This window comes from Mustela lutreola, chromosome X, assembly GCF_030435805.1.
Source record: "Mustela lutreola isolate mMusLut2 chromosome X, mMusLut2.pri, whole genome shotgun sequence".
Taxonomy (NCBI): Eukaryota; Metazoa; Chordata; class Mammalia; order Carnivora; family Mustelidae; genus Mustela; species Mustela lutreola.
Genome location: NC_081308.1, coordinates 112,433,042 through 112,556,488, shown reverse-complemented (window position 1 = coordinate 112,556,488; position 123,447 = coordinate 112,433,042). Strand labels below are relative to the sequence as shown.

Genomic DNA, 123,447 nt, shown 5'->3' with positions numbered 1-123,447 from the left:
AAGCAGGCTCCCCGCCGAGCAGAGCCCGATTCGGGGCTCGATCCCAGGACCCTGGGATTCATGACCTGAGCCGAAGGCAGAGGCTTTAACCCACTAAGCCACCCAGGTGCCCCTACTTAAAATCTTTTTAAAAAAAGAAATAGCTGCACTAGGACAGGTTCTCACTATGTATGCAGGTTTAGTGAAATATGATCTGATCCATGGCACATCCACATCCATATGTTGAAAACTCACTGAGCAGCCTATGAAATAGGACTGATTCTGTGGTGCTCATTGCTACTTACAAAGATGGCTGTGGTTCTAAGATCCTGAAGCAGTTCACAAATCCTCTTTTAAAAGATCAAATTGCAATTTGTCTTTCTTTAGTCGTATGTGCAATTTAGTCTAATTTTTTGACAGTTGTTATCCTTGTATAGCATGTCACTGTACTTCAGCTAAGTAAAATGAAATGATTTATTCATCTAGTCAGTGTTCCTTGACTGCCTGCTGTGAGTCAGGTAGATGTCAGAATAGGAAGATGAAGGAAACATGGCCACTTCAGGAACTCCTGGCTTCTGAGGAAGGCAGACACGTGAACACAGGAGTATCATACAGATGTGTCCATAAAAAGACACAAACTACTGTGGACACACCAAGAATGGAGATCAGCCAGAGCAACCGTCCTCAGTCAACTACTGATGCTAGATCACTTCCTTTTTTCTTAAAGATTTTATTTATTTGACACAGAGAGAGAGAGACAGCGAGAGAGGGAATACAAATAGAGGGAGTGGGAGAGGGAGAAGCAGGCTTCCCCCTGAGCAGGGAGCCCGATGCAAGACTCGATCTCAGGACCCCGGGATCATGACCTGAGCTGAAGGCAGCTGCTTAAGGACTGAGCCACCCAGGTACCCTGCTAGACCACTTCCTAAAGCGTCAGTTAGTTCATGGCCTCCCAGCTGTGCCTCCAACCCCCAGGTGAAGAATGTACAGTGACTCCTTGTCATCAAGCATACCAGGTCCAAAGTCTTCCACAGAGCTCCCGACCTCAGCCCTCCTGTCCCCATCCCGCCTCCTTCCCTACAACAGACTCATGCACACATACACATCTGGTTTATTCACACCCTTAAACTGTTCGTGCTCACCACATCTGGAATGTCATCACTGCTCCCTTTCACCTATCCCCTCTTGCTCACCTCCCAAGGCCCAGATGAAATTGCACCTTGGTAACGTGGTATCAATTGGATTAGTGCCCGTGCATGATTTCATGTCTGAACTCCAATTGCACCTACTACCTTTGAACTTGATTGTTCATTAAGTCATTCTCCGCATCATTAAGGTTCACTCCCTGAATCAGTAGTAAGCTATCCCAGAACAGAGACTTTTTTTGTTTTTCTCAGAATGAGGATAATGTGCCCCATCCCCCCAAACCCCAACGGAGTCCTGAACAAGTCCTTCGTCGCTTGGTTGGATGATGCTAGATAACAGGGCTTGCTGCAAAAACGACCCTCTGCCTTGGAACCTCTGTTCTCTGTAATCCAGGTTATCAGACCCCCATTACTTCACCCGCTGCTGAGACTTGCCACAGATATCCAGGACACGTTTGATCTGTCCAGGCCCCCAAGGACTGCAGAGACCTTTTTCTAACCAGACAGAAGAAGGGCAGGACCAGTCGAGTTCTGGCCCCTGAGAGCTGCTGGGAGCAGCTGGGCCACCGCACAGTGCAGTTCAGGGCCAGCCACGCCCTGCAGAGAAGGCTTGGGGCTCTGCCAAAATGCTGGGTGTTTGGAGCCCACCCTCCTGACTTCAATTTCACTTTTCTTTTCCATTTTACGAATGCTGTCTGATGGCACCTTGACACCACATCATAGTGCCTCTGAGGCACCCAGGAGACGCGCTCACACTTCAGCTGGACAGATGGACCTGAGTGAAGGAAGTATGTTTGACTGGAAAGGAGTCAGAGTAAGCCTCTTAGTGGAGGATGAGGTCAACATACATGACTTTTGTTGTTCTAATCAACAGGGCCCATTTGGGAGACAAGAGGCTTAAAGCAGAAGGGATGGGGGTGGGGATCCACAGTGACCTACTGCAGGCTGCTTCCTTGAAGAAAAATCCACGGCTTCTCTAGAGACCCATTTATACAAAGGAACACTCCCCTCCCTTCCACCCCTACCCCTTCCCTTTCCCGCTCCTCTAAAGTTTGGCTGCCACAATATCCCTCTGTCCTTCCCTGACTCCACCTAAAGCAGGGCACCCTTACTTCCCTGGAGATTGCTGGGACCCAACCCCAGTGCCTTGCTCTCTTGAGCAGAGGGCAAGGCCTGCTGTGCCTAGAGGTAAAGTAGAACACCCCCCCCCCCCCCGCTCTGGCCTCTTTCCCAACTTATCAGGGAATTTCTGGCGGGCACAGACACATGTACACAAAACCACACACATAGACACACAGCCCAAGCCAGTGATGACGTTCCCTTGCCTGGCTGGTTCTACAGATGGGTGTGACTGGGTCAGAGTACAGGGAGGGTCGAAATATTTAGATACTGGACTGCCAAGCCCTGGTTGGAAAACAGGGATCATCTCCAAATGGATAGTTTGAGAAAGAGAAATGCAGCCCCTGACATCTGGAGGTTGGCCTGGGACTGTCAGCAGGCAGTGGTGTTGCTCCGAAGGGCCTGGTGCTCACCGTTAGGCCAGGGTACTCTATTGAATGTAAACAGATTCACAAGATGTTAGCATTGCACACAGCCACTCTGACCATGGTTGGATGCAGACGAAAACAAGGCCACTTCATAATCATGTGTGAACACAGACAAAAACATGAACGTTGCCCAAACCACAGAGATGACCAACACCCGCCCACCCCCATACCGTCTCATGTGAGCGATTGCTGCTGCCTTACCAATTACCACTTGGGCCTCACTCTCGTCTGCCCTCCTAGGGGGTAAAATGTATCGAATAAGGCACCTACTTGTTGGATGATTTCGAGCTTCTTGACAGCATCCAATCCAAAGTAAAGCCCTGCTTCCTTCAGCCCTCCCCCAAGTCACCCAGCCTGGCCCAAATTTCTAATAAACCGTTCCTGGTACCCTGTTCCCGACACACCCTGTGCTTCCCCATGGTGTGCATTCCCTGGACTGCAGTGAGCAGTAGCCCTAACTTGTCCAACCCCAGGAGGGTCCTGGTGCTCTTTGGCTGGTAGGCGTTGGCAATTTGGAGGTAAAAAACCAATGTATCTGCCAGAAGCCCATTGCCAGGCAGAGTCCCTCATGAACTTTGCCTCATCTTGTGCCTTCCCCAAGACGCCCCAGTGAGGCCTCTGAGGTCTGTGCGTCACTTGGGAAAAAAGCCCAGGAGTTGCATCTGGTGTCTGCGGACAGAGGTGCCTGGCTTCCCGGGCAGGTCCCCCCAACTCCGATGCCTTGGCACTTGCCGTGCAGCGCAGAGATGCTTCTGGAGGAGCCCCAACCATGGGCGCTGAATTTACAAATCCACAGACTCGTGAATGCAGTTATTGGTCAGCTAGGAAACACGTACCATACAGTCACTGCATGCCACGGTGCAGTAGGCCCTGGAGATAAGAAAATGAGTAACACGTAGTCCCTGCCCTCACAACCTGATCCCACCGGCAGGGGCAGTGGGGTCCATCCCCACAACACCGGTGCTGGGAGTCTGCTGGGAGAGTTCACAAGGGACCTTCGCGATTCCTCACAGTGCTGTACTGGTCTGCTTCTCTCTAGTCTAGGCTTTTCTTTCACTGACCAAAGCACTCCATCCTATGGTTGTATCCTCTCTGTCATCTCTACAAATGAAATATGAATACGTTTACTGTGCTGAAGTGAACCGGTGTACGGTGCTTATTACAGAGGATGGACTGATGCTCTTCTTGCCCGAAGAGAATACACCTCTTTCTCTTCACTTTTCCTCAGCCCCTTCATTTTTTGTCCTTCCTCTCAGAATCTCTGCAGTCTCCCTTGCTTGCTTTCTTCCTCCCTGTGTGTCTTCCTCAGGTTCCGATAAGTGCTCTCTGCCCATGTTTCTGTTTTTGGTTTTTTTCTCCCAGCCATGGAGCACAGTGCAAAGAGCATTCCTGGCTCTGAGTCCCAGCACTGCTTTTTGACGTGAATGGCCCGGGGCAGCTACTTACCTAGGTCTCCGTAGCTTCATCTGTAAACTGAGGGGAACAAACTAGATTATCCCTCTACTCTCAGTTCGAACCTCCTGTGTATAGAAAAGTCTCTCAGGAGCGTGCGCGGGACTGTGTTCACCTTGCCACTGGCTCAGTTGTCTTTCATCTCTAAGGTCTAGAGCAGATGCTAATAGGACTCAAAACTCTTGGCAAGTGTCTCCCCACATGGCCTCTGCTGTCCCTTCGGCTCAACTAGATTTACAGGTTTGGTTTTTGGGATTTTGTTTTTTTAATCTATGGCTTGTGATTCTTCTTTGATCCAGCAAGTTACAGCCAGAAACCCTATGACCCCTAGAAATTGCACCTTGCCTTATTTGTTCTCCATGGAGAGGTTGACAGACTAAAAACTGGGCTCCAGGAAAAGTGGCATCCTTCCGCCCCTAAAAAATGTTGACTTCAAGCCCAGAATTACCCCCAGCAAAGTTTTATGGAAGGACTATTCTTAGCCATGATCTGAGCACATACATCTCTGCCCAACCATTTAATGGTTCCCAATTGCCAACAAACACACCCTGCAGAGCTGGTGACTGGAAAGCCACCATAACCCAGAGTAGCCATCACCCTGATACTGACAGAAGAGTTCATAACACTGTCCCTCGTGCCACATAAGGCCTGAGGCCCTAAACCAGCCTATACACCCACTTTGCTCTTGGTCCATGGCCATTTTCACATTGGTTATGGCCTTGGCAGAACCATGTCCCCAAGTGCTGACAAGAGAGCCAGGAAGCTTGCAAGCTTTACCACCCAGCTCTTAAGCATAGAGACAGCTAGAAACTGTATAAAGGGAAGGTAAGAAAATCCAGCACCATGATTTGCTGGGTGGACAAGAATGCTTAAGGATCACCGCCCCACCAGGGTGAAAGGGGAGTTTTAGGTGTTTCAGGGAGGCCAGCAGAGCCCCTCCAGCTTGAAGCCTTCTCCGATCAGGCCCTGAGGCCCTCAGCCACTTTGTTGAGACTCATATCCCAAACAACTGTCAGGGGATTCTGGTCTACTCCAGTGGGAGTCCTCAAACTAGCCACACAGTGGGGGTGGGGGGAGGCGGGGAGTGCTGGGAACAGGGAATCCTTGGTCTCAAAGTCGCTCCCACCTCCACCTGGACTGGGCCAGTGCCGAGTGCTAGGAGAAAGGGCCACAGTGACCTTTCAAGACATCAGCTTGACTTAATGCAGGGATGGAGGGCAGCTCACAGCTCAGAACACCCTACACTTGTCCCTTTGGTGGTGCAAGCCCTCGTTCATCCCAACAGGAGGCTCCAAAGAGACCTCAGCTACGAGGTGAACTCCGGGCCCAGAGGAGGGAAGGAGGTCCCGGGGCGCCCCGCTCTCAGCAGGCGCGCACAATGTGAGGTGGATAATTACAAAAGAATACCATGGTGGGAGCTCTGCGGGAGGTTGCAAACATTCAGCTCCCCCAGGACATTCCCTGTGCGCCCCAGAAGAGCGTGGAGTGGCCAGGTGGGGACAGAAAAACGGATGTCTCCGTGGGGACTCTCGCCGGCCACTTCTCTCCCAGCTGCCTCACTGAGTCCTCCCCGGGAGTCCTCCCGGAGCCGCCCCTACTCGCCTGATGGGACGGGAGGAGGGGGGGCGGGAGCAGGAAAGAAGGGATTGAGGGGGAAGTTTCAAGGGGTGTGCCGGGGAGGGGGGAGGATTCTCATGAGTCAGCGGAGCGGGCTCAGTGTGACTTCATTGCTTCCCGAGAAGAGGCGCCCGGGGCAGGAGGCCGCTCAGAGTGCAGCAGCAGGAGTGGAAGGTCGGAGCCCTGGCCGTCGGCGCCGGGCAGGGCGCGGGGCAGAGCTCAGAGGGGCCAGGTCGCTCGGGGCTGGGATGGCGAGGGGAGGCCGCGCGCGGGCCAGGAAAGCTCCCGGGCAGAGGAGCCGACCTCTCCTCTCCTCCTCCTCCACCCTCACGGTCGCCAGTTCCCGCCTTGGCCCGAGACGCCGCGCTGCGCGCGTTCCGCCTGCAGGTGGCGCTGCAGAGGCGCCCTGGGCGCACTGCTTGGGGGTCGGGGGTGGAGCCCGGCCCCTGAGCGGATCCGGGCTGGGAGGCGCGCGAGCCCAGAAAGGGGCCGGGCGGGGCGGTGGGGGAGGCGAGGGAAAGGCGGGAGGGGCAGCCAGAACCTCCACTGGCCCTCGGACCTCGCGCTCCCACGGAAGTGGCGGGAGAGTCCGGAGATCCGACCTGCTGCGCTAGCGCCGCGGCATGGGGCTGGCTCCTGCGTGCTTCTTAATAGTCCCTTGGGCCACCTCCCCGGCCCCGCAGAGCTTGGGGCGGCTCACCTTCAGCAAAGGGATTGTGGTTTAGGGGCCGTCTTTCCTCTCCGGGGATGGCTCTCTTGACCCGCGGGCAGTAGAATGGAAACTTTGAGTCGCGTCTCGGGGCGTTGGGGGTGGGTTTCCCTGAACAGCCACTCTCTAGCCTGGCTCTCCTGAGACCCAGAATGCATCTCCTGCACCGGGATAGACTAGGGCTGGGGCTGGGGTGCAGTCTGGAACCAGGACTCAGCCTAGATGAGGGGCAGGGGTTCAGCTTTGGGCTGGATGTAAGCCTGTAAACCGATGGTTAGGGATTCTGCGCGTCTCAATTCAGTCTTTGGCAGCTATAGAAGAAAAAAAGCTAAGAGGCCCATTTGGGGCTCAAACTTACAACCCTGTTCTCAGTAGATAGAGCTTTGTGTTCTACCTCCTTGCAGGCCCTGAGCTCTAGAAGTCATGATGCTGCTGACCTTCCCGTGTTGGTTCATGGTTATGTGGTGGCTCTTTAGTTAACATATTAAAAGTATCAAGGCACAAAAATAACCTGTGGCCAGACACATTTAAGCTGGAAAAAAAATTGTTGGGGGCTGCAGCCTCAACCTTTCCAGAGGCTCCAGTGGCTATTCCCATGATACAACTTAACATAGAAATATATGGGTAGGGTTTATCTCCCATTTCTGTGCCAAGACATCAAAGCCATGCACTGTGCTAGTGTTCTGGGTGCCTCTTCTCCTCTGTCAGTCAGTCCAGCTCCCCTGCTTTCAGGATGTCCAAAGCCATCTGAGAAAGTTATCCTTAGGATTTTCCATAAAGAAGAGGAAAGGGGTTAAAAAAAAAAAAAAAAGAAAAAGAAAAACCAACCCGAAGGATCCTAAACGTTTCACTGTGTTTCACTGTGTGCCAGGAGAAATACCGTCTGTCTCCTGCCCAGACCTCAGAGTCCGGGCCTCCTTCCTACAGGGCGGTGCCCAGCTATTCCTGGAAACCCCCTCCTTTCAACTAACCCCCTCCCCAAGGTGTCTCCTCCCAGAGCACGACCTAGGAAAAGGATCATAGTGTCAAACTTGATGTCTCTATCCCCTTTCGGTCCCTAACCGGGCCTGCAGCAGTCCTCAGCCTGTCCACTCCCCTGATGCCCTCATGCTGGCTTCTCCTCCACGGAGCAGGGCCTGAGCTGTGGCCTCTCTCTCCAGCCTGGCCCTGTGCCCCACTAGGTGACTGGGAGAGGATCTGATATACTAATTTGTGTTAATGTGATAATGGGCGCTAATGGGGTCACGTGCTAACCACAGGCCAATTTCTAGCCCAGCCTTACAGCCTCAGCCCCCAAGTCCAGGCTGTAGGAATGGGAATTTCAGGCTGACTAATCTCCACAGCCCGCTGGAGGGGGCGGGGGAGTGGGAGGAACCGAAGCCCCAGGACGATCCCAGAGTGCTGGTGCCTCGGTTTCAGTTTCATCCTTGGCTGACACTTTCCTCCGACGAGTGGAATTGCTTTGGTTTTCCTCCAGTCCCTCTTCCCTCCCCAGCTGCCCCCCTTTTGGATCACTAGCTTCCCTCGGCCAGCCCTTCACTTCGGAGGGGAGAGATGGGAAGATAATTTGGCAGTGATGAGGAAAAAAATGTACACGTAGACACCCTCAGACACACAGGCTCACATACCATACTGCCTTGCAGACACACACACGCCCACAAACACACACACACACACACACACACACACACACACACGAGGGGACTTGCCACTCACATCCAAGAGTCAAGCTCACACACATGCATGTGTGCACGCGCGTGCCCGCGCACACACACACACACACACACCCCACCTTCCTGCCATGATTGCGCCCTCACTCACATCTGAGAGACCCACATGGACACCCACATAGGCAGACAAGACCCTATGGAGACCCATCCCGCACGAAGACCCCCACACACACACACACTCTCTCACATACAAAGCCAGCAGCAGCAGCCGAGTTGGATGGCTTCCTCAAAAGAGGGCTGGAAAGTTTGTTTGCTGCCAATGAAGGGGCCTAGACATTCCGTGAAATGACTCATACTGCACCTTTATAGACATTAAATGTATTTTTTTCTGGATGAGACAACAACAACAACCCTTGACCCCGACCCCCGTTGGGACAGCAGGGTGGGGAAGCTGCGTGGCTGCCGTCCTATTGGGTCTCTGTCTGGTGCCTGTCTTCCTGTGGGATAGGGCAATCCCCAAAAAGCAGAATCCTCTGCCCCCTGATACAAACCTCAGCCCAGAACCGCCCCTTGGCAGGATGTGAAGTAGGGGGAATTCAGGCCCTCCAGGCCCCCTCACACCCTCTCCCCACTCCTCTACTTCATCCCCAGACCCGAGGATCTGGAGTCCGGCCTGGTGTCCCTACTCTGGTGTCTCAGAGATCGGGAGCCCTTCCCGATCTCTCCTTCCATCCAAGCACCCCATCCCCACCTCTCCTGGGTCTGTCCCTACTGCCACCTCCGAGCACAACTCCAGGGGTCGCTATTCACCATGTATATAACATGTAGCACCACATGTGATGTGACTGGTGTCTCACCCACTCCCCTGAGCCTCCTCTCCATCTGAGAAGGGAACACCCAGCTTATAGCTGCCTGTTGCCTGTCGCCAGCACACTTAAGGGGCCACAGAAATCATGTGGTGCCCTCCTCCAGGAAAGCCTTTATTTGTTGGCATCCCTCCGTGCCTCCATCCCGGTCTCTGCCCCCCCAGCAGCAGTCCGCTGGGCCAAGGTCCCACGTTTTTCCTTGCAGGCCGTGAAGGGAGGCGCCTTTGGAGTGTCATTTGGAATCTCCACAAGGGCTACAGAGCGCAGGGAGGCTGCCAGCCACACGAAGTGGGGGTTACCCTAGCAGATGGCAGAGGTTGAGGAGATAACCCCGACTCCACTGGACAGTGCCCCCAAAACTCCGGATGCCGCACTGCCTCTGATAGGTGCCCCAGAGTAAGTGCCTGTCCTTGGCCCTGGTCCTGGGGACTTTTCCAAGCTGATCCCTGGCTCCAGGATAGGGGCTAGAGGCCAGTAGACTCTAGGGGACTTGCCCTCATTTGCTGAGCACTGCTTGAAGCCACTTCTTTCTCATTTTTGGCAAATGAATCAAATGACTGGGTCCTCCTCCCCCATCCCACCTCAAAAATCTCCCACCAACCCAAGAGGGCTGGCCTGAAGGGCACTGAATCTGTTTCCTCAACACTTGGCCCACTCCCAGCAGTGCATGCGGTGGGAACAGCTCCTCCCAGCAGTCACCAAAGCCAGGATGGACATAGGGAGCACTGACTCAAGGACCGCAGCACCTGCTAGGTAACGTCGTCATCTCACTCCAGGCAGACCCCTGAACTGCCATCCAGGCTTCCAAGAACTGAAACCGAGTGGATCTCTGAAGTTTTGCAGGGGATCTTATGGTGGTGGAGCCTATCCCAGCCGAGGCCTGGAAGGGAAATGTGTAACTCTCCATTTTAATGAGAGCAGCGTTGTGGGGGTAGCGGGGTAGGGGGTGGAACCAAGTGACTTCCCAAGAGCCTCAGCCAAAGAAGGTGGCTGACCAGATCAAAGTCACGATCTGGGAAGTTGCTCCCAACTACACCTTCCCATCTGCATGCCTGTGCTTTGGCCTGAGCACACCTGCTCCCACCCTCGTCAGTTCCCAAGATGGACCTGAGCAAGAGAAGACCATCTGGGGAAGGAACACTTGGGTATGACCTATCTCAAGGAATTCTTATCTTTCACAGTTATCCAACCATCTTTAAAAAAAAATTTGTTTATTTGTCAGAGAGAGAGAGAGAGAGCATAAGCAGGGAGAGCGGCAGAGGGAGAAACAGGCTCCCCGCTGAGAGCCAGATGTGGGACTGGATCCCAGGAACACGGGATCATGACCTGAGCCGAAGGCAGAAGCTTAACCAACTGAGCCATCCAGGAGCCTGCGACGCAACAACCTTTTTAGAAGAAACACTTTTTATGATGCTCAGTCACCACCTGGGATGTAGAGATTTCTATTTGCCATTTGGAGCTTTCTAGGGCCTTGTCATGTAAGCCCAGTAGAGGCAAATCCAGAGTTACTGAACATTTCAACAAAGGAAGGGCTGCTGTTTGGACAGAAAGGATTACAAGGGGCTTCTCAGCTTCACAGGTGGGAGGATTTCTTTTATTTCTTTTTTTTTATTTTTTTTTAAATATTTTATTTATTTATTTGTCAGAGAGAGAGAGCGAGCGAGAGCGAGCACAGACAGACAGAGTGGAAGGCAGAGTCAGAGGGAGAAGCAGGCTCCCTGCGGAGCAAGGAGCCCGATGTGGGACTCGATCCCAGGACGCTGGGATCATGACCTGAGTCGAAGGCAGCTGCTTAACCAACTGAGCCACCCAGGCGTCCAAGGATTTCTTTTAAACTATAACTTCTCTCTGGGCTTTTGAATATGGTTCTCATTCTGAAAGTCTGATTGATGGGTGACTTTTCTAGCTTGTGTCTGTAGTGGAAAGTCAGGGCCATGGCTACAGAATCTGTGGCACTGTGGTGTTTTGTTCTAGCCACAGGTTCGAATAGAATTTGCTGAGGCCAAGGGGTTAAAGGAAGAGGGGAAGCCACCAGCTACCTTGTCTCTAAAGAAGCTGGGGTGATTTGCAGAGGAACATAGGCACTGCTTGAAAGAGGAGACAAAGAAGGGCTGAGAAAGCTGCCAAGGTGGAAAGGCAGGTTGAACCCAGGAGTGGCGAGCGAGCTGGTCCTGCACAGGCTATGGGCAGCCAGGAGGCCCGCTGCTCTTGGAAGGACCCAGGTTCTGAGGCTTGAGAGGACTGAATAGGAGTTGGGGCAGGGACAGGCTGGAAGGAGAGAGGCTGAGAGTGCACACTGGATGGGGCAGCGGAGCCTGGGCATTCATGGGCAACTCGAGAAGGGGAATTCCTGCCAAGTCAGGAACTGAGCCACTGGCAGAGACAGCGTGGCTGTCGTCAGGAGTAGTGATCTCAGTCGGCGGGCCCCACCTGGCTGGGGCTCACCCAATGGGCAAATGGAAGAGCGGGGAGCCGGGTGGAGAAGGGCTGGCAGGCTGGGGAGCAGCAAGGTCATCGGGAAGGGCAGCCTGGCTGACCTGGAGCCATGGGGCCGAGTGTCACTGCTGCGGCCCACGGCTCCCCAGCTCGAGGTCAGCGCAAGACTTTCATCAAGGGGGGGTGGGGTTTGCTTTGGCCACAGTTCCCAGACCCTGGGGCCGTGGTTAGTTTTCAGTGTCTGGGGAAGGTGGGAACTTACGGGATTCCCACAGGTGGACTCCAGGTCATTGGCAGGTACTTGGGCGGACACCGGTTACTTGTTAGCTCGTTGGCGCGGTGCCCTCTCCCCCTGCCCTTCCCAAGAAGAAGACTTTTCCTCTGGCTTTTCTGTGCCTTGAGGCTTCAGCTCTGGTTTAAGCCACACTCTTAGGAGGTATCCACCTTTAACCCTCAGCAGCTTCTGGCCTGGCCTTCTCAGACATTCTTCTGAGAGCTGGGGTTGAGAAAAATTGAAACATGGATGAAGATGCTGCTGAAGGTAGCTAACATTGATTGAGGGCTTATTAGGCACCAGGCACTACTGCTGTAGCCACAGGTTATCTCATTCAATTGTCATCACAGCCTTTCTTTTCACTTTTTTAAAAAAGATTTTATTTATTTATTTGACACACAGAGAAAGATCACAAGTAGGCAGAGAGGCAGGCAAAGAGAGAGGAGGAAGTAGGCTCCCTGCTGAGCAAAAAGCCCAATGTGGGACTCGATCCCAGGACCCTGAGATCATGACCTGAGCCAAAGACAGAGGCTTAACCCACTGAGCCACCCAGGTGTCCTCTTTTCACTTTTTAAAAAAGCTTTATTTATTTATTTGAGTAAAAGAGAGTGAGAGAGAGAAAGCACGAGGGGGAGGGTCAGAGGAAGAAGCAGACTCCCCAATGAGCAGAGTTCCCAATGTAGGACTCCATCCTGGGACTCCAAGATCATGACCTGAGCCGAAGGCAGATGCTCAATGGAGTGAGCCACCCTGGCGCCCCAGCAGCCCTTCCTTCCTTCCTTCCTTCCTTCCTTTCTCCATCTTTCTTTCTTTCTTTCTTTCTTTCTTTCTTTCTTTCTTTCTTTATTCTGGAGAGGGATGGGGAGAAGGGGCAGAGAGAGAATCTTAAACAGGCTCCATGCTCAGTGCTGAGCGGAGCTGGACACAGGGCTCAATCTCACAACCCTGAGATCAGGGCCTGAACCAAAATTAAGAGTCGCATGCTTAACTAACTGAATCACCCAGGCACCCAATCATCATAGCTATTCGATGTAGGTTCTTATTATCCCCAACTTAAAAATAAGGGAAGCGAAGCTCAGAGACTTTAAGTGACTTGCCCAAAGACACACAGCTGGTAAATGGTCCAGCTGGAATAGGAAACCGGGTCTGTCTGATGTTAGGGACCACTGAACTCTTCGCAAAATGGAAAAATATGTGTGTTTGTATCTATTAGTGAGTCTCAAGGTCAAGATAAAGGGAGCTTAGGGATGGCTGGGACCTACCACGATTTCGAGAGGGGAGCCTCATGGACAAGAGACCAGCAGAGAATGGTGAGGCTCCAGGATCAGGAATCCCCTGGTGAAAGCATGGCCACTTAGAAAAGAAAAAAATAGAAATCTGCTCTTGGTGCTTATTTCAGGGACTTCCTATAGGTAGGCAAAATAATCTCAAGGGCCAGTGCCAGTCCAGCCCCTAGGTTTTTCCCCAGAAAACTATAATCTGCAGCTGCCTTCACTGCCATCATCCACCACCTTTCCTGTCTCCTAGTCCTGTGCCAGAGACCATCCTTTCCCAAGGCTGGGGAAGCAGGCAGATGCTGGTGGTTGAGCAGGTCCCTGAACTTCAGACCCTTTGGCCATCCTGCCCTTCAGAGGTTGTTCCTCCTTTGGGGCCCCTTCAGCTTTCCCGCTTTCTGCTAAGGAGCTGCCAGGGCTGAGGCTTGGATGGGCCCTTCCTCCAGACTATGTAGAACCGTAAGAAGTGACTGTTTCCAGTCATCTCCCTCAGAGCCTCCTAGCTGTGGGACCAGGTGGAGAGTGGGGGCTTGTATGGATGCCCAGGCAGGTCAGAGGAGAGGGTAAGGGGGAGATAGCATGGGAGACTGGGGTTCAGGGCTTTAGAGAGAAGAGGTGCATGAACTTTTTCCCAGTACCCCAACTCTGGCTGCCTCTGCACCTTCTGTGGCAGTCGGGCTCCCCCCAAACCAAGCCCTTCCCTTGATTCATTTAGGTCTGGTCTCCCCCACTGGGAGCCCTAGGCTCCCTCAGAAGTCCCCCAAACTCTCCAGTCACTCCCAAGTATACGATTTGGCCCCGGATTCCGCAGTGTTTGGCATCTAGCTCCTGAACTGCATCCTCTGGGCATCTCCTGGCCTCACGCCCCCTGCTCCTGCTCCGCCAGCCCTCGCCCTCCCGGCACGTCCGAACACAGCAGGCGCTCAATAATCTGGAGTGCAGTGGTGTGGGCCAAAGGCGTCAAGCCCACCGGCTTGTGTGCAGGCCGAGGGGGCTGGACACAGCCATCCAGGGTCCCCGGGGAGTAGATTTCTCTCCCAGGCCTTGGGTGGGGGCTTCCCTCCGGGAAGGGCCCCGCACAGGGAGCCGAGAGCCCGGGACCCGCCGCGTGCCAGCTGACTGAGGGGCGCGGACCAAGAAAGGGGTGCGCGACGTGGGCTCTTCAGGGGCCCTGCTCTTGCCGTCCCCGGGGGCGAGCGAGCCGTGAGGGGAAGGAGAAGCCGCACGGGCCCCTGGCACGGCTCCCCCTGCCGTGCTGGCGACCGCGGCGGGCCAGGGGTGGAGGGGCGCTGTTTCCACCAAGACGTCTCGTCCCTCCCTCGCTCGCTCGCTCGCTCGCTCGCTCGCTCCCTCAGCCACCCCGCCCGCCCGCGGTCCCTCCCGTCGGTCCCTCCCTCCGGCTCTTCCCTCCCTCCCGCCCTGCCTCCTTCGCGCCCGCCCCAGCCGCCGCCTGCGGGGACGTGTGTGTCTCTAGTGCAATTTCCCCTTTCGCTCGGGTGTCTCAGTGCAGGTCTCCGCCGGCTCGCGCCCCCTCCCCGGGCGCCCCCCGCCGCCCCTTCCCTCGGCGTGGCCCTCCCTGGCGGCCACCCAGCTCCCCCCGCACTCCACCCCGCCCCCCGGAGTCGTTTTATCAGGGGCGCCGCCGTCTCACCTGGTATTTGCATCTCGCCCTCCAACTTGCCATTGGCGGCGCGACGTGTGGGAGAGCCCTGCGCCTCGCCCGCCCGGACCAGCCTGCCCCGGCGCCGAGGTGAGTCACGGGCGCGGGGCCGCGGGGGCAGGCGGGCAGGGAGGAAAGAGGGAGGGAAGGAGGAAGGGGGACGGTGGCCCCGGCGGCCGCGGGGACCGACCGGGCGCCGCGCTCAACTTCCACTTCTCCTTTCGCCGGCGCCGAGTTCCCGGCGCCACTGGCCCAGCCCGGCTTCCGAGGGGAGAAGGCGGGCTGAGGGAGGGCGGGAGGCAGCTGGGACCCTCGCCTGGGCCCCCAGAGCGGGGAGGGGACCGCAGCGACCGACCCCAGCCCGGCGACCGAGCCCATTCGGCCTGAGGTACGTCGATGGCGCCGCTTCTTCGAGCCTTCGGGGACCTCGAAAAGTTTGCCTCAGGGCGGGATCGGGGACGCTCGGGCCCCGGCGTGTCGGGGTTGGGGGCCCAGGGAATGGTGGGAGAGCCGCGGCGTGTTGAGTCCCGCCCTTGCCTCGCCCCACCGCGTGTGTGTGTGTGGGGGGGGGGGGGGACTCGGGCTTCTGAGCCGCGGTTAGAAACGGAATCGAATTCCCGAGCCAGGGTGGGAGGCCGGTTTTCCCGCGTCGCGGGCGCTAGGGTTCCGTGACAGGACGGATCGTGACAGAAGGGCCCCCCGAAAGCCCGGCGCTCGAGGGCGGGAGGTCAGACCGTGCGGTGGCGGGGCTGCCAGATTGATTGGGCGGCCCCTAGCGCCTCTGGGGGGCCAGGCGCCTTAGTGTAAAGCACACACTCACTGGTGTAAAACACACGCGCGCGCGCTCACTCACACACACACACACACACACACACACACACACACACACACACACCTATGACTTGGATAATCGGATCGCCAAAATAGAGACCTCTTGGCAGGGGCCAGAGTTTCCGTGTGAGCAAGACGCCCGCCTTCCCGCTCCCGCGTTCCCGCTCTCCCGGTTTCTCCCGCCTCTCTGCTCCCTCCTCTGCTGCCGGCGAGGGGATTGAGCCGCCTCACAGCGCGGGGTGCCGTGCCGGCAGCGCCTTGTTTTGGGGAACTGCTGAGGCGGTATCCGCTTTATGAATGTCTGGTGCCTCCACCGCACCCGCTGTTGCCCTTCCCTCAGGACTGTGTGGAGGGACAAGGCCTTCCTGACCAGAGTCACCTCCTAACCCCTTGGTACCTCGGTTCAGCCAGGTTCTCCCTGGCTGCCCCCCCCACCCCCGCTCCCACCCCGCCATGGGATTTGATGGCAGTTTGATTCCTGCCCCTCATCCCTCTGCCCGGAGACAGAGGCCTGTCTGGTCCTGCAGCTTCTTCTGGTTAATGTTTGACAGTTCATTGTGGCTAATCATTTTAATTAGCTCTTAAAGTGGGGAGGAACAGTTAACCTTGGACTTCTCGATTTTGGCCTGGTGGGGCCTCAAATGGGAGGAGTGCTAGGGAGGTGGGGAGGTAGGAGCGGAAGTGAGGTCACCACCCCAGGGCCCGAGCCACCACTGCTTGGCCCCTACAGCTGGTGGGCACGCCCATCAGGGACTCACCCCCTGCAAGCTGACCCCTGGCCTGAGTGCCAGGTTGGAGAGGGGTGAAGGGAAGAGATCTAGCTCTCCCCTTGGGGGAGACAGGACACTTTGGCACTGAGAGTGCCTAGGGAACTGTCTGCCTGGTAAGAATGCAAATCCCTCTTCACAGTTACACAGAGCTTTACCAGTTAGAAAGCACTTTCTCAACAACCATTGGTTGAGTAGACCCAGAGCAGAAACAGCCTAGCGGATGAGCTGTCCTGAGTTAAATGAAATACTTAACTATCTTGGAGGACTTGTTATCCTTGCCGGTGTGGGGAAGGGCCTGCCTACGTGTGCGTGTATCTGGGGCTGTTCAAAGCCTGAGATGTTTGGGGGGGTTGAGCAGGCTCCACCTTGCCACCCTCACCCAGCCTCTAGCTGTGAGCCGAAGGAGTGGCTTGTTTGCAACTATGTCTGGCATTCCTCCCACTGCTGCACTGTTTGCTCGATGGTTGCTCAGGAACTGGCGCCCACCCCTGGACAAGCTGGGGGCCTGAAATCCACTCTCCCCCTGCCTAGTGCTAAGTGGTGGCACAGTGGCTTCTGTCTTCTCTGTCCTGTGTTGGGATCTAAAAATGAGGGTGCTGTGGTCTTTCTTTCATAGGCCTGATTGATAGATTATCCCAAATGCCCCTAGCCTGCAAAATTCAGCGCTGTCGTCCCTGAAGAGGCCCAGCCAGGTGCAGGCTGAGGGGATTGCTTTCCCAGGGAAATCCCTGCTCCTAAGCTTGCCCTTGGGCCTTCCCACCCCCCCCCAACCCCACCCCCAACTTTCTCATTTTACCTTCCATCCCTAGAGCCAGACTGTCTGAGTCTAAAACCCAGCTTTGCTATTTACTTAGCTATGTGATTCTAGTCAGTTGTATGCCTCAGTTGCCCCATTTGTCAAGTGAGCCCTGCCTCATAAGGTTGCTCTGAAGATCAAATCCTTCAATACACATAAGCTGTTTATTAGAACAGTATATGGCACACAGTGAGCACCAACTAGCGTGATGGTATTATCTGATACAGTGCCGAAAGCTCATTCCACTCAACAAACATTTGCCAAGAGCAGTCCCCATAGCAGGCATCCCTGAAGTGGCAGTGAGAAAACATGGAGGTGAAGAAGATGTCACACGCCTTCCAGGACTGTGTATAGCTTAGCTTCTTTTTTTTTTTTTTTTAAAGATTTTATTTATTAATTTGACAGAGAGAAATCACAAGTAGACAGAGAGGCAGCCAGAGAGAGAGAGAGAGGGAGCAGGCTCTCTGCTGAGCAGAGAGCCCGATGCGGGACTCGATCCCAGGACTCTGAGATCATGACCTGAGCTGAAGGCAGCGGCTTAATCCACCGAGCCACCCAGGCGCCCCTAGATGTTCTTTCTAAACCTTAGACCAGGGCTTTCTAACCTGAGGTCCAGAATGGCCTCGATAGTTGGGCAGAGCTCTTGGAGAGAGCCCTATAGCTTAGCCCTATAGCTTAGCTTCTGTTGTAGGCCAGACTTGGGGTGAAGGGTGTGGGAGGGAGACAGGGAGAGCATCTAGGTCATCTGTATAAATAACCATAATTCAAAGTCAGGCTGGAATACTTGAGCTAGTGTGGGGAGCTGGGCGTCCTAGACGTGGAGGCTTCTCCTTGGCTAGGGACCCTGGCTGGGTTCCAGTCTGAATGCACCGTCTGAACTGCTTTGGGAATTGGATGAATGACCGGGAAACGGAGACCTGCTTCCTTGGTGGGCTGTAGGTGTCGTGATTTGTTGGGTGCCGGAGCAGGATAGCATTACTTAGTGCCACCCCCAAACGCCCCTCTAGGCTCCTGGCACACCCCCACCACCTCCTGGAGGTTCCCTGCGGAGCTGGGAAGGACTTTGGGCAGCCTTCTCTTCTCAAGCTTGGGTCTGACCCCAACCTGGGCTTGGTTATCTCTCCAGGATTTCTAAGCTGCAAAGAGGTTTCTGGCTTCACTGCCAATTTATTCCCTTTGAGGTTCTCAGACTGAAAACTAGTTCTGCAGGGGAGAAAGGAAACTCATCCAAGGTACCCAGAATCCCATGGGCACTTTCCTAGAGGTCAGGGGCTTTTCTCATCAACACCAACCTGCCTGCAAATCTCTGGCCGCTGAGCCTCACATGGCCAGTAATAGTGGCCGCGTCAGTCATGCCCTCTAGCTCCGGCCCCAGTGCTGGTTGCCAAGGAACTGCTGGTCGGGGTGCTTGAGAGGGTTCTGACCTCACAGGGGCTGCTGAGTTTCAATTCAACAGCCATTTATTAACACCTACTGTGTGCCCAACCTGTGCTAGGCACTGTGGAGGAGACAAATGAAGGAGGTGGTGAGGGAAAGATGACTAAGACACTGAAACAATCAGAGGCGAGGACAGGCAGCCAGGTCAGTGGCTGGTCAGGTGCTAATTGTGCTCCTCGGAGTAGGGGCCAGAGGCGGCCAGAGCTCTGAGGTCTCCGCTGGAGGAGGGAGGGAAGGCTTTGTGAGGCTCGAGCTAGACCTTGAAGGGGAGGGCGGCGCGGGGGAGATTTGGCTGGGCAGAAAAGGGAGAAAAGATGCCTTTCTCTGTCTTCCCTGTCCACAGACTGACCTTCGAAGCCTGGATAATTGTTTGGCAAATGCATGGCACATAAAAGAACAGGTCAGCCAGTGTGGGTGGCTCAGCGCAAACCCCCCGATCTCCACTCCAGGAGATAGAAAGTGGCTGGCCCAGACCCGGAGCCCAGGGAGCCCTGCGTGTATGGATAAGAATAAGACACAAAGGGTAGACAGGCTTCCTTGCCACCCAAGCTGAGGGGATTTCATTTTGAGTCCACCCCCCCCCCCACCCCACAGGCCCTGGAGGAGGTGGGTGGAGAGAGGGGAAGAGAGGTAGAGGACATCAAAGGGACAGGAAAACTGATGCGCCAGTGGTGTTCAGAGCAGGCATGGGCTGGTTGGGTCCTACCTTTCCCCAGGATTCTGAGATTTCTCTGAGAGCCGGGAGGTTCAGGTGGAGGACAGAGATTTTCCTTTCTTCAGCCAGTTGGGAACCCAAGAGTCTAGAGAGTCCCATATGTTTCTGCCCAGACCACCCGGGCAAGGGCAAGGACTAGCCATATATTTGCTCTGCTACTTCTGTGTCTCCCATGGCTGAGTGGAGAGGGGAACTTGGCTCTTGTTGCATTTCACTGGAGAAAAACGCCGGGACACACCATATCCTCCCCTCCCCCACATCATTTTCCCTCTCTCACTGCCCTCTTTCCCTGCCCCCTCCCCAGCACGTTGCAACACTACAGGGACACACCGGGAGTGCCCTGACTTCTTGGCTGGGAAATCATGTCCTAAGGTGAGTTTTTTGGCAGAGACCCCAGCCTTCTATAGGAGGAGAAGAAGGCTCAGAGAAAGGTGTTTCATGCAGGAGGGTCTGCAAGGGAAAGTGCTGGAACATTTCTTAAACCAACAAGAAAGAGGTTAAGCAGCTTGCTCAGGCTGAGCAAGCTTTGCCTTAGGTTCCCACTTTCCTGATGGACCATTTTATTGTCCCAATGCCGGTAACTTCCAGCTTCCCAGTCCATCTGGCCTTCCTGAAGCTTCCTTTCCTCTTCTAATCTAACCCAGCATCCTTCCAGAGAAGTTGGGTTGTCTTGGGGCCGGGGGTGGGAGGCACGGGCTCTCTGTGTTCTCATTCCAGATCTACTGCTTACTGACTGTGTGAGTATGGGCTAGTCATTTAACCGTGCTGGGTTCTAGTACCCACCTCACAGGGTCATGAGAGGGAGGACTCAGTGAGATGCTGCACATGAAGTGCTTAGCATGGTGCCTGGCACATAGTTACTGCCCCACAGGTGTTAGCTGTTGTTGTCACTTCCCTTCACACAGCCTTGACTTGGCCAGCTCCAGGGAGCAATCGCTTCTCTGGCAGCATTGGCAAGGCCTGCCATACCCATTCTGAAACTGAGAGGGAGTTTCCTCATCTTTCTGCTACCCCTTTGTTAAGTCTGTCATCACACAGGAGAAGGAGGGGACGTGTGTGCAGGGATGGACGTGTGGAGAAGATGTGTGTGCAGAATAGTGTATCTAAGTGGCAGGCAGTGGTGCCATGAAGAGCAAAAATCAAGTCCTTCATGTTTTTATTAACATTGCCATCTTTATCTCTTCACCACTCTCGTCTTAAGTATCATTTGCTGCAGGAATGAGAAGTTAGTTCCTTTGAGAGAAGGCCTCAAAGGCCTTGCATCCTGGACAAGAATTTAGCAATCATCGGTCTCTTGTTTTTACCCTGCTGAGTGTAGAATTCTGGGAGCCAACTGACCAATCACTCCTCACTCTCTCCCTCCTTTCACTAGAATTTGAATGGATGCGTCCATTCTTGTCCAATGCCCAGAGGCTTTGGGTTGGAGCTGGGCACTGTGTTTGCCCAGAAGAGTTCCCAAGGAGCTGTGCGCCCTCCCCATTCGAGGCCTCCCAGAAAGTACTTTGGAGGTTCCATCTGCTATCAGATGGATTGTGTTTGCCCAGGAAGGACTGGATCACCCATGGACCACCCCTGAGCCACTTCACTCTGTCCGTTGGTCTCCGCCCCTCAGGTTAGAACTGCTAGTCCTTGGAGGATGGGAGAGTGGGCAATTAGTCTTAACCTCCCCAAATTCCCGATGACCTGATAGCAAGGAGGTACTTAGACATAGATTTTGTAGATAATTTGTCTTTTTCCCATAATTCTCCAGAGGATAAAAGAGGCTAGTTCAGGTCTGCTGATTCTGTGAGAATCCGTGCACAGAAAACACCTGTCTCATCACATTAGGTGACCACTTTCTTGGTGCCCTACTGATCAAAAACAAACAAACAAACAAACAAACCAAACAAAAACCACCACAGCAGGACCAGCCTCCTGCTCTGAAGGATCTTTTTTTTTAAATTTTTTTATTTATTTGGCAGACAGAGATCACAAGTAGGCGGAGAGGCAGGCAGAGAGAGAGGAGGAAGCAGGCTCCCCGCTGAGCAGAGAGCTTGATGTGGGGCTCAATCCCAGGACCCTGGGATCATGACCTGAGCTGAAGGCAGAGGCTTTAACCCACTGAGCCACCCAGGCACCCTGCTCTGAAGGATCTAAACCCAATTCTAGAGCTGTAGTAATATACATGCACTTAGCCCCACAGGGAGCTATTTGCATATCATAATATGGTTGCCATTGTAGTGATAATTAGCCCCTCTGTCATGGTACATAATTATCCTTTCTTTTTAGTGATTAAAGAGCAATTCAAGACTGTGTGGGATTAAGAGACTCTAGTCTCTTAGCAAGTTTGATGATTATAATACAATATTGTTAGCTATATTTACTATTCTGTTTATTTGAGCTCTAGGGCTTATTTACTAATTGTAATAGTTTGCATTTTCTAGAGTTTTATATAATGAAATCATATACCACATGTACTCTCTTTTTGTATGGTTTCTTTCATTCGGCATATTTAAGATCTGTCCATGCTGTTACATCCATCCATATTTCATTCCTTTTTTATTGCTAGGTAGCATTCCATTGTATGGAGATAGCACATATTATTTATTCATCAGTTGACGGACATTTGGTGGCTTTCCCCCACCCCATGTTTGGCTATTACAAACAAAGCTGCTGTGCACAACTATGTACAAATCTTTCCATAGCTATATATGTCCTTTCCTTTTGGTTAAATACACCTAGAGGTGGAATGGCTGAATCATACAGTAGTTGTAGCTTCAACTTTTTAAGAAACTGTCAAACTGGGATGCCTGGGTGGCTCAGTGGGTTAAGCCGCTTGCCTTTGGCTCAGGTCATGATCCCAGGGTCCTGGGATCGAGTCCTGCATCGGGCTCCTTGCTCAGCAGGGAGCTTGCTTCTCTCTCCGCCTCTGCCTGCCTCTCTGCCTGCGTATGTGCTCACTCTCTCTCTCTTCCTCTCTGACAAATAAATAAATAAATAAATACAATCTTTTAAAAAAAATTTTAAAAAAAGAAGGAAACTTCAAACTGTTTTCCAAAGTGATTGTACTATTTCACATTCCCACCAGTCATTTGTGAGTTCTAGTTGCTCTGTGTCCTCACCAACACTTGGTTGAGTCTTTTTTTTTTTTTTAAAGATTTTATTTATTTACTTGAGAGAGAGACAGTGAGAGAGAGCATGAACGAGGAGAAGGTCAGAGAGAGAAGCAGACTCCCCATGGAGCTGGGAGTCCGATGCGGGACTCGATCCTGAGACTCCAGGATCATGACCTGAGCTGAAGGCAGTCGTCCAACCAACTGAGCCACCCAGGCGTCCCTGGTTGAGTCTTTTTAATTTGCCTTTCTAATAGGTGTGCAGTGGTATCTCATTGTGGTTTTATTTTTTTTTTTAAAGATTTTATTTATTTATTTGACAGAGAAAAATCACAAATAGTCAGAGAAGCAGGCAGAGAGAGAGAGAGGGAAGCAGGCTCCCTGCTGAGCAGAGAGCCTGATGCGGGACTCATCCCAGGACCCTGAGATCATGACCTGAGCCGAAGGCAGTGGCTTAACCCACTGAGCCACCCAGGCGCCCTCATTGTGGTTTTAATTTGTACTTCCCTAATGATGTACTTACTTATAACCAATATATCTTCTTTGGTAAGGTATCTGTTTAAATCGTTTGCCCCTTTTTGGGGCGCCTGGGTGGCTCACTTGGTTAAGCGTCTGCCTTCAGCTCAGGTCATGATCTCAGGGTCCTGGGATAGAGCCCAACATCAGGCTCCCTGCTCGGCAGGGAGTCTGCTTCTCCCTCTCCCTCTGCCGCTTCCCCTGCTTATGCACTCTTGCTCTCTCTCTCTCTCTCTGTCAAATAAATAAATAAAATATTTTTTAAAAATAAATTTTTTTGGCCTTTTTAAAATTGATTTGTTTTTCTTGTTGAGTTTGGAGAGTTCTTATATATTCTGGACACAAGACCTTTGTTCTTGCTTTGTGAAGGTTTTCTCTGAGTCTCTGGCTTGCCTTTTCATTCTTTTTATAGTGTCTTTTGTAGAGCAGAAGATTTTGATATCAATGAAGTCCAACTAATCAATTTTTACTTTTGTGGATCATACTTTTGGTGAGGTCTCTAAGAAGTCTTCACGTAGCCCAAGGTCACGAATATTTTGTCTTATGTTTTCTTTTATAAGTTTTTATAGTTTTAGACTTTACATTTTGGTCTTTGATCCATTTTGAGTTAATTCTTTCAGATAGCGAGAGGTGTAAATTCACATTCATTTTTTTTCCCTTTTACATACAGATACCGATTATTCTAGTACCATTTGTTGGAAAAGCTGTTGTTAGGCTACTGCAGTTGTCCTTATATATGTGGGCTTATTTCTGTCCTTATATATGTGGGCTATATTCTGTTTTTTTTTTTTTTAAGATTTTATTTATTTATTTATTTATTTGAGAAAAAAGTGAGTGAGAGAGAGCACAGGAGCAGGAGCAGAGGGAGAGGGGGAGAAATGGACTCCCTGCTGAGCAGGAAGGCCGGATTTCTGGCTGGATCCTAGGACTCTGGTATCATGACCTAAGCAGATGCTTAACTGACTGAGCCACCCAGGCACCCTCTGTATTCTGTTCTGCTGATTGATCTGTTTATCTTTCCACCAATGCCAGTTTTTTTGATTACTGTAACTTTATAATCATTTTTTGAAATCAGGTGGTGCTAGCCCTCCAACTTTGTTCCTTCTCAGAGTTATTTTTGCCTATTTTAATTCTGCAATTTCATATGAATTTTAGAATGAGATTGTCAATATCCTTTTCTTTTAATATTCGAATTTATCCTATTTACAGTAATTTAAAAAAATATTTTACTTATTTATTTGGCACAGAGAGAGAGAGCGAGCACAAGCATGGGGGACTGGCAGGCAGAAGAGATGGGAGAAGAAGACTCCCCACTGATCAGGGAGCCCAATGGGATCACCACCTGAGCCAAAGGCAGAGGCTTAACTGACTGAGACATCCAAGCACCCTACAGTAATTGTTACAACAGATATTTTATAATCATGGGTGGCCCTGATGTAACTGTCACTTTAGAAGATTCTTAATCAGGGTACCTGGGTGGTTCAGTCATTGGGCGTCTGCCTTTGGCTCAGGTTATGATCACACGGTCCTGGGATCGAGCCCCGCATCAGGCTTCCTGCTTGGTGGGAAACCTGCTTCTCCCTCTCTCGCTCCTCCTACTTGTGTTTCCTCTCTCACTGTGTGTCTCTCTGTCAAATAAATAAATAAAATATTTTAAAAAATAGATAATGCTTAATCTTTTCATTGATATTCTTCAGCTAAAGAATTCCATAAGTTTCCAAACTTATATATTCGCAAAATAGGACTTACATATTTTGCAAATACAAAATAGGACTATTTATTATTTGCCCTTCATTTATGAACCACATTTGGTGACTGGGCCCATGATTATCTGCTCCATACATCATTTTATAGATGTCAATCGTATTCCTTTCCAACCTTTTTTGCCTAGACAATGTAATACCTCTTTTTTAAAAAGCTTGTCTTCGGGGTGCCTGGGTGGCTCATTCAGTTAAGCATCTGACTTCAGCTCTGATCATAATCTTGGGGTCCTAGGATCAAACCCCACCTCAAGCTCTGTTCTCAATGGGGAGTCTGCTTATCTGCCCCTCCCCCTGCTTTTGCTCTTTCTCTCCTTCTCTCAAATAAATAAATAAATAAAATCTTTAAAAAAATGAAAATCTTTTCTTCATATAGTTATACTCACACCCCATTCTTTTTTCTTTAAAGATTTATTTTTTAAAGGTTTTTATTTATTTATTAGACAGAGAGAGAGAGAGAGAGAGAGAGATCACAAGTAGGCAGAGAAGCAGGCAGAGAGAGAGGCGGGGAAGCAGGTTCCCCGCGAGCAGAGAGCCTGATGCGGGGCTCAATCCCAGGACCCCAGGATCATGACCTGAGCCAAAGGCAGAGGCTTTAACCCACTGAGCCACCCAGGTGCCCCAAGATTTATTTATTATTATTTTTTTCTAGAGAGAGTAAGTGAGCATGCAAGCCAGGGGTGGGGGCAAAAGGAGAGGGATTGAGAATCTCAAGCAGACTCCCCACTGAGCATGGAGCCCATCATGGGGCTTGATCGCAAGATTCTGAGATCATGACCCTAGCCAAAATCAAGAGTCAGACTCCTAGGGCGCCTGGGCAGCTCAGTAGATTAGTGTCTGCCTTCATCCGGGTCATGATCTGGAGTCCTAGGATCCAGTCCCACGTCAGGCTCCCTGCTCACGCTTCTCCCTCTGCTCTTCACCATTTGTGCTCTCTCTCAAATAAATAAAATCTTAAAAAAGAAAAAGAGACTCCTAACCAACTGAGCCACCCAGACACCCCACACACCCTGTTTTGCTGAATCATTTTCTGTCTTAGACCTGATCCAGAATCGTGAAATCTTTTCCAGAGAGTGCAGTGATCAGATCAGCACCTAATATTCCCAGGGTGGAAACAGTGTGGTTTTGTACAAAGGGGGATGACCCGATTGATCATGAACCACCTTCTCGATGCAGCTTGGAATAAATGACCCTTGCTGGTATATGTTTCCCCAAACACAGACAGGGAGCCGGAGAGGACAAGTAATGTTGGGGGCTGGGGACATTTGTCCCCCAACTCCATCCCTAGCCCCACCCTTAGATTGTAGCTCTCACATCTGTCAGGACCTGGGGTGTCTATTCTAGAGATCTCCCTTGGACAGAGACTTTATATGAACTTAATTCATGAATGCCCAGACCTGTGGTAGAATCAGAAGAAGAGCTAGGCCTTGGTCCCATGGATTGGACGGCGCATGAAATAATTAAAGAGCAGTTCAAGCCTGTGTGGTGTGACGAGATCTCGTGGTCAAATCTGGGCTATCAGCATTTCGAAAAGGGGGCTCCATAGCTGTGCACTCTACTTCTCAGGGTGTAACCAGCTCCATGGGTCTGGGGACCTTGGTGGGGACCTTGCTGTATGGGCATTATTTGATTAACCAAAACAGAGCAGCAAGGGCATGGCTGGCCTGAGAAACTCTGTGAATGAGCCTGGAATGTTCCCTCAGGGGACCATGAGGAGACCACTGGGCTTCAAGCCCAGGCTTGAGTTGGGAAATCATGGGAAACAAGGCTGAGTAGGTAGGGTGGGGTCAGACTGTGAAGGACCTTTGGAAACCAAGCAGATGAGTTCGGACTGTAAAGCTCGGCCGAGTGCAGCTGGCATGGCCACGGCCAGATCTGAATGTGTGCCCTGGAGTAGGAGTTGGCGCCAGCTCAGAGGGAGGAGCTGGGCAGAGGCAGGGCTGTGACTGGAACTTCATCTCCCTCACATCCGGTCAGTGGGCTTTCTGCTGCACCCGGCCTACTTGTTAGGTTTCGAAGGCTTGCACGTCCACTCCATACAGCTTCCTAACGGGGCCCACAGGCGGGGGGAGTAGGTGGTAAGGGCCAGATCGCTCTGTGGCTGGTGGTGTGAGGTAAGGCAGACCACTGAGAATACCCACCTGCCTCACAGACCTGCTGGGCTGCCCCACGGTTGCCCCGGAGACACTCTCTAGACTAAGACAAGGGTAGCTCCAGATGGCCTTTGTCAGAGAAAATGTGTTAAGGAGAGAGGCGACACATTAACCTACTATCACTCACTAACACATTAACATTAAATGGTTTGTGATTTCAGAGTGGTGGGGAAGTCATTCCAGGGGAGCAGGGATGGTGGCCTGCTACTAGGGTCAGTCACAGGAGCTACGGGTAGCACGAGGTCTGTAGTGGAGTGGGGGCAGGAGGCCCAAGACTGGGAGAGCCATGTGACTTGGTATGCCTGTGGTTACATAGCCCATTAATGGCAAAATTGCCTTAGCAGAGGTTTTCCAAACTTTCCCACCAAAGTGCCCCAAACCATTGATTTATATCCTAGAGGCCATTTTCATTGATTTATCAGCAAGCAACATGGAAGCTCCTGAAAGATGCCCTGGGTTGGGAGTGTGGCTTCGATTCCTGCTGTGTGGCTTGGTCGGCTTTAGCAAGCAGGCCCTGGCCCTGTGAGACCTGCTTCTGGACAGGTCAGAATTTACACTTTCGGGATCTTCGCCCAAAGTGCCACAAGGTGTGTCCGTCACCTGCAGCGTGTTCGTTTGCCTGCTGTCCCCATCCCTGTCTCCCTCCTTGGTTCAAACTTATTTGATGGAAAAACCTAAGCCCTTGTGTCCCCCGGGAAAGTCGTTGGACTTGCTCAGTGGTTAGCTCTGGCCTTATCCCAGCCTTTGGTGTGGGGATCATGAGACTCCGAAGTAGGCATGGATTGGCCGAGGCTGTGCCCACAGATTCCCTAGCCTTTCCCCCTCCACCACAGTCAGCCTGTGGCCCCTCATTCTGTCCCACCTTGAGCTCGGACAGTTTACAGTACTTCCAGTTAGAAAAACAGAAAACCTGCTTGTGCTCTCAGAGCCTAGCCTTGCCGCTGCTCATCTCTTGGTGGTTGAGAACAGAAGAGCCGTCAAGGCCTCCAGGCCAAAGTTATCCTTCTCAGTGACCCAAGCACCTCATTCCTGTCCCCATAGCCTGCAGATAGAGATGATGACAATGTACAAAGAATGCATGCCCTCCCCCAGCTGGGGCAAGGCGGATAAAGCGCTATGAATATTCAGGTTTCACTCTGGCAGGCAGCAAGCCTTCATCCACACCCCCTGCCGGCTAGGGGTGAAAGGGGGGTTCCAGATTATAGTGCCTGTAGTGATGAAACCACAGCAGGTAGGGCCCTGGGGAGGCTGTCTGGGCTGGGCGGGGCAGGGCAGCCAGCTGGGTGAGGCCCAGATTCCCCATGCTGATAAGGCAGCCTGTAAACACCCAGCAAGGGGAGGGGGCAGAGGGCAGGCGACCAGATGGCAGGAGAAGGGGGGAACCGGAGCCCAGGGCTAGCGGCAGGAAGTGGGGCTTGATGTGGAAACATCCTGTCCAGCGGGGGCTAGACCAGTGGCCATTAGCGATCACTCCCTCCACCAAGGAGGCAAGTTCAACACAAGGTGGGGCTGCCTGGGCACTAGGCGGAGAACCTGGTACTCCACATTGCCAAAGGACATGATAAATGGGTCTCTATTATGGGTTCTTCTATCCCTGAACACTGCTGGTGGGGGGAAATCAGGACTGAGCTCCCCACATGCCAGACCTTGGGGAAACTTAGTAGTGGAATTGTCCAAGAGAATTTGACTCTTACAGGAAAGTCCTGGTCGTCACTATCAGTGAGGAGCAACGATTGGAACGCCCAATTATGTCTAGAACCTCCTGTAGCCCTCTGAGAAGCAGCACATATTTGACACACCTTTTTGTTCCACCTTGGAGGACTTTCTAATTAAAACCTCAGGGGGTCTTGCGGTGCCTGGGTGGCTCAGTGGGTTAAGCCTCTGCCTTTGGCTCAGGTCATGATCTTGGAGTCCTGGGATCGAGTCCTGCATCAGGCACTCTGCTCAGCAGGGAGCCTGCTTCCTCCTCTCTCTCTCTCTCTCTGCCTGCCTCTCTGCCTACTTGTGATCTCTCTCTCTGTTAAATAAATAAATAAAATCTTAAAAAAAAAAAAAAAAAAAGAACCTCAGAGGGTTGGAGCTCATGGGGCCTTTCGCAAGGGAACACCAGACTCAACTGCTTGACTTTTCAGACGGGGACACTGGGATCCAGAAAGGGGCACTTGGTGATGCTCATGGCAGACCTAAATTGAAGCCCGTGGTCTATAGCATTTTCCACTGCCTACCCTGTTGCTTTAGGCCCAACCACCAGCCCGCATGCATGCAGGTGGCCCTGCTTTGCACACTCGCTCAGCCTCAGCATTTATCCTTGCTTAGGGCCATGGGGAGGCTGATAGAAGAGATCCTCAAAATCAGAAATTGGACATCTGGAGTGTGGCCTGAACTGCTCTGTCAACTTGCATGTGGCCTTGAGTGAGCTGCTGCCTCTCTCTGGGCCTCATTTTTGTTTGTTTGTTTTAAATAACGGTTTAGTTAGGGGCGTCTGGGTGGCTCACTTGGTTAAGGGTCCGACTCTTGATTTCATCTGAGGTCATGATCTCAGGGTCGTTGAGATTGAGCCCTGTATCAGGCTCTGCGCTGGGTGTGGAGCCTGCTTAAGGATTCTCTCTCTCCCTCTGCCCCTGCCCCCCCAAATAAAAAAATAAAAATAATAATGAATAGCAGTTTAATTCAATTTAATTCATTACCATACAATTAAGTTATATACTCAAAGTATACAGTTCATTGGCTTCAGTATATTCACAGAATTTTACTTCCGTCACTACAATACATTATAGAATGTTGTCATCACTCCATAAAGAGACTCTGTACCCATTAACCAGTCACTCCCCATTTTCTGCCAACCTCTAGGCCAAATAAGAGATATTTGGTACAGATATATTTTGGGGAGAAAAAAACCCAGCAATCGGTTAGGTAGATGGGATAACCCAGCTTACCGGGAACTTAGGAAGAGAATCTACCTCAGTCTACCTTGAGAAGAATAGGGTGGGCCTGGCGATAAGCCCCTGGCCATGGGCCTGCCATCTATGAGGTGCTCAGGGCTGACTTTCCATAAATATTTGAATAAACATGTGAATCAGTACCCCGAGAGATAAGAACCCAGACTAACATTATGTGTAAACTGAGAGCAAGTGTATATTTATGGGGCAGGGCCATGACATGGCCACCCCAGGTCTGGATCCAGGAACTCTCTGGAAATGGTAGGCCCCTTAAGGTGGAATAGAGTCAGCGTCCTTCATCAGTAGAGCTGGAAGCCTCCCATTCCACTTCCCCTTCCTTCATAGCTGGCTCAGCTTTGTCACCATTTTGGTGCAGACTTGGCCCAGAATGTTAGGGATCACTTCTTCGATAGAGCTTTGATTGGGATTGAGGCCGTAGAGGAGGGGGTGGGTCACAGACCTGGGAAGCTTTCGTTGAAGGAGCATCACAGAGGTTCTGAACCTTCAAAGTTGTGTGTTGTGAGTGAGCACTGAGCTAGGGATCTGAGCAAATGGTCACCAGCATGGGGCCGTGGGGAAGGCCTAGACTTTGATATCGAAGGCACACAGCCTGGGTTTGAGTTCTGCCTCATTTATTTATTTATTTATTTATTAACTAGGAAAATAAATTTTGTCCAGAGGTATGGGCAGATGTCTAGTCTTAGAACTTCTGGAGTTGCTTCTTGGAGCCGGCAGCCTTGCTGACCTTCAGCACGTTGAAGAGCACAGTCTTGCGCAAGGGTTGACACTCACCCACTGGAACAGTATCACCAGTCTGGAGGTCCCTGAAGTGGGGCACTGGTGTACAGACACGTTCTTGTGGCATCTCTCACAGCAGCTGCACTTTCGGATGTAATGGGAGTAGTCTTGGTGGATGACAGTGGTCCTCTGCATCTCATTTTCATCTTGGTCAGGTGGAGACATTAACAGGAAAGGGTCATTTCTTACCAGCATAGTCGCCCTTAGTGGCCTCCTTGGGCATCTTGAAGCCCAGACTAATGTTTTTGTAATATCGCAGGACTTGAGTTTGTTCTTGCCAGTTTCTCCAAGCAGGACCCTCTTCTTGTTTTGAAAGACAGCCAGCCGCTTTTGGTAGGCACCCCTCTGTTCGAACATCCACCATCTTCTCCGCCGCCTGAGAAAAGGTCTGCTTCCATTCTGGACGGGCGGTATGACCTTGGTCATGTTACCTAATCTTTTCTGAGCCTCACTTCTGCTGTTTTTAAAACGGAACTATTAAAACAGGATTATTACCAAAAGAGATTTCACTGAAAACAAAGTTCAGAGAGCATAGTAGTTGGAAATAAACCTGGGTTCTGTCCCCAGCTCTGCCAGTGACTAGCTACTTTGTAAGGATGTTGTAAGAATTAAAGGAGATAGCCTAGATGAAGTGCTTGGCACACCGATTCCACAGCTTGTACCCAGCAGGTATAAATCCCAGCCACCTTCCCTGCGCACCACCCTGTAATTTTTTTTTTAAGATTTTATTTATTTATTTGACAGACAAAGTTCACAAGTAGGCAGAGAGGGGGAGGGGAAGCAGGCTCTCCACTGAGCAGAGAGCCCTATGCTGGGCTCCATCCTGGGACCCTGAGATCATGACCCGAGCCGAAGGCAGAGGCTTCAACCACTGAGCCACCCAGGCGCCCCCACCCTGTAATTTTTACAGTTTGGCCCCTTTCTCCAGATGCAGAGGGAACAACTTGAAGTGCTATCAGAGGGCGCAAAAGAAAATCTTACCCACATTTACACAATACCCACACCCCTCTGCTCCTCCCCCAACGGGCCCATGGTGAGGCCACAGTGGCCACACCCACCATCCCAGGCCCAGCACTAGCTCAGATCTGTGCCAGCCCCACAAGCACTTGCCCTGAGCTGGCACTGATCTCAAGTGCTTCCACCCCCTCCACCCAGACTAGATGCTCTTTCCAAACACGTGCCACCAGCTTTGAGTCGGGCTTGTAACCAAACCCTGGGCCTGGGTTTGCACTCCAGATGTAGGGAGGGGCTGGCAGAATCCCAGGTGCATATCCAGATGTTGTCTCCAAGGCCTTCTTGGTGTCCCCCATGCCAGCTGTGGATTTGCAGTATTTACTCCAAATTGCAGGGCTGAAGAAGCAGGCCTGTGTGGGGCCCTATCACTGGGGCACTGGGTCCTATTTGCCCTGGGAGGGGTGTGTGGAGGGCGAGGGGATGGGGAAAAGAGAGACTCTGTCTTGAGACAGGAGGCGTGCCCGGGCAGGGCTCTCGGCCGAAGTCGCAAGAGGATGACCTCTAGAACTGAGAGGTATCAAGACCATCTTCCCATCCATTTTTTGTTGGCTCACCCAGTACCATCATGTCTAGGGGTTCTCTTAGCTTTTCCTACTGCTGCTTGGACCTCACAGAACAATATTACCATAGGGGGGACCAGAAAGATTGTGTCTTTCCACTCCTAGGACCCCATCCCAGGCATCAGGGCTTCTAGGACTATTACCATGTAATTGTAACCTGTCCTCAGGAGGACCGGCAGCTAGGCAGAGGTCCAGGGCCTCAGGCTTCTACTGCTCCTCTGACCCTTTGCCTTGGGAAGGCCTGGCAGAGATGGTCACATGCCTGCAGGATCCCTGTTGGGCACATAGCCCCAGTGCTAGGAGCTCCAACCTTGCAAGGGCAACTGGGAGGTATTTACAAGTACAAGTCACGACACCGAATCACTAGCAGCTCTGGAATGTGATAGCTTCCTGTTCCATCACCCAGAAAATGCCGCTACCCTTGACCCACATGTACTGTAATACTTTGCTCTCCATTGTTGTCTCTGTCCATTGGTGCTGAGGACATAATTATGCAAAATTGTCAAGTTGCTTTCAGTGTCACCTGCCCCTCCCAGTTAACCCTTACAGTCGGCCTGCTTTCTCCCAGGCTCTTGCCACAGTCCATCCCTCCATCCTGAGCCACCCGGGGCTCATCCTCAGCCCAGGTGGACATTGTCCTGAGCACACAGTCCAGTCTTTTCATCCAGTCCTGGAAGGCCAGGCTCATTCTGCACCCGCTTCCTCAAGGCGATAGCTAAGTAAGGTGATAAACCCACTTCTCCTCATCCTCTAACAGGAGAGGGTTTGGCGGAGACAGCCCCAGCTCCCTCCCAGTCCCAAGTCCCCCAGCCCAGGCAAGCTGGCAGTGGAGCTGTTGGGGCGTCCCCTTGTGTAGACAGCTGTCTCCTCAGCCTTCCTGTGAGGGATCCTCCCCCCTCCCCCGCAGGGCCCCTCCCCTCTCTGCACTCTCTGACCTGTGTGGGGCAGGGGCGGGGCAGGAGGGCCTGCAGGCCCTGAAGGGGAAACTGCTGAAACCCCTGGGACAGGAAGTGGCAGAGAGGGGCTGTTTCCTCTGGCAGAGCAGGGGTGCGGTGAGAGCTGGCCCTATCCCCTACTTGACTGCTTGTCTACGTGGGTCCTGGGAGGCTGGGGAGAGCTGAGCACCCTTCTTTCCCTTGGCTCCGCCCCCACAAAAATGGATGCTTCTGGCCCACCAGGTCAGAGGGGCTGGGGAGGGGGCATGGCTCTCAGAGGAAGCCATCTCTATTTTGATGGGAGAGGACTTCAGAAAGAAGGGCAGACAGGTCAGCGAGAAGGGAAGGGTGGGGAGGGGCAGGTGAGTATGGGGTGAGGGGGGCCCACAATGGCAACGGAAAACCACAGTTGGGCAGGGGAGCCTTCTGTAAGCTCTTAACTCTGAGAGAAGATCATCAGGACTGTGTCTGCTCAGAACTGTGTGAGTTGGAAATGCAATAAATTGCTGACTTGTGACTCACAGGGCTAGAAAGGGCCTTAGACCATCCAGTCCAACCCCCTCACTGGGCAGCGGAGGAAACTGAGGCCCACAAAGCTGAAATGACTTGCTCAAGGTCCCAGCATGGGCAGAGCCCGGTCAGGATTTTCTTTCTGATGAAAATCTGCCGAGTTTGTGTTTGTGGTTCCACGCATCCTTCCTGGTGCTCCTGAGTGCTCCATGACGTTCTTCTCAGAAATGAGCTTAATCCATCCATTCACACTGGAGGGGAGTGAAGCCTTTAGTCCAGGAGCCAGTAAACTTTTCCTGCAAATGGACTGTAAATATTTTAGGCTTTGTGGCCCATAGGGACTCTGTCACAACTCAACGTACAATGCAAAAGCAGTCAGAGATGATTGGAAAACGAATGAGCGTAGCTGCACTCCAATAAAACTTTATTTGTGGACAGAAATTTGAACTTCGAATAATTCTCATGTGGCATGAAATATTATTCGTCTGTTTATTTTTTTGTCCTAATCATTAAAAAATGTAAAAGCCATTCTTAGCTCATGGGCCATCCAAAATAGACAGTGGGCTGGATTTGGCATGCAAGCCCTAGTTGGCCAACCTGTACTTCAGTAACTAAGAAGTAAATCGAAGGTGTCGGGAGGAGGGGGAGAGAATATACTTGTTGGGGAGGAAGCAGGTAAGGCTGTGAAAAGGAGGTGACATTTGCTTCAGATCTTGACCACTGTGTGGGAATTGGAGCTGCAGAAATTGGGGAAGGGCACAGCAGGCCTAAGGCATGGTGTGAACAAAGGCACGGAGGTGGGGAAGTTGCTGCAAAAGTTAAATGTGTTCTGCACATGTGTGGCTTCATTGTTATTTGCCAGCCCTGGGTCTTTGGCTGCTGTCTGTTCTCACCAGAGGAAAGGGTTGGCTGTATTGAGGACACCGAGAGACAATGAGGAGGGGAAGAAGAAAGGTCACCTGGGAGTCATAGCAACTGGCTGTGTGAACTTGGGCAAGTCATTTTTCCTCCCTTGGGAGCTTGGTGTTTGCAGTTGGATGATAGGACGGATAAATGCCCTGATCTTTCAGGTCCCTTTTAACTTTGATATCCTGGGACTCTGAGTCAGGAAGAGGCTTTGAGTAGTGTGGGTGAGGGGGAAGGAGGAACCCCAGGAGTCCGTGGTGACATCAGAGCTGAAGCTGCCCACACCCTGATGGGCTGTTTTTCCACCTCTGTCCTGCACGCTCCCCTGTGTGCAGGCAACACTGGATGGTCCTTTGCTTTTGTTGGCCTGGGAAGTGGCCAGTAGTGGTGGGGCGGGTATTGGGGGTGGACATTTGGAAGGGGCACCCAGGCAGGCAGCGAACCCAGCCCAGCCCCTGCCGTCTGGGGGATTCCCAGACCTGAGCAAAGAGTCTCCGCATCAGTTTCTAGGACACGGGCTGGCAGGGGCCTTGACAAAGAACACTGTCCCTTCAATAAAAGTTATCTGACTTAATATCCTGTTGGTGCCAAGTCACAGATTAGCCCCGCTTCTAAAAAGCCCACTAATGAATTTAATTAGTCTCTGGTCAGTGTTTCCTTTTTTTTTATTTTAAAGATTTTTTTTTAAATTTATTTGACACAGAGAGAGAGATTACAAGTAGGCAGAGAGAGAGGGAAGCAGGCTCCCCGCTAAGCAGAGAGCCCAATAACGGACTCGATCCCAGGACCCTGAGATTATGACCTGACCAAAGGCAGAGTCTCACCCCACTGAGCCACCCAGGTGCCCCCTGATCAGTATTTCTGTTACCCCCCCCCCCATGGAAGCAAGCAGGCCTTCCTGGGGGCAAGGGTGGGGTGTGTACCGTTTGAGGCCACCTTTCATTCATCACATGCCACTTTCTGCCACAGTCTTGTATCTGGGATGGCAGCCTCACTGGCCAGGCCTGCTCCTTTGACCACTAAAGGCCTGTAGAGGTCCCTCCTGCTGATGGTGTGTGTGTGGGGGTGGGGGGCAAAATGACTCTCCAGGTCTTCTTTTTTTCACCTGGGTTTTTCAAGATAATCCCAAATTCAGAGTGGTCCAAGGTGAGCTCATCTTCTTGCTGTATTTCCTGTTTCCATCACTTCTTATCTTTTAGCAGCCTTTACAGTAAGAGCAGTCTCCACATCTTGGGGTCCCTACAACGACTGTATTACCCTATACTCTGCCATTTGATTCCCTTGGGTGGCTCTGGGCCTCACCTCCTGGGTTCCAGCTGCCCTACCGGGTCTCCTTCCACCTACTCCACTCATACACTCAGACCAAATGGATCTGCCTAAAGAACTGCTTGCCTTAGGCCCCTCCCTTGGTCTAGAATCTCCAGGAACTCCAAGTAGCTATGTTAAGTTCAAATTCCACCACCTGGTGGATCTTGGGCCTCTGCACTTACCCAGCGGATTTCCCTGACCTCCCAGCCAGTCTCTCTCCCCCATAGCCAAGCTGGTTTCCTCTCTGTCCCATGAGGTTTATGGTTGTTGGTCATGTCCTCCCTCGCCTTCGTCTCACCCCGTTATCTCCATGTCCCTGTCTTCCTGTCCATCCAGGTAAAGAGATGCTGAATATTTGACGAGTGAGTGTAGTCAAAAGGACGCAAATCAGACCAGGAAATTGAAAAACGTGTCTGAGACTAACAGCGAGTTTTCACGTGCATTAACTCACTGGCCTTGCACGACACCCCTTTGAGCTAGGGAGGATGTCCCCGTTTCACAGAGGAAGAAGGTCACCTGGCCAAACCCCAAGGCAAAACTGGATCTTCTCACGGAGAGGATCATGCCCTTATGATCTGCATAACTTCTGGGGTCCCCTCCTAAGCTGTAGCTGGCGGCCCACCATACTGGGGTTCAGTAGCTGCTCTGGACTAGGCTTTGCCTTCTTTTCTGTAGCATATTCTTGTATTGATCTGGCTTCCTCTTCCCAGAAGAGCTTTGTGACTCTGTGGGCAGGTCCCTGGAGCAGTAGAGATGAGGATGTGGTGGCCGCAAGCACCTCCAGGGGGTGCTCTTTGGGCTTTCTCAGGCAAGGCCCCTGGGAGTCAGCTGGGGAAATAGGTTCACTTTGTCAGTAACCCTTCCCCCCACCCCCCCACCCCGACCCTCCTCCCCTGCTGGGGCTTCTGTAGAGCTCTTGCCACATAACCACAACCTCAAGGGCTGGGGTGGGGTGAAGGTGACGAGGACTGGGGACTGGGAGCCCCTCTCCAAGCAAAGCAGCCTGTCCCTCTCTGCGGGGGGGGGGGGGGGGCAGCCCCTGCCAGGAGCCAGCCTCTACTACACCAGCAACTGGAAGCCTCCAGCCCCACCCCGTCTATGTTCTGGAGCCAACGGGGGACTTCCGGGGGCTTCACGGGGGCCCTAGGCCCCCTTTGCTCTCTGGGAGGTCACCTGAAACTCATCTTATGGATGAGTGATTTTTAATTTCCAGAGTGCTTTCCCACCACCGTCTTCATTCACCCGAGACTCCCCAGTGAGCATCTGCTAAAGCTGGCTTAACCCTCCGCCCTCCCCCACTGTAAGGATGACAGAAAGCACAGCCCAGAAAGATGGCTGACTTTTCCAGGGTCTCACAGCTGGTTGGGATACAGCCAGGAGAGAGGGGGCTTCCTTCCTCCTCCCTGCAACCTGGACAGCGCCCACAGTGGGGCGAGCTTAGGGTCTCCTGGAGAGAGGGTAAGGGGGCTGCCCCCTCCTGCAGCCCTAATCGCCCCCTCCGCTGGGACAGCTCAGGGCCTGGGAAGGTAGAGGGCTGCCAAAGGACGAGGGCAGTTTGAGATGAGCTCTGGGCCTCCCTCACCATCGGAGCTGTGGCAAGCCCTACAATGGAGGCAGGCAGTGACCCAGGGCCAAGGAAGGAAACTGGGTTTCTTGTAAATAAGCAAAGAGAAACCCCAACCAACGGGCCTTGCAAAACCTTTATTTTTTTCCTCCCCCTTCCTGATTTCATCTCAAATGGAGGGGATGGTGAAAAGAAAGGAATAGAGGAGAAGGAGCTGACAAAATAGTTGTGGCTGGGGCCCCTTCACTGGGCGTCTGCTCAAGGAGGAGGGCTCTGCTCGCTGGTCAGAGTCAAGGCTGTGGGGGAGTCCCACGGTGGATTACTTCTGCTCAGTCCGTGGCTACAGCCTGGACCCCTGGCTCTGGCCCTCTGGCTCTTAAATACAGCCCACTGGTCACGTGGGACAGCATGCAAATTTGCTTCTGGATGACTATTAGCCAGAGGAGGGGCTGTTTTTAAGTAGAGGGTACAGCTGTTCCTGGGGTAGTTTCCATTTTGTTTGTGGTTGTGAGGGAGGGGCGTTGAGAGAGTGGGAAATGGCATGGAGGAAATTGTCACTTCCTTTCCAGAGAATTCCAGAAAGGTTTCATGGAGGACTGGGTATTTCAGGAGTGAGGGCTGGCTCTGAGAGGATGAGGAACTGGAGAAGGAGAACTCTGCTTTGTGGCCTGGCTGACCATCAGCCCCCATGTTTCCTGGCGTGCGTGGAAATGCCCCGGGTGTTACTAGCAATTCTGTGAGAGCCACTGGCTCAGCTGACCGGGTGTAGATTTAAACTCGCTCCACAGAGACCGTGGATGTGGCTTTCACATAGGGGCTGCTTCCTCTATGCAGAGGAGTCCAGTTGGGTGGGTGCTGGACACCGCCTGACGTGCGCCAGTGACAGCCCCAGAAAGGGTCTGTACATCTGAAGGGGCCCAGCTGTGATGACGCAGGAGCAGCTCAAACCACTTTTATTTGGCTATTTTGGTTTTGAAATGCAGTCAGAACCACAGGGAGCCCGAGGTGTGCATTTGCAGTCGCTTGCTTGCTCCCTCCTGTGGCACGCAGTCGCTCACACACGGTGTCAGGGGCCATCTGCTCTCCAGACACTGTGCTTTCAGTGCAAGTAGGACAGGCCCTGGGAGCCAGGGATCCTGCTGTGGCCTCCAGGGGAGTGAAGGGAGTGGAGCTCTTGCCACCCTGGGAGCCGACTCTGACTGGAGCCAGCTGTGATCTGTACAGGGATGGGGCGGGTGGGGAACTTCCCAGGCACGTCTGTGACTTGAACCGAGTGTCTGTGTGTACCCACCTAGCACCCTGCTCACCATCAAGGCGGTGTCCGGGGCTCTAGGCCACTGAAGCTGTGTCTCAGCATGTCTGTGAGGACACTAGGGAGGAGTGCCCCTGGTGTGGGCCTCTCTGGCCTCCAGCAGGGCGGGCCTTCTGTGGTGGTGGTTTTTTTGGTTTCAGGTTCCTGGGAGAGGGAGGTTATTTTGAGGGACTTAGTTGGGGGGTAGTTCACTCCTCTGCTGGGGAGAGTGAGTGAACATGCAAATGAGCCTCTCCCCACCTCTCACTTTCAAATCCTCAAACATCTGAGGGGGGAGGGGCAAACTTTCTGGCCTGGAAGGTTCCATGGTGGGGCTTGGATGGGAGTTTTCTTAGCCTTGGCCAAAAACAGGATGGCTACTTCCTAACCCCTAGCTGGAGGTTTGAGGTTTGGACAGAACAGGACACCAGGCTCAGCCTTGGGTGAGTCTCGCAATGCCCCCAACCCTGGGTCGGCAGAACCCGCACCAACCAGGTCCTGAATTTAGATGCTTAGATGTGTGGACACTTAAAGAATGCAGTCGGATTAGTCTCTTCTGCTATTGCAAAGCTCTCTGCACCTATGGCCAAGGCGTCCACCCAGTACGGTGTGGGGCTGCCTTTTCTCCTCCACCACCTCCATATTCTGTGGCTGGTGCATTTTTCTTCCCGGGAAGCATAGGATCTTGGCTTTTTGGTGGCCTGGGTAGTGGGAAGCAACAGTGGCAGCCCGTCCCAGCCCCCCTCACCGCAGCTTGCTGGAGCCAGCACCAGCTTGGCTCTGTCCTCCTCCTCCTCCTCACCAAGGCAGGCGTGGAGGAGGAGGAGCCCAAGATGGAGTTTTGTGGCGCTGCTGGCCTGGCCAGGGCAGCCCTTTGACACACACAGGCCCTCGTGCACACATCCCCACGCTTGGGGCACACGAGCACACCCTGCACGCAAGTAAATCTGTGGTGTGTTTGCACACCCACAGTGACAACCCCCATGGTAAATTACAGTGCAGACCTACACAGCTGTAACACACACACACACACACACACACACACACAGAGGGCACACAACACCCACCCCACAACCCATGTATACAGGGATATATGTTTTTTAGAGAGGGAAGGAGGGGGAGAGGCAGAGGGAGAGGGAGAGAGGGAATGTTAAAGCAGATTCCCTGCTGAGCACGGAGCCTGCGGGCAGGACTCAACCTCACAGCCCTGAGATAGTGACCTGCGCTGAAATCAAGAGTCAGATGCCTAACTGACTGAGCCATGCAAGTGCCCCACGTGGATTATACTTCTTGCCCAGAAAATACACCTCACCGGTACTGACTGACCAGTAACATTCATTCATTCGTTCGTTCGTTCGTTTATTAGTTCATTCATGTGTTTGTTCTGCGAACATAAATCGAGTGTCTGCTACAGGCGAAGCACAGTGTGGGGTGCTAACGCTTTGCTGATGACCAGCATAGTCGTCCTTGCCTTCAAGGGAGCCACTGCCTCATGGGGGAGGTCAGGAAGGTGCACGGAAGGTCCGTAGGCAGAGAGCACCAGTGAACTCGCCAACGTGAAGTGCTGATCTGTGAAAACAAGCGGGAGATGAGCAAACCTGGAGGGAAGGGCTGCCTCGGAATGACGTCGTTGCGGGGAGAGGGGGCAGACACCAGAGTTTCGTGTTTAGACAAAGTGGGATTAGGTGAAAGTGATCCCTTTCATTTGATTAGTATGAGAATGCTTCCTGGGGGCAGACAGCCGGCCTGAGGGAGGGCGGGGAGCTGCGGAATGCGGGCCTAGGGGCGCTTTGGCTAGAGGAGACAGACCTTCCAAGCATAAATGGCCCTGGGAGGCTTCTCAGGCGGGCCACCGGAGACCGGGTCCTAGGCAGGGCCTGGTCGGGGTAGGGTGGGGTGGGGTGGGAGGGGTGGGACTCGGGCCAGACCGAGTTTTCCCCAGGGCCTCCTCTTCGTCCTAGCAGGGCTGTCTCATTCACCCAAAGGGAAACTCAGACCCGACAGGTTGAGTGGAGCGACTTCTTGAAGTTTTGCGTTGGGGGGCCGGTGGAAAGGTGCGGGGGTGAGGGTGGGGGTGGGGAGCAGGCGGAGCCAGCCCTGTGGGCTAACGGAAAGGAAGTGGGAGAGGCCTGGGTGTCTCCTGTGGGGGAGAGCGGTCATCAGAGAGGTCACCCGTGGTCCTCTCCTCCCTTTCCTCCCCTTTTCCCCCTCTCTGAAGTTCCTCATTTCTTTCCGGGCCAGGAGAAGAAGGCTTTGCCACCCTGGCACTGCCAGACCTGGAGGGAAGGTGTGTCAAGGAGATAGGAGTCAAATGTGTCGCTCCTGCTGTGGTGCGTGGACCGAGTTCTTCAGGCATTCGTGGTTGCGCCGGGCTGTTTGTAGACCCACCCTATGTCCACACACACGAGGATACCATTAAAAACAACCCTAAGGGCCAAAGCTGTGGTACCTGGGGGTGGCAGGCCCCGTGATCGAGAGGAGAGGAGTAGAGCAGGCTAGCAGGAGGGCCGTGGGGGTGGGAGCTAGGCTTCGGGAGGTAGGCACTGGTCGGCCACAGCAAACAGCTGGAGGCCCCCGGCGCCCCGGCAGGTGTCTAGGGGGCATGCTATCAGTGCCTCACGGGGGACAGGGTAGATGTGTGGGCTGCAGCAGACAGATTTCCTGGAAAAGGTTGGGGGAGTGCCTGAGCCAGCCCTGGAGGATGAGGAAGGCTCTGTGGGCCCCTCCCGGAGCTGAGGCTCCTCTCAAGTTCCCAGGGTGACAGTTCAGTCTTGAAACTGAAAGCAAAGCTCAGGCAAGAGCGTGAACCCACACAAGGCACAGAAGCCATCCTCTCCAGCGGGGGGGGGGGGGGGGGGGGGGCAGTGGTGGCCGGGTGGCGATAAATGCCCAAAGCCTATGACCCACCAGTCCCTCTGTCTCAGGGCTCTCTGGGGGACGTGACCAATTCTGAGAGTCCCCACCCCTGGAGAAGGGTCAGACCTGCGCTGGCTTGCTGGCATAACACCCCACAGTGAGACGCTTCTTCCTCTACAGACTCTGCCTTTCGAAGCTAAGCGGCCACCAGTTCCAAGGTAGAGGGAGCCAGGCAGGGTCTGGAAGAGCACCTGGTACCCCCATGTGTCCCTAACCCACAGCCTCCCCTACAAGATTCTTTCTGAGCCAAGGGAATTTTAAGAATTCATGCTACTGTCCCATCTATAGGGACGGATGGAGTGCCCTGATTTCCCCTGTGGCCACACCCTGGGGATTAATCTTCAGGGTGGAGAGAGCCCAGAGTCCCTCTATCTATCACCTCTGAGGAGGCAGGAGAAAACACAGAAGGAGGCTGTGTGTCTTCACAGCCAGCTCAGGTGTGGACGATATTGACAGACCCACACCGAGGCTCGGCCACTTCCCACCGGACGCAACTCAGTTAACTTACTCCTTTTCCTGCCCCCTTTTTTTTTAACCTGCTTCCTTTCTTCTCCCATCATCCTCCCCTGTTGGCAGTCTGGCTGTTGGCTAGACATCCAGGAAAGTGCCTTACTCATTGCCCCTGTCTCTCCCTTCTCCCTAGGTGACTCCCGTGGTTGGCCCAGCCTTAGCATGCAGCCTTGAACCTGGCATAGGCCACCGCCTACTCCAGCTCTCCACACCCCTTATTTTACTGTGGCTCGGGATAGAGGCTCTAAGTTCCAAGGTACCTGAATAGCATCTCCTGGTCAAGAACACCCCCGCAGCTCCAGAGGGCCCTGTGAGTCCTGCTGTCAGCTCTCTGAGAAGACAGTATGGCCATTACCTTGCAGCCCAGTGACCTGATCTTTGAGTTTGCAAGCAACGGGATGGATGATATCCACCAGGTATGGCCCCAGAGAACACAGCTCGGTTGGCCAGGCGGATGATCAGACAGACACAGACAGGCCGGCAGAGAGCAAGCTAGGCAGCACCCCCCTACTAGCCCTCCGGCAAGTACTGATCAAGTACCTACTAGGTCCAGGCCATTGGGTCTCTGTGCCAGCCAAACAGTGCACCTGCTCGTCCCTCGTGCGGCCAGTCAGTAGTCCCTGGGCGGTCATTCCATGTGCAGTCACGGGGTACCTGCTGTCACCAAGCCAGCCGTACGGCTGCAAAACACAGTGTCTAGGCTGTCAGGCGGTGAGCAATGCGGGCTGAACGCAGAGGTACACACAGACCCTCATGCACATGTCTACCCCCTTCCCGTCACCTGCAGTGTCACAGTGAGAAAGTTGCCGGGACAGCCACATAGTGAGCATCAGCTCTCCCAGGTGGCCCCATAGGGCAAAGACCAATCCCTGGCTCCTTCAGACTCATGTCTCTAGCCTGGTTGATGGGCCCTTCCAGAACCATCTTTTCAGCCTCAATCTGAGGATGCAGATCTGGAAATGCAGTTCTCTGGTGGGGGGAAGTGAAAAGGAGGACAGATTTGCAGCACTTGGGGCCGCGCCACTCCATATCTTGCTCTGTACTGGGGCTGAGAGAGCATGTTTTCCGTGCACTTGACTGTACCCACTGGATGGTGTCTTGGCACACCCACTGTGACCCTCCACTCCTGTCCTTCCACAAACTGGAGAAGAGGCAGCCAACTACGGTAGAAGGACCAAAAGATTAAGAGTCAGGAGTCCTGATTTCTTTCTTTCTTTTTTTTTTTTAAGATTTTATTTATTTATTTGACAGAGAGAGATCACAATTAGGCAGAGAGGCAGGCAGAGAGAGAGAGGAGGAAGCAGGCTCCCTGCTGAGCAGAGAGCCCAATGTGGGACTCGATCCCAGGACCCTGAGATCATGACCTGAGCCGAAGGCAGCGGCTTAACCCACTGAGCCACCCAGGCGCCCAGGAGTCCTGATTTCTGATCCCAGTTGGGATGCCACAGTATCACGTGGGCAAGTCCTGTCCCTACCTTATCTAGCTGCCGTCTTCCCACCTTCACCAAGAGGAGATCCAGTTGGATTATTTGTAATAATACAATACAGAGAGCCTAATACTAATGCTCTCTGTGCTGAATCCTCATGGGGACAGAAAACTTTATCTGACCTCTAGTGGCCTACCCAAGGCTGCCCCCTAGTGGGCTCTGGGCACATTGTACTTTCTATGCCGCTGGGTCTTCACCTAAAGTTGCTCTCTTACCTAACACCTGTGGTGTGCCAAGCCTGGCGGAAGGCACCATGGGAAGAGAAGGGGAGAAGAATTTAACCACACTGGGGTTCTCGATACTACTAGTCTTTTTTTTTTTTGCCTTTTCTGGTCTGCTCAGCAACTGTCACTGTTCTTTATGGGGGCTCTTCTTCCCTCCTGATCCCATGATCCCACACCTGCCTCTCCACCCTCAGCAGACAGCTTCTGCTTCAATTCACAGAAAAACTCAGAGCTAGGGACACCCTCTGTGTACCTCCCTTCTCCCTTTTACTGATGACATCACTGTTCCTGTTTCCTTCCCGCTGCTGACCCGGGACAAGGAAATGTCCTTCTTCCTTCCAGTGGTATCTCCTACCTGTACTTAATCTCGTCTCTCCTGCCTCCAAGACCTCAAACTGTTGGTCACCTCTAGTGTCTCTCCCTTAAATCCTTCAGACCTTCCAGACATTTCTCCTCAACCCAGAACATCTTCAGGCCTCCCCAGCCCCAAAACACTTTCCCTTCTACCTACCTCCTTCAAAAGACCACCTTCTTAACTCCTTACTGTTCATCAGCACAGTCTCCACCATCTGTGCTTACATGCTCACCTCCTTTCTCTCCCTTTTTTAGGAAACCATTTGTATTAAAAGATGTGTCTTTAATACAAAAAAGTGTATAAATCATATGTATTTATGTATATGTATACATTATATATGAATAATTATAAAATGAACATCCATGAACTCACTATCCAGGTTAAGCAATAAAAGCATTACTAGTCTCCTCGAAGTCCCTGATACCGCAAACACTCAATGAGAGCTGACTCTACACTGGGCCCGTTCTATACGCTTTATGTGCATTGATCTGTTTACTTACCCCTCTCCCCCGTTTTATAAATGAGGAAACTGATGCCCAGCAAGATTAGGTAGCTTTCCCAAGGTCCCACTGCTAAAGTAGCAGAGCTTGGTTTCAAATCCAGGACATCTGGCTCTAGATAAGGACAATCCAATGGAATTTCCTGAGATATTAGAAGTGTTCTGTATTTGTCCTGTCCAGTATAGGACCACTAGTCACAAGAGGCTATGGAGCACTTGAACTATGGCCAACGCAACTGAAGAACTGGACTTTTAATCTTGAAAAAATTTTAGATTCACATTTAAATAGTCACCCATGCCTAGTGGGCACCATATTGGACAGACAGCTCTCAACTCCATGGCCTCGGCCCTTCCTCTCTGAGATCCATCGTCCTGTGTTCCCTGAAAGGCCTCCAGCCAGGGTGACTGTTCAGTGGCTGAACCCAATGGCATTTAATCAATTTTTATTTTTCTGCATCCTTCAGGAGCATTAGGCAGAACTGAACATTCTCCTTCTTCTTCATGAAAAAAGAATTAAAAGCCACATAAAAGAAAATTTGGAAAATACAGAAAATTTGAAAGAAAGGGAAAAAAGTCACCCAAAGTCCCGCAATCAAAATAGAATTCTTATAAACATTTGTTATAATTCTTCATATACATAATTTAAAAAAAAGAGTTGCAGGGTGCCTGGGTGGTTCAGTCAGTTAAGTGTCTGCCTTTGGCTCAGGTCATGATCCTGAGGTCCTGGGATCAAGCCCTGCATTGGGCTGACTGCTGAGTAGGGAGTCTGCTTCTCTCTCCCTGCCTCACATGCACTCTCTGTCTCTCTGTCTCTCAAATAAATGAATAAATAAACCTTTTTTTTTTTTAAAGACAGTTACAACCACAGTCCTTTTTTAAAAAAAGATTTTATTCATTTATTTGAGAGAGAGAGAGCACGAGCGAGAGAGCACAAGCAGGGAGAGCAGCAGAGGGAAAGAGAGAGAAGGAGACTTGTCACTGAGCAGAGAGCCCTACATGGGCCCAATCCCAGGATCCTGAAATCATGAACGGAGCTGAAGGCAGCCGTTTAACCAACAGAGCCACCCAGGCACCCATAGTACTTTTTTTTGAAAGAAGTTTGCTTTTATTTATTTATTAATTATTTATTTACTTCAAAAAGTAGAGCACGAGCAGGGGGAGGAGCAGAGGGAGAGGGAGATGGAGAGGGAGATAACCTCATGAGCACAGAGCCCTACACAGGAGCCCTATCCCACAACCCTGAGGTTAGTACCCAAGCTGAAATCAAGAGTCGGACACCCAACCGACTAAGCCACCCAGCCGCCCCAATCACACTCCTTTTTCATTTAGCTTTGTTTGATTAGAGAACAACTATGCCCTCCAGGGGTCAAATTCTCATCCTGCTCATTGTATCCACTCGAGGGGATTTTGTGTCCACCCTTTTGAGCTCTTGGACACATATTTTTGACTCACTGATAGGTATCTCCATGTTAAATATCTCAAAAGTACCTCAAACCCACCATATGCAGGCACTGTCCCCCTTCTCTTTCTCCACAACCCTGCTCCTCCTCCTCCTCCACATGAGCAGTGTACCCAATGAATCAAGCTGGAAATTGGATCCCTCTTCCCCATCCAGACAGGGGCTGGGTCCCAACCTCCCACCTCTGTAATGCCTCTGTTCTTCCGTCTTCATTGCCAGAGACTGAACCCTCAGAGGTGCACAGAGCCCCTAATCTTGGATCCCGAGCTCTGACTGTAGGCTGAGCCCTTCACCCTCACCATTGACTAATCCTTTGCCACTGGCCTGCGAAGGAGCCTAACCATTCTCATAGACTGAGCGCTAACCTTCGCCATGGATTAACCCAGAACTACAACCAATTAAAACTGTCTGCTCCTGATTAAGTGCAGGTGGTGCAGAGCTACCCCATCTCTGTTCATCAGGAAGCTACTCAAAGCCTCACCTAGTGAGGTTGGACCCAGAGCAATGTCATCCCATACAAAGGACAGCCCCGGGGGCTCCAAGAATGAAGAATTGTAAGAAGGGCCGGATTTTTTTTTTTTTTTTTCCTGGCAGAGGCAGGTGAGCTTTAAACCAGATCCCTATCTTGTCCATAGCTGGAAGACCCCTCAGTGTTCCCAGCTGTGATCGTGGAGCAGGTGCCCTACCCCGAATTACTCCATCTGTACTCAGGACTGGAGCTGGACGACGTTCACAATGGCATCATAACAGACGGGACCTTGTGCATGGCGCAGGATCAGATCCTGGAGGGCAGTATTTTGCTGACAGGTTTGTTTCATTCCTGGGCAGGGGAGTGTGGAAGAGAAAGGGCTTCTGTCTTCAGGGACTGTAGTAGCCCACAGTGGCTTTCAGTGACCCCATGCAGCAAGGGCAGAGCCCCAGAGTGGGGAATTAGATAGGGTGGTTAGGACAAGCAAAAGGTCGTACCACCTCATAGAGGAGGAAACCATCCCAGGGGATCCGTGGTCTTCCGAGATGGTGCGGGACGTGGAAGCGTAGAGGGGGGACTGGCTGGGGTGAGTGCAGAGAAAAGGTGGGGAGTTGCAGTAGGCGGTGCGCTAGCCCTTCCAAGTCCCTCAGCTCGTTAGCACTGTTCTCTGGGCTGACCCTGATGAGCTCTCTGCCCCGGCCCTGAGCACTGAGGGAACTTGTTTTCTGCTCACCTCGCACCCCACACCATGGAACCTGGATCCAGATGACAATGAAGCAACCTCACAAAGCATGTCAGCCACTGAAGTCTTGCTCAATGTCGAGGCTCCCAACGACATCCTGGATGAGAAGCAGATCTGTAAGTGTGAACCCTGGTGCCTTAACTCAAGGCAACAAAAAATGCCCTTTGAAAATATCACCTCCGTGCACTGGATTCGCAAGCATGCGTGCCCACAGCCACTGATGGCTGCTTAAACAGGCTCTTGAGCTGGGGCAGGAATGGTGCGGGGGCAGGGGGCACTGGAGACAGGGAAACAGTAGACAGGGAGAGTTTCCTTTTCCAATTTTTAAGTTGTGGTAAAATACACATAACACAAAATTGACTACCTTCACCATTCCTCAGTGTCCGTTTGTATTGTTGGGCAGCCATCACCATCATCCATCTCCAGAACCTTCCATCCTGCAAAACTGAAACTCTGTGCCCATTAAATACTCACTCCCTATTGTCCCCTCCCCTCATCCCCTGGCAGCCACCACTCTACTCTTTGTCGCTATGACTTGAACTACTTACTATAGGGACCTTAAAGGAGACAGGAGTGGAGTCACACAGTAGTGGTCTTTGGGGACTGGCTTATTTCATTTAGCATGGCATCAGGGTCTGTCCATGTTGTAGCATATGTCAGAAATTCCTTCCTTTTTAAGGCCGAGTACTATCTGCCAGGGTGGCTTCGGTCCCCTCTGCTCTCTTGCCAGGGCCCCCAGGAAGACTATGCAGGGTGTGGATGATTTAGAAATGTGCCAGGCTTGGAGCTCACCCCTCCACCTCCCGAGAAGGCCCCCAGGGCAGGCTCCTGGCCCAACTCCCCCTCAGGCCTTTGCCTGACTCATGGACAGGAGGACTTCCGGCCCCTCCTCCTCCCGAGGAGGTGCTGGGATCCCGTTGGGGAAAGAAAGCCTAAAGCTGCCAGTTAAGAGTCCCAGCACTTCTGTTCTTTCCCTGTCACTAACGTGCACTCAGGCTTCAACAAATACTTACTGCATGCCTCCACGTGCCAGGCGCCAGCTTGCTGTGTGACCTTGGACACGTGCCCTGGCATCTCTGGATCTCAGTTTCCTTATCGGGAAAGTGGAGGAATTGGACTAAATGATACCTGAGGCGCCTTCCCATTGTAAAACAAGTGAATGACGAAATCAAGGTGGCCCTTTACCCTGGGTGTTGCCTGGAACTTCCCCACTCCCAGCAGTGGGCTGTAAATGTGGCAGCCGTGATTGGGGCCAGCTCGTGGCCACAGCCCCGCAGAGGTTTCCTCTCCTTGTGGTGTGAGACACGTGAGGCATTTTTAGGGGTATCCTGTATCTGGGGCCGTGGGGGCCAGCTCATCCATCCTCCCCGGGAGTCCCCCATCCTCTGACGTGCCGGGAGACCACACTCCTGCCCTGCACTGGGCCTCAGGCACCTCAGGCCTTTCTCTTTGCAGTCAGCACCTCCGAAATGCTTCCGGACGCAGACCCTGCTCCAGCTGCCCCTCTGCCCAACTATCTGTTTCCTGTCTCTGAGCCTGATGCCCTGAACGGGGCAGGTGACACTGATGACCAGGAGGGGCACTGTCTAGAGGAGAAGGTCCCCAGAGAGGAAAGTGCCAAGAAGACTGGAAAATCAAAGAAGAGAAGTAAGAGAGGAGAGAGAGAGAGAGAGAGAGAGAGAGAATGTGTGTGTGTGTGTGTGTGTGTGCAGTCAAATGCTCTACCCCTGAGCTATACCCCCCGTGTGTGTGTGTATGTCTGTCTGTCTTCAGGGGGCTGCAGTAGGAGGGGGCAGGTCGGTGAGACTGTCCGAGGTGAGTGGGTCAAGGCTCATAGACACATTTAGAGGACTGCTCTTTGGTGTGACAGGGATGGATGAAAAGTCCTTCTGTACAGCCTGGCCTCATTGGTTGGCCTGCCCAAACCATGACGTTTCCCACGCTGCTCCTATCAGCCCAGCTTATGTGTAAACTCGTGCAGAAATGCTGAAGATCCCAAATGGGTTGCATCCTAGTCTGGTGTTCAGATACCAGGCTTGACCCCTTGGCCAGTCCCTGGCCGTCTGGGGCCCTCTGCCTGTAAAAGATGCCTCGTGCAGTGTGCTTATCTTCCTCCTCAGACCTTGTGGAGCTTGTTCGAGAGGACTTTGGGCTTTCCCAAGCCCCCAATGTGATTGATTTACTCAGGCAAGGACTGCCCGATACTGCTTTGTCACTGTGGTGACCCAAACCCCAGTCTCACGCTTACCTGCACGACAGCTGCACCTTTAGGCTGCCTTCTCCTTTCCAAAATCAGGCCAGGCGGGTTGGGTTCATCGAAGGGTGACTCATTCGACAGCACTACACTTACGGCCATCCGGGCAGTAGAGTTCTGGTGCATCTCTGGGGCCCCAGCAAGAGGGCGGGATATTGGGCAGGCGCAGGAACGCGCAGGCTGGGGTTGCAGACAGGGATCCTGGGCCTCTGGCCCCAGTGACCTGGTTCTTCGTTATCCGCCGTGGCACCCCACTCGGGAGCCTGCACTGGAGCCCTCCGTATGGTCTCAGCCTCATCCTGCTCCCCCCCCCCTTCTCCTCACAGTCCGGAAGACAAAGGGCAACCGCAGTACCTCACCGGTCACTGACCCCAGCATCCCCATACGGAAGAAATCAAAGGATGGCAAAGGTAGGGCTGGGAGTCAGGCCGGGTGGGAAGGGGGTCGGGTTGCCCGGGTGGCTCCTCACCACCTGGCCCTCTGCAGGCAGCACCATCTACCTGTGGGAGTTCCTCCTCGCGCTTCTGCAGGACAGGAACACCTGCCCGAAGTACATCAAGTGGACCCAGCGAGAGAAGGGCATCTTTAAGCTGGTGGACTCCAAAGCTGTGTCCAAGCTGTGGGGAAAGCAGAAGAACAAGCCTGACATGAACTACGAGACGATGGGGCGGGCACTGAGGTAGGAGCTGCTGGGGCGCTGAGTCCCTGCCCTGGGGGCTTCACCAAGCTCTTCTCCTCCAAGACGTCCTTCCTGCTTTAGGGTCTGCTGATGCTCGGTGCTGCTTGCCTCTAAGCCTGTCCCCAGACACCTTCTGGGAGGCACAGTCCCCTCCCTCTTACAGCTCCGTCCTAGCTTTTTCTCTTTTTATAGAGAAGAGCCTTTTGGGGCCTCCCATCCCCACGAAGGGCATTCTGCCGGCCAGAGGCCTAGGGAGGCAGACCTGAGTTACCCGTCATTGGTCTTGCAGGGCTGGGAGACCGCCGAGTTCCCCACCAGCCCATCCTTCACTCCCCCCTGATTCTTTGCCCCAAAGCAGGGTGGGGCTAGCATTTGAAAGGGCTTTTCATGGCCCTTCGTATCCTCGGCAGTTGGGGGGGGTCCTCAGAAATTTCATTAAAGCCTTCAAAGTCCAAGAGTTGGCTTTACCCCTTCCCTTGACTTGAGACTCGCATCTGGCTGGCAGGCCAGCCTCCACTGCCCGCTCGCCCTGCCCCGGAGGGCGGTGTGTGCCTGCCTAACTCCCCACGCCCTGCCCTCTGCCCCCCAGATATTACTACCAAAGAGGCATCCTTGCCAAAGTGGAAGGGCAGAGGCTGGTGTACCAGTTTAAGGAGATGCCCAAGGACCTAGTGGTGATCGAAGACGATGAGGAGAGAACTGAAGTCACGGCGGCCTCCCCTCAGGCCTCCACTCCCTCAACCTCCTCCACCACTACCACCCGACGAGCCAGCTCCAGGGTCTCGGCTAGAGCTGCTCCCCAGGGCAAGGGAGGCCCTTCCTGGGAGAAGCCAAAGGTTCAGAATGTTGGCTTACCGCCGTCTGCGAATCTGGAATTGGGACTGTCTACAGATGAGGAGATCCCCACTACCTCTACTGTGCTGGCCTCTCTCCCAGAGAGCCAGGCCAGACTCACCAAAGCCGTGAGGTAAGGGCCCCAGAGTCGTTACATGTCTTCCCAGAGTACCTCTGGTCCGGTGGGGTTGAGATGTTCTCAACCTCTTGCCGAGTGCTGCTGTATCTCCAGTCTCACGGGAACCTCACAGAATCCCTGGGAAGCCAGTGGAGTCCTTGTTGGTCAAGAGAGGAAAAGTGACTTGCCCACGGTTGCACACCAAAATAATGGCAAAGCCAGCCCTTGATCTGTGTGGCGTCTGTCACCAGCTGGGGGGTGTTCCAGTTATCTCAGAGTGCTCCCCCAACTGTCACCAGAGCCCTCCGTGTCAGGGCCCATCTCCCCTAGCCCCCTCCGCTGCAGAAAAGTGGCAATGGAGAACGTGACAGAGATGCCCGTTGTGCTTCCCTCAGGCCCTCCAGAGCCCCCTGGAAAGCTCTTGCTGCTGCTTGTCCAGGTGAAGTGTCTCCACATTTCCCCTGAGAAGGCCGGGTTTGAGCTCTGTGTGTGTGGCACTCAGTGAGTGGGCTGGCGCGGGCGAGGTGCCCTTCTGAGGGGTGGTGAGGAACAGGAGCTCTGGTGTCAGAAGGCCTAGATGTGGGTGCCTGCGACTAGCTGTGTGGCCTCGGGCACATTACCTAACCTCTCTGTGCTCCCATTTCCTCAAGCTGCGAGATCAGATTATTAATCTTACTCAGTGCGTGGCTGTTCAGAAGACGGAGAGAAGTACCACATGTCGGTCCTTGGGGCTGATTCCTGACCTCTACTAAGTGCTCAGCGGACGTTCGCTGATGCAGCAATGAAGAGGACACCTCCAGCCAGCTCTGTCCCTCCTGCGCCCTCCTCCCCACCCCGCTGGGAGATGCCTCCCGCCTTGACCAAACCTGCTTTCTGTTTCTTCTCAGTGCTTCTTCGGTGCCCGGCAACATCCACCTGGGAGTGGCCCCAGTGGGGTCGGGCTCCGCCTTGACCCTCCAGACGATCCCACTGACCACAGTGCTGACCAGCGGGCCTCCTGCCAGTGCTGCTTCCACACAGCTCGTTCTTCAGAGCGTTCCGCCGGCTTCGACCTTCAAGGACACCTTCACTCTGCAGGCCTCTTTCCCCCTGAACACCAGTTTCCAAGAAAGTCAGGTGGCGGCACCAGGGGCTCCACTGATTCTCAGTGGTCTCCCCCAACTTCTGGCTGGGGCTAACCTTCCGACCAACCCGGTGCCATCCTCTGTTGCAGGGGCTGGACCGGCCGGGCCCAGCCCTCAGCCCCCCGGGACTGTCATCGCTGCCTTCATCAGGACTTCCGGTGCCACCGCAGCCTCTGGGGTCAAGGAGGGGCCGCTGAGGCCCTCCTCGTATGTGCAGGGCATGGTGACTGGGGCCCCGATGGAGGGGCTGCTGGTTCCCGAAGAGACCCTGAGGGAGCTCCTGAGGGATCGGGCTCACCTTCAGCCACTTCCCACCCAGGTGGTTTCAAGGGGTTCCCACAATCCGAGCCTTCTGGGGAACCAGACTTTCTCTTCTCCCAGCCGCCCCACTGTTGGGCTGACTCCAGTGGCTGAACTTGAGCTCTCCTCAGGCTCAGGGTCCGTGTTTATGGCTGAGCCTAGTGTGACCACCTCTGGGAACCTGCTGACCAGATCCCCAACCCCTGCCCCCTTCTCCCCATTCAATCCCACTTCTCTTATCAAGATGGAGCCCCATGACATATAAATGAACGGGCTGGGGGAAGCGTGCCTCACCAGGCCGAGTTGAGCATCCTTTTCATATGGACTTCCTCTAGCAGACTGACTGAAGCAGGACATCTGCCCTTACTTTTTGGTGGGATCTCAGTACACCGGATCCCCTGTTCCCGACCCCTGCCTGGTGTCACGGTGGCCACACCATGCCCAGTTTGAGCGTCCCTGGCATCAGACCATGGCCTTCAAGAGCACTAGGGGATATGCTCTTGTCAGGGTAATGGGCTGACTGGGTGATGGAGGGAGAAAGAACCTCCAGAGAAGTCTGGCTGGGGCCGATGCAGGGGCTCTGTGGGGAGAGTCCTTTCGTGGGGCTGTTTCGCCGTCTGTGTTCCCTCCACGGGGAATTTCCTATCCCATATGTGAATATCTCTGTATGTATTTGTGTGTACTCGTGGGTCTATATCTCTGTTTCTTTGGGGAGGATGGGGGTGTAGCTGTGAGGTCTTCAAGGGTCTGTGTTTCTGGGTCAGCTGCAGAGATGGTGGGTTTTTTTCTTAAGGGAAAGCATTCTCTAGTTCCCTTTGGACAAACCATTCAGTTGCCCTGAGGCTATGGGGTATAGGCTGGATCCCCCAGACTGGGAGAGATGTCACAGAGCTGGAGCAGATCCAGGGGAAGAGGGTTTCGACGGATGTGTGTGCTGGGGAAGACGGAGTTCAAAGGGACAGGGTCGGACCCAGATACGAAGTCCCCACGCAGGGCTGGCTTAATTGAATGTTTGCGTCAAGGGCCTGGGCTGTAATACCAGCCTTTGCTGGCACACTGGCCTACCCACCCCCCACGACCCGGGGATCCTCTTCATTAGTTTTGCCCCAGTGTCTCCCTGCTGTCCGGCGTGGCTGGGGTAGCCGTGGAGCAGCGGACACTGAGGCTGCCTCCCCTCCTGCCCGTGCGCGCCCGCTGCCCAGCCTGCCTTCTACTCACCTTGTAGGTTTGCCAGCCCACCTCCCCACGATGGCTACCGCAGACCTCGAGCGGACTGTTGGCCCTCATCGCCGACTCCCACACCTAGCCCTGACTCTCTGCCGAGAAGACAGGAGCCGGCGGATGTGAGCCCGCATGACCCTTCTGTCTCTGCCCGGTCCCCTGCTTCCATCTTCCCTCTTTCTGAGGACGTTTCAACCCATCCTCTCCTAAGTGAACCCCTCGGCTTCACTCCTCCTTCCCCTTCTTTGCATTAGCTTGCCTCTCTCCAGCCAAACTGGGGGCGAGCCTAAGAGCTAAGACGCGTCAGCCTCAGAAACAGTTCTATTATCTGGTGAATTTGGTTAATGTGAATCAGTGCCCAGGCCCTTGGCTATGTCCTCAGTAGAAAACCATCCACTTGAACTAACTACCTCCCCTGGTCGCTGCCAAGCCTCCTGTGTTCTCTCCCACTCTCTTCTTGTTCTTGTCCCCTTCTCTCTCTGGAAAGAACCATTTATGGGTGTGCAGGTGTGTTTATTACACACCTCCAGCACTTGGTATTAAAATGTTTTCTTCTAATATAATCCGTTTATTATGATAAATTCCTGATGGTGGAAAGTGAAACATCCTGCAAAAGAGTCACCTTAAAAAAAAATTTGCACAAAGGCGCTAGGCAGTTTAGGGAGTGGCCTTGCCCCCCTCCCCCACCCCCGATTTCACAGAACTCCTCATCTGAAGGTCACTGATACCCTTCCCTGACATCAAATGTCTTCTTCACAGTTCTCGTCCCCCGAGAGCCCTGGCAGCTCGTGACACTACTTCCCCCCCACCCTGCTGCGCCCCCCCCCCCCCAAAGGCTTTCCTCCGTTCTTCTGGCTCTGGCTTGGCTCTTTGGGGACGGGTCTGAGGTCGAGGGCGGCAGCTCCTGCTTACATTTCGAGCGGCTGGCTGGACATTTCCATCCAGATGCCTGTCATGCCTCAAACACAAGCCCCTCTAGCAAACAGGGATTTTTAAAACATGAATTTTAAAGTCTTTACACACACACACACACAACCTTTCCCCTCAAAAAACAAAAAGCTGTCATGACTTGCCTATTTCTGTTCATTATGCCACCATTTTCCTGACCTTCTAAGCGTGACATTTCAGAGCCATCTGATGGCTGCCTTCCTTTGACCCTGTCCCCTCCCCCATCTTCTGAAGTCCAGGCCGTTCGCCACGTCTCTGAAATCTAGCCTTTCTTCCACATTCCCGGGGCCTCCAGCCTAACTCAGACTTACCAGAGCTCTCCGCTCTCCTAGACACATCAACACACACCACAGTGTGACTTGTCTCATTCCCCCCCACCCCCGTTCTGCTCTTTCTCTGCTAAAAACCCTTCAGTGACCCTCACTACCTGTAGGTAGGGGTGATACTCAGAATACTGAGCCTCTGATCTGTTGGGGCAGCTGAGCACCAGCCCTGTATTTGCTGAATCTCCAGGCCAGCCAGGGGTCCTAGAGGAGGGAGGAGGGAGCACTTGGGGAGCTCAGGGTTGTAATTCCCAAGAGTGAGGCCCCAAGGCCTTGACCTGGCAAGGCCCTTTCCCAGGAGGTCCCAGCTGACTTCCCAGTTGTCTCTCACTTTGTTTTCCTGTCCCCTAAAGGATGGCTCCCCAGGCACAGGGATTTGCTGGCCTTTTGAGCTTGCCTCTGTTCGAAGTTTCCCACCTCTGTTGTTTTGCTTTACTTGGTTCTGCTCAGCCAGAGTGCTCCCCCCACCCCCCGCCGCTAGTACTGATTAAATCGAACCCATCCGTAAGTCTTGATGTGTGGAAGCTGCTTCCCCACACCAGCCTACCCTTAGATGAGTTCATTCTAAATTCGCCGCTATTGCCACTCTTTGGGCAACTGATCGCGAACAGCCTGTGACATCTTCTCTGTTATAATCACAAGCTGTTACTTAAATCTTCAATGACTTGACCTGTTTCGTCTCCCCAGTTAGTGTGTTCCCTTCTGAGGGGTGGGGGGCCATAGCACCCACAGAGCAGGGCACAATGTGAAGCATCTAGTGAGCACCAGCGAACATTACTGATTGAGCTGGTGGAGAGATGGGGACTAAAGTCTGAGGTTGGTGACCTCTGACCTCCCCTCTGCACAGGCACTCACCCCAGGTGCTTCACTGCCCGGGGCCAGTCCTCCCTGGTTCAGTGCCCTCATGGTACCCCCCATCCCCACCCCCCAGCCTTGCCCCTGAGACTTGTTACTACTTTGAACATTCCCTGCCCCTAAAGAAACTTCCCTGTCCGGTTTCTTTTCCTAATTCAAAGTGTTAAATTAGCTAATCTGGTCAACTCACCTGTGCTGATCTAGTTATGGGAGAGGGCTGGCGGAGACCCTCAGGAGACAGGTTCATTTTCACCAGAGTCACATGGCAGCAACATCCTTGCCTCTGCCATGGTGTAATGGAGTCAGGAGACACTCTCCTCACCCCCCAGCAGCCGCTGTGTTACTCCTTCCTCTGGGCTCCCACAGCACTTGGCCTATACCTCTCATTGTAGCACTTGGCACATGGTAGCTCCTTAGCTATGTGTTTTTATGTATGTTGCCCCTCCAATAGACTGTGAGCTCCTCAAGGACAGGGACTGTGTGTTAGTCACTGATGTATCCCCAGCGCCTAGCACAGTGCCTGGCACACAGTAGGTGCTCAATAAATGTTCATGGAAAGAATAAATGAGTCTTGTCTCTAATGACGGGGATTTCAGCCCTAGACTGTGGCAGGCAAAAGGGGGAGGAGAAAAACAATCCATACTTGGGGGCTTTCGCAGCTTTTGGACCCCTCCTGTAACGCTGCAGGCAGCTGCTGCTTCGCGCGCGTCTGCGCTCCCCCGCTCCCAAAAAGGATCCGCGAGGAGGAGCCCTCCCCTCCCCCAGGCGGCTTCCAGCTGTGCTGCGCTGTCACCAGGAGCCGCGGGCGACTCCTGAACTCCCGCCCTTTGCCCCGCCCCCTTCCCCCGACAGCTTCAGCACGATCTCCTCACCCCTGGGTGGAACCCAGTGGCAGAAATGTTGGGCCCAATGGAAGGGGCGCGGCGAGAAGCTATTTTCACCAGCTTGGGTCTTTCTGACCCCACAATATATTTTTAGAGGCGGTTCGGCTGTCGCTGGTTCCGAAGCTCCTGGACGCGAGGTGGGCGCTCATTCCCCTCCCGCCGCTCTCCCGCCTGAGAGGCCCAGAGAGTCGCAGCCTCCGAGAGCCTCGGCCCCAGGAGCGCCGGACGTGGGGACCAACGTCCAGCAGGTGGCGCCGTCGAGCTAGCGATGAGGGGCCGACGACCCGGGAGAGCCCGGGATGGGAGAGGCCGCTGGGGTGGGGCCGGCGTCCTGCAGTTCCTCTGTTCCGGACTCTGCGTCCGCGACAGTCCCTGGGCGGCTCCGGCCCCCACCAAGGCCTCCCACGGCTCCCAAGCTTTGAACTCCACCGGCCCCCCCGGACCCCACCCTCCACTTTCCAGGGAGAATTTAGCGGGGGCTGAACGTCCTCTCCCAATTGGCCTGCCGCGCCCGGCCCCGCCTCCTCACCGCCCCCTCCCCCGCCCTCCGCAAGCGGCAGGTGAGCACCCGGCCCACCGGGCCCGGCGCGCGGGCCGCCGCTCTCCCCAGGTGCCGGGAGGGAGCCTCCGCCGAAGCCCGCCGCCGCCCGCCGCAGGCCGCCCGACTCGGCCCGCCTCCCCACCGCGGCCTGCTTTTAGCTGCAGGGCCGCGAGGCGCCGCTTTCCACCTGGAAATCGGAGTTCGATGGCCAGCGGAGGGCCCGGACCACCCGCAGCGTGAGCCCGGGCTCCCCGCGGGGCTGGTGCAGAGCCGGGGAGGCGTCGGCACCCGGCGGCCGGGCACCAAGGCGGGCCAGCTTCCTTCGCGGTGGAAACCCGGGGTGTAGGAGAACACGTGGAGTCCTGGCCCGCCCCGCTGCGGGGTCCAGAAGGCCGGAGCAGGGCACCTCCCCTGGGCAGCTAAGCCGGCCGCCCTTGGGGAGGACCCCATTCTCCCTAAAACACACACAAACACACCCGCACAAACACACGCGTCTTAGCAGGGGCAGGACGCGATAGAACACTGAACAGCTTCACTTGTTAGATTGTGGAAGGGGCAGTTTACTGCCCAACCCGCCCCCCTCCAACCGAAATGGGGATGCGCAGATGGTGGCTGGTCCTTTAGCCGGAAACACGGAGACTTGAACTGGGCCTCCCTGTAACCCTGCACCCCGAAAAGGAACATTCTGGTAAAACCATCATTAACTGTAGGCCCACGGCCTTGGCACGTAGGAGGAACCAACTTCAGCTAAACAGCTGTGCTTAGCGGGGTAAGTGTTGGCCCAGTACGATTCTCTTCCTTCGTGGGCCAGTCGAGACCTATTTGGCAGATGAAGCAATGAAGACTGAGAGGGACTGGGTTCCCACCTGAGGTGAGCCTGGGCGGTGAGTGAAGCCGGCTCCTTCCCCTCGGCCGCGCTGGAAGGGTGAGAAGGCCCACTTAATGAGGGGGAGGCCGCCGCCCTCAGCCTAGGCTGGAGCAGGGATGCAGGTCCTATCACAGCCCATACCTCCTGCCTCTTCCCACCCCAGCAGAAGGGCAGCGGGGGGCCTCTAGGAAAGGTGTGGGGAAGGGAGCCCAAAGGCAAGAAAACAAGGAGCTGCTGATGGGCTTGGCTCGCAACTCGCCTCTTCTCTGCAGGGAAATAAAGGGCCATGTGTGTCCACACACCCACACCCAGATGCCCACGGCCCCCAGAAGGCTCCTCTCCTGTTCTTTTGGGGTCACGCTGACTCTGCCCACAGCATCTTCCCTCCTGCCTTAAGCGGAAAGCCTTACAGTCCGTGCTGCCGCGCTCTCCCTTCAGCCGCTCTTCTGAATCTCAAGTGACTACCTCACTTCCTCTCCATCCTCCAACACCTCCAACTCATCGTGGAGGTTTTTTTATTAAAAAAAATAAAGTTATTTATTTAAACAAACAAACCCCCTCTATCGTTACCCGGTTTTCCTGTGGTTCCCCATCACCTAAGGCAAAAAAGTCCAAGCTGTGCTCCTTGGCATGCCTGGCAGGGCTCTGTCCCCTCCAGCTGCAGTGACCCGGAGGTGGCTTGTAGTTTCCTGCACAGACCACCCTCTAATTTGTCTCTAAGCCTTTGGCTGCAATTGTCCCCTCAGTTCAGAGACACTTCCCTGGCACCCCTCATTCCTGTTTTTCTACTGAAGTGCCAACGGGGTACCCTCTCCCAGAAGTCCTGCCAACCATCCCACGGCTCTCGCCCATCTCTTTGAGCTGAATCCTTGCCCTCACCACAGAGCTTTCGTGACCTACTGACAGATCTGATTTCTTAACTGCAAGTTCCAAACGGAGGACTGAGCTAAAATCAGTGCTATTATGTGGTTGTTCGGGAATATGAGAAAGCAACTGTTCTGGAAGCATCAAGAACAGAAAGTGGGTAAGCGAAGGCCAATGAAGAAGATTAACGCTGTGGCTCAAAGGAATGGATGTTCCTCCATCGGGACAGAAAGACCTGAGTCGAAGTGTGTTCCTGGGGCTTGAGCGAAGAGCAGCTCACAATTCACTCCCAGGGTTGGCTAGGCTCCGGCTGGCCAGACCCACAGATCCCCTCACCTGTACACCGACAGGGTTCTCCAGAGACTTAAGCCACAGGGAGAGGTCCTAAGAGTATAGCTGAAACGTCCCAGACCTATCAGACATCCCCTTCCCCTCAACCAGGAACGGGCCCATTCTGGAGCCAGCAGTCAGAAGGAATTGGAACTTCTACCACTGTTTTTCAGAAGTGGGGAGGAAAGGTGTAAAATCTAGAACGGGCATCTTAGCTCCACAGTAGCTGGGTCTTAGGAAGCCAGAACCATGGAAGGCCTGTGCTGTGCGGGTGGGCAGGGGAAGCACGGGCACAACAGTGTGGGAGTGGTAAGACTGTGCGGTCAGATGCAGATGTGGGTGGCCCAGGGCAAGGGAGCCAGCAAGCAGGTGATTTCCCTGAGTTAAAGAGGATCATTCCTTATAGCCTCCTTCCAGTTTGGCTACTCCTATGGCAGACAAGGAACGCGCGCACGCGCACACGCGCACACGCACGCACGCACGCACGGCTAAAGGGATGTGGGGACTCCGTCCTCCCCACCACTTCCCGCCCCCTACCCCATGATGTGCCCCTGCTTTGCCTTTTCTTTCCAGATCTTGCCCCAGCGGCTCCAATGTTCACTAGCCCGGCCACCCTGTCCTCATTCGTGCTACCCAGACTGCAAGGCAGGATCAGGGGGCTCCCACTGACTTGATCAGGATGCCCATCCGTTTTAACCATGTTAGTGCCAATGCAGGGAGAAGAGTAAAGACAGGAGACAGAAGCCCTGACACAGGTTTTTCAGTATGCAAGTGTTTTTGACTCCACAGCCAGTTGCTTAAAATGAAACATAAAGGGCAGCCAGAATACACACCCAAATGCAAAAAGGTAAAGGCAAACATAAAATAAATCACACAATACCATGAACCCCCACAAAACCAAAAAATTAAAACCCAAACCCCTCAACTTTATATATACATATGTGTGTGTGTGTGTGTGTGTGTGTGTACACACACACACACACACACACACACACATATGTATATATATTTTTTTTTAAAAGGGAGGACAACGGTTCAAAACCAACTGGGCAGTATGGTGGGGATGGGGAGCAGTCCTACAGAAGGGGGCCTAGAACTTCCCCCTGGGAACAAAGAACAAACACAATACAAAGAAAATAACCACCAATGCTCCCGCATGGGTCAGGAGTCTCCAGAGAACAGATTGTCCCATCCTCAAACTGGCTTTTTTTTTTTTTTTTTGCCTTTTTTTTGTCTTTTTTTTTTTTTTTTCCATTTTCTTCTTTTGTTGTTGTTGTTTTAGCACCTGTACAATAAAACTGTACCATCTCCAACCAGAGCCGGCCACAGTGAGGCCCTCCTGCCTTTGGATGGTACATACTCTCTACAAGGATTGTTTGGAAAAAATAGCAATTGGTAGAAAAATAAGAACAAGAGTAGGAAAGACAATGCCACAGAGCGGGGCTGGGACAAGGGACCACCCGAGCTCCTCCCTCTCTCTCCCAGAACCAACCCAGCCCGGGAGGCCAGGAAGGAGACGAGGCAGAGCCCCGCAGTCAGCCCCAGGTCCCACGGTGGCAGCAGAGCCCAGCCTCCTGCCCTCCCCTAGGAAACAGCTGAGGCCTGGATCTCACATCCGGCCGTCCATCCCAGAACCCTCTGCAGATTCCAAAGGAGAATGGGGGACAGGGGGAGAAGCAAGGAGGAGAGAGGGGAAGGGGGTGCTAAGTCTGGCAAGGGCGAGAGGGGAGGGTCAAGGGCTGGAAGCCGAGAGACTCAGCACCCAGGAAGGGTGAAGGCAGAAGGGGTGCGGCGGCTGGAGGAGGGGGGTGGAGATGCGGGAACAAGCCCATACTGTGCACTCCGAGGGGGCGATCTTAGCCTTCTGGCCCATTCCTGACTCTCTGCAAACAGAGTGACCCATGAACCCCTACCCCCTACAATCCACCCTTCCCCAGAAACACTAATCTCAAGAAGGTGGGGCTGCTGCAAAGGGTGGGTAGTGAAACAAAAAAAAATGGGGGGGGGGGAAGCACCAAGGCCTCAGGATTACCCTCAACCCCCCAACCCCCCACCAGCACCAGCCACCTTCATTAGTCACAGGTCCTCAGCACCCCACAGCCCCTCCTGCCCCCGCCCCAGTGGGGTGAAAACAAACCTGGGAGTCACTTTGTTGGAGGGAGGGGGCAGCTCCAGAGCTGATCAAGAAAGACAAAGAAAGGTGAAGAAAGTCCCTCAATACAACAAGTTGTCTCAAATCGTCACAGTGATACAGACTTATCAGAAACCAATGAAACAATACAAATTAAATACTAATAAAATAAATACTATGGAAGACAGAAGAACACAGGGGAACGGAGGGGGCGCTCAGAGATTTGGGCTTTTCTCATTTCTCCTCCAGACAGGCTGAGGCCACCCAGGGCCCAGGTGTGGTCTTGGTCACACACAAAGGAGGCCAGTCCCAGAGACCCTGGCGCCACCTCCCACCATCCCCGGGATCTCTTGTCCTCAGACGTGGAGTTCAACTTTCCACCCCCATCACCAACCACAACAACAAAGACGATGACAGGGAGATGAGAACTAATCATAACCGGAAAAAAAAATCCAGTCACTAATGCTGGCATTGATAAGGCGGCTTCTTGTTGGTCCGTATTATTGCCTCATTCTGCAGTCTGGTGCTCGGTGGGGGAAAGGCGGGGGAGGTGGGGAAGGGCGAACTTGGGAGGAGAAAGAAGAAAAGGGAGGGGCTGCTGCCCAGGTCAACTGTTCCAGGGCTGGAACTCCACCTCAGACCCCAGGAGCCGAAGGAGCTCTGGCTCGTACCGCACCAGCTCCACAGTCTCAGAGGAGCCTGGGGCGGATCTGTCGTCCATGCCTCCGGGCCTCTCGGCTGGGGTCAGAAGCTGACTGGAGACCACTTGCCGGTAGAACTCAGCCTTGGGCAAGGTGGCAATTTCAAAGTGCGGGAACCGAGCCTGAAAGATCCTGGAGGAAAGCTTCAGCCTCTTCAGGACATCGGTAAAGAGGAACCAGTTGCAGGGCCTGGAAGAAGCAAGAGCAGGAGTTAGGGAAAGGGGCTGGGGGGAGGCAGTGGAGTGCCGGGAACACTCCGGAAGGCCCAGGAAGGGTGACAGTCCGACCATCCCCCACCCCCCACGCCAGACTAAACCAGGGGCTCAACTCTCCTGTTTCCTCCAGTGCCCGAACCAGCTTTCAGCTTCATCTCCAGCACTCAGCCCGTGACTGACCTCTTCCCAAAAAGTGGGAGCAGGAGGGAAAGGGAACTTCCAGAACCTAAAACTCAGAGCAGCCATCCCCAGACCTTCCCCCACACCCCATGACCTGGAATTTACCATCTGCTGGGACCAGTTCTTCCCCCCAACCGACCCCTGCTACCCTGTCTGGTTTCCCTTTCCTGCTCTCACTCCGGCTTCCCCTGCCTCCTTGTTCTCTGAGCCCTTCCCCAACAGACGGGGAGCCGTGGAGAAAGGCCTAAACTGCGGGTAATCTAAAAGGCATTTCTCTTTGGCTCTGGAATGCATTAGACAAGTTTTTTCTCCAGTGGCAGCACCGTCCTTTCTGCAGGGCCGGAGCTCACATTACAGCCAGTCTGACTTTGCTGAGCACACCCGACTGGGCGGCAGCCTGGGGACAGCTGGGAGGGGTGCTGGCGAGGCCACTCAGGGGCCACGCGCTCCCCGCTTTGAGCAAACCAGGAAGACATGAGGCATCCCTGCGTTAATGGCCCCCATTCCAAGGCACTCCATTCCCTCCTCCTGTGGCGCTGTCCTGCCCCCAGCGGCCCCACCAGCCTCCCTAACCGGCTTTCCTCTGCCAAGAGTCACTCTGTTGCACCGCCACCCGCCCTCCCTGGATCCTCCGTTACTGTTCATTTACTAAAAGGAAAATTCGACCTTCTCACTCCCTGAACTGCTTTCCATGGATCCCTGGTACCTCCAGCCAACAAACAAACAAACAAAAACAACCCAACCGTCCAAATTCTTTACCGCAATATTGCAAGAGCTGCAATATTGAGCCCCTGCAACCCAAGACCTGCAAAACATGACCCCCTCCAACCTCTTCAGCCCAGTGCCCCCCTGTAGTAACACACAGATACACACACAGACACAGATACACACACACACACAGACACACACAGACACGCACGCACGCACGCACGCACGCACTGTATACCTCCACCCCACCAAGTGGCAGCCGTTGGATGAAGGACAAGCCCTCCTTCCGCCGCACCCTCATCCACCTCTCAAGCCCAGCTTAGACGCCAGATCTCCTGGTCGCTCGTCCCATCCCCCACAGTCTCATGGCACCCGGTGCACCCCCCTTTTATAATACTTCAAACACCGCCCATCTCAGAAAGACTACAAAAGCAATGTTAACTGTGCTTCCCTCCGTGGCACAGGAATGGGGGACCACTATTATTCACTGGACACCTTGCTCAACTGTGGGACATTTTTATTTTGTGTCTTATTAGAGCTGATTATATACTCTTCTGTCTCCTGCACTATCCTGGAGATGCTCTGAAGGCCGTATTTTGGCCTTTGGGGTTTGCCTGGTGTGCCTGCTGAAGACACGGTTACGGGATGTAGTGTTCCGCACAACACCGAGCACTCCTCCTCAGACCCACACCCCTGCTCCCTAAAATGCAACGCTCTTCCCAGGGACAGTAAACGTTCTTCTCTTGCCGTCAGGAAATGGAGTGCTCTGGCTTTCAGAGAAAGGGACTATAGATACCATACAGTTGGACCATCACTTTCAAAGAATGAAAAAGAACCCTCAGAAAGTTGGTCCTCAGAATCCAGCTTTGCTTTGCTGATTCCAAAGGCAGTTCTGAACCCCGCAGGGCCTTAGGGTCATCATTCTACACCTTCCCTACTTCTTTTGTTAGAGAGCTTATTGATTTGAGAGACAGCTCCAGCGTGCAGCACGGAGCCAGTAGGGGAGGAGCAGAGGGAGGGAGAGGCAAAACCAAGAGTCCGGAGCTCAACCGACTGAGCCACCGAGACACCCCTACACTCTCCCTACTTCTTGGAGAATCTGTATTCCCCACTGCACTGCAGCTGTGGGGAAGGACAGATTCCAAAGAGGCAAGGGAGGAAGGGAGGCCAGAGTGTCAGGAGACCCAGCTTTGCCCAGAGCAAGCTTTCGCGTGAACACTTGCTTGCTGCGTGTGGCAAGTGGCCCTCGGTTGCCCCATGTTCCACCCACACCCGACGCACACTACCCTAGTCCTTTTGCTGCCTGGGTCCCCAGATCCTGTTTCAGAGAAGGCGGTGCTGAATACCGTGGAAGAATTAATTAACTGTGCAACACTATATCCCAGAGGCCCTGCCCCGCCCTCAGGGATCAGCTGATGCCCAGAAGAATAAGGACCCAAAGCCCCTGGAACTTGATCCCTACCAGTGTCATCATATAGGCTATTTTTATTCTTATCAGGCCCTGAGTGAAGGGATGCATGGAGCCTTGTGGCTCAATGGGTAGAGTCATCAACTCAAGGGACTCACTTGAAGGGCTCCCGATGCCCCGTCCTACTCTCTCTCTGCCGTGTGCACTTTGTGGGCTTTCACTCTTTAAACAAAAACAGGGTTGGGTACCTTAAATATGGGTATCAAAGGAAAAGATCCCTAAGAGTGTTTGCAAAGGTATTTGAACTATGTGAAGACACCAAGAAGAAGAAAATACTGAGCGATGGAGGCTAAGAGCCAAAGGACAGGTCATCCAGCGTCCCCCTAAGCAGCACAGCCACACGCTGCCATCGGTGAAAGCCGACCAGAACCCCAGCCTCGCGAACTCCCTCCTGGGTCATCAGGTGAAGATGAAGCCGGGTTTGCTCTAATGGAGTCAGGTATAGTCTAGTCTCTGGAAACGGGTGACCCCCGTTAATCACATATACAGTCATCTGACATGACAGTGCCCGTGCCATCATCTTGCCAACGTGAAGGCTCCGAGAAAGCAGCCTACGGATTACTTAAGGACCCCAGCAGCCCCTTAGCTATGGCAACCATATGTCGCGGTTTTTCCAAGAATCTCAATTGCAAATATTCTGTCTGGCTGTTCCCAGAAACCACAAAAATGTTCCAGAGATCCTAATAGTTCATCAGCCCAAATATCTCCCAGATCATCTCTTCCACCCAGGAAGAGCAGCAGAATCCTTCGGAGAGCAAATCGAGGTTTGGGGTTTGGGAAGAACATAGAGTCCATCAACCTAGAGCTTCCAGCCTCTGTTCTGAAGATAACTGAGCAGGGCGGGAAAGTCAGGCTGGCCTTGGTCATGTGTCGGCTTTCCCGAGCTCTAGCGTTTGCTCGCCAGGTCTCTGCTTCCTTCTGGAGAGCTCCACCCTTCCCAGCGAGGCAGGCCAGGGGTTGCCAGGATCCTGGCACTCCGTCCCTGTAGACACTCACCCGCGGGACACTGACACTTGGAGGTTGTAGCAAGGGAGCAGAGGCTTGTCTGAGAGCTCGAACATGAAATCATCCTCTTCCACATCATCTCCTTCTTGATCAGAGTCCCCGGGAGGATTATGCAGGAGGTCACAGGCAAAGCCATCTTTTTCCTCTGTAAGGAGAGCACGTGGGCTATGAGGACTAAGCTACATGCACAAAACTGAAGAAAAGAAATGCTCCAACAGGAAAAGGCACCTGAAGGTGGGCGAGCAGGAGACAGACCCCGGGCTGGGGCGCAGTTTCACTGATCCCATGGTTCCCACCCTCGGGAGGGCCCATGGAAGTTCCATCCCTGGGAGACACAATTCTGTAGCCAGAAATTCATTATACTCCTCCACCTTTCGGTTGGAAACAAGCCAGGTGATATGAAGGGTGAGCCGCTGGGCTGTTGGAGATGAAGCCTGCCGGTTCTACCGACAGTCGAGGGCGAGGGAGAAACACCTGCCTGGCCTGCTGGTCCTCAGAAGCCCAAGGGGGTGGCTCAGCCAGTTCCTTTCCCAGCCCACATGTCTGGGTGTGGCTCACTTCATTCCACCCAACGTCCTCCTGCTCCAGCTTCCCCAGGGCTTCGGGATGGGCACCTCCCCCAATCTGCAGCCCTGACCCAGGGGAGGGGTGCTGACGGCCTCACAGATAAAGACTCTTCTAAGAGAGGAAAGCCTGGGTCAGAGGCTAAGGGCTTGGGAGAGGATGGCCTGAGAAAGCATGTACGGTCGGGTCCGGGCAGGGAGGGGATGAGAGCGGCCCAGGGGAGGGCCTGGGTCTCTCCTGCGTGTGAGCAATGCCCGAGAGAGAGGACCATGCACAGTAGGGGCTTCTGACAGGGTTAAGACAAAGCAAGGGAGGAGGAAAGCATTACCCAGGGCCGAAGTGGGAGAGGGCGAATGAGGGGTGGCTTTGTGTGAATCTGGGCGGAGCTAGTGTTTGGGTTGAAAGGGTCCCTAAGTTACTAACAGGTGGAAAAGGCTGCCTCTACGGGGTCACTCCTGTCTTGGAGAACAATTCATGAAACCCAAAGCAATCCCCCATCTCTGAGCCAGGGACAAGCATGGGAGGAATCCGACTCCAAGCTTACCCAACACAGAACTGCTGTAAAAGTCCCAGGACACGCCAGGGTCACCCTCTGCCCGGCCCTGAAGATCCGAGAGGTGATCTGATGAAAGAAGAGAAGGCAGTGAGACAAGGAGGTTAGGCTGGAGAAGGATCTAGAGACAAAGCACGTCCATAGAGGGCTAAGAGGATGGGAGAAGGGAAGGAAGGACCACAAGAGGGCCTGGGAGCTACCAGAGGGAGATATGTTTCCTGCTGTTAATCCAAGGTTGCCAACCAGCAGCCAGGAGCCAAATCTAGCCCATTGACTACCTGGAGTTTGGCTCAGGGTTTTTAAACCAAAAAAAAAAAAAAAAAAAAGTTAATTAACATCAAAGGTTTTAAAATTGAGAGATTTCACCTAAAAATCTGGATTTCCATCTTTTCTTGAAAAAAAAAAAAATCAGAAAATCTGGCAACACTGCGCCCCGCATTCCTGCATGTCAACAGTTGGCTAGAGGGAGAGGCGACATGTGCGTTCTCCGGCTCAACAGTCCCCACCCAGCCTGCTCTGCTCTCCTCACAATCAGCCCTGAAGGCATTTAGGTCTGGGATACAGGCTCGCTCTTCGTGGTGTAAGGAATGGACCCTGCCAGGAGAATCTTCGACCTATCCCAAGATTTCAATTCCCCTGCGGGTCACAATGCTCTTATAGCCAATCAGGGTCTCTCCAATTCAAAGTAAGATAAGGAAGCATAATTCCTTCTGTTTCATCTTTGGAAAACATGGGGGGAGAGGACCGAGCTTATCCTCATAAAAACCTTTTGCTTACACTCCTAGGTATATACCCAAAAGAACTGAAAACAGGTGTTCAAACAGAAACTTATATACAAATAAATGTTCCTAGCGGGTCTACTCGCAATAGCCAAAAAAGGAAAAAAAAAAAGTGGAAATGACCCAAATGTTGTTAAGCGGATGAAGGGATAAACAAAACATGGTCTAGCCATATAATGGATCATTATTCAGTTATAAGAAAAAACAAAAAACAAACAAACCTGACGTACACTACAATATGCATGAACCCTAAAAACATTACACTACATGAAAGAAGCCAGACACAAAAGGCCATATACTGTACAATTCCATGCTCAGAGCAGGCCACTCTAGACAGACAGAAAGCAGACTGGTAGTCGGGAGGGAACAGGCAGCGACTGCCTAATGGGCACAAGGTTTCCTTTGGAGGTGATAAAGTTCTGAAACTCAGCGGGGATGGTTGCACAGCGGTCCGAACGCACTGAATGTCATTCAATTGTATACTTTAAAATGGTTCCAATAGATCACGTTTTGCTCTAAGTATTTTTCCCTCCCAAACACATTTTTTTAAAAGATTTTATTTATTTATTTGACAGACAGAGATCACAAGTAGGCAGAGAGGCGGGCAGAGAGAGAGAGGAGGAAGCAGGCTCTCTGCTGAGCAGAGAGCCCGATGCGGGACTCTGCTGAGCAGAGAGCCCGATACGGGACTCGATCCCAGGACCCTGAGATCATGACCTGAGCCGAAGGCAGCGGCCTAACCCACTGAGCCACCCAGGCGCCCCTCCCAAACACATTTTAAAGCACTTTCCACATACTTGACCTGAGGCCAGACGGCAGGTTGCTGCTGCTTTGCCTTCTTTCTGCCCGGCTCCGCAGCAACTGTGCAATTGTCTCACCTCGCAACCCCACGTGCACACAAAGCAGGTTTTCATGACAAACCCAATGGTGTCATCTGTGAGCACGTGGCCCAGTGGTTGCCAATATGCCACCCGGCACCTCTGGCAAGCTGACTTCGCTCTGTATGCTTGCTACCTGCCCTCCAGCGACACTTGGGCAAAGGGCCGGGGTGAGAGTCCAAAGGGCACAGAGGACGCCAGGGTGCCCTAGGGAGGCCAAATCCCAGGAGGAAGGTGGCGGCGCCTCCTCAAGGCACGAAGCTGGCTTTCCCCGGGGAAAGGCACCAACTGCCCTCCAATATCCTCCCCTTTTGGGTCACACATCGTATCCACAGAAACGCCTATTAGCTCTTGTGAGCTCCTGAAAGAAATAACTTTTTAGCAACCTTCTAGGAGATGATGGCTTTCTTCTGGCAGGAAAAAGCAGCCAGAGAGAGCTTTCAAAATAATGGCTGAGAAGCTACAGTGGAAAACCTTTAGTCATGTATGTTAGATCTTTTTCTATGTACTCTGCAAAACAACGCTGAGCTCACGACTGGCCGTTTGGGCACTTTTCTGTACCCTGTGCCCTTGAGACTTGGAAAGAGTTTCTTCCAGAAACATCAGTCAGGGAGCTGCCCATGGTGCCTGGCCTAGTGCTAGGTGTCCTGGGAGATGAAGGTGTGAGATCGTTAAGTTTCCAAAAGGCGGGCACCACGTCTGTCTGGCTCGTCACTGTCTCCCCATGACCTAAGCCCAGGTTCCTGGCACATCGTAAGAGCGCAATAAATATATGGGGAAGACACGGAGGGAGGAATTACTCCAAGGCAAGACTGAAAGTAGTGCCCCTGCTTTAGCAGCAGGCTGGGACATCGGGGCCCGATCACTGCTGTAACCCTCCGCCCCCACCTGCCCTGAGAGGTCACATGGCGACTCCATCAGAGCAGCCCTCACTCACCACGTTCCTGGGGCTCCTCTCTAGGGACTGCCTTCAGAGCCCCCAGCATGGCACAGGCCCCTAGCTCTCCTCACTGACAGCAAGTCTTGGTCATCTGCAGGGGAATCTGCCTTTCTGAGGCAGCCCAACGTGAATCAGCAGGAGCCTAGATGTGGACGTCGGAGCAGGCAATGGGGGTGCACCAGCAGCGACTCCGCGGCCTGCCTGATGGGGCAGCTTCCCCTCCTGCTGCCTCAGAGGCCCCTCGCACAAGCAGGACGAAGAGAGCCTTTCCTTCGCCTTGACTGGCCCCTGCCCCTTCCCACCACTTTCAGCCCTTTGCTCTTTTCCTCTCCTCGCAAAAGTGCCCTCAGCCCGGCAATCCTGTTCCCGGCTAACCCTCCCTGAGAACTGCAAGCAGGTAGTGCCACCAGTGGCCGCACACACGCGTCCCCGGCAGCACCAGCCGCAGCACGCAGACAGCACCGACGTCCCTCGGCTGCTGAGCGGCTAAAGACAACGTGGTAGAGCCATGTGATGGCACACTGTCCAACCTTCAGAAGGAAGGACGTACTGAAACATGCCACTACACAGGGGGACCTTGGAAACGTGACACTACCTGCACAGACGCAGACGCAAAAGGCCCCGTGTTGTACGGTTCCAATACACGCAACGTCCAGGATGGGCAAATCCACAGAGTCAGGCAGTAGATGGGGGTTACTGGTGGGCTGGGGGGGGGAGGGGGAATGGACAGCAACCGCTTAGTGGGTGCGGGGTTTCATTTTGGGGCTGATGAACATGTTTTGGAACCAGACAGAGGCAGTGGTTGTATAAGGTTGTAAATGCACAAAACGCCACTGAATCATTCCCTTCGAAGTGGTTGATTTGATCTTCTGTGAATTTCACCTCCACACACGAAAAAATATGTTTTAACTACTCAGTGTGTGAGAGGTCAGCCTGACAATCAGAGTTTCTCTCTTTCTTGGGGTCCCAACATACCGCTCCCTGTGTCCTCCAACCAAGACACCAGCTGAGGCACATGAAGCGGTGTCTTCGACACGGGGTCATATGGCAGAGGTCTCCAACAGGAAAAACAAAACCTGTGATTCTGTGACCTCAGGGGATACACTGCTGACCCTTTCATCAGCAGAAGGAAAAGCAGTCCCAATACTTCCTCAGATGCCCCAAACCAAACTGCAACATCTCCCCTCGGCCCCTACATTCTTTCTGACAGGGGAGGGACACGAATCTGTTTTCCCTCGACTAGCCTGGATATTATTCTTTTGTTCAAAGGGTCAAAGGCAAATTGGTCACATGCCTGCCTATATTTTGGCCCAAGGAGGAGGTCTTCCCAAGGCCTCTGAGAGTCTGGATGGCTTGGTGCTCCAAGCCTGAGGATGAGAAAGAAAGGGCTCTGCTGCCTGACCTCCAGTGCCCGGTGCCCTGCCTGAAATCCACGGATGAACGGACGGATGGGGTTGCCGCCACACCCTTCCGGATCTCAGGAGAAATGGGCTTCCCTTTAAGCCAACTCAATACAGAAAAATCCACTTACAACCCAGATGGACTGCCAGCATCTTTTACTTCGTGAAAGGATTCACTACAGGATATTGGTAAATAATGACATGCCTTGGTGTATTTAAAAGAGGATTCAGGGGTGCCTGGGTGGCTCAGTGGGTTAAAGCCTCTGCCTTCAGCTCCGATCATGATCCCAGGGTCCTGGGATCGAGCCCCACATCAGGCTCTCTGCTCAGCGGGGAGCCTGCTTCCTCCTCTCTCTCTGCCTGCCTCTCTGTCTACTTGTGATCTCTATCTGTCAAATAAATAAATAAAATCTTTAAAAAAAATTTTTTTTAAGTATCTCTCCATGAGATAAAAAAAAAAATAAAATAAAAGAGGATTCAATTCCCAGACTTTTCCAAAACAGGGGCCTCGCACAAAAAGAGGGAAGCTCTACACCATGAGCAACACCGAGGCTCGTGCTCATCTTCTCCACCTGCAGAAAATGGAGGCCTTCGCACCCTACAAGGATTCGCCTTCATCTTCTGTCCTGTGGGATCACTACTGGGGAAGGAAGAAGACAATCAATCTATAGAGAGTCTGGTCAGGCAAATGCTTGGGGATGAAAAGCAAAAAGCTTTTAAAATACCTCAGCCAGCCAGACATTAAAAAAAAAAAAAATAAGTCCAGAAATCCACCCAAATGCATCTAGGTTTAGGGGCTGGGGAGGGGGCAGTGAGGGAAATGCCTCCCAAACTTCCAAGCCCAGGGTCAGGATGTCTCCTGCAGCCACTAGGGAGCCTTGTCCAGTGGTTCCCTGAGAGTTGCTGGGGGGGGGGGTGATGAGATTCAAAAAGAGGGAAAAATCCTCGGTTCAAGGAATTAAGCTCGTCATTATGCTACCAAACCATTCACTTCCAAATTGTTATGTCATTAATTTCACCTCAATTAAAAAAAAAAACCTGAGTATTATTTCCTCATCCCACAAAAACAAACTCTGGGCCCAATCCCCTCTCCAAGGAGCCGCTGACTACTACCAGTGCCTGCCTCCCCGGGGTGCTGGGCCAAGGTCCTAGCCTGGCTTGCTAGCACTGTCCCAAAAAGCCAGCCAGAGATCTGCCTTTGAGGGCACTTGATATCTGCATGGAAAAGAGGGGACCCTGTGCGAACACTCCTTTCAGCTCTGGGTCCCCATTACAGTGCTGAAGCTCCAGGTCTACAAAGTTGAGACGAAATGTTAAGATTTGAATGAAGGTGTTTGGCCTGGACAGGCTACCAAATGCCAGAATTAAGAAAAGTCTTCTCTTGGGGCGCCTGGCTGGCTCCATCGGTACCGCATGTGACTCTTGATCTTGGGGTGGTGAGTTTGAGCCCCCACATTGGTTACGGAAATTACTTAAAAATAAAATCTTAAAAAATCTTGACTCTGCAATGTGGGCTGGCATCCGGGTGACTTTAAGGAGGCATCAAAAGGCTGGCTAGTAGTTGAGATTAGCTAATGGAAATGAGGAGAAGGGGAAATGTGTCGGTGTCTAAATTTTTAACTACTGAAAATGGTTTCAACATTTGGATTCCTTTGGGATCTTGGAGAAGGGGCCAGGGAAGAAAAGAGTTTGTCTGCTTACTTAGGTGGTCAGAGATAGCTTTATTTGGATCCAGAAGGCCCGGAGACCCTCAGGAGGCCAGTTTCTAGCCCCAAGAGAACCCCCTGGATTAAACCTGTTGATCAGAGACAGAGCTTCATGCAGTGTTCTTATCATGTTGAGAAGTTCTGGGTGTTCATCTGTGCCAGCTTCCCCTGGGAATCAAGTCAAGTGCAGACAATGTGTGTGTGTGTGTGTGTGTGTGTGTGTGTATGTGTGTGTAAGTGCACGTGGCACATGATAAGGAAGAAAAGGTCACAGAGGGTGGCTTGCCCTGAGCCCCGCACCCCCAAGACAGTGCAGGCAAAGTGAACAGGAGTCATCACTAGCCCAGGACAAATGACCAAATGAATATCCCCAAACTGCTCTGCCCTGCAGGGACAGAGGTCCGGGACCCCAAGGCCGGGAGGGGGGAAAAGGCAGTCCTGCCCCTAGGCAGAAGGGCTGGGTCCCAAAGGGAGGCCTGAGGCCTGTACACGGTGACCGGGGACTGCAGGGTTTAGTCAGCTCGACTGAGGGCTGGATGGAGGCTGGCTGGGCAGGAATCAAGGTCTTGCACCACGGCCTCCCACCACTTCCTCTCTGGCTTTTATTAGTATCAAGGTCGTGCTTCCCAACTAGCTCTCCTGCCATGGGGACTTTTAGTTCATGTTCCTTTGTTTCTCCTTCCATCATCAGCTATCGAGTTAAGCTTTGTTCAATAACTAAATGATCCCCTGGTTGGGAATCCAGAGGAGGTGGGGATTTAGGACTAATGATTCCAGAATCTGGAATCTGGAGCCAGGTTCCAGGTGAGAGTGAGCAGTCTTGAGCAAACCCTGGGTCTTGTGGACTCCTGGTCTGAGAGTGGTCAACCACGAACACGGAAGCCTCCACAGAGGGTCAACAAGACGACTGCCAAGGGGCACCTGGGTGGCTCAGTGGGTTAAGGCCTCTGCCTTCAGCTCAGGTCATGATCCCAGGGTCCTGGGATCGAGCCCCACATCAGGCTCTCTGCTCAGCAGGGAGCCTGCTCCCCCCTCTCTCTCTGCCTGCCTCTCTGCCTACTTGGGATCTCTGTCTGTCAAATAAATAAATAAAATCTTTAAAAAAAAAAGATGACTGCCAGCTGCCTCATCTGTCCAGCACTTTGGCAGTCTGAAGAAGAAACTGCTAGAGCAAGGGCCGAGCTGTGACGTCATTAAGGAGGTGGGGTTCCTTCATTCAGTCAAGTCTGAGGAGCTTCCCGGTGAGTATGTGCGTACTAGACTTCTCTCCTTCCCTCTGCCCTGCTGCCCAACTCAGTAGAGCTATCTAACTGCAGGCACAAAGTGGCCATCCACTAATGAAAAAACAAATGCACGTTGCCTTGTGGTCCTTGCCATGGGCCTGAACACCAGACACTTTTCTCAAGGAGCCAGGTGAGGGAGAAAGCTCCCTGCTGAGCAGAGAGCCCGATGCAGGGCTCGATCCCAGGATCCTGGGATCATGACCTGAACTGAAGGAAAAGGAACAGGGAGGTGCAGAAGGAACGTCAGTTACCACAGCAAGAGGCTGTGAAAAACAGTATCAGGGGGCACCTGAGTAGCTCAGTCAGTTAAATGTCTGCTTTTGGTTCAGGTCATGATCTCGGGGTCCAGGGATTGAACCCTGCATCTAGCTCCTTCCTCAGCGGAGAGCCTGTTTCTCCCTCTCCCTCTGCCCTTCCTCCCTGCTCATGTGCATGCGTGCTCTGTCCAAAATAAAAAAAATAAATAAAATCTTTTTTTAAAAAGAGAGAGAAATACAGCCTCAGAAGGGGCCCCAAGGGTTCCACTCTGATCACCAACAAGGAGAAAGTACAAAGACAAAAGCAAAATGCTTAGTGTCACTTTTTTGTAACTAACATCCCACTCAGAACAGGGGTCAACACATTTTGCCCCCAGCTCAATCCATCAGTGGGGCGGCTGTCTCCCTACGCGGGCCCACCCCACATACCTCGCTGGGAAATGGGTCCCCGTGGGCTGCCATGGCCCTGAGGAGGATGCATGCGACGTGGACACTCATGGCATTGGAACAAGAAGAAGTGGACCTCTGGGCTTTTTAAAGTGCATAGAGATTTCTGAGACACTTCAAGGAAAGCTGACGCCCCTCATGGGAGCTGTTGGAGATGAAAGGAGATGAAGAATATCTCCTCAGGAGTTCAGAAATGAGAGGCCAACCTCAAGGATGATGGCTTCAAGCCTGGGGCTGTGCTTACCGCTGAGAAAGCGCTTCATGGTGTCGCTGCTGGCCAGCTTCATGGCTGTCTGCCCCGAGTAGGTGGCCAGTGTGGGGTCAGCCCCATAGGACAGCAAGAGCCAGATGGTCTCCAGGTTGTCATTGACCACCGCGTCATGAACCGGCCTGCGGAGGTGATACAGGGTGAGGACAATGGGGCCCAAGCAGGAACCTGGGTGTCTAGCCTCAGGCTACTTCATTAGGGGAAAGTAACTTAACATGAGCCCAGAATAATGTGGGTAAGAGTTCGTCTCTGAACTGTACCCCCCCATCAGATCTCCCCACTTCCTTCTCTCTCTGCCTCTTTCCCCTCCCTCCCATCTGTCTCTTAGGTTCTCCCTACATTTGGGACAGTCCCTGAGGTACACTGTAGCTCCACTGGTTGCTCTGGAGTTCGGGAGAGAATGGGCCCCTGACTGAGGATAAACTTAAAGCGGCTGCCGGGGGTATGAACAGAAAGATCTGGATGACTGCCCTGGAGCAGGGACGAGTGGAGTCCTGGTAAAGCTGCCCTTGTTAGGATGATCCCTAGATAACCCAACCTCTCCTTGGGAACCAATATGGGCTGGCCGGCCGGAACTCGTCCACCCCTGCCCCAAACTGCCCCCCTACAGCGGTCGGTAGCCGTCTTCCCGAAGCACTTCCCGACAAGGCCTGGTGTGGGGGGGAGGGGGGCTGGGGAGAGGCCTTCTTGCCTCGTGCCATCTTGCGCACTGCAGTTCACGTTGGCCCCGTGCTCCAGCAGGATGTTCAGGATGTCGGTCCAGCCCCTGGAGCAGGCCTCATGCAGGGCCGTGTAGCCAGCATTGTCGCGGTGATTCACGTCTTCGCTGTCCTTCTGGAGGCAGTAGAGAACAACATCCTGCAGGGACAGGGACAGCTCCATGAGCGAAGAGAGGCCTAATTCTTGAAATCACCCCAGTTAGGCTCGAAGCTCTCCAAACGTCCAAAGAGAAAGTCTTAGAGCCTGCACTTTATTCTGGGGCCTAATGGGCAAGTCTCAAAATCTTCTGTCAATAAAGTCAGTCCTGAGGTGCCATGGCCAGGCCCTCAGCTCTGGGCTATTTCCTTTGCAGTGGGGAGACACGTATTACGACCAAGGATATTCCCTCATCTGGGCGTGGGTTGTTGGGGTGAGGTCCGCAGAGAGGCTCACCTGCCCACCCAGAGCTCAAACTCTCAGGCCTCAACTTCCTGAGTCCTGGTTCCCTAGTCTGGGGCTTTGCAAGAGGGCCCCAGACCAAAGAAATGAGGCATGTGCTGGCAAGCACAGCCTCTGGCGGTAACTGGAGAACAAGGAAGAAAGAATGGGTTGAAGTCCTCTCCCTGGAAGCTGTGTTAATAGTTGTAAGTGCTGTCCCTGGATGTTTACCCCAGGGCAGTCCGTTCTTGCCTTCCCCTCAAATCGGGATTGCTCTGAGTATACCTCAGCGTGGTCATTCACTCACAAAGTACAGATGAGCCTCCCTGGGCTACACGACAGGACCAGAGGCAGGACTCCGGGACTAGAAGCACCCCAGCTGGTCTGAGAAGAAGCTGGTGAATAAGCTGAGGGGGGAGGGAGGGGTGGCCCCCTCTTCTGAGGGGAAAAGGCAGGCAGCAGTACCAGAGGCCTATTATTAGCCCTCTCTCCGGCCCTGGGGACATGGGTGGCTCAGGCATCCTGACCGACAGTTAGCTCACAGGCTAGCCAGCGAGAAAAAAGTGTGCGTGAGAAATGAGAAAGTGAGTGAATAAGCAAGCGAGTGTGTGCCTGTGTCGGGGGTGCTGTCTCCTGGATATACAGGAACTATTCCGCTCGCTCAGGAGAGCACAAGGCCCCTACCTTCCTCCCCAACGCAGACACCGTCAGCCTCCTCCCTCAGGCCTCAGACTCCTCCGCCTCCCTCCCGTGACAGGCCGCCCAACCTGCTCCTGTCCTGTGCTGGTTGGTTCTTCTATGGCCTCCTACTTGCTGGCTTGGCCCCAGGTAGAAGAAGATTAAACCTGACGGCAGGGGTTGGTCACCTTTTTTTCTTAGATCTCCCATGGCACCTACCCTGGCCCCCAAACTAGGCACTCAGGAGAGACGGGCAGCTCGCCAGTGAGCCACTGTCAAGGCAGTTCTCCTGTGCCGACCAGCCCGGCTGGGGCTGCGCCCGTATTTAAATAAGTCAGATATAGGGACTGGAAGCCTTACATCAAGGCCTACTCTAAAACCCAAATCTCCACCCTTAAGAGCAAATCCTTCGGAAATAATTGGTGCGGTGGGCAAATATACGTGGTCAAGGAGTTCGTATCAACAAAAGTGCCTGACAACGTTTTATCATAGTCACAGAGCCAGGCTTCCGCCCTACCCTGGCACCTGGGAATCAAAAAGACCCTGGTAGGAATCCAGACTCATACCTATGTAAGAGTTGAATGGTCCTGGCCACATCATTTAGCATTGCTAAGCCTTGATGTTCTCACGTGTAAAATGGAGCTAATAAAACCTACTTCCACAGTCAGTGAAGAGCTACCCCCAGGGAAGCAGTGTGGGTGTGAGGAGAGAAGCCCTGCCTGCCAACGCGCCACTGACTGCTGGCCCCTGGGAGTCCCAGTGAGGGGAGGCTAGAGGGTATGAAGAGTGAGCCGTGATCACCCCTATTTCCTCTCTGAGTGGGGGAGCTGCCACAAAACAAAGTTTAAGACGACATCAAAACCCCGTTTCTGGCCTACAAATGTGTTGGATTATCAATATTTCAATTCTTTTCAATCCCAACTGATACGCCAATGAGCTTGCGTTCCCACGCTCCCTGAGAGCAGTGAGGCGGCCCCAGAGGCCATCTGGGCCGTAGAAGAAGTTCAGTGGAGGTTGAAGCCCCAGGTCCAAACGAAGTCCCACCCAGGCCACAGAAGACACAATTGGGAGAAGCTTCTCCACAGATGCTGGGGATCTCCCTACCTTATAGCCAAGACGGGCCGCCCGCTGCAGAAGGGTCTCGCCCGCGTTTTTGTTCACTATGAGCCGACGTGCCTCTGGAGGGATCTGCCGGGCTGTAGGTGACTCGGAGGCCTCCTCTGGGCCGGCACTTCGGGACTTAGAAGGTGTGCATGGTTCTGTGGGTTTCACTGGGGTGGGAGGCTTGGGAGATTTTGTCTTCTGCTGGCTCCAACGACCTTTGCCCTGGAAAGCAGAGATGGGGTCCTGGATCAGCACAGCTTCCCGTCCACTCCCACCCAGATGTTGAGGGGCTCAAATCCTCAACCACATAAGCCGACAAATGACCAAGGGATTGGAAATCAGAGACAGAGGGGACATCCTAGCTTCCCCAAAGCACTCCGCATGCCTTCTTTACCTGCCTCCATTCCATTTGTTGCAGTTTTGACAAGTCCCATTTCTAAATGAGTGAAGCAAACTGATAGGAAGGAGAAGTGGAGACAGGTATCTTTGACCAAAGACGTACAGCTGCTAAGGCTTTCACTCTTGTCGCACAAACCTGCCTCTTAACCTGCCCCAGGCTCTTCCCACCTGCCTGCACACCCCGGCCCTGGATCACATCCATGCCCACCTTGCGTGGTGCAAAGCACATGGGCTCAAGAGTCAGAAAGATGTCAGTTTGGAATCTTGCCTCTGCCACCCACTAGTTACAAGACCTGGATTAAGGCCCAACCTCTCTGAGCCTCACTGTCTCGCTTATGGGCTCTTCACATGGGGGAGGAACCGCGTCTGAGAAACTGGACTCGAGGAACCAGACCGAAGGAGCGTCATTTACACCGGGCCTAAGTTAGATGATGAGATTCTAAACTAGGAGCTGGGGGCAACTGGGTGGCTCAGTGGGTGAAGCGTCTGTCTTCAGCTCAGGTCATGATCCCAGGGTCCTGGGATGGAGCCCTGAGACTGTCTCTCAGCTCAGCAGGGAATCTGCTTCTCCCTCTGCCTCTCTCCCTCCCCCACTCATGCCCTCGCTCATTCTCTTTGTGCCTCTCAAATAAATAAATACAATTTTAAAAATATATAAATAGGGCGCCTGGGTGGCTCAGTGGGTTAAGCTGCTGCCTTCGGCTCAGGTCATGATCTCAGGGTCCTGGGATCGAGTCCCGCATCGGGCTCTCTGCTCGGCAGGGAGCCCGCTTCCCTCTCTCTCTCTCTGCCTGCCTCTCCATCTACTTGTGATTTCTCTCTGTCAAATAAATAAATAAAATCTTTAAAAAAAATATATATATATATATATATATATATATATATAAATAAACTGAGAGCTGAAGTTATAACTGGACAAGACTTCAGAGGACATTGTGAGAGGTGGGTCCACCTTGCGTGTGGGAGGGACATGAATCACTGGGTGACCAGAGGGCAGACTCTAAGTTGCCCTCATCAGATTCTAAGTTGGCCCCTGATGATCCCCCTGATATTTGTGCTCTCATGTAGCCCCCTCCTGCACTGAACAGGGCCGATATGTGTAGCCAACAGGAGTGCGCAGAGGTGACAGTGTTTGACTTCCAAGGCCACTTCCTAAAAGACAATGTGGCTTCAGCCTTACTTTTTTTTTTTTGGATCACTTGTTCTGGGGGAATCCAGTTGTCATGTCATGGGGACTCTCAAGCAGTCCTTTGGAGAGGTCCCCAGGGCAAGGCAAGGAGGCATTTCCTGCCAATGACCAGCCATGCGAGGTAGCCCCCCTGGAAGCAGACCCTCCCACTCCAGTTTAATGGGGCCCTGGCTGACACCTTGACCGCAACCTCACAGGAGACCCCAAGCCAGACCCAGCTAATCTGCTCATGAATCCCTGACCGCCAGAAGCTGTGGGAGATAGTGTGTTTGTTGTTGTGTTGAGGTAAGGTTGAGGATAGTGTTAGAACACAAGAGACAACTAACACATACCACTTATCCAAATCCCTCAGAGCATTACTAAAGTCTCACAGAAATCCTATGTCTTCTACAACCTTTTACAACACTCTAGACTTCCTTCTCCACATATGCAGGCCACCTAGCCCGAAACGAATAATCTGATACTTGATGCCAGACTTTTAACTTCCTTATACCATTTCATGGACAAGTCTGGCCTCCTGCTGGGTTTGAGGCTCCTCTGGGGCAGGGTTCACATTGTCATCTTCTCTCTTTTTTAAAAAAGATTTGACTTATTTATTTGACAGAGAGAGATCACAAGTAGGCAGAGAGGCAGGCAGAGAGAGAGGAGGAAGCAGGCTCCCCGCCGAGCAGAGAGCCCGATGTGGGGCTCGATCCCAGGACCCTGAGATCATGACCCAAATGGAAGGCAGAGGCTTTACTCCATTGAGCCACCGAGGCGCCCTGTCATCTTCTCTTTTGTTCCTTACAGCACTTCACTCCGGGTTGGACACATCATCACAACACGTATTTGTTGACTTGATTCCAGCCAGCTCTGTGTAGAGCCCTGGGCAGACTGAAAAGTTACCGAAAATCATGAAGCTTGGAAAGCGATGGCAGCAGGGAGAAGACCAGAGCCCAGGGCATTTGTCCCCTCTGGTAAATCCCAAGAGAACCGGAACTGCTGTCCATCTGCATCTCCACAGGGCAGAGAGGTCCAATCACTAGCAGGAAGGCACGGCTGATCAGTGTAGGGTGTAACAGCCACGAGGGCAGAGGTAGATAATGGCCATGCTGGAGGATGCTGGGTCAAGTGCCTGGGTTTTTGCTAAGCCAAGCCGGGAGCCAAAGGGTGACTTTCCTTCTGGGGGCAAGAGCCACCAGAGACAAGGGAGGCTGCCTGAGAGGGGGAGGAGCAAGAGCAAATGGGGGCCCCGCCCCCTCCCCTCTTCCTCCCTGGCTCAGAGCCCCTGTGGGAAGAAGCCTTTGGCCGATGCCCCAGCTTTAGTGTTGCAGGCGCGTCCCCCGCCCTCCCCCCGCCCTGCTTCCCACTACAAAGCACCATGGCATGGGGGCATCCAGAGCAGGTGGTGGGGACTGGGAGAGAAAGAAAGGCGGGAGGGAGAAAGGGAGGCCCTGTGAAGGGACAAAACCTCTCTGGGAGGAACATTTCAGCAGACACTGCCAGGCGGAATAACCAGACACAACTACCAGCGCGTGCTGCTGAATGTCAGGCAGCCAGTCACCTTTGTGTGGGATGGGCCCGTGGCGGGGAGGAGCAGGGGGAAGAGGAGGGGCACGCCCACCTTTCCCCAGAGCTGCTCAGCATTGCTGTGTGTCCCTGCCTGGGCGCCCCCAACCCCAGTGTCTCCCAGATATAGACGGAAGCCACCCATTGACCAGGTGGAGGCACACGGAAAGAGCCGGGGCGGGGAGACCCGCGTCATGTCCCCACGTCGCCACTCGTGACCACTGAGTAACCTCGTGCCAGTCCCTTAGCCCGCTGGAGCTTCACTTTCCTCACCATCAAACGAGGACAACAGTGCCTACCTCTTACAGCCACTGCGGGAATTAAGAATGGCCACGTGAAGGGAGCACTCAGCACGGACCAGGCTTCTTTTTTCCCCCTGCCCCACTCCCTCTGGCGGTCTGAGGGAGTGGTCACTGCTACCTTGCCATTCTGTGCCTCTGTCCTCTCATCCTTGCCTCAACCTGAAGCTCAAGGATGTACACCAACCTCAAAAGAGCACTTTATGATTATCAAAGCCTTTTACAACCCTTGCCTCCTTTGTTCCCCAAGCACCCTTGTGAGATGGAAAGGGCATGGAGCATCATCTCCATTTTTTTAACAGATTTTATTTATTTATTTGACAGAGATCACAAGGAGGCAGAGAGGCAGGCAGAGAGACAGGGGGGAAGCAGGCTCCCTGCTGAGCAGAGAAAGGAATGTGGGGCTTGATCCCATGACCCTGGGATCATAACCTGAGCTGAAGGCAGAAGCTTTAACCCACTGAGCTACCCAGGCGCCCCTCATTTCCATTTTTAAAGGTGAGGAAATAGGCTTGAATACCTTGTCTGAGCTAGAACCAGATTCCAGGAGGGGCAAGGGAAAAGGAGGGGGAGATAAGCATCCGGGTCTCCGGCCTTTTGCCACTGCCACTCCAAGCTGGAAAGAGCTGGAAAAATCACAACCACCAAATAAGCCCATTCTGACCTTTGATTTTTTTTTTTTTTTTTTTTTTTTTTTTTTTTTTTTTTTTGGCGGCCAATGACATCAGAGCCTGGACCTTTGCTTCTTTCAAATGTGAAGTTCACCCGAGGACTGAGGACCGTGTTATTTTTTGCAAATGGTACAACACGAAACCCAAAACCAATGATGTAAACATCAGACCCCCCAAAAAGATGTCAATTATTCAATTATGAACAGGGATTCTAGAATGCTGGCCTGGCTACGGACTGGTGAGTGCCTCTCTGAGAAGCAAAGGCACTGGTGAGTTGGTGGTGGGAGAGCAGCTCTAACTCTCTCAGTCCTACCGTCAGGCAACCTTTGTCTGGACATCAACATCCCTGCTTCTACAAGTGGCTTTCTACCTTGATTGACTCAGAAAACTCTGACTGGGTTTCCAGGGAGTTAAGCCCAGACGAAAGCTTCCTGATTGGATGTTAACAAGCTATTCAGGCGAACATCCTGCCATATTCTTCAACTCTTCCTAAACTCAAAGGAAATCCCAGGCGTGTTGAGGAAAAGCCAGGAAGAACCAAACCTGAGAGTTTTCAGACTCTTATTGTTAACTGATAACTTTAGGTCCCATTCTTCAAATGTAATCCCCAACTCGCCTAGAACTACTTCAAAATGCTTCAATAAATATGAGTTAATTTGGTCCTCCCCGTCCACTCACTCACTCACTCACTCACACGACCGTTGATCAAGGAGCCTCGGGGACTGGCTGCCGCCCAGCCCACTCCTTTCCCACCAGCTCCCCTCACTGGCAACGCACCTTGGCCTCTTCTGAGACGTTTGCCATGTGCTTGGTCTTGCACTTCCGTTTTCCTGATGGCTTTTCTGAATTTTCAAGGCAGGCTGGTTCCTCCAGGTTATTTGGGAGGAAACCGTTTGGTGAATCCGAGATCCCCTGGGCTTTGTTGGGCAAGAGAAGGTTCCTGTTCCTGAGGCGGTGCTCCGAACTTTGGGAGGAAGTCTTCTGCTTCCGAGCCTTTAAATCTGAAGGCAAGAAACAGGAAAGAATGGATGTCAGGGAAATGGAGCACAGAAAAGCAATGCCTTCCTCTACGATGAATCAGAAGGCTTTGGGGAGTCGAATCTCAGTGCCGAGTTGTGTAACGAGTAACTACCAGAGTCTAGTGTGGTGCCAACAATGCCACTAAATGCTTCGCAAGTGCCCACTGTACTTCAACAACAAAGTCCCTGCTCTCCGAGCCGATGACCACTCCCCGCCCTGCCAGCAGGGGGCGGCCCAGGTGGCTGTCCCCAAGATGAGGGTAATTTTAAAAGGATTTCCCCATAGCCCAGAGCAAATCAGAACTTTATTTTCAGCTTTTTCCCCATCCCCTTTGTCTCTTTCCCCATTCCAATACGAAAACAAATCCAGCAGTCTGCTGAAGTGAAGTCTGAAGTATCCTGGGGTGGGGTGTAAACGGAGGTCTTCCGTCACTGCCTCCACTCACCCACCTGACTGCCTGGCTGGTCACTCGCTGAAGACATGAAGATCAAAGCCACAGAAACTCCCTGAAATCAGAAGGCGCCCTGGGCCGACTTAGCCGATGGGCAATCACAAAATCCTGCTGCCCTCCCTGGCTGGAAATCAAGTCACCAGGATACCCTGAGCAACATCTCTAATTCTAGCCCGAGCTCACTAGACAAAGCACTTTCGAGTTTCAAAAAGCGTGGCTGTGACTCAAGGGGCACCTGGGTGGCTCAGCTGGTTATGCAGCTGACTCCTGGTGTCAGCTCAGGTCACGATCCTGGGGTGGTGGGATGCATCCCCCATCAGGCTCCACGCTCAGCATGGAGTCTGCTTGAGATTCTTTCCCCTTCCTTGTCTCTCCCCCTGACGCTCCTCCCCCCACTCACCCCCCCCCAAGTCTAAAATAAATAAACAAAACCTTTATTTTAAAATGGTGTGTTGTGATTCTTACAGCTCTTTCTGGATGGAGCCCTGAGTGGCACTGGGAATTTCATTGCCAAGAGCCTCATCCCACAGGCCAGTCCTAAACCTCAGGTACAGCGGGGATAGTTTGGGTTAACCCTTATCTCTTAACTAATATTAGCATCACATGGCTTGGCCACTAGCTGTGTAACTAGCTGGAGGCAAGTTATAATCTCCCACAGTTTCTATGTCTGTAAAATGGAGAAGACCTACTCCACATCAGAGGACTGGTATGAGAATTAAATGAGGTAGCATACACAAAACCCCTTTATAAGGTGTTATAAAGAGAAAGGCATCCTTACCATATTATTTCAGTAAGCTCTTTAGGGAAGGCCCTGCCCATGTGTTCTTTATTTCCCCCACAGGACTGAGCACATGGCAAAAGATCGGTATGTCTATGAAATGAATAACTGCAGCCTCAGTTTCTCCAATATGTGAACCAAGAGGGTTGAGCAAGATCCAAGAATTCTCAGTTGGCTTCCCTCCACCGTGGCATGTGTTCACACATGTGACACAAGGCCAAGTCCAGATGTGGGAGCCATCACTAGAGTACGAAGAACTGGCTCTAGGTTATGTGCGGCACTTAGGAGGCCAGCAGCTGTCACACCAGCGCTTTCCCCCAACTCTCTCCAACCCACTCATGGGTCCCCACGCTCATGCAAGAACTGCCACGTTAGATGGCTTCTAAAGGCAATTCCAACGAGAACATTCTCAACCAGGGCTTTTGATGCAACAAGTCTGGGCTGAGTCAAAAGAGGAAGGAACAGAACGGTGCCTTGTGAGGGGGGACGTCAGGAAACATGGGGAAGCCATGTTGCGGCATTCAATGCCTGAGGAAAAGCAGTAGCTCCCTACCCGGCTTACCCAGGGCGGGGCAGGCTCTGGAGTTTATACAGCTGCAGTGGAGCAAGAACTTCATAGCAGCACAGAAAGAAAGAGAGTAGACGTAGTAGCTACGCGAGTGGAAGCGCCTCTTCCTATCCCCTCTGCAGGTCAAGGAGGGACATATCGAAGCCCAGGACAAGAGGAAAGGTTGTGAGGGCGCCTGGGTGGCTCAGTCAGTTGACAGTCTGCCTTCGGCTCAGGTCACGATCTCGGGATCCCGGGATCGAGCCCTGTGACAGGCTCTATGCTCAGTGCGGAGTCTGCTTCTCCCTCTCCCTCTGCTCACCCCACCCCTCATCCTGACTCATTCTAGCGCTCTCTCTCTTTCAAATAAATATAATCCTCAAAAAAACCAGAAAGGTCATGAGGCTCAGACAGAAATAAGGTGACCAGGGGCACCTGGGTGGCTCAGTGGGTTAAAACCTTTGCCTTTGGCTCAGGTCATGATCCCAGGGTCCTGGGATGGAGTCCCGCATTGGGCTCTCTGCTCCGCAGGGAGCCTGCTTCCTCCTCCTCTCTCTTTGCCTGCCTCTCTGCCTACTTGGGATCTCTGTCTGTCAAATAAATAAATAAAATCTTTTAAAAAAGAAATAAGGTGACCTGTCTAGTTTGGCCTCTGCCCGACTTCCTCATGTCAACCTGAAAGACAGGTAGTAATAGGAAGGTTCAGAGCTTTCCTGAGAAGGGAGATGTTTGCCAGGCAATCCCTTCATGAAGATGTCACCACTGGATCTGGAGGAAGGCAACCAAACCATAAGCCAAAGCCAAGAGCCTTGACTCAAGACCCTTAGCCACATGCATGGAGGGAGAATGACCTACATTTCAACAACCAAAGCTGCCCCCAAATCCAACAGGATGCCTTGCCAAGCAGTGTTCTCCATGCCCTGGGAGGTGTTTACGTAAAGGCTACCTGTCCACAGTGCTACAGAGATCTCTGCTTTTCGACGGAAAATGGAACCAGGTAATCTCAAAAGTCCTTCTGATTCCAAACCAGTAAGTTCCGTGGGAAGAGTCCCAGCTCGGAGGAAACCAGCTCTCAGTAAAGAAGACTAGGTGACACCAAAGCTCCTCTTCATCCTAACACAAGCAGCTGAGACCAACGACTTGACGCCTCGTTCCTGACCAATCCCTTACGGCTCTGGCAGGAAAAAGGGAAAATTATCCTCAGTCTCCCACAGTTGATGACGATTAGCTCCATTACCCTCTGCAGTGTGGGGATGGTATCAGCTACATCTCTGCTTAAACCGAGCTGGAAGTGAGGGTTAGCCTTCTCTGCGTTAGAGCAAACCCAGAATCTACTATCCCTTCAGAAGGCAGTTCTTCCATTTTCAACAATAGGGAGACTGTGGATCTTTCCCACTGGGTCAGGATAAATACATTATCAGAGACAATCAACTGTTGCTTCAGGGGCAGAGGTCAAAGGAAGAGTGAGACACAGATATGCTCTTATGGAACCCAGAGACATACTTTTTGTTCATCTAGAAACATGTTATAGAAATGCTGCTCCCCCCACACACACACAAAAAAACAACAACAGAAATGGGCCTGACCAGTACTTAGCAGAACATACTGATACAGGCCTCGGTGATAGTCTGTGCCTCCATGATTACACATGACAGCATCTGGCAGAGCCAAATAGCCAAAGAAAGCTTGGTTTTTCTCCTTGGTCTGCCTGCTCTTCCGACTCGGGTCGAACAAAACTGACGCCACCTCGGGTCACCTCAAAGCTTCATTCTGCCTCTTAATAACCTCTGTAGCTTTAATTGAGAAAGCAAAGTTGTGCCCGCTTCTACTTGAAGTTCTTCTGTTAAGTTGAAGGAACTTTGTACTTCTTTTTAGTGTAGGGGCTGGTGGCATCCCAGGAAAGGCAGCCAATGCCTCTTTCTTCTTGAACCCAGGATTCTAGGAGAGAGAACCCAGCCTCCTAAGACCCAGCTCCCTCAAGCCAACCAGAGAACTCCCTGGTATCGAGTTGTCCCATGCCAAGGAAGCCACTGTGGCCTTGCCCAGGGGTTCAGACTCTTACATGAAACCGGAGGGCTCGGGCCTTCATGTCCTCCGCTCCCCTGCAGGTCAGTCCAAACTCATTCAATCTGAACCCCAAGCCAAAAACGGGGGCCTGGAGTTGAGCGACCACCTCTGGCAGCTGGAGCTCCCAGCACCAGGTTTCTACGGGTGCAGAGGCCTTCGGCTGGCGAGGAGAAGGCGGAGGTGGGAACACCCGAGATGCCCGAGGGTCCCCAGAAGCCAAAGTCACTGTGGCCTGGGGCTGAGGGCCAGCAGCTCGCTGGGGCAGCAGCCCCTAGCCAGCCTTACCTGCTCTCCCTTTCCGCCGCTGCTCTTCTTCTTGCTCTGTCAGGTACTCCCCAGTCTGATACTTCCGGCTCTTCTGTCGTCTCCGCTTCTTCCTCTTCACCAGGCCCTCCTCCTCGTCTTCCTCCTCCTCCTCATTGGTGTCCCACATTTGCCGGGCAGCCTCTGTCCTCCAGGGCATTTCTCGGGCTCGCCACAGGTGCCGGCGGCCCTGGCTCAGCAGAGTCTTGTCCTGGGCATGGTGGCTGCGATACTGGGTGTCCCGTTGGGTTTTTCTCACCTTTCGACGCTTAGCTGGGGTGGGGGTCACATCTTCTTCCTCCTCTGTGGGGAAGACCTCCTGGCTTCCCATGTCACTGTCTGCCACACCAGCAAAGGGGCTACAGATGCCTCCTGTGGACGGGATGTACAGAGGACGGTCAGGGACCTCTTCAAAGGACAAAGAGTATGATGGCGAAGCAAGTGCCCCGGATTAGAAGCTTGAAGGTCTGGGTTCAAGTTCAGGCTCTGCCAGTTATTAGCTGTGTGCTCTGGGAAGGTTCCTTCACTTCTGTTTCCTCCTCTATAGAACAGGGACACTGTTCTCTGCCTTACTGGCCTCACAGGACTGTTTTGAGGCTCAAATGAGATAATCCGCCCAGAAGCACTTTACAGAGTCCAATATGCCACACAAATATCGAGTATCCAAGCCACACGCCCTTCCTCATCCATGTTGCTGTGACTTTAAGTCATTGCACAAACTCTTACTTAGTGCATACAAGGCGCGGAGCATTATGTGAGAAGCAGGAGGGGGCCACGGGTCCCTGCCCTTTGGGAAATCAGGGTTCAGTGGCAGGGGAGGGAGGGCAGATCAGCAGCGTATCCTGGCCCCTGCTCACTGACAGAGACTCCCTGGGCAAGCAGAATCATCACAGAAGAGTCGCAGGAAAAGTGAAGCAAGGAGTCCCTCTCCTGTGACACAGCCTGGGTTAGTCCCTCCCCCCCAAATGCTCATACACAGACCCCCACCTCCTAGTAAGTGGCCGAGAGTCCAGGGGTGGAGCTCTGTCCCAGAATGCCCCCCTCGTCCCCACCACAGCCGCTCCTCCCCGCTGGGCAGGCGCTTCCCTCCCCTCTCCGCAGCACCCCAGCACGATGGTACCTTTCCTGGTCTCCTCCACCATCTTGCCAAGAGGCCATTTTCATCCCCGCTCCTTCCTTCAACTGTGCTAACCACAAAATTACGACCCTTAACCGGCCCGGTTTAGCGCAACGGCAGATCTGACAGTCTTCCTCCGAAGCAGCTCTGACACCCAACCACCTTTCTCCCAAGGACTCGGCTATTAACTTGACAGTTCCCAAACACAAGCGAGGTCAGCAGAAGAAAGAAATGGTTTCGAGGCACATGAACAGTCCTTAACCAAAGTTTCAAGTGAGTCAGACCGTTTAAAGAGAGCAAATATTTAGCAAAATGTCCATATATAGACCAGGCAAGGAACAAAGTGTTCTGGTTAATCTAATATTCTGGTTAATACGGAATCACCATAGAGATCACACAGGGATCACCAATTTCCAAAGAATCAAATACCGTACAATGTGTTTAACAGTAAAACGAGACTGGGTGTAATGTAATCACTCTTTGATGATTCAGAAGACACTTCAGGATTTTGCAAGGCCTCCAGGCCGTCATTACGAGCCCCAATTACCACGGCGCTCTCCATGTGCTGAGGTGCCAGTTAATAGAATGTCAGCTAGCAGAGTTTCCACTGCGCCCTGCTTCCCCATTCCATCCACTTTGCATGGAAATACGGGTGAACCAGGGCAACCACTTCTAGCGCTACATACCAACGTGGAGGCTAGCGCACACTAGCAGGGACTAGAAAGAGCTTTTTTTTTTTCACATACTGAATACAAATTCAGGAGACCAAATGTGATTCTACTGGCTCTGACAAGCCAGTGACCATTTCCGACTTTGTTCACGCCTGTCACCCAGGGCAGTAAGTCCAAAGGTTGTATGTCCATGCCTGACACTGGCTCCACTCATCATGAGAAGCCAAAGCTTGGAGTAGGCTGGGTTTCCTGGGTGGCATGGGCCTTGCCTCTTCCCACCATTGGCCGCCCACAAGAGACATCAAATCCCTGCTCGGAAAAGCCCCGTGTGGGAAGTCGAAGCAAGCACTCCTAACATCGTGGGCCGTGTTCCCCCTCCCCTGGGCTCTCTGATCTCTGCAAGGAGCTGGGCATCTTAGCACAGCGAGTCAAATTCTCAGCTCTCCACCTGGGCCAGAGGCAAAATCGCTCAACCAGATTTCTACCTCTCTCTGCAGAGAAGGGCCAAGGTGGGCCACGGCTTCAGACTCACTCACCAGACTGACTGCGCGTTCGCGTGCTCAGAACCACGGGGATGAAGTCACGGAAACTGCTCTTTGCTTTCTTCTCCAAGGAACCTGGAGTGATGTGTGGTTTCAGGGCAGAAGGTAGAAATATCACAATCAGGAGTCCAGGGACTGGAAGCCGCCCCCTCCCACCCACCCAAGAGGCCTGGGTGCAAAAATCAAGGGAGGGTTTGCATCCTTCCCAGGGTCTCCTTGGCTCTCCTCATGCTCTCACCTGCGTGCCTCTCTTGGAGAAGGAGCACCTCCCAGTAGGTTTTGAAAACTGGGAGCTGGGTCACTTTCGGTGACACCAAATAAAGGGCTGGGTACAGAACTGATTTGGCAGCACGCCAGCAAGTTGAAGGCCTGGCTGCCTGTAGGACCAGGAGGCTGCCACACTTCCACAAAGCTAGAACTAGGCTGGAGCAGGTCCCAGACAAGGGCCACCTGAATGGATGGTAGAGGACTGGGCGAGGCAGGAAGATGCGAGCAGGGAGTAGTGGACAAAGGGAAAATGCCATGTAAGAACAGACTAGAAGAAGGCAGGTCATGTCAGACAGGCAAGGCCATGAGAACAGGCTACTGTGCAAAGGAACGCATGGGCGTCTCCCCATGATGAGGGCACCAAGGAACTATCAGGGGCAGAGCACACAGGTCACAGGTCAAGTACACACCTTCCTACTGCAGACATACTGCGTGTCCCTCGATAATAAGGGTTCAGGATTTCCCTAAATGCTTCTGGCTAGGTATCTGGGTATTAATTTCTTAACTTTTTATAATAGGAGTTTTCAAATATACCAAAGGTAGAAAAACAGGTTTCATGAACCCCATCCTGTTCTGGTCTCAGTCCTCATGAACCCCGTTTCGTCTCTGAACTTAGACCCACTGCACGGTAATGGGTCGGCTACTCTGTTGGAGGACTGACTTTTGTTTGTCTGAAAACCGTCTTTTCTTTGGCCTTCTGTGTATCCTATTCTAGTAATCAGGGTGAACAGAATAAGCCCCTTCTCCCTTGCCTTTGATTTTACAGGTGTCGATTTTATCTTCCTTCCATAACGAATAAGTCTCGCTCTCTGGGCAGTGCAGAGCCACTCCCCACCCCGCCACTGACCTGCCTCGGGGATCCCTCTGCAGCTCAGCCCAGAGGGCGTGGACCTGTGGAGCCTACCTTCCTCATGGCCATCAGCTCGCTTTCCTGGAGCCTGGGAATCCGGCTTTGTTGGCTTCCGGTGCTTGTGCTTTACCCTGACTCCATTGTGCTCTTTTCCTGAATCTGAAGCCCCCCTGGGGCTTTTCTTGGTGGGTTCCTGGGGGTCACTAGGCGGCTTCCGGCACTGTGGAGAGGTAGAGAGAGTCAAGTCTGAGACCAATTTCACTTTTTAAGAAGGCTTTGCCAATGGTAAGTCTGGTGCCCTGTTCTGACACATGGACAGGAGCTGCTGTGGGGTCCCGGGGCAGGGGCTTTCTGAGCCTGAACCCTGTGCCCTAGCTAATCCCCACAGACAACCACATGCCATCATTTTTACAGGTCTACGGAGTCTGCATTCACAAGCTACATCAATACCCCAGGTCATTTCCAAAGGTGTAAATTCAGGCCCGTGTTCTCTGCATCCAAACAGCAATAGAGACGGGTAGAAAACAGAAATGCCTCTTCGGCAAGTCGTGTGACCACACTGGTCAACTACCTTCACTGTGAATGGTATGGACACCAAGAACTGAAAACCATGCTTAGCCCGGGCCAACTCAAGAAAAACGGTCTATCTCCGTGTGTAATAGATTCAATGAAGGGGAGAAGAAAGGCATGACATGGGAGCAACTCACATCACCCCGTACTTAGGGAAGACAAGGAAAAGGCCGAGGCATTAGTAATAAGCCACTTGATACTCTTCAGTACTTCCAAAGTCTCAAAACATTCTCTTCTCCATTATTTGATTTGATCTTTTTGACAACCCCGAAAGCAGAAGCTGGTATCATCCCCACTGAACGGACAAGGAAACTGAGGCTCCAAGACTAGAGGTTAAATGCTTTGTCCAGAGCAACACACGGCCTCAGGCGTCCTTGCACTCGGGGATGGCTGCCACTTACCAGGCAAATCTGCAAATGAGCTCATTTGTACCTGCAGTGAGAAAGTGGCAGAGCTGGGCCCGAGACCCGGGGCTCCTGGCTCCCCACCTGGGCCTCTCTCTGCAGCAGCTCTCACTCCCCTTCTTCCCCATTCAAGTCCTCCTCTGTTTTCGCTCAGCCCTGCTCACTCAGATAGGCACGATGGCCATGCTTACACAGCGCAAGGACACTCTCAGCCAGCCTCACAGCCGCATATGCTCGCAAGCTTTGAGGTCTCTCCATGCGGCCAAACAAGAAATAGGGCAAGGTAGGGATTTCCAGTATTCTAGCATCCAGGGAGTGCAGAATAAGAGTGCAGAATTAACAATGAAAGCAGGCCCTAGGAAGAAAGGAAGAGTTGTTTTCCCCCTAAGCAGACCCACATGCACCTTCTAGAAGGTTATCACTGCCTACCTCCAGCTAAGGGGATGGCTAATGTCTTACCGACAGAACATTTTCTGGGATGTTGGGGGGGGGGAATCTCGATTCCCCAGGAATAGGGAGTGACCATTCCCCACCAAATTCCCAGGACTCCTACTACACTGTGAACTCCTCCTTCTTCTTACTCAGCAGAGGGCTGAGCTAAAAATTCAAGTTCAGTTGCCTCCTTGGCTTGCTGCTGGTTCCTACAAATCAAAGTGTTAGGAAAAAGAAAGTACTAGGAGGAAAGAGAAAGATGGGAACTGTTGCTTAAAATCTCACCTTCAGGAATGGCCAGAAAAAGACTACTCGAAGTCAGGGGGAATAAAGTTAAATGCACATAAGTCTGAACATGTCCTATTTATTTCTGAATATCACTTTTAGCCGTCTCTTTCAAGTGCAGATCATTAACTTTTATTTCCTAAGACAGACAAAAACAAGTAAAACAGAACATCTAGAAGGGATTTCTGTCCGTATGTTCTGCAAGGGCAGCCCCGAGAGTAAAAATGTATACACATGCTCCAACTTACTCAAAAAGTTGGGTGGATGGGGAGACTGTGTAAGATGAACATTCCGGTTAACAGAGTTTTTAAAGCTTTTCCAAAGAATTTCCCAAAGGATGAGAAGACAATAAAATACACCCAGCACCAAATGAAGCAGAACTCTTTCTTTGCTGAGGATTCAGCCAGCCCTTCAGGATTCCATGAGCCCTTGGGGCAGGTGGTGTAAGGGACAGGAGACTATTCTGATTCTTGGCCATACTCTGCAAGGCGCTGTTTTGAATTAAGCCCTGATCTGACTTTGCTTATCAACAGTTTCTTTCTCCGGAAAAATGGAAGATAAGAAGAGAAAGATCTAAGTTATTTACTCTCCCCCACAAAATGGACATTTGCTAAATCACTACAGGAAGCTGTGAAGGCCCCTGATCTTGTAACTTTATTCTCTGCCCTCGGCATCTGTCAGTGGGCCCAGTGAACTGTTCTTCTAATATAGTAAAGGGCAGTGCCTGCCTGTCACCAGGTCGCCTGCAAGACATAAGCTCCATGAGAGCAGGGAGCATGTCTATTTTGTTAGCAACACTAACAATAACAACCCGCAGCCACGAGCATTCACTGAGCACTTACTCCCTGCCAGGCACTGTTCTAAGCATTCATATGTATTTCATATATATCACCTCATTTACTTGTTTTAATATCAGCTTTATTGACATGTAATTTTTTGAGATATACCATACAGTTCATTTGATTAAGTTTACAATTCCATGGTTTTTAGTACAGTTGCAGAGTCATATAACCACCATCGAGTTCCAGAACATTTTCACTGCCCCAAATGGAAACCCCATACCCATTTCCCCACCTCCTCCAGCCTTATACAACCACGATTCTACTTTCTGTCTCTATCAGTTTGCCTATTTTGGACACTTCACGGCATCATCTCATTTAATCTTTACACAGCCCTATGAAAGTATTATTACGGTCTCATTGTGCAGATGAGGAAACTGAGGGCCTGTGAGATTAAGTCGCTTGACCGATAGCACAGTTAGGAAAAGTAGGACCAAGATTTAAACTTGGGCACTGTGCCTGGCTCTGGAAAGCACCTTCCTCACCACAGCGCTGTACTGCCCTCCTGAAGATGCAGCTCACTGCCCCGGAGGGAACAGCATGTAGTAACCACTCAGCAAACGCTTGCCAAATGGTCCGTGAAACAGTCATACATAAGGAGAGTAGAAGACAGGGTGTCATAGCGGACGATGGTCATGAACTTCGGAGCCGATGACCAGAATCTGAGTTCCAGCTCTGCCGTTTAGTAGCTGTGTAATGTTGGGTAACTTGCCCATTTAGTTTGTTTCCTTCATTTTCTTATCTGTAAGTTGGGTATAGTATTCACCTCACAGGGTTATTGGAAGGATTGAGTTAGATGACGTGTGTAGAAAGCACTTGGCATATAATATATATGCCACGTGTGTGTATGTGTGTGTATAACATACAGCACGTATAATGACATAAATGATTTTTCTTATTACCACTAAGGACAAATCACAGTTACTTGAGCAAATGCTACACATATGCTCTACTATGTTATGACCTGTGTTCCTATTTGGCATGTCTCTGCCATACAGAGATGGCTGTGAGATCATTGAGAAAACTCACCCAAACTCTATCCCTGGGGTTCTTAATTTGGAACCCATGGGTGGGCTTTGTGGAGGGGGTGGGCCCATGAACTCCTTGAAATTACTGGCAAAATTCTGAGGTCATGTTTCTGTGGACAGGGTCTTAACAGTTTCCCAAAACATTCTATATTCCAAAAAAGACTAAGAGCTTCCACCACAAACCCAAATTCATGGTATTCTGGCTAGAAATCTGTTCATTAGTGTATATCAACATTTAATTTGAAACTGAAAAATGTAAAAAAAAAAAAAAAGAAGAGCATGGCTGCATTCCAATAAAACTTCATAAAATCTATAAAATTAAAATAAAATATTGCAACCAACAGCCAGAAAAAAAGTGGGGTGGCTGTGTAGCTCAGTTGGTTAAGCGTCCGCCTTCAGCTCAGGTCATGATCTCGGAGTCCTGGGATCGAGCCCCACATTGGGCTCTCTGCTCACCGGGGAGTCTGTTTCTCTCTCTTTGCTTTCCCCCACTCCCCCTCAGATAAATAAACGCTATCTTTTTCTAATTTTTTTAAAGATTTTATTTGAGAGAGAGAGAGCGAGTGAGCATAAGCACGAGATGGGGGAGGGGAGAGGGAGAAGCAGGCACCCCACCAAGCAGGGAACCCAACACAGGGTTCAATCATGAGCTGAACAGAAGGCAGACTCCTGACCAACTGAGCCACCCAGGCTCTCCTAGATAAATACAACCTCTAACAAAAAAACAAAACACAAAAACAAAAACATTCAATTTGAAGGCTTCTTAACTTAAGGCTTCAAATTGCTCCACATTTTTTAAAAAGTTTTTTATTTACTTAAATAACCTCTACATCCAATGCAGGGCTCAAACTCATGACCCCGAGAAGAAGAGTCACGTGCTCTTCTGACTGAGCCAGCCAGGTGCCCCTAAATTGCTCCACATTTTTTGAGAAGTCCTATGTTCAACTGCTTCAAGCATCTCCTTAGATCACCAGTGGCTTCTGGATCCCCTCTGGAACACCACGGGATTCAAGTGGAATCCTCTTGGCTCACCTTTGGGCCTAGATCCCTGCCACCATTAAGAACCCAGACCCAGATGCCCACCTGTCTTGCACACCAAATTCCCAATGGGCCTAAACACGAAGCTGTCACCCCAAGCACTGGGTGGATAGGAAACTGGCAGATGAGCCCAGAAGCCAAATTGGCTTCGGCCCCACAAAACTGCAAGCATATCCTGAGCAGGCTCCACCAGTGGTGCAGAAAACGACCCTATCAAAGGCCCCTCCCCTCCCCTTGAGAATCCCTAGTTCTCAAGGCTAGCTGTCATCTCGGAAAAGGAAAAGGAAGAATGGTTATGCGGGGAGGGGCCTGTTATTAACTGATCTTCCTTGCCAGTCCCCTCTTCTGCTTTCCAACCCCATCTGGGACAAGGGGCTCCCTGGCCTCAGGGACCAAATCACTTCCCTCATCCTACAAAATACGAGCCAGCCCCTCCTCGTGACAGAACACCATATATGGACAGTGTGACTCAGAAAGAGGACAGCAGGTCAGTAAGCACGTTCCACAAGCCTTCCAATCAGTTGAGTTCCCAGAGCTACTCCACAACACTGCAGTGGGAGGTTGACATCTGCAGGAGAAGGCAAACCTCTGGTGTCCGGGCCCTGCCCTCGACCTCAGCCCCACACTCACCTTGGGTCCATGGGAACTCCGGGCTATGACCTTGGCTTGTGGCTGCTGCTCCTCACCGTCCTTCTCTTTGCTGTACTTCATTTTCTTGGGCGGCAGAGATTCGGTTACCCCATCGGTCACCACTGAGTCTGGCTGCCACTTGTTCTTGCAAGCAAAGACACCTATGCTTTCCTGTTTCACTCGAGCCTGCCCGGCCTTATTCCGAACTTCAGCTTGGCCCCTCTGGGGAGCTGCTGGGAGGCCATCAGCCCGGAAGCAGGTGGCTAAATTGAAGACCACATCACCATCCACTTTCTCCATTTTCACCCGCCCCAGGTCCACCTGGCTTCCAAGCTGTGACAGCTCTGTGCTGGAGCCCCTCTTGCTGCTTGGGACCACATCCAAGATGAGTTCCTTGGGGCGGTTGTCATGAGGTAGCAAAGGCAGCTCGGGCATCTTGTGCAGGTTCTGGGGGGGGGCCAGGACCAGCTCATGAGACATGTAGGTAGCCAGTACTTGGTTTTTAGGCTTTGTGTCTCCTGCCAGCTTCAGGCCACAAGCCCCCTGGGGACCTTCTATCTTAGGAGTGCTGTCGGGGCAGAGGTGGCTCTCTGATTCCTCAGGCCCCTGATTCACTTTTATGTCCCCACCGCTAGGCTGGACAGACAGTGCCAAGGTCCCTGTCTGAGGGCTGAGAGTCAGGAGGACAGGGTTGACTTGTTCTTCGTAAGGCTTGGCAGCAATCCGACAAGTTTTGTTCTTCGTGCCAGTGTCCTGCTCTGGAGCAAAGGGGCCCCCAGGCCGTGGCTGCCCCTCTGGAAGTCCATGCACAGCTTCACTGGGGCCAAGAGATGGCACACCAGAAAACTCGGAAACGACGCTGGTGGGCCTGATGGGCACCCCCTGACTGGGGGTCAGCTGCCCGGCACTGGAAATGCCAATGGAAAGCAGAGACGCTTGGTGGTATGGTGACCAGCCAACAGGCAGGACCTGGGTGCTGGTGGGTTTCCCATTGACTGAACACCGTGGGTAAATATTTGCTGGCCCCGTGGGCTTCCACAGAGAGAGCTCCTTGGTTTGGCACCCCGGGAGCCCAGGGGCGATGCGGGCTGGGGTGTAACGTTTGACTGTGCTTGGCTGTCCCTCAGTCCCAGCCTGGCTGCTCTTCTTGCCACAGGGGGTACTGGTGCTCTTAGGCTCTCCTTGATCGATGATGGAGATGGGCTCCTGCTTGGGGAGATGGCGGGGGTCTCGGGTGAGGCCCAGGTTAGGGTCTTTGTTCAGCAGCAGGGATGCAGGCACTGGGTTGGCCACTCCCACGTAGGTGCCGGGAATGGTGCTGATCAGCGCAGTTGAGTTCTTCACCCAGGTGCTCGGGTCCCCATTCCTCACAATCTCAGGGAAGATGACGAAGGGCGAGGAAGTAGAACCCAGGCATGAGGTGACATTGCTCCCAGCAGCCTGGGTGGTGCGCTGAGACCTAGACAAGACCGTGGAGAGGAGGGCCTTGCTGCTGGTGTGCACGGGGGTCAACACGGGCATGGGGGGCGTCTTGCGTTGGTTCGGCAACGGGAGCTTCTGGCGGTTGGACTTAGAGGAGAGGTCCAGGGGCATCTCGCTACACTCAGGTGGAGAGGCCATCTCTCGCTCCAGCTGTGGCGGTGACTTGAGGGGAGAGAAGGTGATGGAAGTCCCTTCTGTTTGCTGCTCGCCACCACCTGGCATCTTGGCGGGGTGTGGTGGGGCCGAGCTCACGCTGGGGGCTGGCAGCAAAGGCTGTGGGTTTGGAAGCACCTTGGCAGAAGCAGTAGAGAGGGAAGTATCTGCCAAAGGCCCGGGGACCCCATCGGGCGCAGGCTGGGTGCTGGTGCTGCCGGATGGGGACGCACAGGGAAGCCTGTTCACCTCCAGAGAGACCAGCTTGGAATCTGAAGTCAGAGGCCGGGCCACAGAAAACGCATATGGGTAAGACCGGAGCTCTGGGGAGGCCAGCACACCAGGGAGACACCTGTCCTGAAGGTAGGAAGGCAGGACAGGCAGGGTAAGAGTTGAGGAGACCCCCAAGGTCGTTGGCAGTGTGGCCACACTGAGTGGCTGCCCACAGCTCGGAGGCGGGATATATACCAGCGGCTGGCTTGGGGTCAGCACTGTCCCTGGCTGAAAGGACAATGGGACTTTTTGCATAGCTGGTGCCTGAGCTGCAGGAAAACATACTCGACTCAAACTAAAGGAGGCCGGGATGGGTGCAGAGGTGGGAATGGCAGCCGGAGTGGCAGCCGGCATGGGCGTGGGGGCTGGAGTAAAGATCGGGGCCGGGGTGGGTGCAGGCACCGGCGCAGGAGCAAAGGCAGGGATGAGGGCAGGGGTAGAGGGCGGGCCAGAAGACGGAGTCGGGGTGGGCATCGGCACTGACGGAGGGGCGGGAGCCGCTGGAGGCGTGGACGCTGGCATGGGAGCCAGAACTGGTGTGGGGACAGGCGCGAGGACCAGGGTTGGAGCTGAAGGGGGCACGGGAGCCTGGATCAGAGCCAAGGGAGGAGCCGAAACTGGGACTGACAGGGGGGTGGGGGCCGGAGCTGACAGAGGAACAGGACCCGAAGGGGGAGCCGACGCTGGCACAGGCACCAAGACCGAGGCTGAAACTGAAAGGGGGTTTGAATCAGAGATGAGTGTGGGCACTGACGGCGGTGCCGGAGCCAGAGCTGGGACAGGTGCTAAAGGAGGGGAAGGGGCTGGAACCGAAGTGGCAACCTGGACGGGAACTAGCCCGGAGTGCGGCACTGGGGTGGGGACAGAGAGGGGAACCTGGAACGGATCCGGAACAGACGGGGGGACGGAGGCCGAACTGGGAGCAGGGGGGCAGATGGGGGCTGGCAGTGGACTGAAGTTAGTGGTAACCAGAGGCAGGGTTCCCTCCACGGGGACTCCAGTTCCCAGAGTTGCCAAAATGAAAGTATTCTTCTCCCCCACACCATGCCGAGAGTCCAAAGCCTTCACCCCAGCTGCTGAGCAGTCCACCTGCTTGCTCATTTGGGTGCTGAGGGGGGCCCAGGAGCAGTCGGCCCTGCTGTCGCCAGCCTCAGTGGCACCGTCAGGAGCAGGAAGCTTGAGCCCGTCCCCCGAGCCGCTCAGCGGCACCAACAGGCCCTCAGCCTCCGCCACATTCCCAGCATAGTCCATTTGGGGCTGGGGGTCGTCAGGCTTGTCTTCTGACTTGTGCCCAAGTTTTTCTGCTGTACTGCCATCTGGGTCTGCCCCCCGGGCATTGCTGCCACTTCCAACTGCCGTGAGCTCCACCTGCAACGACAGAGCAGCGTGCCCGTCTTAGCTAGCTCTCTGTGGTCGGTGCAAGTGTCCCGAGGCCGGGGAGAGGTGGCAGCGGGTCCTCTTTGCAACTCGACCAACCAGGTCTCAGCAGAAGCAAAGAGCAGCTGGCCGATTTCGGTCTCACATACAGCAACTCCTGGGAAATACCCTGTTCCTTCCTGCCCACCTTCTTGGGATGGCAGACTGGGCACATCGCCCGGGCAGTTCAGCGCCACCCTTTGGTGGGTGACATGTGGCTCCACACGGCCCCTTACCTTGGAAAAACTGCTGCTGACACAAAACTCCTGAGATCCAAAGCGCTGGCAGTCACCTGTCGTGGACTCCTCATCAGAAAGGGGTGCTCTTCTAGCATGGGAGACACAACCAGAGAAGGGCCATGAGGCCTAGTCTTTGGGCCACCACCACCTTCGGCAGAACACCTCCTGCCCGTCTGGTTCCCATAAAACCACTTCCCTTGGTGGCTTGGAGGAAATCACAAGGAATTGGGCTGGGAGGGGGACAGGTCATGAGCCGGAGCCTCCACGCCCAGCTTTGCACGTTCCTGCAAAGGAGCCCAATCTGACTAGACTCCCCTCCTTGGGCTGTGTATTCTGTTCTCTGGGGCTCTCACCAGGAGCGTGGAGGATGGCCTAACACCTTTGCTTTTGTCCCAAGCTTACCTGTCAATGTGACCATCCAGGAGGTACTGGGCATTGCCAAAAGGCAGATCTCAAAAGGCATGCAAATCAGTTTTCTCTTAAGTGCAATCTTATTTTAAGTCTATAATGGAAGTGGGCTGCAGGTATCGTAAGGGTAATCATTTTCTGAAACAAATAGCCACCTCCATTGTGTGTCATGTTCTAAGTCTGAATCATCACCTATTCACCTGATGAGGTTGCTTGCCTAGAGCAGATACAGATTTATTAGCGCATAGAATGATACTGATTTGAGGCCACCGGGACACTGGGTGCCGAGGGGCATTTCAAGGGCACAACTTCTCTCCCTCCAGGGTACCTCTTGCCCTATTCTAAAGTACCACTGAAGGTGCCTCCTTAGCACAGTAGGCAGTGGGTCAGTCTCAGAAAGTGCCACTGAGTTCCAGCCCATGCCCTGGCAGCTCCCCTCTCTCCCCTTGTTCTCTTAGCACCCCAAGTTCACTCCCACCCCGAAGGGAGGCCTTCAAGGCCACAGACCCCAAATTCAAGTTGGTATATTGCAAAGGGAAGGACTCGAGGCCAGAGAGCTGGGTTGCGAAGGAGGAAAGCCTAACTGAACCCCAACCTACCCAAAAAAGTCTTCTGCAGGTTTTCCGTAAGAACCTCAGGAGGGAAAAAAGACGAGGAGGGTGAGGTTGGAGAGAGGACAAACACCCACTTGAAGTTTAGTTTTTTGGTTACAGCAGAAACCCACCACTGTCTGCCCAAGGGAGGACGCCACTGGGGCAAGAGCCCAGGTGAGTGGCTAAGTGGAAGGTCTGGGTAGAAGAATAAAGCTCCGGCAGAAGTCCTGTGGTACAGTTCCAGAGGCGAGAAGCACAGGCACGCTCTGCGGGCCTCTGGGGAAATGGACCGCCTTGGAGTTTGCTCCTCCCCCTCCCCCTCAGCTCTACAACAGCCTGGGAAGAAGCCGGCATCTGCCCCACCAGCTACCCTAGCCTAGGACAGTCACGGAGCCTACAGCCAACCCCCACAAAAATGGGGAGGGTCCTGCTAACCCCTTCCCTCTCACTGGAACAGGGCCCCACTGATGGACTCCAAAATTGTCCCTGGGCCAAGAGAAGCAAAAAAGGCAAGGGAGATCACACAGGCCTCTCCCTATCGTTCCAGGGCTCCAGGAAGGATTAACTGGGGAGGGGGGTGGAGATCTGTTCCCTTTAAAAGGCAGCTAGGCTGGCAGAAGTGGGAGGTTTCCACTGCTGGCAATGACTGCTGGTGACAAACAGAAATGACTGTAAGGACAGGCAAGGGCTGGAGAGGCAGTCAGGGGTCTTGAGGAAGGGGAGAAAGGGGGACCTTGAAGGAAAGGGAAAACGTACTTGGATATCGGGTCCTGGGAGACCGGAACAGCGGGCCCTATACCCAGCCTTGGGCTGCGGAGAACCATGTTCAAATAAGACTGGCCAGCGAGGGTTTAGGGAGGAGGGCAAGGGGAACGAGTGGCACTGCCAGCCCCTTTGCCAACCCTACCTGAGGGGCTGCCGGGGAGGGATGTTTGCTATTTCTATTCTTTCCTCTCCTGACCACAGGGAGGGGAGCTAGCTGCCCTTGCTTGGCTCCCATCCCCTTAAAATCCCCTTGAACTGAACGCTGAGGGCAGCCACCTGCCCTCCAAGGCCGACCCACAGAGCCAGTGGCCCGGGGACTCTGGGGACAGCGGCGGAAGCAGCAGTCCCGGCTACTCCAGCCATGCCCAGGCCCAAGTGCCAGTCCCTGAGGCTCTGGGAAAATGTCGTGTGGCTACGTTTCAAATTCTCTGAGGAGAGGGGTGTGCAAAGCTAAGCAAACATTAAACTGCTCCGTGGAGAGAGGAGCCTGGGACAGGAAGAGCTTGCAGGCAAGGGGTGCCCAGAGAGAAGCGGGTCAACCAGGCAGGGTTAGGAGGGTGCAGGCGGCAGGCAGGAAGGAGCAGGGGTCAAAGCAGGCTTCAATCAGGACTGAAAATCAATCCCACCACCTCTTCCGGGCAGAGATGACCCTGGGCTGTTGCGCGTCAGGCTTTGTTGAACTTAAACCAGAAATGGCGATAACCTTTCAGGGCTGTTTTCCCAATTATGAAGGGCTAGCACCGCTGTCAAACCAGAGCGTTTTTAGTGCCCACGGGGCCCTGACCACACCACACACATCAGGCACTCAGATTCCAGCCCCTGCAGACTTTCCCTGCCTGAGTCCCGTCGCGCCCCAAGACAAACTTCTTCCCAGCCAGGGTCTTCTCCAAACATACCTCACCTCAAACTCCTACTCGTCCCTCAAGCCCCGGCTCAGATGTCACCACCTCTGGAAAGCCTTCCCTTATTCCCCCAGGAAGTCTATCCATGTTGCAGACAGACTCGCACAGGGCCAGGACGAGCCACGCTCCAGCACTCCCCATCAGTGTCCCGTGACTGCTGGCTTGCTCCTGCTGGATTTAGTAAATGTTGGTTGAATGAAGGAATGAATGGATACAAGAAAGGAAGCAACCAAGTGAGACAACAGGGAGAGTGAGCCAGAGGTGTGACTACAGTCAGCCACCTGGGGCCTGCAGAAAGCCCCGGCCCCCATCTCTGCGACTCCATCTAACGACGCCGGCAGGTTTCTCAAAGAGTTTTAAGAGTTGACCCCCCACATGCAGCTTTATACCCGAAATGTCTAAGTTCTACAAGTTGTAAAGGGCTGAGAAAGATGGTTTTTAAATAAGGTGAGATCACATTTCGGAAAGCAGCTCCAGCACAGCCAAGACTGTAGAGGAAGGCGACAATAAAGGGTAGATGAGATCAGAAGTGACAATGCTTAAAAGGTCATCTTAACCACTAGGCATATTTGGTAATTTAACATCCCAAGAAAGGTCCATGAAGAGGGAAAGGCAGGTTTGGGGCTCACTTCCTGTTTCTTTCTCAGCAGGACTGAGAATGGACAGTGAACCGAGGCAGCTTGTGCACTGACTTATTAAAGGCTGTAGTCCAGATCTCTGCACGCAAGGCCCAAATGCCTTTAACGAGTTGCCGAGTTGCCAGTGAATGCTTCCACAAATCAATACCACCACCTGGCCTTCCCCCTGTCCACTCGTGGGCATTATCTAAAGCCGCACCTCATATGCAAAGGAAAGCATCTTTCTTACGCAGATCTGAGAGGAATTCAGTCTTACTTTCCTTAGCCCTGACTTCTGTATCTTAAAATCAAATTCCTTTTAAGTCCATCTCTAACTTGTTCCTCAGGATAGAAAACATTAAACTATTACGCACTAATGGCTTTAAAAAAAAAATGGTCTCTTCTCGTAACCTGAACCTCACACTTCTCCTGTCAAGAGCAGAAGGAAAAAGAAGAGACTCACAAAGACACACGTTCCCCCACGTGCACACACAGCCACGCACACGCTTGCAAGACTTCCCCAAGGAAACACCGGATTTGAATCCCAGGACAAGCTGGAACAGTCCGTGTTCTAGAGGACTGATCTGATGCATTGGCATTTAAACAGTGGATGGACTGAAACAACAGCTAAACACCAGCAAGCGTGCCTTCTCTAAAAACGGGAGAGGCGCGCAGAGCTCTTTCTTTGGCCAAAGGTCACAAGAGTCAAATATAAAATCTGAAGGCCATTTTGAGTGTCTTTCCCACGGGGCATGATCAGTAAACGGCAGAGCTTGGTCAACCAAATATTTTGGTGAACAGAACATTTAAAACACATGGATCAGGCAGGCATCCCCAACTCTTAGTTCCGTATGACAACTACAGTACGCAGTCAGATCTGCCCGAGACACTTCATAAGGATCGGCTAAGAATCGTCATTAGCCTCGTGAGGCAGGAAAGCGCTGATCACCAGAATACCCACTAACAGTTCCCAGTATACAGCTGAATAATAAAACTGCCTTTCTTCCAGGCTTAGATCAAGGACCAAAAATATCTTGTGCGTATCCTTGAGCACCGAACATGGATGCAGCAAATAAAAACTGCAATTGCCTGAGCTTCCCCTTACTCCAGGCTGACAGTTCTTAATGAGTAGACAAATGTTAGTTGGCAAAAGGTCATCTGCTGGCCTCCTCACCTTCATCCGAACGGGGTCAGCGTGGGAGGACAGGCCACTCCCACGCCCCTGGCTCCACCCCATCCCAGGAAAATTACAAATCACCGAAGCCTCTTACCCAGGGTCCCTCCCAGAGCCCTGCCGCAGCTGTCCCTCTGATGAGCGGGGACCACTCCCTGGGGGCCGGCCACGGCCACCTTCCCAGCCTCCTCACCTCTCCTCGTTGATGCCACACATGCGAATCCGGTCAGAACTGGTCCAGTTGTGCACGCCGCTGTAGAGCGGTGCTGTCGAGATCATGACAGCCACTCACCACCAGATAGGACCTGCTGTGGCCGCTCCCCCTGAGGAAAAAGAACTCCAAACAATCAGAACTCCGAACAGGGACGGCTGCTTGAACCACCTTTAACAGGGAAACATTCAAGCAAAGGCAATTATAGTACCAACACAGTAAAGCCGTCTCTCCTGCAAGCCAGCCTGCTATGGAAAATTAAGGTCCAAACAGGGATGAGGGCACCGGCTTTCCAGGACTCCATAGGTTTCAAGACGGAGACAAGGATGCTGTTAATCACCTACACAGAGATGCTTGAGTGTTCGAGGAAATTCAATCGGTTCCAGACAAACGAGATGACAGTATATTTTTCCACACACATTTAGCCTAACCAACTACAATTAGAGGGTTGTTCCCATATATGAACAATGCGTTGAAAGACTACTGGGGATCTTTTGCTCGTCAACTCTCTAATCCATGGGTACTGAAGTATTTGAGTGACGCACCAATTTAAGTTCTCCAGAGGAAGCACACATTTTCTTTAAAAGCCCTTCAAAAATGCTCTATTCTGATTTCGACTTGGGAGTTACAGAGATATAACACACATATTTAAGCTGGTTTAAAGCTCCCTTGAAATCAAATGCAATACTCCTTGTACTCGGACCACAAACAAGCAAACAAACAAAAAACAATGTTCCATCACAGACCACACATTTCTGTCCGTGTCCCTTTCTATCAGCCTAGTCATCCCCATGACCTACCACCCCCTTCGGCAGCTAATGTCCAGCTGTCGCCATTGACAACCACCGCACAGCCAATTCTAGAGAAAATGAGGCATCAAGAAAAGAGACCCTCAAGCTCCCAAGTTAGCTAAAAGTCTTCTCTGTCGAAGCTCAGCTGAACAGAACCCTCCAGTGATCAGAATTTTCTACTGTTCTCCACTTTCCCACGAAGTAAATCAGTACAATAGAGTCACACCAGGGGTTTGTTTTGCTTATTCTTTATATAACTTTCAGAGACTGTCCATATTCAACAGAAGAGCACTTACTCGTCCAACAAATATTTATTGGGTTCCTGCTACGTGCCAGCATGGTCTCAGGTACTGGGGATTCAAAAACTACCAAAAAAGACCCCAAATCCCTGCCTTCACGGAACTTATACTCTGGTGGGATGAGACGGACAATACCCACGCCTCCTGCTGCAGGATGTTAGAAGGTGGTAGAACACAAGGCTAACGGGCAGAGCGATGGTTGGGGTTGGGAGGGGGATGCAGAATGGGCTACGGTTTTCAAAGAGGGTGTTTATCACAGGCCTTGCTGGGAAGGAGACATTTAAACAACCTGAAAGAAGCGAAGGGGTGAGCCATGTGTGTATCTGGGGGAAGAGCATTCCCGGCAGAGGAAACAATCTGTGCAAAGGTCCCAGGCCAGGAGGCTGCAAGCTAAGATTGAGAAAGAGCCAGGAGGCCAGGTGGCTGGTGCAGAGGCTCCCAGAAAAGGAGGGAAGCCGTACTAGGGCAGCAGCCCCCATTCTCGTCCTGGTCCTCGCCTACCTCCCTCTCTCTGCAGCACAGGTTACTGCTGCCCTTGCCTTTCGCTGTACTTGGCCGCTCTTGGCTTTCCTGAGCCAGGGTGTCCAGGGCCGACTCTCTCTCCACCCACCCCAGAATCCTAGCCCTGGTCTTGCTTTGTCTCGCCTCACCTCTGCCAGCCCCCATCTCTTCACCTCGCCTTTTTGCCTCCCTGCCCCATCTCTCTCTGGCTCTCTTTCCGTTTCACCTTCTCTCTCAATTCCCCTTTCCTATTCCCCTCTGCCACTCCTCTTCACCTCCCTCTTCCCTCTGTAACCCTCCTGCGTGTCTCCCTTCTCCCTCGGCCCCGCCTGCGCCCCTCCACCTTCCTGCCCTTCCCACCGTTCTTGCCCTGGTTCCTTCCCCCTTTCTCTCCTCACCCTTGGTTTCTCGCTTCCCTCTCCCCTCACCTCCCTTCTCTCTCCCCTCACCTCCCCACCTTCCCTTCGGCCTTCCCCTTGTTTCTCCTTCCCCTCCACTCAGCCTTCCCTCTCCGTCTCTGGTCTTTCCGTCTCCCTCTGTCTCTCTTGCCCTCCTCGGTCTCTGTCTTTCTCGCTAGCTCAGTCTGGCTCTCTTCGGCTCTCCCCAACCCGGCCTCTCTCACCTGTGGGGGTGGGGGGGGCGGCGTGTGAATCCTGCCCCTCCTGCTTCCCAGCTCCGGAGCTCCCCCAGTTGCAACTCTCCCCTTCCTGCACCAAAGACTCCCAAATCTATATCTCTAGCCCTGACCTCTCTCCTTAGACCCAGACCAGAATTTCTAGCTGCCAGCGACTCGCTGTTAATTGGACATCCACCGAGCCCCTCAAACTCAATGTGTCTCAAACCGAACTCATTATCTGTTCCCATAAACCTGCTCCCCACTCCCCACCCCCAGCATGTTTCCTATCTTAGTTAATGGCACCACTGTCCCCCAGCCTGGACATTTCAGCAGCAAAGTCGTCTTCAACTCCTCTCCCCCACCATCTCCGCCCACAGCCAATCAGGAGTCGAGCCTTAATAATGCCAGCTCCGTCCTCGCCTTCTGCCCTTCCTGCCACCACCCCGATGCAGGCCCTCATCATCTCTCCCCCAGAATATTACAACAGCCTCTTAACTGGTCCCTCTGCCTCCAGTCTCTTGATTTTATAATCAATTCATCTTCTAAAGCACCAATTCGATCCCAGCAGCCCCCTCCCTCCTCACAAGCTTTCAGTAGCTTTCCTGTCTTCAGAATCAAGCCCAAATTTCTTAGCACAGCCTTCCGGGCCCTCCCTGACCTGGCCTCAGACCTCCTCTGGCCTCCTCTTTGGCCACATCCTGCTATTTCCCTGTGGCCTCTGCCATCCCGGCTCCTGACCCTTCCCTGAGCAGATCATCCAGTTTTAGGACTTTGCTGTTTCCTAACGCTGAAATGGCCTCTCCTGTGCCTCTTCTCCTTTCTCTGTCACCCCTCAAAGTCTGGCTTAAATGTCATCATGTCATCTCCCCAGCCTCAGCCCCTGATCGGTTAACTCTTCCCTCTCCTCGACTCTTTCTTCTCCTCAAACATTTCATCCTTACCTCTCCCACGGGCGCTTATCTTCCCTGCAGTGTGGCTAGCTGGGGATGTGGCATGTCTGTCTCCCTGGCCAGTCAAGCTACTTAAGGTAAGAAACTATCTTTTCTGTCTCTGGTTCCTCCACAATGTCTTACAGATGGTAAGTACTCAGTAAATGAGTGTTATATGGAACTGAACGCTGGATGAGAAATTGAGGTGATGACCCTGAGAAATTACAAGAAGCAAAATCAACCACCCCCCCCCAGAAGGGTCCACCAGGCTTAGTTACTACAGAAGAGAATGCTGTACTTTTCCTAAAAGCACCACGCATTGCCCACAGCACACCCTGCATAGCTGCCCCATTCCAGTATCTCTCATTGTCTCTGAGCTAGTTTGCACCTCTGTAAATTGCAGGTAACTGATGGATATGCAAACTCTGTGTTGTCCCATAGAATTCGGATTGACTTCCCTCCCCACTGCGGGGGGGGGGGGGGGGGGGGCACCAGTTTTGCCTCCATTTGCAATTCAATTCCTTTACTCCATATAAATTTGTGCTTTTGGACTTTTTCTTTGAACCGGCTCTAACATCTGTCTGGTTCCCTTGTGATTAACGAGTAAAATAAAATCTTTAAACGCATGTTCATTTTTATAACTGCATGAGACTCATGATCTTACCTTTTTCTGAAAATTATCCTTAACATTCCTAAAACAGTTATGTGGGTTAATACAAATTTTTAGAAAAATTTCAGCAAGGAGTAAGACAAATGGGCTGACTGTCTGCTTCCAGTCAGTTCACCAGGATCCCATCCTCAAACATCCTCAAGTTTTGACTTTTTCTTAGAATATCCTGGAATATCCCCGTTCAAGAAACAACAGCTCAGGGGCACCTGGGTGGCTCAGTTGGTTAAATGTCAGATTCTTGATCTCAGTTCAGGTCTTGATCATATAGTCATGAGTTCAAGCCTTCACTGGGCTCCACAAGCATGAAGCCTACTTAAAAACACACAACACAACACAACACAACACCAGCTCAGCCTGTTGACCAATACACCAGGTACTTTTAAAAAACTATTTTCTCTGTATGAAGCACTGGAAGAGTCAAGCATGAAGGGGGTCATACTTGCATAAGATGAATTTTAACACAAAGTTTAAGTTTTAGTGCCTATCTGAATACTTGTAGGCAGCAGATATAAATCAGTAACCATCGGTTTTTCGCTCTTGGGCTGATTTTTGTTCTATTTAGAGGGGATTAGTTGTTTGTAGGTCCTTGGACAGAAATCAGAGGTGGGGGGAAATGAATCCTGGCATCTGAAAACAGAACATAGAAAATATCACCACCTAGATAAAGGAGTTTTTAGAAGCTACCCCCCCCCTCCAAAACACAATAACAACAACAATAAAAAGAAAACCAAGTAAAAACCAAAATAATTACCAGACAATACCACACATTTTAGGACCACCTGGAGGCACCCCCACTTTCGTAAGATCCTGAAGATAGAATATTTGCTTCACCTTGGCTTCCCACTCTTCCATTAGGAATTTCTCAGAGCAGCCCCTCTTCCTATGGAAAGCCCACTGCTGCTATTAACAGTAGCCTTTGCAGAGGAGGGAAGAGGAGAGGTAGATATCACAGATAAGAGCACCCTGAGCTAAGTGGTCTACACAGGAAGGCAAGACTGGTCTTCTTGAGCCAGAGAGCAAGCAAAGGGAACTTCCAAAGAGTCACTGATGGTGTCAGTGTCCAACCAGGACAGGAGGAGTCAAGATGGCCAATGTACACCAATGTCTCCCAAACCAGGATCACCAACGAGCTTGTTCAAGACACAGATTCCTAAGTCCCAGCCCTGGAGATTCTGGTCCAAGAGGCCTAGTGTTGTGTTTCCTCACCATCACATCCAATCAAATTAACAACCACTCCATTGTACGCTCCTTCTCAGGAGAGGTGAGCAGAAAGGAAAACCTTCCAGACACACCACACTCCGTAGGCTCCGCTGGTGTGCACGTTCTCATGTGCCGACTTGCTTCTGCTCACAGAGCCTGCACTCACGTGTGGTGTGCTTTCTTAGTCTCTCTCTTGCTCTCTCTGATGGGAACCATCACATCAAAGGCTGACGGCAAAGTTCCTAAAAGGAACTTCGAAGAAACCTGGTAATCCCGAGTGACCCAGGAAACATGGGCACAAGCATACGAAATACCTCAAAGGATTTTCCCAGATATCACAACCATGTAATTGTTAAGAAACGAACAGCTGCATGGCCCCAGAATCAAATACTGGTCACTGCCTGGAAGGCAGCGGGACCACTGTGAGCTATCCCCACTTTGGGGGGAAAAACTTGAAAGACACGTCCAACTCAGTGAGAACAAAGGAGAGCACATGCTCCACCAGCCCAGTGCGGTGATCAGCATAGGCTGCAAAAAATAAAGAAATACAACGCTTCAATTTAGCAGGCACATGTACACACACTTAAGTAGAGGGACTGACCAAGATCCGAGGGGATGAATCCAGCAAGCAGAGAGCAGGCACGCAGATATAATGAGCACACTACAAACCAGGGGAAACCAACAAGAAATGGACTAACAGGAGAGCAATAACTTTAAAATGGTGAAAAGAGCAGTTAAGCTGAGGGTGAGCAGATAGCAGAAGACAAACCATAATGAAGCAGAGATCTTTCCCCCCAAAAATCCAAAAGAAAAAACAACTTCTAGAAGTCAAGGGCAGGTGTGAAAGGCATAAAAGAGAAGCCCACAGAATATAACAACCAAAAGAGAAAAAACGAAATAGGGGAACCTGAAATATTTCACCATCGTGGGCCAAACTGAAACACTGTGGGGAAGCACTGAGTACAGACATTTCAGAAAAGTTTTGAGAGAATATGTTATCAAAAGGGGAAGAACATCAAATTATAATCCAAGTCAGGGTTAGGGGGAGCTGATAATAAGGGATGGGCAGCACTAAAAGCTCAAAGGAGATTTTACCGATTGGGTAGACAGTTTTTGTTTTGTTTTGAAATGAAGATGCCAAAACAAGCAGATTTCACAACAACTACAAGCAAAAGTATGGTCGTCATGCGTATGAGGAAGGGAAGGACACAAAAGGAGATAATACAGCACCTATCTGACAAAATGTCTTTGCCTTGGTAGAACGTTAATCTTGAACATGGCTGGCCAGGGTGTTTATCCTGTGAATGGGTTCCCCAGAATCACGTAGCTTCCACTGGGACCAAAGACCCCCTACATGCAGAACAACAGGCACTGGCAACATATGGAATACAACTAGGCCCTTTAAGCGTAGCATGAAACCTGTCCCTTTATTCATGGTTGGACTCTTACTATCCAGCCAATAAATTAGAAATTCAAGATTAAGAAGGTCTCAGTTAAACTAAATCTGGTAGTACTCCCCCAGGCTTCTTTTGGTTCACATTGTCTGGTGACCTGGAAGCAATTATGACTTTAAAAAATGAAAGAGCCGGAAAATATTCTTCTTGAAGCCTGGCCCTGAATCTGTCCTCAAGAGAATAGGCGTGGCTAGTAGACAGTTTAAGAAGGAGGGTTGGGTCAGTGATGACTAATGTGTAAAGAAAACCAACTTTGGGACCTATTGCTCCAACAGAAATCCAGCGCTCTGGGTAAAGCTCCCATAAGACAGAGACATTCACATTCAAACATAGAATCAAAGGAGAGGCCAGCCCATTACCCCACTTTGGTAAAAGCAGCATTTAAGACACCCCCAAGGGGATCCAAGAGGCCACTGACATTTAAATCCTGAGGCTGAAAGGAAGAGGCCAGGACTTCCACCTAGTCACTGAAGTGCCTTTAGAGGGAGGTCAAAATGTCTCAACATCAGTTGTTTTCAATAGGAAAGTGTACATGTACCCAACAAGGAAGACTTTACCTGGCTTTAGATATGGAACCTTGACCACAGACCTTACCCTCCCTGCCGCTCTGCCTTCTTCCCTGTATACTCGACAGGAGGCTGATGGTCCTGTTTTCCCTACTTAATCATATATACCAAACCTCAACCACTAGTGAGGAAGTTCTCCCAGTGTAAATTATCCTAATTTAACGATTTCCCATATAAAGGTACTCTAATATTCTCCGCAGGCTTCCTAATATCCTCATCCCTTCGCCTTCCCCTGCCATTAACCAGTGTCAGTCCCTGAAACTCAGGTGTCCCTATCCATGCCCCAATCACTTCACTTTACCCCCCTTCATGCAAAAGGGTTCCTTTACCACTATACACCACCACATGCACGCACGCACGCGCGAGCGCGCGCGCGCGCACACACACACAATCAACTGGAAATAATCTGCTGGGCAACTGAAAGGAGGAAGGGGCCCTCTGCACTGTTCATCCCAGCCTTCTGCCTGACTAATCTACTGTAGCACTTTCTAGTTCCCCTGGAGTTTCTTCTACCCAAATATTTCTTTTGGTTCTACCCCAAGGGATAAGTCTTATCGGAGACACTACATCCTCTTCCCAGATACATTTAATTCCTCTGTTTACCGAGAAGACTAAGTAGTTACCCACACATGGCTCTAGTGTGGACACCTTCATAGACTCCTGGGTATCTCCATGTTTAAAAACCTGGCCTATAAACATTTATGAGACTGGATACAAAAGAATTTTAACTATCTGTTAAACACATGAGAGCTTACTCATTCAAATGAATGAAGTTACCTCCAAAGTAGTCACCTTGGGAGGCTAGATGTTCATCTCAACAGAGTGGCCAGGGCTTGCGATCTCCCTGGAGCTAGCTCTTCACTATGACCACCCCAGTCCTTTCTAATCCAAACCATACCCTTTCTCAATCTCCTCACTATTGCTGGATCCCTACTCATTCTGAGAAAATCTGATGCTTAAAAACTGCCAAAATCAAAACCTGTCTAGTCACACAGTAGCAACACCCTTGAAGAGTGATATAGTCTACTATCCACAGCCTAAACTTGTTGTGTGTGTTGGGGGTGGGGAGACTGGGTTTGCCAGCCATCTCAGGTACCTCATTACGTCCATTTACTATGTCATCTGCAAAACGGGCATCAATGAGTCCTTACTTAAAGTTGAGAATAGGAAGGGCCTGGCTGTCTCAGTCAGAGAGACCTCCTTAAACTGGACTTGGGGTCATAAGTTCAAATCCCATGTTGGGCATACAGCTTACTTAAAAAATAAAATAAAATAAAATTGAGAAGAGCACAAAAGCCATAAAAGGAACAAAGATAATCAATTCCAACCATGAAGGAGGCAAAAAGCAGAAGTTTCAATCTCACTCACATTTTCATACAACCAGTTTAGCTTTTCTACCCACTGCCATACATTTTCCCTATTATTCAAGTACTACTTCCATCTCCTGCTGTAAGGAAGTAATTTTACTGCATTTAAGGAAAACATCTCATCATAGCTTTATGCTAGACCTAGGATCTAGCCATAAGATTTTATACAATTTCTAGATATCATAAATATCTAGAAAACCTAAGCAATCACCATGAAATTAATCAGTCCTTGCCAAATGCGAAGTCACCTCAAAATGCCATGCTAAGTTACCAGGGTCATTTTTGGTTTGCTTTTTAGTGCTTCTCATTTCTCCTAGATCAAAACTAAGAGTTGGCTTTCCTCAGTCTTGGTCTTCAGCAGAACCATGTGAATATCGGGTGTGTCTTTCACACTCCAAAGTTGAATCATTGCAATCTGAGACCTGAATCCCTTTTGTGATGCTTGTGTGTCTTCCATGCCATGCACTGTGGCAGTGGCCCTCAGGCGTCTCCATTTCAGTACACGGCATTCGTGATAAGGATTTTTTCATCTAAAAAGGATTCCTCCTCACCGAACTTTTACCTTTTTTTTTTTTTTTTTTTCCTCCTGGACCTCTCACACAAATATTTGGAAAGGCCATTATCAGACTTTTTTTTTTTCCACTCTCCAGACTACAGGCTCAACTCACTTTGTATAAATTACTCATATATATATAAATATATACATATACATCCATAGTATATACACACGCATACACACACACACATACTCATCATAGTGTACATATAATATATATTTTATATATATATATATATATATATATATATATATATATATATATAATGTGTTGCCTCACAGAATTTCAAACTCCTAGTACTGACTCAATCTCCCTACCTGTCTATACGTTCCCCAAGGTCAGAAAGAGTATTTTCTGCTTCTTTTAATAGCCACTCCCAATACTGTCTAGCATGATACAAGTAATGCAATTTGTGTGCAGTAAATACTTGCTGAACTACTGGGAAAAACTGAAAATTCTCGCTAGGTCATATGGAAACCAAGAATCCCACGTAAGAAGCCCTGTCTGTGGATGCCTTTTACTTTCCTTGCTCTCTCCTAAACTTCCTCTTCTTTCTTTTCCTTGCTTCCACAACAAAGACAACCATAGAAATAAAACTGGGCCTGGGCAAAACAACAAAGTCAACTTCCAATTATCCGAGCATGGTTTAGCCACAGCTAATTTTTAAACCCGGCCAACTTATGGACTGCCTTCTGCCCACTTACGGTAGATGTGTACTCAGGGACGATTCATTTTAATGTCTCCCTAAGCAGAATATAAATCAGAAGGTGAATCTGCTGGGTAGGGGGGCAGGTAGAGAATAATAACGCATTTCCAAGCCAAAATGAAATTATTAATTTGTTAACTGATCTGCTGTTTTAAATTGGCCTGCTACCGCTCTCTCCCTGTATTGGCACAGCTGCCTGTTGGCACCAAAGTCCACTCTGGCTGCAGAAAGAGTCTCTATTTTACAGCCCATCTTTTTTTCAGTGTTCAGAAGTTTGGTTTGAGGATACCTGAGCTATTCAAAACGTGTTTTCTCCCATCCAGTCGCTGATGAACATCCTTGTCATAGAGCCATACAAGACTCAGACTCTATCTACCACCCTTCGTAGAACTTCCAGATGTCAGAGACATCTGGAAAGCCCAACCAGTTGTAATTAACTACAGCAGCCCTTTTCAGAAAGCAATGGTTTTTTAAAATGTCACCCCAGTAAACTAGGCTTGGGTCATTTTTTAAGCATGGCCCAAAATGTCCCCTGAAGTTTCAACTGGATACACAGTCTTCAGTTCCTGCCCTAAACTACTGAGCAGTGTTATAGCACAGCTGTTAAAGAAGCTGCCACTTCCACCTCAAAGGTGGATGCAATAATGGAGTGATGAGCCAAGCTATTTCTTCCTACCACACTGTAAATGCTAAATGTGTACTAATACAACAGGAATATGGAGAAAGAGCACAGAGAATCAAGATACACAGGGAGTGCTCAGGAGCCATTGATAGTTTTAGTTCTGCCACCGTGTTTACCACAGAGTAATATCAAAGGTCACAGGACTCAATGGAATAAGAAAAACTAGATTATAATATAGTAACAGATGTCATTTATTGGGCTCCTGCTATAGACCTGGTCTGCCACATAGCTATTATCCTGTGTAATCTTCATAGTCCTGGGAGACTGGGGTTTTCATCCCCATTTTAGAGATGAGAAAGCTGAGGTTCAAGAGAGTCGAGTGGGTTGCTTCCTGTGACGCAGCTAGGAAGTAGAAAAGCAAGGACTCTGACTTAAGGCAGTATGTCTCCAAAGCCCTCCAGGTAATTCTGAGACATGCAAAAGTTTCAGAACCATTGCAAGATACTAACATCTACAAGGTGCGACCAACTTAAACTGAGTAAAGCTTCATCATCACAAGACACCTCAGCGCCTCATGGATCCTGGTGGAGAGTGCACGGACTCGTCCCGGGGATCAGCGTCACATACAATAAACTTCTCTACAGTCCACAGAACTTGGAGAAATGGAAGTCGGCTTGTTTTCCTTGTCCCCGGACACCAAAATTGTAACACAACTTGACTGTACCCTTACACGGCACCAACACTAAGATTTCTAGGCATACCTTAGCAATGAGGGAACCAAATTTTGTTTCTTAGCTGAAAATCAGTAAAGAAGCCTGAAACACAAAGCTCTGCTGCCCCTCAGTACTCTCAATTTTTCACGGACGCTTAACTTAAGATCTTAAAATCCAAATGAAGACATATCCTGCCTCACATACTCTCAAAGAATAAATCTGAAAATTACCACATCTTACAAATAATAAATCATCGCTCTTCAAATTCATCACAATTCACTGACCAGGGAAAATATGACCTTGGCATGCAGCCTGCAGCCACTTTTTAAACAGTTACCCATTTTTTAATGTTTTTTTGGGGGGAAAGGGTGGCTTCAGCTTCAAAAAGAAAAGGGAAACAGAACAGCATATTGGAATTATGGGGATAGAAGCAGAGTTAAATTTTACTCTTGACCAGAATTCAACTTCAGTTCACCAAAGAAAGTTTTCATCATGAAAGACTGCTTTCAAGTTATGAACAGTAGGAAAGGGTACGATTTAGAAAGAGAACAGTTTCTACATTACTTTAAGGATAACCATTCAAACACTGGCATTAAGAAAGCCTAGTTAGTATGTGAGATTATGTAAAATACTGTACTAGCATCCTAGTGGCTGAAAGGCAGATTACCGGTTACCTCCCTCTTCGGCCATTCTGGCGCTAAACCCTCTGGCAAGCATAGACTCATACCTAACTGGAACTCCAGCATTAAGAAACTTCCTTTCCTTCTAAAACTCAAAGGTCTAGGGTCTTCCTCCCCCCCCCTTATGTAATCATAAGTGGCTTGTCCCCTTTGCCATCTGCTTTATCCCAACAATGCCCACTTTCCCCAGGGCTCTCCGTTCCACTCTAGTTAGTATTCATTTTCCCACCCAGCTTAACCATGAACTACTCCTCTCTCCATCCCAGATGCTGGCTGATGCTGGAAAACAGCTCCCTACCCCACTGCGGCCATTCTATTCCATCTCAAATTTAGCTCAGCCTAGAATCAATGAACCAGTCCAGATGCCCAACCCCTGATTAGCGCCTCTCCTCCATGCGCCCACCCCACCCTCCAATTCTGGCCCAAGGCTCTAAGGCCACTGTTTTTTTCTCCTGTTTCACTCTGGAATTTCTATAATTCACCTCCCTATATCTAGGATTCCTTCCACTTGCAGACTGGAAAAACTGGTGTATTCCTACTTTCAACTTCTTTCAAAGCCATTCTACTTACATCGGTGAATTGCTTCCCCCATCCAGTATGCTTATTTTCGTCTGAATTTTCTAACTAATGCTTGGACTTGTAAGCCCTGGATCTCAGCAACCTCTGCTGCTTGGGCCCTCCCAGGACAACAGCTATCAAAGGTAACTTTTTACCTTCCCTGACACTTACTCCACATGACATGTGAGTAAACACCTTCTCCCTTTGGTTCCTTATTCCGCCTCTTTCACATTCTGCATTTTTTAGTCTATATACTATCTCTAAATTCTCTATTTCCCTATAAGTATATATATGTATATTCCTTCCTACATGCCCGTTTCTCTACAACCCTGTTTTTACCCAAGATAGTCCTCTCTCTCACACCAACCATAATGATTCTAGCATGAAAGTGTAAAGAGCCTTAAAGGTTCTTCAAAGTTGACTTCGGAAAAACTTAGCCTGGAAATTTCAGGGTTCCACTTTTTCCTTAGTGGGCCCTGACGTGTAACCAGTGATGATCACTTTTCTTCCCCATTCACTGCCTAAACGACCCTCTTCCTGACTTTTATTTTGGCCTTCCTTCTTTCTAGTATTCAAGTCCTTTTCTCCCATAATTCTGTTCTCCTAAATGAAGCCCCTCTCTGAAACCCATAATCCAGACTCATCATGTGAGATTCTCTGCCACCTGTACCAAACACTTTTTTCATATGTAGTTAACTACAGCATGAATAAAGCAAACAGACCCCTGGAAGAAACCCCTTTGCTTCCCCCACCAAAAAAAAAAAAAGTCTAGGCCACTGGGAGTCTATGCTCTACCAGCTCTGGGTAATCAAAACAGCCAGATCTTTGAGCGCCCTTGGTGCTGCCACCATTTCCTCTGGAACTCCCCTGCACTCTGCCCAATCCAGACTCCAACAAAAGAACTTGCCAGGGACTTAGCTTTCCTCCTGCCCTATCCCAATAATTTGCTGTCTTTTCTTTATGGCCTATTCTAAAGAAACAGTCCTCCTTAACCCCTTCATGAGAGTCACATCAATGACTCTCAAGAGCCAGAACAAAAAGAACCCTACCCTTGCTGTGTAGCTGGTAACAGGGTCAGCCCTCTTAAAGTCAGTTTGAGTAAGGCTCTGTACCTGATGGCCTGGGCCCCTTGTCCTCCCCAACTATCCCAAAGGCTGCTGCCCAGTTGCCTTATCAAAAGAGGAGTCTGCCTATCAATAGCCACATGGCTTACTCAAAACGACCATGTCCCTCCTAAACTCTATCAACCTTCAGATTCTCTTAACTTGAGTCACCAAGTCCCCTGCTCCCCCTAGCTGCCCCAGTCCTTCTTACTAACTTTGCCTCTCCATCAAAATTTTACAGGTTCCTCCCCCAAACTTTTGCTTCTATTTGGAGGCTCTGGGTGATTTGGGGGATTGGGTTATCCCATCTAATCCCCAGTGGAATCCTCCAAATTTCTTTCTTACATGCTGTCCTCTTCAGTACCACATGGTGACATTGCCGTCTAATTTAAGTACCCCTAAACCCTGCTCCCTCTCCCCCAAAATAAAGCTTCCACTATCCCAACATTCAAGGACAGGTCAGGTAAACAGAGAACAAGATGACCTTTAAAGTCCCTTCCAACCTTGCGACTTTATTATAAACCTAATCCACTTCCAACAGCCTTCTAAATTGAAAAAGCCATGCGGCCAACCAGAATAACACTAACCTACAACTATACCCACAGAAGTCTCACCAAAGATTTTTGCAGTTATACTCCCCCTCTGTGCTATGGGGACGACCTCCAAACTGCCTTGAGAGTATTCAGCTGTCGCTCAAAGTTAGCAGGCCCCCTTCCCACTTTCACGTAAAGAGCCCCTAAACCCTGGGCTAGACGAGTCCTGGCCAAGCGACGCCTGTCCTTACTGTCTACTCTAGGAGACATGAAGAATGAATAAGTATCACCACATCGACAGCTTCCTACAGCCAACACTGAAAATTTCAAAACAATAAAACAAAAACATAGTGCTTGCACTGGGGGAGGGGGAAGGTGCGGGCGAAATAGAAGGGCACCTCCACTGGCCTGGGCTGTTGGCCTCCCGGGTTTGCAGTGTGCTTCCCTCTAGCCTTTCCCCTCGACCACATCTTTCCCTACAACAATCTCGCGTCCCTCCATAACACGAAATCCCCAGCCGAGGTGCGGTCGGCTCCTCCCAGCCCTACCCCGGACGTCCCTCGGCCCAGCCTTCCCTTCGGCGGGACCCCGGCGAGAAGGGCCCCCTCCACCGTCCAATTCACCTCCCTGTCCCTTCCCGGGCCTCTGGGCGCCCCTGCAGGGCTCTGTCTCGAAGCAGAACCTCGAGGAGCCAAGCCCACGAGGCCCGTCGCGGGACCCACCCCCCCTTCCTTCTCCCAGCACCTCGTCCTCCATGCACCCGGCCCCCGGGGCTCTTCGTCGTCGTCGTCCGGGCTCGTACCGCCCCCCGTCGGGGGCTCCACCCCCCGCCTGCCCCCGCCCCCAGGACGGCCCCCTCCCCACCACGCACCGCCTGCGCCCTCTGCCCCGGCACGGGACTCCCTTTGGCCTCCGTTCCCCGCCCAGAAGCGGCGGCGGCGGCGGCGGCAGCAACGGCTGCGGCGGCCCCAGCAGGAGCAGCAGCGGCGGCGGCGGCAGCAGCGCCGCCCCAGCCCCGCCCCGCCGCCCGCCGGAGCCCCACGCCCCGCCCGCCCGCCCCGCCGCCGGACTGCTCCCCCCGAAGCCCACCACTAAGCCCCCCCACTCCCCAGCCGCGATCCGCTCGAATCCAGCTCCGCTGGGCCTGCTGTCTGTTCCTCACGCCCCTTAGGACCCGGGGTGGGGGAGCCCTAGGGTTCGCAGCCATCCCTCTCCCTCCTTCAAGGGCTGGGGGATTGCCCCTGATTCCGAAACCCGGCCCCGTAACCGGAGCCTCCCTCCTTCCACCTCTCGGCTTCGCTCTCAGACCCCTTGCCTCCAGGCCTGGCGCGGAGCGGGTGGAGAGCTTGCACGCCGGATCTCCCCCTGGCTTGCTGGGGCTAGTATGAATTGCCCCCATCTCATCCTCCTTCAATTTAAGCCCCCTCCCCGCCGCGCCCGGCCCGGCGGCCCCCGCCCCTAGAGCGAGGGCAGCGGAGCCAGGGCGCTCCGAAGTCATCCCCCGCCTTTTTTCCAGGGACTCGGATAATTGCCCCTGCCCCCATCACAGCACTCCCACTCCCGAACCCAGGCCCCGCCGCCACCTAGGGGTACCCCTTACCCTACGGTTCCCTCACCCCAACACCGGGGAGAAAGCAGCCCTGAGGAGAAACCGTCGCACCTCCCCTCTGAGGTTGGAGGGTATTTTCTCCAGGTCTCTTCAAGACTTCATCACGGACAGCCACCACCACCACCACCCCCCCCCCCGCCAAAAAACAAGCCCTTTCTCGCCCTGCCCTCCTGGCCAGCCTCCCTTCGGATCACTGGATCCTTGCATGGGGGGGGGGGGGGGGTGTTAGGGCTAGGTAGTTAACAAGACCATAGCCTCCACCTCCCTTTCTGAGGAGTGGGGTAATTCCAGTGGTCCCCCCCCCAGGATCAACCAGACCCCCGTTTCCATGGAGACCCCCGCCCAGCCAGGAAGAAGACTCAAATCGTGGAGAACAAGTCTCACCTGGCTAAGGGAGAAGGGGGTGAGGAGGGGGTAGGATAGGGCAGGGATGGGGTACGAAGGTGGGAAGTGGAGGGGAGCTGTCCCGAAGGGAGGGGCGAGGACAGAGCGAGCTCCAGGGAGCGCTACGTCCGGGGACACGAAGAGGACGGCGCCCCCGGGGGGCAAACACAGCGGCCGCGGGGCGAAGAACGGACAGGGTTGGGAAAAGGCTTAAGATAGAAAGAAGCGGGTGGGGGGATACGAGAAAGCCGGGGAGTCAAAAGGGGTGGAGGGGTTGGGGGAGAGAAAAAAAAGACGCACCTGTTCCCGGGTCGGCTCCGCGGGGAGGCTCAGGCCGCCACCCGGGCTCCCTCTTACCCACTCTGAACCGCCACCCGCCTAATACTGCCCCGATCTGATGCCCCCCCTCCGCCCCTTATCGCCACCGACCTCCTTCTCCTCTCTCTCGGCGGCGGCGGCGGTCGGACTCTAGGAACTGAGAGGAAGAAGGGAGGGCTCGGCAAAGCGGAGGAGAGACAGAGCCACACACTGGCAGCAGCCGCGGCAAGCGAAAGAGTGAGGGGGAGAGCGGTGTGTGTGTGTGTGTGTCTGTGTGTGCGAGCGAAGCCTGGTGGAGTGGGTGCCGGTCGCAGGGCTCGACGGGAAGTGGAGTCCGGCGGGGTTCGCGGGCGGCGCCAGCCGCCGCTCCACGGGACTACAACTCCCAGAATGCCACCTGCTGGGGGGGAGGAATGGGGAGGTGGAGGCGAAGGGAGGGAGCGAGCAAGAGAGGGAGGGACGAAAGCAGGGAGCAAGCGGCGGCGAAGGGGGCAGAGCCAAGCAGCCCCGGTGACACTGGGAGGGGAGGGGAGGAGGAGGGGATCGCTGCGAGGACCAAGCGGATTCCGGAGAGGGAGGCAGCAGCAGTGGCTGCAGCAAGCCGGGCAAAAAGCTAGACTCCCAGGAGAGGCGGAGGCACTCAATCCTAGGGGCTGCAAGAGCCCCACGCCCCCAGCCCTCCATGCCCCTCGAACGGGAAGGTTGAGGAAGAGAAAAGATCAGGGCGCCAAGGCCAGGGGTTTCTGTCTCTTTCCCCCAAGGCTCTCCACCATATGCCCCGACTTGACTTTCTCAGGCCACTGGTGCCCGATCCAGTGTGCAAATCCAGAGACCCCAGATCTCCCCTGCCCGGCAGCACAGAACAGACACATTAAGTCCCCTTCTCCCAGGGGCCTGAGGGAAGCCCCGCACCCCCGTGCTGACAGGGTGTGACTACCCCCTTCTTCCCGCCCCCCCCCCGTCGTCACCAATCCCTATGTCCCTCCCCAGAACCCCTCCCCTGAAGCCTGGGCTCGCTTCTCCCTACCTTACAAGAAACGGAGTCCCTCGGGGGTGACCACCCAGACCCCTCCTTTATACTGGTTCCCTACCCACCAGTATCTCCTTAGCGTTGCCCCCCTCACCGAAGTAATAGTGGGGGCGACCCGAGTTGGACTGGTGGCTACTTTCCCTCCGAGACTAGCCGTCCTTGGCCACGACGACCCTGTGTAGAGATAGAGAAGCAAATTAATACCGCCCCCCGAAGTTCGGGTCCCCGTGGAAATGGCTTACAAGGAAAGAGGGGTTGATAGTGGAAGTGAGCTGGGGGTGAATTTCAATCCTCAAACCTCGTTCTAGGCGTGGAAATCCAGGGATTCCTCCCTTTCCTTAAAAGCCATCAAATCGCTTGGTGGGGGTGGGGATGGGGGTAGGTTATCTAAACCCCAATGTCCACAAGACTCAAAGCGACGCTACATGTAGGAATAAGATACGAACTAGGCTGCTGCCGCGGGAGGGAGAGTATATCGCCACCCCCACCCCCAGGCCGTCGTCCACCCCTAAACACAAACCCCTAGGAGAGTCAGATGGCCTAGGAAGGGGGCAGGCGGTGGGAGTGCAGGAGAGCGAAAGGGTTGTGGCGGGGAGGGTCCGCGGCCCCCTGAGAGCAAAATCCAGATGCTAAGAGGTGGGTGGGGGGTGCGGCATAATTGCAGACGGTGTCTTTCCTTGCTTTTCCCGGAATCGCCGCCGAACACCGTCTAACACTCGCAGTTGCTTACCAGTCAGTCCCCTAGCCCCATTTGTGCGCGTGAGGCGGCCGGAGCCCGGGAAGCCCGGGCACAAACTCCGCGGAAGCTGGCCTTCGCTGCCGCCGCGCTGCCGCGGGCCTCCCTCCCTCCGCTGGCGGCCCCGCCGATCTACCTTCGCCCCCGGCCGAGGCCAGACCCCGCTCGCAACTCCACGCCCCTACTCCACCCCCGGCTCCCCCCTTCGCCCTCTCCCCGCGGGTCCGGCCCAGCCCCTAGCGCCGCCCCGCCCTACCGCTCGGTCCCGAGCCCAGCAAGTGCCCCGAACTCGCCCCCCGCCCCCACGCCCAGGCCAGTCCGGCGGGGCCTGGTTTCCCCCTCCCGCCGCGCCCCGCCCCCGAATCCACGTCCTACTTCACCACCCAACTCGGCCCGGTCCGGGTTCGGCCCGCGCTCAGGCCACCGGAGTCTCCGGTTCGGTCCGGTGTGCGGCCACCCACCCCGCCCTTGCCTGGGTGCCGGCCTGGCCCGCTGCCTGCGCCCGCGGAGCCGGCCCAGGCGCGCGGTCTGGGTCTGGGTCCCGGTCCCGGCCTCGGTCCCAGCGGCGTTGCCGCGTCTCGCCACGAGGGCTCGGTCCACGCAAGATCCGAACCCGCGCGGGGTGGGGGCCGCGGAAAGCAAGTTTCTTTATCTTCCCTCCGCCCCCGCCACAGGGCCGCGCCATCCCCCACCCCCCACGGCGCCCCCTTCACCTGGGCAGAGCCCCCCGGCCGCTGTCGCAACTTTGCTCTTCTCCACGCCGCCGGGGAAGCGGGCGAAGCGAGAGGAGGAGGGAGGTGGCGGGGGGTGCTGGGATCAGGCCGCTGGGCTCCGGGAGGACACGTGGGGGAGGAGGGGAAGGAGGAGGAGGAAGGGGGGGGCGGGCCTGCAGTTCTCGGGGCTCCCCCTGCCAGCCCCGGGGAAGCCGGAACCTCTCCGGGCAGCCGCAGACCCCGCACTGGCCACGGGGGAAGAACGGAGCCACCTTCCCCGGCCAGCCCCCGGCTCCAGGAAGGGGGGGGGAAGCAACGCCGCTCGGGGTCGGAGAGCGAGCGTTTTCGCTCGTGCTTTATGTGTGACTCTGTATCTCTGTTTAGTCTCCGAGTATGGGGGGGCGTGGGGTCTTGCCTGCGGGGGGGGTGCCCCCGCCGGACGCCCCGCCCCTTCCTTGGCCCCCCACTTCCCTAACCCGGGCGACCTCGGGGCAGGGCTCTGGCGCTCCGGCCCCGAGGCCGCCCGCGGGCGCAGCCCCAGCCCCGGCGCCGAAGTGGGACAGGTGCTGGGGAAGGGAAAATGCCGGGGCTCGCTGCCTCGTCTCGCGTCTCCCGGGTGGCCCACCCTTCGTGGCAACCTTCCGTGCTGCAAACTCCCTGGGCTGCCCTCAGAGGACAGCCCCTGGCCTGGGCGTGGAGGCACCTTTGGGGGGGGGGGGGGGTTCCTGGAGCGAGAGGCCTGAGGGAGGAGGAGAGGGAATGAAAGGTCTGTAAAGGGGGAAGCCTGCACGACTTGGGGCTGAAAACCTGGCTGGAGTAAAACTCGGCTTCTGCTCGCCACCGTCCCCCGCCCCCCACCCCCACCCCGACCCGGGCTCCTCAGT

The 123,447-nt window shown here is 52.7% G+C and overlaps 2 protein-coding genes, 1 long non-coding RNA gene and 1 pseudogene across 13 annotated transcripts; 1 reads left to right on the top strand and 3 right to left on the bottom strand.

Moving 5' to 3' along the window:
- Positions 1-10,635: 10,635 nt before the first annotated feature.
- Positions 10,636-14,760, bottom strand: LOC131821181 (uncharacterized). The gene is made up of 3 exons (XR_009349850.1): positions 14,621-14,760; positions 12,958-13,048; positions 10,636-11,917 (listed from the first exon to the last, which is right to left on the bottom strand). It is a non-coding gene; the product is annotated as an uncharacterized LOC131821181 (long non-coding RNA).
- On the top strand, positions 14,590-56,406 carry ELF4 (E74 like ETS transcription factor 4). Of its 3 annotated transcripts, none has more exons than XM_059157046.1 (9): positions 14,590-14,719; positions 42,084-42,366; positions 46,610-46,781; positions 47,209-47,301; positions 48,641-48,832; positions 49,766-49,849; positions 49,926-50,118; positions 50,708-51,085; positions 51,958-56,406. In XM_059157046.1, exons 2-9 carry the CDS (start codon positions 42,295-42,297, stop codon positions 52,757-52,759), a joined length of 1,986 nt encoding a protein of 661 aa, XP_059013029.1. In that variant the 5' UTR covers positions 14,590-14,719; positions 42,084-42,294; the 3' UTR covers positions 52,760-56,406. The 3 variants fall into 3 exon arrangements, with proteins under 3 accessions (XP_059013029.1, XP_059013031.1, XP_059013030.1); XM_059157048.1 differs by lacking the exon at positions 14,590-14,719 and adding an exon at positions 14,885-15,017 and having other exon boundaries at positions 42,084-42,206; XM_059157047.1 differs by lacking the exon at positions 14,590-14,719 and adding an exon at positions 14,885-15,017.
- LOC131821069 (small ribosomal subunit protein uS17-like) lies at positions 30,339-30,862 on the bottom strand (annotated as a pseudogene).
- A 3,669-nt stretch (positions 56,407-60,075) lies between the features above and the next one.
- BCORL1 (BCL6 corepressor like 1) lies at positions 60,076-122,799 on the bottom strand. Of its 9 annotated transcripts, XM_059157001.1 has the most exons (15): positions 122,564-122,775; positions 121,209-121,288; positions 103,891-104,020; positions 99,236-99,326; positions 95,676-98,951; positions 90,504-90,669; positions 89,327-89,407; positions 86,985-87,374; positions 82,614-82,837; positions 77,731-77,952; positions 75,503-75,669; positions 74,788-74,933; positions 66,845-66,922; positions 65,728-65,881; positions 60,076-62,349 (listed from the first exon to the last, which is right to left on the bottom strand). In XM_059157001.1, exons 3-15 carry the CDS (start codon positions 103,974-103,976, stop codon positions 62,067-62,069), a joined length of 5,364 nt encoding a protein of 1,787 aa, XP_059012984.1. In that variant the 5' UTR covers positions 103,977-104,020; positions 121,209-121,288; positions 122,564-122,775; the 3' UTR covers positions 60,076-62,066. The 9 variants fall into 9 exon arrangements, with proteins under 9 accessions (XP_059012984.1, XP_059012982.1, XP_059012979.1 ...); XM_059156999.1 differs by lacking the exons at positions 60,076-62,349; positions 65,728-65,881; positions 66,845-66,922; positions 74,788-74,933 and adding an exon at positions 101,906-102,077 and having other exon boundaries at positions 75,112-75,669; positions 122,564-122,795; XM_059156996.1 differs by lacking the exons at positions 60,076-62,349; positions 65,728-65,881; positions 66,845-66,922; positions 74,788-74,933 and having other exon boundaries at positions 75,112-75,669; positions 121,180-121,288; positions 122,564-122,791.
- Between the last annotated feature and the right edge of the window lie 648 nt (positions 122,800-123,447).

What these genes read in the sequence shown, in the direction of transcription:
- ELF4 (XM_059157046.1), top strand. Translation starts at nt 42,295, where the DNA reads ATGGCCATTACCTTGCAGCCCAGTGACCTGATCTTTGAGTTTGCAAGC. An exon ending in GGGCAGTATTTTGCTGACAG is followed by an intron (nt 46,782 to 47,208) that starts GTTTGTTTCATT and finishes ACCTGGATCCAG; the next exon opens with ATGACAATGAAGCAACCTCA. An exon ending in CCTGGATGAGAAGCAGATCT is followed by an intron (nt 47,302 to 48,640) that starts GTAAGTGTGAAC and finishes TTCTCTTTGCAG; the next exon opens with TCAGCACCTCCGAAATGCTT.
- BCORL1 (XM_059157001.1), bottom strand. Translation starts at nt 103,976, where the DNA reads ATGATCTCGACAGCACCGCTCTACAGCGGCGTGCACAACTGGACCAGT. An exon ending in GGAGTTCCCATGGACCCAAG is followed by an intron (nt 90,670 to 95,675) that starts GTGAGTGTGGGG and finishes ACCTCTCCACAG; the next exon opens with TGCCGGAAGCCGCCTAGTGA. An exon ending in GCGGCGGAAAGGGAGAGCAG is followed by an intron (nt 82,838 to 86,984) that starts GTAAGGCTGGCT and finishes TCTTGCCTTCAG; the next exon opens with ATTTAAAGGCTCGGAAGCAG.